The 144,179-nt window shown below is 46.1% G+C and overlaps 2 protein-coding genes and 1 long non-coding RNA gene across 3 annotated transcripts; all 3 read right to left on the reverse strand.

The window, feature by feature from the left end:
- Positions 1-978: 978 nt before the first annotated feature.
- On the reverse strand, positions 979-57,634 carry ALOX5 (arachidonate 5-lipoxygenase). The gene is made up of 14 exons (XM_083148876.1): positions 57,172-57,634; positions 32,583-32,781; positions 28,961-29,042; positions 26,445-26,567; positions 23,133-23,239; positions 22,106-22,278; positions 19,638-19,784; positions 19,069-19,272; positions 14,668-14,754; positions 13,308-13,486; positions 8,111-8,232; positions 6,936-7,036; positions 4,054-4,224; positions 979-2,285 (listed from the first exon to the last, which is right to left on the reverse strand). Exons 1-14 carry the CDS (start codon positions 57,319-57,321, stop codon positions 2,106-2,108), a joined length of 2,025 nt encoding a protein of 674 aa, XP_083005002.1. The 5' UTR covers positions 57,322-57,634; the 3' UTR covers positions 979-2,105.
- An 18,057-nt stretch (positions 57,635-75,691) lies between these two features.
- Positions 75,692-84,168, reverse strand: LOC146007217 (uncharacterized). The gene is made up of 4 exons (XR_014444287.1): positions 83,991-84,168; positions 81,361-81,502; positions 79,202-79,366; positions 75,692-76,019 (listed from the first exon to the last, which is right to left on the reverse strand). It is a non-coding gene; the product is annotated as an uncharacterized LOC146007217 (long non-coding RNA).
- A 7,315-nt stretch (positions 84,169-91,483) lies between these two features.
- On the reverse strand, positions 91,484-112,629 carry LOC146007218 (uncharacterized). Its single transcript, XM_083145570.1, has 5 exons — positions 112,478-112,629; positions 108,130-108,248; positions 96,971-97,075; positions 94,021-94,124; positions 91,484-91,720 (listed from the first exon to the last, which is right to left on the reverse strand). Exons 1-5 carry the CDS (start codon positions 112,601-112,603, stop codon positions 91,548-91,550), a joined length of 627 nt encoding a protein of 208 aa, XP_083001696.1. The 5' UTR covers positions 112,604-112,629; the 3' UTR covers positions 91,484-91,547.
- Positions 112,630-144,179: the final 31,550 nt, after the last annotated feature.

Consider the following 144,179-nt stretch of genomic DNA (forward strand, 5'->3'; position numbering starts at 1 on the left):
TTGTTATGATGATTTGTATGTAACAATGCATTGTTATGATTTGCTTAAAGATTTGAAATAACAATCCGTACACATGTGAAGTCATTTGGTAATCGATAGGATTGAGAATTCGCACAGCAACTATCGGCTCTGAATCTGGTCCTAATTCTGCTGTGTATGTCTGTGGATCTGAGTGCTCACTCATCGCACCAGAGAAAGTATTTGCTAATACCCCTTTCACACTCGCAGAGCCGGGTCATACCCGGGAATGTGTTCCCGGATGCTTCCCGGGAATGTACCCTTTCACACTGCACTCAGACCTGGGATCGACCCGGGACAGCCCCATTCACACTGATCCCGGGAAATCCCTGTAAATACATATGCATGTCATGAGAAATGGACTCCAGGGCTCTGAAAGATGACATCAGCATTTGTGAGCCCAAGAAAGCTCCAATCAGCAGCTTTTTTAAAGTCCTGAATACCCAATCCCACTGTACGGGACCATTCACACTGACCGCATCCCGGGTCGATTCCGGAATCTACCCAGGTCAGGAACTGGGTAGAAATCCCGGGATGTTCATCCCGGGATATTCTTTCAAGACCCTTTCACACTGAGCTAAATCCCGGGTTGATGCGCGTTCATGTGAAAGGGGTATAAGTTGCTTACCATGATCATTGGCTCTGCATATGTCTGACATACTATATTACATACTTTTCACTTTGTTTTGGGCAGACTACAGCTTGTTACATGCTAATTATGCATCTGGCCTGGGCTAGTGACAGTCACTCTAAAATCACACACTTGGAAACCCCCTTTAGAAATCCTGCGTTTGCCCCTGTGCAGAGGGGGACATGTAGAACAAAAGCAGATGTGTAGAGAGGAATGTGATCTGCAGGCTGGTGGCACAGACTGGTTGCATGAATGTACACTATACAGATTACTAAATAATGGCAAATTAATAAAAAGTGAAAGATAGATTTTAGGTTTTAATGACATAATTATTTTTATTATTTAAATGGTATAGTTACACTATTGTAATTAGAAATATTAAACAATGAATGTTTTAAGTCAGACCTGATCTCCCTTCAACCTGCCCGGCAGCTACCCAGGAGGACTACATATAATATGGTACTTGCTGTGCCATTTTATTACATGCGATAAATCACATACATACAAAAGGCTCTCAGGAAGGCTGCCGGCGTGGAACAGGCTGCAGTAGCAGCAGGGGCAGGAGATTTCATAACGTCATTTATATGAATAGGAGTATTGATATCGCATGCCTGCCTCTCTCTCTCTCTGGCTGCCAGCAGGTGCTTCTCTGCAGACTATTGGTGTGTGCCAACAGAGCAGCACTGCCAGCACACAGCACAGCTAGGGCCCTGATCTGATGTGATAAATCGCGGGTGCTAAAAGGCACCCACAATGGCACGTATGATCTACAGGATTCGGTCCAATGCACACTTGAACGTGCATTGTATTGGTCCTGCTGTCAAACTCCTCCAATGTGGCCAGTTTTCATCTGATGCGGATGGATCGGGCCGTTACATCGGATGGAAACAGGCCAAATTGGACCGGTGTATGGGCACCTTCAGAGCATGCCCTAAGTTTCTCTGCGGGGATGTGGCTGGGGGACAGGCATGATAACAGATGACCCGTTGTGCTCTGATAAGGCCAGGCAGCAAGAAATGCAAGATGCCATTGCAATGTTTGCTATACCCATGCAGGCATTAACTTAATTGTGACTAGTGACAGGGGCCCTCACAGAGGCGGAACTCCCATTGGTGCAGCAGGCCACTGAGGACGAAGGGGCCCACTGCCACCACCCACTGCTGTGTGGCATATTGTGGTTATAATTTTGAACTTGAGCCAACTACTCACACGTTGTGCCACTAGGCCCTCACAAGCTATGTGTCCTGCGGTGTATTTATATCACATATGTATTATATAAAATTGACATTACTTACAATTTGCTGAAGTATAATGCGTAAAGAATGTACAGTAGTTAAAGCAAAGAAAACTAAACTTTCTCTGAAGTAATTAAAATCTCTTTGCAAGTTTTAAATAAACATATCCAAGGTGATTATGTAGCCATGGTTACATCTTATCAGGAAACAATCATTTGACTTTAGACTGCCACACTGTTTGGGATTCTGTCTGGAGACAGGTAGTAATATGGCAGCTTCTTGTTCTTGTTTCGGTCCTGAATGAAACTGCTGATCTCTTCAAGGTTCTTCCTGAACTTTGCCATCGCTTCCTTTACTGATTTTTCAACAAAATGCTCATCAGGGTAAAGCCCTAGAAATAACTACATATACAACATGCTGTGAGAATAAAGCAGGCTCAGCACTGACATCTACTGTACACATTGGGTATCACATTGCTAGCACAATCACAAATGATAAATTGATGTTTGGAACGATTATTCTTACCTTTGCCCACCAGTATAACACCCTTATGCTGACCCATCCTGTATTCATGTTGATAGGTAATTTGCTATATTGTAAAAAATGACTTAAATGTAATACTTAAGAGGATACTTTCTGGTCACCCGGGGACCACACTGTCATGTGTCTATCATTGACCTCTACATCCAAGACTGGATCATGGAACCCCAAGGGATGCAGGTTTCCAGTGTAACCCACTGAATGACTGGCTCTGTGAAAGTTCACTTTCCATGTATTTGGCTGAACTGGCTACAAGTACAGACATTTAATTAGTGTGGTAAAAAGTAAAGGTGTGAACACGCGGTGCGATTTTGGCTATCCATTTTGGATATACTGTATAATCAAAATAGTTAGCAAGTTAGTGAAAAATGCTTTGAGCATACACCCCCCCCCGTTCAAGTGCTGTCCCTCCGTCCTTGTCAGACAATGCTGGTTTCCGGTTTTGTCCAGGAGGCAGCCAAATTCCTAATCTTAGTGAACATATACAATAGTTTTAATAATTCGGGTTCCCAGAGTCAGAAACTAAATATGTGGCATAAAGGAGGAAAGAAGACTCTCTTTGTTGGGGCACTACTTACTGAGGAGGAAAGGGTTCAAGGGGTCACTATTTCTCAAGACAAGTCAGATGCTTGGTTGCATAGGGAGAGGAATCAGCAGCAAAAAGAAAGAACTAATACTGTATAGGTACCCTCTCATCTATAATAAGATGTTCAGTTCTGGAGGCCATATCTCTAAAAGGGTATAAATATATTAGAGACGGTACAAAGAAGGGCAACCAAAGTGGTGCATGGCCTACATCTCAAAACTTATTCGGAAAGACTGAAAAAAATCTCAATATGTATAGTTTAGAGCAGAGAAGGGAAAAGGGGACATGATAGAAACTTTCAAATATATAAAGGGTTTTAACAAAGTCCCAGAGGGAAACATTCTTCAAATTAAGGGAAGTAATAGAACATGAGGACATGCACTGACACTAGAGGGAGGTAGAGGGTCAGAGGAAATCTGAGGAAAAATTACTTCACAGAAGGGTAGTGGACAAGTGGAATAGCCTCCCATCAGAGGTGGTAGAGGCTAAAACAGTAGAAAAATATAAACATGTATGGGATAGACATAAAGATATTCTTACAAAGAAATAAGGATAAAATAGGGTTTAATGGTAACAATATGGTTAAAAAAAGGGGCAGACTAGATTGGCGGAATGGTTCTTATCTGACATCAAATTCTAGGTTTCTATACTTAAAACCAGGAGTGTAAAGCTGGATACACACTATAAGATTATTTTACCAATCTGGCCGGTTGGAATGTAAATCGGGTTATGTCTGGGAACAAATTAAAATCAACCATTTGCGACCAAAAGCTCCCTGAGGACTGTAACAAATAACGTTTCTTTGGTCTACATTTGCCTGGATATAGCATTTAATTCCATGACAATTTGACTTGTTTGGCCTATACTACATACATAATCATCCAAATATGCTATGTTCAATCAAGTAATGAAACCACAAAATCACCAGGGTAATTGTGATGGCTAGGATTTTTCCCATCTTTCCCAGAAAACATCCAGGGATATTGTACCTATCTCTTTGTATAATGTAGATATATGCACAAATTGCAAATTTGTTTACTTACTTCATTATCTTGGAACTGACTTAATGCCCACACAGCTCCAAGATGCCAACACGATCTGCCTCTATCTGGTAAGCTCTCAATAATATATTGTATTGTAACTACCCCCTTCTCGGTGGGTGGAGGACAGCGCATAGTGGGAGGAGAATTGGGAATCCAAGAGCACCAATCATACTGTAAAGAATAACATATCAATATATTAGCTAATGTAGAAGAAGTAATTACGTTTTACTGTATATAGCCATCAAATTACTCCTCAGACTTTGTCAGTGGGGGACTTTGTCATATCCATCAGACTTTGTCAGTGGGGGACTTTGTCATATCCCACAGACTTTGTCAGTGGGGTCTTTCATCACTGATGAAGTCTGTGATGAAATGCGTATGGGTGTGGCCTAACTTATGCAAATTTGGAAGCAGCCGGGACTGAGACCGAGGGCTGTGCCGAGCACCGAAGCCACACTGTTACAGAGGTGGTGTTTAAGCCGGGAGACTGTGAGTGCACTGAGCGGCTCTGTCTCATTGTTGCTGTGTTTGCCAGTGTGGAATTTGTTTTTACGCCGAGTGGTACCCAGTCCACCAGTGACGAGTACTTTGGTACGCATGTTGTACATTGTAACTGTTCTTCTTGTAAAATATCTTAAATTAAAATGGACAATACTGCACTATTGGGCACCTCTTTCTCTCATTTGTTCTAAAAATGGCCAAAACCAGGTTGGGCAGATGGAACATATTCAGAGAGAGTTAGGTTTGGATGAGTTATTTTGTTTCTGTGCAGGGTAAATACTGGCTGCACTATTTTTACACTGAAGTTTAGATATTGGTTTGAACACACTCCACCCAAATCTAGCTCTCTCTGCACATGATACATCTGCCCCAGCTGCAGTGCAGCATTGTTTTGCTCATTTGGAGAATACATTTGTCCTGCGATCAGGTCTGAATTAGGACCATACTTTGACTGAAATTGCACATTGGCTGCAGGGGGCCCGAACCAGGAAGCACTGTGAAGGCTTTACGCTAATGCACTGTTTACAGCTTTGGTACTCTTTACTTAGAAGGGCGCCCACGATTTTGATAGTGGGCATCGTTAGTAAAAAATCTCGGGCATCTCGGGCATTGAATGCACTAAAAAATCGGGTGCGATCAACCGACGAGATGCCCGAGATTTCCCATAGGGAACAATGTTAAATGTCTCAATTGACCCAATTTTCCTGTTCAATGCCTCAATTGACCCGATTTTTCCATAGGAAACAATGTTAAATGGGCCACAGAGGCCAAATAGGCACCCTGAAGTGTATAATGGCCACCCGAATTGTTAACGCCACCCCACGATCAACGTCAACCCGATGCGTGGCGAGCGCAGCGAGCCCGCGAGGGGCGGCGGTACGCGTCCTACGACCTTTTCATACCCCCACTATCCACGTCGGCGTGGAGTTGAGAATAGAAAGTGTGGCGAGCGCAGCGAGCCACCGAGCCCGAAGCGTGGCGAGCGCAGCGAGCCCCGCGAGGGAACGCGGACAGCTGTGAAGCCCGCGAGGGGACGCGGATACCTGTGAAGGTATCCGCGTCCCCTCGCGGAGCTCGCTGCGCTCGCCACGCTTCGGGCTCGGTGGCTCGCTGCGCTCGCCACACTTTCTATTCTCAACTCCACGCCGACGTGGATAGTGGGGGTATGAAAAGGTCGTAGGACGCGTACCGCCGCCCCTCGCGGGCTCGCTGCGCTCGCCACGCATCGGGTTGACGTTGATCGTGGGGTGGCGTTAACAATTCGGGTGGCCATTATTCACTTCAGGGTGCCTATTTGGCCTCTGTGGCCCATTTAACATTGTTTCCTATGGAAAAATTGGGTCAATTGAGGCATTGAACAGGAAAATCGGGTCAATTGAGACATTTAACATTGTTCCCTATGGGAAATCTCGGGCATCTCGTCTGTCGCATCGCACCTGATTTTTTAGTGCATTCAATGCCCGAGATGGCCGAGATGGGCGCCCTTCTAAGTAAAGAGTACCACAGCTTTTTTCCAGGACCTGCTCTTATCTGGGCCCTTCTTCTGGCAAGAGAACAAGATTCACATGAATATAATCATTTTACTTTGTGAATTTACACAGCAATTTACACAGCACATATTTATCAAATCTGCATAAAAAATGCACCACGCTTCGGGCTCGGTGGCTCGCTGCGCTCGCCCCACTATATAATCTCAACTCCACGCCGACGTGGATAGTGGGGGTATGAAAAGGTAGGAGGATGCGTTCCGCCGCCGCTCGCCACACTTCGGGGTGGTGTTGATACTGGGGTTGACCCTAAACAATGGCATAGGTGCAGGTGCTTACAATTGTAAGCACCCATCACATCTCATACTATGCACACATCACATCTCATACCATCACCTCTCATTGTAAGCACCCATCACATATCATGGCATGGTGCTTGTACAATGAAATATCACATCGCATTCCGTGCACTGAGATCGCATTCAATATTTCATTGCATAAGCACTCCTATGCACTTTATATGGACATCGCATCGCATGCTACTATAACGCGGCATGCGATGCGATTTCACTATGGTAAATAGCCCAGTACACTAAATGCGTACTGGGCGCCCTGCTAGGAAACAAGTACCGAAATTTAAATTTGTCATAGAAAAATGAAAACAATGGTTCTTAAAGTGCCCATACATGTACCGATTACCCGCGTTGTGCGTGCGATGCAATCAAAAGACAGTACAAAAAGTATGTGCAGCACATACTTTTTGTACTGTGCGATGAGATGCCGGGGGAGCGCGCATCTCATCGCACCGGGAAAATCGGTGCGTGTATGGGCACCTTCAGTTGCTCTTTATGTTATTTGCGACCTTAAAGTACATTCCATTAATCTTGGACGTACCTGACCAAAATTGACAGCAGCGTGCTGCCCAGATGCAGTGAACATGATAAGGGTGAGATATTCCACCAACTTTTCTTTGGTCTTGATGGTTTTGGGAAATCCTACAAACATAAAAGTAAGTGTAAGTTTCTTCTTGTGTTCAATTATCATCTTAATGATATTGAGCAAGACATTGCTTTATTAGAATCAATATACTGTAATACTTTTGATTTTGTAATGCTTTAAAAAGCTGCAAAGCTGCTTTTAGTATCCTTGAATATATTGTATTGTGGCCCCATTGATTTATTGACTTTCAGTTTTGAGAGTTCTGTGCTTTTATCTATTCTATTATGAATGTCCTTGCCACTGAACGGTGTTTCCCTCTCCTTCTGTAGTGACTACTCGGCAAAAAGAATGATTTAAATCAGTGGTGTCAAACTCACGGCCCACCAGCTGTTGTGGAACTACACATCCCAGCATGCCTTGCCACATATTTTATATAATGGATTGCTAAAACTGTGGCAGGGCCTGCTGGGACGTGTAGTTCCACAACAGCTGGAGGGCCATGAGTTTGACACTACTGATTTAGATCTTATATTTCATTGTCTCCCTTCATTAAATTAACTCTCTGGGCCAGATGTACCAAGCTTCAGAAAGTGATAAACTGGAGAGTGATAAACAACCATCCAAACAGCTCCTACCTGCCATTTTTCAAAACCAGCCTGTAACATGGCAGTTGGCTGGCTGTTTATCGCTCTTCATTTTATCACTTTTTGAAGCTTAGTACATCTGGCTCTCTCTGTCTTAACTCATTTGATTTTCTCCTTTCTCTTATATACTTAGAAAAGATTTGCCCCCTTTATCTACTAACTGGGCAATCTCAGCTTCTGCCTTTGCACAGTTGGTCTACCTCCTTCCTTCTAAAAAGATACACCTCTTTGTCGTTTTTAATTTGAGACGGCTTGTATCTCCTAAAGGCCGTCTCTTTTTTGCTTTCACACTAGTTGATACGTCTTTTTTAAAACCACACTGATGACTTTCCCAGTTGTGTTGTCCTAATTAGAATACTAACATATTCAAATAAGACTGTGATGCCAAATTGTATCTATACAAATACTTCAACTGTTAAAGTGTAATATAAAGCCTTGTATTCATCTTTTCCAATGTGCATATTTTTATGGGCTAGCTTATCTTACCAGAGGCTTCATTGTCCCGAAGTCCATACACAAAAACATCTTTCACAAAGGCTTGTAGCTCAGTGTCTTTGCACACACTCTCGTTGCTGTCATAATATATGTCCACAATATCGCCCACAAAGCTGTATAAAAACAATAAAATGCAGAATAGACAGTAATAGACAGTAATATAATATTCCTATACATGTTAGGGTTTCATGTACAGATGGAGTGGGGCTTGTCTTTGCAGGGGATGGCGATGGTGACGCCAGCCGCCATCCCCCACCACCCGCCATCTGTATCTGCGAAAGGGGACGCGCGCACATGAGATACGTGTGCGTCCCCTTTCGCAAGGTTCCCACGGGTCCCCGCTGGCTTGTCGGCGGTCACAGTCTGGCGATTCGCCAGCAAGAGGGAGCCCGGCTCCATCTGTACCAATTTCATTATTACTATAAAGGCGTCCATACACAGGTCCTATATGGGCGGTGAAATCGGCCCAAATTGGAAGTGTTTGACATCAGGTTCAATCCGATGCGTGTTCCCGTGCGCAGTGTATCAGAGCCTGGAGATCTTATGTGCAGGACACACGGGTGCAGCGGCACATCACGGGTGATTTTTTGCATCCGCCATGCATTGCATCCGATTTGCTTGAACTCCCCCAGGAGCTCCCCTGGAGTCCTTTTACATGTGATTTATGGCATGTAAAAAAAGGTGTAGAATGTAATGCCACCCGAGTGCAGTGGCCGTGCGGGATGCTAGTTGACCTCAGGCAAAACCATGCCTTGTAAGTGATTGCCCCTTTAAAAAATGTCAGAGTTCGGTCAGTATCCCGCAATGCCGCAGGACTCGAAAGGCATCACATTCCATTTCAAGTACCGAGTCGGAGGTAGCCCTCCCGGGGAGCTGCTGGAAAAGTTCAAGGGGAAATCCGGTCTGACTTGTGCCGCTGACAAGTTGGACCTGTGTATGGCCACCTTTAGAAGTCTTTACAACAGTACAGCATATCAATAGGATTACTAGTTCTATTGGTAAATGTGGACAGAGAATGACGTGCGTTTTTTTTTCTGGTAAACAATTTCACTGAGTAGTTGCAAGTGAAGCAATAATCCTACAACAGTTTTGGGTAGGTGTGGTTATGGAACACAGAGGCTATGGCTGTGTGCATTTTAGGGGAGTGTAAATTGAAAGGATATGTTTTGTTTTGGGATATACCTTTTTACAAACTATGATTTATAACGACACATGAGTGTATGAGATAATATAATACAGCCCATCATACCATAACGTAGAAGCGCCAACAGTAGCCTGTATGCTGGGCTGGGGAGAGAGGCCACTGCAGCAGTGTCCTCCCTCTCCCCACTGCCACTGTCTACAATGTATAAGGGGGAACAAAAGTACCCTGGCCCCTCCAACAGGCCGGGACCTGCTCCCCATCAGCACCATTGAGCAAATGCCTGGAATATACTTACCCATCAAATGTATGACATCATCCTACCAAATAAAGGATTGCTAACGGCCGCATTACCATACGTATGCCCAGCGTTTTCATGGGAACGCCCACGATACGCGGGGCGTACGCATATGGTAATCAGCCCTTCATGACCTTCTCCACCCCTGTTCAGATGGTTCCGTACGATCATTTTCTGCACGGATCTCAAGCCGTGTTGGGACGTGTGAGGCGTTCGCACATGCGCAGATACGCCTCTGCACATGCACAAACACCAACCATCGGCCGTCCGTCCGCATTCGGAGCCATCCGAATCAATCAGAATAAGGGCCATTGTGTTTTGACTGGTCCCTACCTGTTTGGCAGGAAGGAGCCTGCACATTTACATCTATTGCTGCATCTACACATTGCATTTAAGCAGGATGCAGTCAAATAGGAGCCGTTTAGCAGGATGCTTACTCAAGAGGATAGATTTGATATACTATATACAGTATACACACACACACAAGTCTGCTGCATCCTGCTAAAAAGCAATGCGTAGATGCAGCCTTAGGCATTTTTCTGCAGATATTCCACCACTGCCAACGTACCATCGACCCAGCTGTCACAGTAGGCTAACAGGTTGGGCAGTGGGCAAGGTATGTATGACACATGTGACTGGCAGTTGCAGCAAAATATATGTGACTGGCAGTTGTAGGAATCTTCCTGCAATATATACAGTTCACAATACGAGTAAATATCTTTGGTACTGTATGTAGTTTATATAGGAGTATGTGAGTAATATGTACTTTGAAGATATGTACTTTGAAGAGGAATATATCTGTGCAGTATGTAGTTTGTATATTAATATTTATCTGCAATATGATAAGGAGAGTTACAGGTGAATGAGAGAAGGGACATTGAGGAGACTTTACAGGAGGGGGTTAGGGCAGGGATGCTGAGGGGGAGGGCCACAGAAGCTGCTTGTGAAAAATGGCCAACCTACACCTGGCTTTGCAGCTAGTTGCCTACATAGTTGCCTGCCCTCCTGCATTCTGCAGGAGACTCCCTAAATTAGCAGCAATCTCCATGGCTTGCTGAAGAGTCTGAAGTCTCCCTGGTGTCACCTAACCCACATTATGTAGCGGTTACATTTTTGAGGGAAAAATGAATCAGAAATATATACAGTTAAATGGAATCATCAGTATCATTCCCCTGCATTGGTTATAAGGCACAATGATTTATATGGCGACATGCATTTTAAATTAGGTTTCTAATGGTTTATCACTTATAAGAAAACCCAATACATGAACAAGCCCTTCGGCAAGTACAGTAGATCTTACTATATGCTCTGGGGCTCATCTACATTTTGATGTACAGTAAGTTATGTTATGACACGTCTCTCAGATGTAGCAGTCCACATTCACGGTTCACCTTCATGAGTATGATTCAACTTCTTTTTTTTTTTGTAAACATTGCAGTTTGAAATAATGGGTTACACAGGGAGTTGCAACAGAAACAGGCCAGTTTCAGTTTCCTCTAATGCTGCTTTCACACCGCAAAACCTGCTTAGACCCGATATTTAAAACGTTTGTTAAAACAGGTCAGAGCAAGTTTAACCCCTTTCACACCACATGTAAATACCAGGTCTAAAGCAGGTTTGCGGTGTGAAAGCAGCATGATGAGAGGCAGGGACGAGATAATCCCGGGACTCCAATCACAAGCTGTGGGATGCTGGAAGGGTAAGGCTAGGGTAGGGGGTCTGAGCATCAGCTGGTCCCACTCTGAGCGGACCCAGCGCATTGAATATTTAATGAGCGGGACCGCATACATTTCTAACTCCCTTTACAAGGCACATATTGCAGAGGTATACAACCCTTTGCAAGTCACATATTGCCGATAAATAACCCAATACAAATGACATATTGCAAAGATACACACTTCAGCCTCACTGCCTTTTACCCCTCCTCAGCGTCCCTGCACTCATCATCCTGTAACTCCTCCTCAGTGTCCCTGCCCTCATCCACCTGTAACTACTCCTCAGCGTCCCTTCCCTCATCACCCTTATTTTACCTCAACCCCTCACATAACTTGTCCATACCCCCTCTGGCAATTCCTCATCAACATATCTGCCCTCATCCCTTCTGGTAACTCCTCCTCAGTTTCCCTTCCCTCATTCTCCTATTACTCCCCCACAACATCCCTGCCTTTAACCCTTCCCATAATGCCCTCTCAACCCCTCATGTAACTCATCAATGTCTCTGCCCTCATCCCTCTGTAACTTTCACTCAGCATCCCCCTGACCCCTCCCTGTAACTTTCACTCAGCATCCCTGCCGTGACCCCTCCCTGTTACTCCCCCCTCAGTGTCTCTGGCTTCACCCCCTTATGCAATTCCCCTTCAGCATTCCTAGCCTCAACCCCTCCTGCAACTCCTCCTCAGCATCCCTACCCTTTCCCCCTCCCATAACTCCCCCTCTTCATCTCTTCCCTCAACCCCTACTTAATGTATGTGGCTGCACCCCCGTCCTGTAACTGTGAATAAATTAATGTGCTATAAATTGCTCTAATGCCCGGAATGAGGGTGGTATCACAATGTTAATGAGCTTTCATGATGTTAAGGCTGATCTAGCAATGTGAATGAGCTAATGTTTTCAGGATCTATAGAATGCTGTAGGTTAGTTTAGCCCTGCAACTGCTCTAATGCTTCCAAGAGTTACAGTATAAGTTGCTCTAGAAATAGGAATAAGTTAGCACTTTAACGAGCTACATATATAGGTTGTTTTTCCTGAATGGACTGATTTCATATACTGTAGGATGACCTGGCCCTACACCAGGGTCATAGGCGTGCGCAGCTCATTTTATTAGGAGGTGCACCTTCAAAGGGGTGTGAGTAGCTCCACCTATTGGGCGTGTCTAACACAGTCAATCAGGCGTGTCTTTCCTCATCTATTGGCACTCGCTACAATATAAAAAGTCTCTCAGCCACACCATAATCTCCTGCCTATTTCAGTTTTACTCTTCTAATTACTCTGTGTAACAGCACATGCAAATAAAGTCATACACATATATGGATGACTCAGGTATGTAGTAATATGACAATGGTCTAGTTAGTACAATTACCAATGCAAACACACATTGTTCATTGATGGGCGCTTCTTTAAATGGAATACAGTTCTAAAAAGCAAAAGTCTTTGGTTAAAGGTATTGCTGGTAATGTTAGCGGCAGGGAGGTGTTCATAAGGGTGGGCACAGCATTAGGGGGTGCCTGTGCACCCCTAACACTCAATGTGCGCACACCTATGACCAGGGTTGCCTACCTGACCCTCTCCTTCAGGGAGAAAATGCTCTGTTCCTGGACTCCCCATGTAATGTATGATTACCATCACCTGTGGTGACACCTTTCTTATCGATTACCTAGCTCACCACAGGTGATGGCAATCATACATTACCAGGTAAGTCCAGGAACAGAGCATTTTCTCCCTGAAGGAGAGGGCCAGGTAGGCAACCCTGCCCTACACACACATGAGTTGATGTTTTGATTAGTTATAGGTTGGTCCAGCCTTGTGAATGAGCTACTGAATATATTGGCAGCCAGCTCGTATGGTTAATGTTGAAAGAACAATCTTTCTCTTCTGGTTCTAATTTGTTGTGATTTTAAGATTAGTTGAGTCGGTTTACTTTTTTTATTGCAAATATTCAAATGAAAGTTGATTTATTCTGCAGAGAATCATGACTAAAATCCTAAAAATGCTATAATGCAATGATATAGGGATACATACAGTTCTCTTACCTAAGTATTGCTTGCCAAACCTTCATTCCATCATCTCTGTAGAAATAATATGGAATTTCTTCCTTGTTGTCCATGCCCCTCAACTTTATTGCCTCTGGCAAGCAAAGAGACTCATAGGTAAATTCCTTCATGGCTCTTATCAGAAGCTCAACATGTCCTCCTCCGCCTGTGGCATTGGCCTACAACATAATATGCAATGATAGAAAAATGGCTTTTAGTTTATATGGGAATTGTACTCCATCTACAAATATAAGATGCATTAAGTCGTACCCTTGGCCATGGCATAACTCTTTGAGAAAGGCATGTAGGAAACTTGTTATATGTGACCCCAAGAGGTAACAAACCTTTGTCCTCTGCATACATTAATAAAGGGATCTTATTAAACTATCAACTGTTAATGTTCCGTGCATAGAAGGTCCCTGATACCCCTTTTAGACTACTACCCGGGAATTACCCTGCATTTTGACTGCTGGATAATTTTTCCAGGTGCATCCTACACCCTTTCACACTTACAGCAGCAAATTACCCAGTGAAGCAGTTCTACTCAGTAATTTGCTGAAAAACCCGGGGTTTTCTTATGTCTAAAAGGGTCAACCCGGGTCTTAAATCCCGGGTCCTCATCCCAGGTAAAAAGAAGGGTCGGAGACCTGGGTTTAAACACCTGGGTTGACCCTTTCAGACATACCAAAATCCCGGGTTGATGCGTGTTCCTGTGCAAAAACCTTGGATTTTGCCGTATGTCTGAAAGGGGTATAAATGATCTTTCATCTCTTAGTTTGGATAAGTGCAGTCTACTGTATATAAAGCTGGCCATATTCTGGTCCACCAACCGCTTGGCATGACTGTAGCTCTGTTGAATTCTCCTTCCACGTGCATGATGGACCAAATTGGAAAGACTCAGACTGTGAGCACTCCGCCTGAATATCCAGATCTTATAAAGTTACATTAAAAAGGTTGGAGGATGACTGCATGCAAATCTGATATGGACATTGTCTGAGTGATGCCACCATTCACCACCCAAATAAGCCTCCCTTTTAATGTACATAGGAAATAATGGTCTTTTTGTACCATAAATGCAATGCTTCCAATTAAGCCTAGAACAGACTGATGGCCTTCCAATCTCATCTTCTATGGGCACTTTATAATGAGCATGACTTGCAATTGTCTCAGAACTTTGCATTACCAATCCTTCACCAATATATCCAACCAATAATCAAACATCTCTGGTAGCGAGGGTGTGCTACTGATGTCACATCACTTTCATTATTTTTTAGCAGGGAATATATGATAACCTAAAACCACTATAATTGATTGTATTATAATTTCCTGGTTGCTATATAAAATAGATAGGAGCCCAAACCTTATCAAATAGTCCGCATTCACAAATGAGCTGCTCTCGTGCCTTTGTGTTGATTGCTATGGTGAATCTCACATGTGGTATCAGAAGCTGAAACAGAAAATTGATCTTTTGTTAAAAATACACGTTATTGTCTTGTTAAATGATGACACACAATAATTATATTGATACACAAAGATATTTTGAGAAACAATAGGCCAGATTAAGAGGTTGAACGAGTAGAGATAAAAGGACCTTATTCTGGTTCCCTCACAAAGCCAAATTCCTTCTCAAATGGACAAAACCATGTGCACTGCAGGTGGGGCAGATGTAACTTGTGCAAAGAATTAGATTTGGGTGGGGATTTACTTCAAAGTGAGTTCTATATTGCAGTGTAAAAATAAAGCAGTCAGTATTTTCCATGGTTGCCTACCTGACCCTCTCCTTCAGGGAGAAAATGCTCTGTTCCTGGACTTCCCTGGTAATGTATGATTACCATTACATGTGGTGAGCTGGGTAATTGATAAGAAAGGTGATTCACCACAGGTGATGGCAATCCTACATTACCAGGGAGTCCAGGAACAGAGCATTTTCTCCCTGAAGGAGAGGGTCGAGTAGGCAACAATGGTATTTTCCCTACACAGAAACAAAATAACTCACCCAAATCTAAAGGCCCCCATACATCGAGGCGATTTGGTCCGATTTCGGCCGATTGCGACCAATCGGCCCGTTAAATCGGACCGAATCGCCTCTTCCTGACATGCCGTTGCGTCCGATGCACGGTCCCGTGCGCATTGGACCCGACCTGGTGGCAGCCGCATCACTGCCTAATTTCCATGGGAACACCCATGAAAATCTGGGCGTTCCCATGTGCGCAGCCCGACGCCATCGACCCACGCCCCCAATTTGCCATGCCCGCTCGCACCCAGCGTATGCACATGCGCAGATATGCGCATAAGGAAAACATCGCTCCGCCAGGCTGTGCAAACGAGCGGGGGAGCTTGTAAACCAGAATAAGGCCCAATATTTCAAAGTACAATTATTGTGAAAGGAGGAAATGTGACACCTTTTTCAAAATTCAGTTCATGAGAATCATAAACTACAAACAATGCATAACTTATGTTTACACTTCTAAACCTATCCAGTTTTGAATTTGCTTACACGTACAAGCCACTGTTATTTATATTATAATGAGAATGGGACTGGAAGTGAGGATGCAAATTACTTCCACACAGTGCTCTGAAGGATGGCTGGGAACCACTTACACCTGAAAGCAGATGACACAGTCACACAGATACTTTTCATAAATATTCCTACTTTATCTTAGTGCCTGCAGCTATGGAAGCTGGAGAATGGTGAATATCCTAGTATAAGATATTTGATTACAACTATTAGACTTCTTTTTGTGTCTTTATCTAGTAGTATATACAAGTGACAATTGTCCAGAGTAAAAAAAGGGGGGAGGTGATCAGTGCGCTACTATCTGCAGCTGGTACTAGGACTTGTCAGGTCCTCAAAACGTATAGGAAAAAAAGGGGTGTGTGTACCAGCGCGGGCTGAAAAGAATATAATGAGCAAAAATTTGCAGAACGGTATCCTGGAGGATATGATGATTTCCGTGTCTGCCTCGGATAATGAGTCCGGATGGGATGGTGCAATGCACAAGTAGATGTCCTGGTTGGTGTGGATAAACTCAGGTTGTAGCGGTGTGCTGGAGGTAGAATGGTCCACTTGATAAAAAGGCTCAACGCGTTTCCCTGGGCCAAAACACCCAGCTTCTTCAGGAGCAGGATATCCTGCTCCTGAAGAAGCTGGGTGTTTTGGCCCAGGGAAACGCGTTGAGCCTTTTTATCAAGTGGACCATTCTACCTCCAGCACACCGCTACAACCTGAGTTTATCCACACCAACCAGGACATCTACTTGTGCATTGCACCATCCCATCCGGACTCATTATCCGAGGCAGACACGGAAATCATCATACCCTCCAGGTTCTACCATCTTTCCCATCAGAGACACCTAATTCTCCATCTGGACTCTGTTTTGGGATCGCCATTGGCCACCTGGTCACCTGCTATTATGGGACTACACCTTCAGATGTCAGTGTGGTAATATGCAAATTACATGCTATACTCTAAACTATAAATTGTGCTGAGAATTGAATGTCCACAGGTTTACATTTTTATACAACATTGTAACCCCCTTTTATGACTTGCAAAATTTCATATGCTATTACAGCTTTTTAAATTTTATCTTTAATAAATTCTATATTGTAAAGGATACCGTTCTGCAAATTTTTGCTCATTATATTCTTTTCAGCCCGCGCTGGTACACACACCCCTTTTTTTCCTATACAATTGTCCAGAGTAGCTTGTATGCACTAAAAGTTATTATCCTTTGAATTTGTTTGCAAGCATGCAAAGTAGGGCTGTAACTGGTAAAGAATGACCCAGGTCAGAGTGGCAAGTGATATATATGCAAATATACTAACTTACAGACAGAGTATTATTGTTGTAGGATATACTACACCGCATATTGGGGCTAATTCAGTATTCCTCACAGATTGCAAAAAATCCCTGTGCATGCGTTGTGACCACAGACCAAGTAGCAATGGGGTGAATTTATGAAGCTTGGAGAAGTGTTATCTATCCCCATAAAGAACGTTATGAGCAAGGTGATAATGGTTCAGCCAATCAGCTCTTACCTGTCAATTTACATATTGTAGCTGATTGGCTGAACCATTATAACCTTGCTCATAACGTTCTTTATGGGGATAGATAACACTTCTCCAAGCTTCATAAATTCACCCCAATGTGAGTGGAGTCAAACTGTTTAGAGTGGGCCACTGCCACTGTGACCTAAAACATGGGCAGCCTGCGCCTGTTTCGCAGCAGGGGGCGGCACTGTGATGTAGATCGCTTGATGTATAACATGCTCACAACAGCGATGGGCTGGCAAAATATTTCCTGCACATCGGGGGGACCCAGCGCATGTAATCAGCATATTTATTCATTTATGGGGCCTATTTGTGATCACTTATGGGCTCGTTAAACACTTCTAAGAGAAAGCTATCTTATTATTAGGGGCCAGATTGGGGTATCCTAATATTCAGAAAACTTTGTCTGTGAGAACCTACAGTAAGCCATTTTAGGATGGTATTGGTTTCCAGAGTCCTGCTACTTCCTATGAGAAGGAGCATTGGGTAAAGAAGAGAGATCTGCTCCTGTTCCTCCAAACTATGGTTGATCATCGACCATCGCTTGGGCACAAACCATTGATGGTTTAATGTTGTAGATGGTACAGAACCCAAAGATGGTGTTCCCCACCCCCAATTTGGAATAGGGACAAAGCCTAGCCCTGCCCCCAATGTGCCTATGAAAACACCACCCTCAGGTCCAGTGACTGAATGAGCAGGGATGACCATCGGTTGATGAAACCATTGTCCTCCATTATATAGTTTGCTATCATCAATGGTCACTTAAAGTTTCATCAACTATGGTAACTATAAATGGTGAGCACACCATTGGCCGCCCCTGTGTGCCATTGTGCATGTTTGAGTTAGCACAGTGTTAGGTTTCCCGCAATGAAGCAGTCTTATTCAGCCGGGGGACACTATATACATAAGGTCCCCCAGCCGTACCATGAGCACCATGGCTGGTCAGCCTTGGACGGGGTACCTGGAGGTGTGGGGACCCCCCCCCCCAATAAAGGGGTTCTTTTATGACAAAAAAAAAAAAATCACACTTGTTCATTGCTAAAATCACCCTATATCGCACTTTTCATGCCGGAATACGCACCTCATTAAATATGCGAATTCGCGGAAAAAATGCGATTTTAAAAAACGACGATATAGGACGATTTGAGAAAAAATCGCATTTTCACAAAAACGGTAAACCCACTAAATCTCGCCCAATGGGTGAAATTTAATAGAATGAGAGATTCAGAAAGTGAGAGATTTGGTAAGAAATCTCTGTTTTTTTAAAGTGGCAATCATTTACACAGCAAAATCACACTGGTTTTGCAGTGCAAATATGTGGTGTCACAGATATGTGGAAGGGTTTTTTGTGGAACCATTTGATTGTTCGAAATTGCACATGGATTTGCGAATGGATAGCGATAGTTTCACAATTCTCTCATAAATTACACGGGGCTGGTTTTATTTCTGTCTGGGCGGCAGCTGTCTACTCACAGTCATCTGCAACTTTGCACAATAGCGATCAGGTCTGAATGAGGCCCTTTATGTGAAGATATGCTACAATAACATATAATGATGTGCAAAGCCAAACATCATGGTGAGTTCACCGAAACGTGCTGTATAGTAATGTAACCCAGGTGCTTGCTGTGCCCACTTATTTTAGCCTAAGGGAATCGGCATTTTTACAGTGTCTTATTTATAAACTATTAACATAGTGCACACATTACCTTACCTTAAAAATGGGATGCACAGCAGGGAGTTGGCGGTACATAGCAATCGCAAAAACTTCTGTAAGGAGATGCGTCCTCAGGAGATGGGTAATTGTTTGATGAATATGGAAATCTGATGACCGTGCCCATATTTTAGCTAATATCCAATCATATTTCGAATCTGATGGCAAAAATATTGGATTTTCAGGTCCAGGTTTTTGGTTGAGCTACAACGTATAAAATAACAGTTACATTCAGAGTAATCTAAATGACACTACATCACATTACTACATTTATGGGGAGATGTAATAAAAAAACAGTATTGGCTTCGTGAAAACAAGCATCGAAATTAGCATTGTGTGCTCACTAATAATTATGGCTAGTAACAATTGTACTTAATATTGTTGATGCAAGTGAATTGACCATACACATTGGTATCAGATCTTTTTTTTTGGGGGGGGGGAGGGAGATAAATGGATACCACTAAATATCTTTTACTGTTATACCAAAACCAGCTTTCAGATATTGTTTTTGGGGCATTACAGCCTTTACCTACACATTCTAAATAAGGGGATATTTTGTAATACAATACCTGTATAGCAATCGGGACAATCTTGTTCTCAAGGTTTTTGTACAACAAACAGATGGGAGCAGCAAGGTATTGGATGGTACACGGATCTGTTTTGTTAGCAGAGACACCATCAAGAAGTTTGAAATCAACAATGAAGATATTACCTATCTGTAAAAAATAGAATAAAAATCAAATACAGTTTTACAAATATACTGTATATGCTATATAATAAAAGGCTAACTTTGCTCCTCACCTCTATGGGGGAAGTTTTGTCCTTTATGGCGACCACTAAATGGCATTTCAACTTCTGCTCCGTTTGGGCGCACACAGCCACTGGCGCTTAGATATACTTATTCGCAAGAGACGGCACTCTTGCGAATAAAGCACAGCGGAGATTGAGGTCTTCCACTGTGCTTTATTGTTTGCAAGAGTGTCGCCTTTTGATGTATGTTTTGGAGCTGTGTTTGGCTCAATTCGGAGGGCACCTTCACACATGACCGCTGTTTACCACTGAGTGCCAGCCTTGGATATATATGTATACATATAGCAGTCCAGAAGGAAGGCACTCAAACACCATTTTTAAAGCAGCATACAGTAAGTGTCTTTCCCTCAATATACTTGTGCGGATTTAAAAATGGTGTACCTGACCTAGCGGAGTTCATTATTGGAGTGCTGGCATATTGCAGGACTATGTGTATATATATATATATATATATATATATATATATATATATAACCAAAGCCCTGCACTCTCACCCAAAGACCAGATGCCTGCTGGGGTGCCATTTAAAGAGTACCACAATAAAGCAGCCCTCCCATTGTAGTACCAAATTATCCCAGGTATGGGAAAAATCAGTCTGCGGTATTCCGTTTAATAATCCTAGAAGGAAAAAAGCCTGGCAACATTTCAGTCCCAACATGGACCTTTATCAAGGAAGCGCAGCAGAGTCAACAAGTATCAAATAATCCAATCCAAATGGCAAGGGGGGAACATCCTTTTAGATTGGATTCCCCCCCCCTTTCCATTTGAATTGGGAATAAAATGTCTGAATAGGAGGCATAGGAGCTAGATCATAGATCCAGGTTATTGCCCAATATCCATTGGAAATATCTTCCTATATCCCACTTGAGATTTTCTTATCCCGTTGGAAAAGAGTGCTTTTCCCTTATACATAAAGAATACCAGTAAGTGGACACACCACTTTCAAAAAATCTTTAAACCTAGCTTCAATGGTATAGAGCAGGCATGTCCAACGTTGGCCCTCCAGATGTTGTGAAACTACACATCCCAGCATGCTTTGCCACAGTTTTCCTATTAGAGAATGCTAAAACTATTGCAAAGCATGCTGGGATGTGTAGTTTCAAAACATCTGGATGGCCAACGTTGGACATGCCTGGTATAGAGAATATAACCCCTGATGAAGTCACATGGCGAAATGCGTTGGGTACCATTATATCTTGGAAGAATTGGATTATGGAATCCGTGTCTGATTGATCAATACATTTTACTTGTTTTTGTTTGGTCTATCCTTATATTGTATAACAGGGTGGTGGACTGTATTAAGCGCACCCTATATCTTTTTCTCTATCTATCCCTTCCTCCACTAACAGGGAGGGTTTATAGAGTGCTGCTATAACCATAGGCGCAAACAAAGATCTACCCCCTTTTGTTATATATATATATATATATATATATATATATATATATATATATATATATATATATATATATATATATACACACACACACACACACACACACACACACATATATACATAGGATAGGGTATAAAGGCAACCTCAGGTGGCCATTTTTAGCCAATTTTTTGCATTGACTACAGTTCCAGCATTGGACTCTGGAACATAAGTAACAAAACATTGGTGTAGTGTGGGCCACCCTAGACCTACTGTATGTGCACCACACACATTGCCCCCAAATCTCCTCTCTATATACCCATTCTGTAATGACTTTGTCACACCTCAGAGCATATTTTTCTAGGGTCCAGCAGGTCCCAAGGTGCCCCATAAAGATATCCTGGCCATCCAAAATGTTCCTTGAGGTGCAGTGCCCGACTACCGAATGACGTCATGACATCACATAGATCTGTCCACACTCCCAAAGTCCCATTGATGTTTTTGGATACAATAAAACATTTTTGGGGAAAAACAAAATGGTCTTATCCACTGTATGTGGACGTCAATTTACTTTACATGTGACACGGGTATTAAGCCTAATTATAAAAGACCTAGAGCCTGATTCAGATTTGTATGCAATGCCGATGTCCACACAGCTGGGCAGTTATTGAACATTTATTGGTCGATTGCAGGTGGCATTGATAGAGTACTTTGGCGTGTGCACAATCAGCAGCAAAAATATAGTGCTGTGGATTGTTTGAGGAGGGCCCCAAACCGATATCTTGCCTAGGGCCCCATGAAGTCTAAATCAGCCTCTGCCTCAGTACTGTACTGTAATATTATTCTACACGTACCTCCAATTCCTTCTCCAGCGTAAGATTACGCTCAAGGCTGCATTCCACCATGCTCTGTGTTACTGGGAAGTTTTCTGGTATTTTTTGGCATTTTCTGATCAAAACTGGGTTGCAGCCATTAAGAAACTGATATCCAAACATGAAGTCTTCTTGCCAATGCTGCATTACATATTCTACATAGCAGGACACAGGAGGCACATGTTTACATATGAATTTATAAATAGATTATTTAAGTTAAGTTTTAATTAATATACAGATGGAGCACTTCTTGTTCAGCCGGCGGCTGGCGATAGAATCGCCAGCCACCGGGAGGGCACACGCATGAGACGCTCACGCGCCCCTTTCCGACGGAGCTCTCCACTGCCTTCCATTACCTCCCCACCGCCTCCCCGCACCCCCTAAACCTGCCCATCTGAAGCGGAGACGGGCAGGGTTTCTGCTCCCCGCTGCCAAGTGACTGTGATGCAAGTGCGTGTGAGAGAGGGAGATTGCTGTTATTTCAGGGAGTCTCATGCAGAATGCAGGAGGGTAGGAAACTATGCAATAATCCTAACCTCATTACTAATACCCCTTTTACACCAAAAATCCCGGATCCGACCCGTCCAACCTGCAGACGCAGGTTGGGTGTCCCCCATTCATGTAAACAGGAGCCGGGTTGGATGACCCGGCGTACCCGTTTACACCGCCCTCTACCCCAGCCGTTTTCTACCCAGGTCAGGACGTGGGTAGAAGTCCCACGTAAAAGGGACATAGCGTGACCCATTTACACCGCCGCTGACCCGGGTCTGACCCGCCGAAGACCCGGGTTTTTGCAGCGGTGTAAAAGGGGTATTACTCTAATATTCACCATCTGGATTCATAGTCAATTTGAGCATCAGGATTCCATGGCCTGGATTGCGACTGTCAGGATTATGAGTGCTAGGATCATGACTGTAGTCCATTCTATATATATAGTATGTCATAAGTGTTGGGTAAACTGTATTGAAAACATATAAAAAAAAAGCCTTTCCACTGACAAGGAACTCACCTGATATTGTATTACTTATTCTGACAAAGATTCTCTCAAAATCAGCAAAGTCACTCCACGAGGACTGGAACATATGCATAAAACTGTTGACAAAGAGGTTTTCCATCCTATAAGATATGAAAATAGACATAAAACCAGTGTCTTTATTGTTACATATGTGAACAGCTAATACAGTACATGTTTCCCTATTCAGTAATCAGATGCTACAGACACAGAATAAATGGCACTGTATTGTTCTACACACTTCTACAAGTCAGAGTAGTGTTCATTGGCAGTGTGTGCAACAACCGGTTAGTTTGCATTAAGTTACAGGATGTTAAGCAACTCGCAAAGGACAGCAGTTGGGAGAAACATTTAAATGAGTACATTGTACACGAGTGGTATCTTCTGAGTACTGAGTCTTGTGTAAGATCTGAATACTGGATAATCTCAAACCTACAGTTAATGAACAACCAATGGGTACACACTGAACAATATTGTTAACTATATTGTTCAGTGACATCACCGGGACACCCGCCGAACATGCAGTCACTGACTATATTGTCAGTGTCTATATCATATTCAGATGATCGGGTCTATCATTAATGATCTGTGATATGATATCTTGCTATCCCGCATATCGGTCATAAATATCGTATAGTGTGTACCCAGGTTAAAAAGCCTAGGGAATTATCCAGACCGGATTGCTGCGGCACGGTTTAACAGCGCCCTGTGATAACCCTGCGATTAGATAGCCACTGCCCAGTCCCACCCATACAAGCCTGCACATTGCTTAGCAGGAATGCAAAAATAAACTGGATTGGAGTTTTGCTGAAGGTTTGCTGCAAATCCATTTGCAAGTTGCTCACCATCAAATGAGCAATTCCTTTACCACCCACAACGCCAGCTTTCAGCCAATCAACTTGCGAACGGACAGAGATGAAAAAAGTAGCAGGATTTCATCAGAGGACGGCACATGCACGCTATGGGCTGTATGCCCCTTTCTGAGCAATATCCTCTAGTGTGTATGGGCAACACTCAAATCTTAACATTGATAATGGGATTTACATCAATTTAAACAAAGAAATATATATGTGTGCAGATATACTCTCTCCATTACATTTATAGGTTATGGGGGAGATTCTCTAAACTAAAAATGCGGCAAAAACCCTGGTATCGGGTTTTTACCGCATTTTGGTATGCACTAAGCATCTCCCGCCGGGTTATCGCGGCGGGGGGCATCGCCAGAAAAATCTGGCGATGCCCCAATGAAGCCTATGGGCTTCTAACGCAAACCCACCGCCGCCTCGCACCGACCCCCCTCGCCTGTGTCCGGACAGCACAGAGCTGTGCTGCCCGGACCTGTGACCTCCTCCTCCCTACACTATAATCCTCTTCTGGGTGCAGGGAGGAGGAGAGCCCAGCACAGAAGCAGCAGCGCCGGGTAAGGGAGGGAGGGGAGAGCCGCCGGCTCCCCATGGGACTCATTGACTCTCACCGCAAAGGACAAAAGCACGCAATAATTATCGCATAGGTTAGTGCATATGCGATAATTATGAATGCGGTAGCCGGCGATAGGGGGGCGGTAAGGGGGCGTGGATGTTAGAGCATCCCCCCTATATCCTGAAAGCACCATTAGCCATACAGTATATCATTTATACTGTACAGATAGAGATACATTTTGAATTCACAGTTCTCATAATAATCCACAGCCTTACTCAACGGGCCTAAATGTAATGAGGTCTAAGTTCAGCAGTTGTGCAGGATCCCGGCCAGATTTGGATGTTTTTTTAAAGGAGCAATCATTTGCAAAGCTTGTAAATGATTGCCCCTTTAAAAAACATCTGACTAAGGCCGACATCGTGTACAGCCTCCGAACCCGGACTTCATCTGGCCCAATGTGTCAGATGCCTTCTACCAATGCAGTTGTCTCATACTTGCCTACCCTTCCGGAATGGCCGGGAGGCTCTTGACAGTCAGGTCCCCCTCCTGGCCCCCCGGGAAGGTGGGCAAGTCTCCTGCATCGCCCCCACACCCCCCTTCCAGTATTTGGAACCGCGGGGATTTCGCGGGTCCAGCTAAAATTAATTGTGTCATTTTGCGTCATTTTAGTCCCTCCCCCAATCCATGAATTACCGCAATTGACTGGCATGGGGGTGGAGCTTATTGACGTAAGCCTCGACCCACTTCCCTGACAGTTCTAATCTCTGGGTTTATAGACATGTGGAAATGTCTGCATGCAACATTCAGCTTGTTATATCATTAACCATTGATTTTTGCTATAAAAATAAATCCTACAATAGGTTTCATTGTGTTAAAGGCAGCACGTCTCACTATGTTATCAGCATGAAAAATAAGGGGAAGTTATTTATTATTCAAACCTTGGTTATGAGAGACTTTTTTTGGCATTGAATACACAAAATTGCATCTGCCACCTAATAAAAGGTGCGCAATGTTTGTCCAGAAACATCCATGGTTTGCAACTAATGCTTACACAGTCTAGTTCATGTAGTGATTGTGTAACACATTATTGAATTTTGCTTCCTGTGGCTCAGTTCTTTGTCTAGCAGGCCATGCACAAAACTGTGGCTATATTACAGACAAATACAAGTTCTGATTAGGCCCTGTTTACACCATTCTTGCCTACTTTTTGAAACTAGTTTCAGGGAGATTATAGTCGGTAGTAGAATTTTGCACAGCGCCCCATTCAGGGGGTGTTTCATGCTCCACCCCAAGGCCATGTCTAGCTCCATATATGGAGAGATTGTGAAAACAGATTGTGAATGTGGCACCTAGAAGTGTGGGTGTGCACTGCTACATATGAGAGGAATCTTTTCAAATTACATATCCAAATGTAGATGAGCCCCAAACCAGTTAGTAAGAGCTACTATACTTGGTAAAGAAAAGTCACTGATACGTGTCAGGGACTGTTCACCTATTGTGTTTTGCACATGATTCCATATAAATGGCTACAAGACATGCATGTAGCCATAGAGATCATTGTGTTTTATCACCAATGTTGGGAATGGTGCTGTTGATTCGATGTAAATACTGTATATATATATCTTTCTTTCATTCCTTTTTTTCGCCAAAAATGTAACAGCTACATAATGTGGGCTACTGTAGGTGAAAGGAGGGAGATTGCTAGACTAATCAGGGAGAGAGGGAGATTGCTGCTATTTCAGAGAGTCTCCTGCAGAATACAGGAGGGTAGGCAGCTAAGGGTTACACCCCCTATGGCAGCCACATTATATTGGAGAAGAAAGACCTATAACACTTTAGGTAGTAATTCAGCATTAACTTGAAATAAAAACTGTTTCACTTTGTACTTACGCTTTTGTGTAGTTCAAAATAAAATCAACCCCTTTTTCACTGTCGAACTGTATGTCATGAGGCAAATCGCTGTGGCAATGGGCGTCAATACTGAGTGGGAAGCCAGGATGCCACTCCTTCCATCTGTGAAAGATAAGGTTAAAGATACTGGAATTTTAATAGATTTACCATTAACCCCATGTGTTTTGGTAATTGTTGTATTAAGGCAGTACATTCACTAAATTACTAGGTTGTTGTTTGAATAGGTTTTAGAAAATAAATACATGTTTAACTTAAGTCTGCTAAGTCTTAAGTCTGCTAAATACTATATTGTTTATAACTCTTTATCACCCTAGCGTTTATCACTTTTTAAGGCTTAATACATCTGCCCCTGAGTCCCCTACCTACCCTGTGCCCATCCACCTATTCCACTTATCTGTTATATTATATGTTACCTGAATGGCTCACCCCTTCAATCTATCATACCTACACTTCTCCTCCCCTCCCACTCTTCTTCTATAACCCATTCACCTCCCAATCTCACCTTTCATCTCTCATTCCTGTAGCATTGTGGAACTAGAGCGTGGTAGGGCCTGGTGCATACATATATTTTGGGTCTACTATTTCTAGGCCCATTATGCAACCTTCTAGTGCACCATGTGACCGCCAAACACTGGAGGAAATGACAATCAAAAAAATGTTCCCAAACACTTGAAAACAGACAGTGATCAGTCAGATAAATGGTTTAAATCATTTTGATATAACACATTTACCAAAGCATATATTTATTTCTGTTTTCCTGCATTTGGGTGAAATTTTTTGATTGTCATTCATACTTGCCTACCCTCCCGGAATGGCCGGGAGGGTCCCGCAAATCGGGTCCCCCTCCCGGTCCCCCGGGAAGGGGGGCAAGTCTCCCGCATTTCCCTACAGCCCCGGCTCCCCCTCTCCCTGCGGTCTAAAAACGATGACTTTCGCGGGTCTGCAGGGAGGGGGCGGGGCTAAATGACGCAATTTGCGGCATTTTGCGTCATTTTTAGCCCCTCCACCCACCCACGGAACCGCAAATTGAGGCTTCAGCCCATCATGGGGGCGGGGCTTGATGACATCACCCGTGCCCCGCCCCCAAAACGAAGCCTCTACCCGCCCCCTTTCACTCCTCTCCGGGCTTCTCCCGGAAAGGAGTATGCCAAAGTCGGCAAGTATGTTGTCATTTGCTCCCATACATTTACAGGTTTTTGTTCCCACCAGATAGATCAGACAGAAAAATCTGTACGTGTGTGCGCACCTACAGAATCCAGGTTAGTTTCACCATGGAGAAATGCAAGAGGTAACAGATTTTTCAATTATACCGGCACATGTACTTTGCTAAGCAACTCAGAGCATTAATCCCTGAACGCATCAGGACAAGATTAGATCAGACTGATAACAACCCACTGCAGAACATCCACTCAGCACTAGTTAAAGAACCAAGACAGCATAACCATACTATCTGTCAGTGGGTGACGAAGCATGTAAAGAGGACCCTTGTATTCCCAACTTGGCCACACCCACCTAGAACTGAGGTCTGATCAATCTTGCGGTGGCACTGTATACTATACATAAATATTCACACAATACTGTAAATACAGCAATCATTGATTGGATGTGCATGTCTTCTTATTCACATATGAGTATGAGCAGCAGGACCATTAAATAATAAATTAATAATTTGTGTGATATTCTCCTACCGATTATCTGGAGTCATACTAAATAGATATAATGCACATAATGCTGCTGTGAATGGATGTTGCATTGTTTTAATGGGGAGGGCAGGAAGTTGTATTACTTCCTTACACTTGTTATTCAGGAAGTGCCTATGCAGCCATTTTTCAGCATGATGAGTGAGTAAAGACACACTTCAGCAGCTCTCCAGAGTCCAGTGGTGATGGCACACAAACCACTTTATATAGAGGCAGAAATCTGTCTGTGATAGCACAAGGACTCCAATGCATAGATCAGCTAATTATTTTAAACAATCACACTTTATTAACAAATAAATTATGCAGTGACTTCACTGCACAACCTCAAAATCTCTATAGATTAAAGAAAATATGGTACTTATGTAATATCTGGGCTCCCGTTTTTCTTATGAGACCGCATCCGCTCGCCACGCTTCGGGCACGGTGGCTCGCTGCGCTCGCCACACAATATAAAATCAACTCCATGCGTAGTTGGATAGTAGGGGTATGAAAAAATGGGGTGCATTTAACATGGGAGCCCAGATAATACATAAGTACCGAAAATATTAATTGGTGCTGCTATGGAACTCTGGAATATAGACACACAACGAATGTACAAAGATTTGCAATTCACTTTACTAGTGCAGACAATATCACTGCTTTATGAGGCAAATAAATTATTTTAGGTGATTTCCAGAACTTATGATTTAGAAATGAATGAAAAATGGCCTATAGTTTTCAATTTAAAATAAATTTAACATTTACATTTTTAACAATTACAATTGTGACTTATGTTAGGCCTATCATGTATAATACCTGTACTGTTTTTGTCTGTCCTCCAGTTCCTTTCTTCGGTGTTGCTTGTGAATTTGAGTGACATCCTCTGTGACCAGCCTTGCTGTTTCATTAGTAAAATAGAAAAAAATTCAGTTATATTATCTTGTTTTCACAACATATTGGTTTATAAACTTGCGGGTAAGGGTAGGGACGTAAATTCAGTTCCCGTGTCATGCCATCATCATCATCATCATCATGTAACACCTTCATTCTTCACTGTTTTACTTTCCTTTTCTCGTTTACATAACTAAGGGGGATATTCAATCACCGGCAACCATCTCCCCGCCGGGCCCTATTCAATGCTGTCTTCCTTGACAGCATTGAGCAGGGTATCTCGGCAGAACGAGCCCGACTTCATCCCGCTGCAGGCAGGACATTGAATCCCGCCTGCATGTTCTCGGTCGAGCTGACCGAGAACAGGACAGGGTCACGACTCACGGCAGTCGAGCATGCTCGACCGCCGTGACCTCCAGATTGAATACCCCCCTTTATCTTTTAATAAGAGTAGTAGTTTACGGTTTACATACATGACTTTATTTATTTAATATGGAGTAATCTTTAATTGTTTTCAACTTTACAACCCCCCCCCCCCAGAAATACATATATTACAGTCACACACTTGACCATATACTAGTAGAGCAGCCCTTCTGCATACATTAAGGCAAGGACCGCCATCAAGTTTCCAGTTACACCCTAAACCAGTGGTTCCCAAACATTTTAAATCACGTTACCCCGGAGTATCAGGATTTTTTTAAATGTAATAACTTTTTATTGAAACACTGCATTGCAATTTTATAACAATGTCACAAAATTTGTTTTCCAGAACATTACAACTTGTTCATATTATACATCGGTTGAATATGGTTAAATAGAAAGAGATTTTTGTAATACAAACAAATCATGAATTTGCAGTTACACTCTCCATCGAAATAAAGTGTATATGAGATTGCAAATAATACCTGTTATTATGGAGAATCAGTCAACAACATAAATTAACTAATGACAATAATAATAATAACAACAACACAACAGTAATAATAATTGGGAGCCTGGAGTCTCAAAAGCCTATTAATAATATCCAAATCTATCAGTTCAAAATGATAGGGGGGTCGCCTAGCAGTCTTCTCACCTCATACCATTCTGTGTTTCTCAGTGTGGCTATCAGGATTATTTTTATGGCACCCCTAGTCCAAAATTATGTTGTTGAGAAAGTCAGAAAAAAATAAGCTGAGTGAAATGTATTTATATCTCATCCTTGTGGTCATTTATGCTGTAATGGACAATATTCACTTCTGTTAGTCCACATTTTACCTATTACATTGCCTATAAATTATTTTCATTGGTCATGGACCATCAATCCAGGGCACCCCTTCAAATGCTTCAAGACACCCCAGGGTGCCACAGCACACAGTTTGAGAACCACTGCCCTAAACTGAGGTAGACCCTTTGAGTGGTGCAGTCAGAAAGGAGGAGTACAGTATAGGCAGGTTATGGTTCTACTAGAAGTTAGAGAATTGTAAATATCTGCAAAGTAAGTATTGGGGAGTCTAATTTATATAATTACTTTTAATAATAGTAGTTTTTATAGTAGCATCTAAGTGACAAAGCAGTATTTTATCATGTAAAATAAAATGCCACAGTATGTGCCCTGGGATATAAGCAACGCCTGGAGTGGATGTGCCTGTGCCCATGTACCACAAAGTACGTATAGCATAGTTCATGGGTGCCATGTTCCCTACTGTTCTTGCTCTGTTGCTCTGTTCATATTGCAAAATAAAGTTAAAGAGTTTAACTATCAACTATGTATTTTGCATTAACCACAAGAAAGACCATCTGTATTGTAGCCTAGCTAGATCTGTATTGTGCAATAGAAACCAGGAAGAGGTCTGTATGTTATTAGATAATGTTAATTATAAAAACAGTTACTTCCTCATCTTTGCCGCCACCACTTATGCTACAGAATTTACGTAGCACCATTGTCAACTCGCGGGCTCGCCACACATCAGTCTTAGTGGCTCGCTCCGCTTAATTTGCTACAACTTTACTAAATGTAATAAATGGTGGCATGGACACAGGAGGGTGGTGTGGATGCAGGAGGGTGGGGTACATTCTTGCCAAAAATCCTTACGTATCGGTTAAGTAGCGTAAACGTAACTGGCGTAGCGGTGGCCGCAAAGATGAGGAAGTACCCAAAAACATATCTAACATTTATTTTGCTTCTTTTGTTTTGTCATATGTAAGCATATCATGTTAGGATCAAAGGAACTTAGAAATCAAAAATACATTTCATAATAAGTAAGCTTCGTGCTTAGAAGCCACTGACTTCCCCTTCGAATGACTGGAAGTCGTCTGCTAACGCTCTATTGCATAACTCCTTCTAAGATCATTGAAATCGCCTTCTAATACCTTTTTATGAATTAGCACACTATATTTGACTTTTAGAACGTGGAAGAAAGCTAGATGTACAGTACGTGGACACATCTGTAAATGCAAAATATTAAAATATCATAAAACTATGTTTACGCTACACTCCAATAAAAAACAGTTTTAGATGATATATTTAATTGTAAAAGAACATAATAAAATATACTCCCTAGAACAGTGGTTGGGAAACTGGGGTAAAATACCCCAAATGGTGTAAAAATGAAATTCCTGGGAGTAATGGACGGTCGCGCTGCCGAGACACAGCTGGGCATGCATATAAATCTATATGCATGCCTGGCTGTGTCTCAGCAGCGCGACTGTCCATTACCCCCAGGAAGCGCCCGGCTCGGGGCTCCAGAGCGCACAGTGGTTAGGTTCGCCACCACATAAGCAGTGACCCGGCGCATATATATATATACACACACACACAAACACACATACACAAACTATATTTATTTTGCTGTGATATATATTATCAATTAATTAATTATTGATTGCCATTCTTCTCAAATCAAGGGGGTAATGTCGGCGTATCTAAATATATTTTGAGGTTAAAGGTAAATGGGATCTCAACCCCAGCTCATAAGGTCCCAGGACAAGGAACTCACTGGCTGAGCCCTCTGTATTACCATGCCATGTGTACGGTAAATGCTCTGGTGTTACAGAAAGGTGTGCTGGGAGTTGTAATTCATCAGCGATAGGAAGGAAGAATGTGATATAGTTAACCATTTGGATTAGCTCAGCAGAGGCCTGGGTCAGTGATCACCCCCACCTGTAACACTTCTCCTCAATGCACTGAACCATGGCGGCCATATCTGTATAGTTTAGCAGAAGCAGTCTCTTCTCTCTCGCTGCCTGATCTGCTGTTTTTCCTGCACTGCCACGGTGGTACTGTGCATAGATGAGAGGTGTTACAGGTGGGCTCCGAGTGCTGCTCATCACCCCTAAATTTCCCCATGTGCCAAGCGAGCAGCGCTGAGTATGTAAAATAGAGGGTATATGGCTACACCCATTCCCGATACCCAGGCCTTTCTCAGCTGTCGATGGTCTGAGTGCCTCAGTGCAAGAAGACTAAATGAACAAGTTAGAATTTCATATGTTTTTATAAACTTTTTAACAAATTTCTGGAATACTGATGACACTGACCTGGTTTACTATAATGTTTATTAATACCAACCTGTTCCTTCACGAAGAATAATTTCCTTATCAGTGTTGATCCACCTGTAACAAGGGAACTCCAAATAATCTCCTCCTGGTGTCTTCACTGTAATGTGTCGGCAATACCAGTCATCTTTATACCAATATTTCTGTTTTTCAATGTTAATCAGTTGGATTTCTCCCAGATCCTCTGTTACTGTAACATCATAGGAATCAATCTAAAGACCATAAAACATAGTCGGTTAATGAATGTTCAATATCTCTTTGGTTCATTTAATAGATCATGTACGAGTACGAACCCATTATTGTCTTCTTGTTTTATAGTATTGTGCCTCAAAATAAAATACTGATTACAAATGGTTTGACAGCTGCATACTCTGTAAACTGCAGAAAACTATGGGTTAGATTTAATAGGATGAGAGATTCAGAAAGTGAGAGATTTGGTGAGAAATCTCCAGTTTTTTTAAAGCGGCAATCATTTATACTGCAAAACCAGTTGGATTTTGAAGTGTAAATGATTGCCGCTTTCAAAAACCTGGAGATTTCTCACCAAATCTCTCACTTTCTGAATCTCTCATCCTATTAAATCTCACCCAATGTGTCTTGTGATATTAGGCCTAATTCATATTTTCAGGAAATGGGCGATGTTTACCCAATGAATCGATTATCAGCAAACTACACATATGCTGCATTGCACATGCGCATGGGAACTGCTACGATTCCACTTGCACAGATAACTGTCACAGAGTGATTGACAGGAAGTGGCCGTTTGGAGGTGCATATAGTGGTTGTAAGGGGAGTGGTAGGTAAATTGCAGGCGAGTCATGATCATACGTGCAAACTCATGCTGTATGAGCAGCTACTTCTGTGGCCAGTCTGCATAGCCAAAGACCAACACGTAGCATCACTTGCTAACTTTTGCAGCTCCGTAGCCTAGAGAACCGCAATTACATCTGTGTACAAACATGAACTAATCCCATTAAGTCCTGTTGACTGTACTGGTATACTAAACAGTCATGTAGTCCCTACAGAAACCATGGTCTAGAAGGACACATTTGCCATTTTGTTTTACAGACCAATCGTCTAGTACTTAAGCTGCATCAAAAATTCTAAAGAGAACTAGCAGAGAAGATACCCATAGCAACCAATCAGAATGTACTAAATAATTGATGGCTAGACATACCCACTATATAGCATAGATATATAGATATATCCACATATGATATCCCATGAAGTCTCTTTTGTCTGGGAGCTGCCCTTCTGCAAGAGACTAGAGCACCCATAATCCTCTGGTGTTCAGAGTATTAACAATTGGAGAGAGCACAAGTGAGTGGCAGTAGAGGTCTTCAAACATTCTGATTCCAATCCAACTGCAGCTGGTAATCAGAACGCAGACCAACAGTCATCAATGATCAGTGATCCATTTGGCAAATGGGAAAATTCTTCATGTTAAAAATCCCAGATATGCTGATCCCAGATATGCTTTTCAACATGTTGAGTATTCCCAATTCCCCACTTGGCATCAGGGGATCAGTGAATTGTGATAATCAGTTGCAGATGCATGGATACCTTAACTGTCAGCATAATGAGAAGCTCTCTGATCCAGAGGTGGCAGTTGCCTGACATAGCAGTGAAAAACCAGAGGAGTCAACCACTATTAAGGTCAACACCATTTTGTTTACAGGGGGATGGAGAAGCAGCTCCAGAGGGAGAAACATAACATTTGACAACACATAAGAAGCACTTATTAGAATTTGATTGCAGATAAGAACCACCCTCTCTCTGCATTGGTCTACTTCTTTTTTAACTATATTATTTTAGACCTCAAACCCTATTTGATTATTATTTCTTTGTAAATAGATCATTATGTCCATCCCAAGCATGTTTAAATTGCTCTACTGTATTAGCCTCTATAACCTCTGATTGGAGGCTTTTCCACTTGTCCTCTACCTAATTTTTCCTTAGATTTACCCTGACCTTGTTAAAATGATTTACCTACTCTGCTCCATACTATACATATTAAGATTTTTAGTACTTGTGTAGTCCTTGCGGGGCTCGCTTCGCTCGCCCTCGCTGTGGGCTCTGTGGCTCGCTACGCTCGCCACGCTATTTAGAATCAACTCCATGCCAACATATATAGTGGAGGTATGAACTATCCATGTTGGCATGGAGTTAAGTTACTTTTTTGGACATATTTTGTGGCGAGCTTACACCCGGAAGTAGCCATGCTGGCGCCGTGAAACTACACAAGTGCCAGATTTTTTATTCTTTCTTAGTAAATTTTGTGATTCACAGTAGGCCATACACCATTTAATTTGTCCTCCTTAGTGAAGTCTCAGATGTATTACTATCCTTTTGGAGATATACAGTAGCCTCCAGAACTGTACACAGTATTCGAGAAGAAGCCGTACCAATGACCTATACAGTGGCATTGTTAGTTCTTTCGGCTGTTGATTCCTCTCCCTATGCAACCAAGCACCTCTTTGCTTTGTCATATTGCTTACAGTACCTGACTTATAGTCAACTGAAATAGTGACACCTGTGTCACTAATCGTGACAATGTGTCCTTTTACACTCTGACTGCTAAGTGTACACACCACTCTTGGCATAGCTGGCTGTGTACTCCTGCAATGCATACATTACAATGGGGCCAGTGGTGGGTGTGTACGCATGTGGCATTGCGAACCCACTACAGAATGCTGCTGTACGGTGCAAAGATGTAGCTGTACACATCTGTAGAACCCTTTCCTCCTCAGCAGTTTCCATTATAGTACCACACTATATCTATATTTGAATTTGTGAGACCCAAATGCACGATTTAACATTTTGGGGTATTAAACTAATATACCCTGTTTCATATCTCTGTGTCATCTGCAAAAAGGCTTACTTCACCTTCAATACCCTTTGCAATGTCACCAATAAAGATATTAAAAAGCACTGGTCTGAGTAGAGATCCCTGGTATAATCCACTGGTAATCATTTTGACCTGTAAATACACTCTATTTACTACAATCTTCTGTTTTCCATTCTGAAACCAAGATCTTATCATTCAACCATCTTAGAATCCATTGGCAATCTTTCAGGTTTATTTAACAGTCAGATATGTGAGACAGTGTCAAATGCCTTGCTAAAGTCTAGATAAGTGACATATATGCCATCTTTGAACTATTACTTTAGTCACCACATCAGAAAAGTCAATATAATTTGGTTGGCATGATCTTCTCCCAGTAAATCCATGCTGTTTAGAAAGCCGGATTTGAGATATTTTGACATTTTAAGTGTTTCCATGAAATGCCCTATTTGATAGTTGCTTGCCTCTCCCTTGATTCCACTTTTGTGCAATGGACAATGTTCACTAGTTTCCATTCCTCTGGAATTACTCCTGTAGCCAGTGATTGTTTGAGTAAGTCTGTTATTAGTGCTACCAGCAGAACTTTAAGCTCATTTAGTATTCATGGATATATTGCATTTGGCCCCATTGATTTACCCACTTTTAGTTTTGAAAGTTCTGTTAGGACTTTCTTTTCTGTAAATGTACTTGTTTCTACCCCATTTTTCTGAATATAGTTGCAATTTTACTGTGGCCCCTTTACTGGGCAAAAATAATTAAGATGATCCGCTATTGCTTTGTCTTCCTTAATAAGACTCCCACTTGCTGTCTTTAGTCTTATTATTCCAACTTTTTTTATAAAGTTTTACACACTGACTTTACCCATTGATCAGGACATTTTCTCCTCAGCTTGTGCATTTGCACATCTCATTACCTTCTTAGTCTTCTTCTGTCTAACAAGATCTACATAATTTTTGCTTTCACAATACTTACTAATTATTTTGCAAACCACACTGACTTCCTTTTCCTTGTGTTTGTCTGTTGCACCCACTGCACTAGGGTGACTTCTTGAAAACAGCAGCAGAGAATAAACAGTTGTCGCAATCTCAGATAAATTCCTGGGGGCATTTGTACTAGGGTCCGAGTTTGCTGGAGGTGCAGAATACAATGTAGGATAGAACTTTGATTATTTATATTGTGATTGAATTACAGTATACCTTACACCAGATCTCAGAATGAACAATGTTATTTTCCTGGTATCCGGTCGACAGTCACTAGGTCAGTGGTAGCCAACTTCATTCCTCGAGAGCTATCAACAGTTCACATTTTCACAAACAAAAGGTTGACATAGACATGGTTGACACTGAAAAGGTCGGCACTTTTTTGTGTGTTTTTTGTGTCAACATCTAGGACGCGAGGGTACGAGTTTAGATTAGAAGAAAAAAGATTTTGTTCATTTAGAAAAAAAAATTCTTTACAGTCAGAGCAGTCAAACTTTGGAACTCTCTTCCTGAAGAAGTGGTGTCGGCAGACACTATAAATACGTTTAAAATAAGGTTGGATAAACATTTATTGTACGCATAAGTAACATAATCTGTCTTTAAAATATCAGAACATACTATACAACAAGGGATTAGCTACTATAAACATAGGTTGAACTAGATGGACGCAAGTCTTTATTCAGCCTCACCTACTATGTAACTATGTACACTGTATAAGTGTACCGCACCCCCTTGCATGGCTTTCTGTGCTTGCCATGCTTCAGGCACACTATTCTATTCTTACTCTATGGGCCTTATTCTGGTTGATTCGTACAAATGCACATTCGCACACGGCCGTGCGAACATCAATTACACACACACAGCCTGCGATGGCACGGCCATAATACATGCAATGACAGCCAAAGAGGAGTGGACTGAAAGTGCATGCACATTTAACTGTTCGTACGCATATCGGCATGTTCGCAAGCTCATCCATTGTGCGTGCATGCGAACAGGCTCTGCGGGTGATTTCATTTGCAACTGTAACAATACGCTCGCAGGTCACATTTCCAAACCATTCATTGAGATGATTTGCCTCATTTCATTGTGTTTTTTGGAACTAATTTAACAATTGTCTCCCCATTAACAATGAGCAAGTTAGCTTTATTACAGGGTTGATGAATGTTTTTTATGTTCCAAAACTTTCCTTTATTGTCTTTACTTTTATTACTTGCTAAGTGAGAATGGTGTGGTGATCAACACCAAAACATATGATGTGTTTTTCCCTTTAATAATGTGTGTAATGTCTAATGTTTTCACAGCAGTTTTGTTAATAGATGTAATAATGTGTGTCTAGTAAGATAATGTGTGAGCTTTGTAGGGTAATGAAATAATGGTTTACCAAATTTTAAGAGCAGTAAACACATGTGTAAATTTAAACGAACAACATTGATGGATGTCGACATTGAGATGCATAATTAAATAATATCCTGGACTCCAAAAACCATGTAAATCTAATTGAAATGTATTGACAGTCACATGTCACAAACACAACACTGGTATCTAAATACATGAGAACATGGATGTGTGTAATGTCAGCACAACATCATGGTTGTGTTTGCTTCCAACTATGAGAGTTGACACATGTGGACTTATTGTAATTGTGTGTACAGTACTTTTGGCCAAAATGACAAAGTCGCTTGTGTGTTAAGCTAGAAGATTTTGTGAAGGTACTGTGCATAAGAGCAGTTAAGAATACTGCTGCAAGTGTGGTTTAAACCAATGAAAGATATCATAGATATGAAGCATGAAAGGTCCAAATGTTTAAAGTGCAATAGTTTGCTTCCCGTGTTCCTGCATTGAGTAGATGTGGTTAGTTAATTGGTTAATGTGAGAAACGTGTATGGTGCATGGGTGGGTATTTTGTGCAGGTGCTTGCATTTTAGCTATTGCGCGTGTTGATTGGTGTTTTGCGAATGTTGGTCCGCTAAGATGTTGCCTTGCGAATGATTTTGAGCTCGAGCACTCCGAATGCTTGCACAGCGCTGCAAGCCACCACCCAGCGCTTGTTGTCACCACCCTTGTTTACGCCCCAGTTTCTGCCCATTTTTGCCCAATTTTCTGTCCTTGCCCATTCAAATGCCCACATCACTCCTACTTTGGTAGTGCTCCTTCGCTAGTGTATTTCTGTTCGCAAGGGTGCTTGCGTGTATGGGTGAACGAACCTGCACATGCGCACTGCGGATGGTACACATGTGTACTAAGCAAACACAGGCGCTCGTTGCAAATTCGCATCCGAGCAAGTCAACTAGAATAAGGCCCTATGTCCATGGTTCTCCCTCATGGATGGTAAAGAATGAATCAAGTCAGTCTAAAAAAAAAAAACCCACAAAAAAAATTGTGTCCACATTTTCAGTGTCTACCATGTCTATGTTGACCTGTAATGAGTCCGGATACTGTTCAGAAAGGCTACTTGAATTTGCCAGCATCCATTTTAGGCTATTGCCTCCCTTTGGGGGACTTTTTTAAGGTGCTACAGTATGCTACCCATTCCCTTCTCTCCATCCCCTTGGCACTTCATACACCCCTCCTTGCTGCTTTCAATATCTATCCCATAAATGTTTGCTTTTCTCACCCTCCTGAAGCCTAATTTAAAATCTCCTCCAAACTATTAACCAACCTGTCCTCTAACATAGCAACCCCCTCCTCTTTCCATCGCAACCATAAAGATGGCAACTGACCGAGAAGTCTGCATAATGCTCAGAGAATTCGAAACCCTCCTTCCTACACCAATCCCTTCGCAACACATTAACCTCCCTAATCTCCCTCTGACTCTAGCTTGTTGCACAGGTTTTTCCAAAAATATTACCTTGGATGTCTTTGCCTTAAGTTTCCAGATCCCAGAAATCATTTTAAGGATACCCCATCTTCCTAGAACTCCGTCTTTAGTGCCAATATGCACCAACACAGGTCATTGCCAGCCCCTCCCAACAATCTGTCTAGGTGATCGGCAATATGTTTTACTTAAGCACCTGGAAGACAACTCACTGTATGTCGATTACGGTCCTTGCTGCCCTATCTGCCTTTCTAATGAATAAATCTTCTACCACCACAATCTACCTAGGTGCTAGAGTAACCTTTGTCCCCTCCAATGCCGGAAGGAATGTTTATCTGGTTAGTAGAGGAATCAGTCTCCCCAACTGTGAACTGCCATTTACAGTATCTTTATCCAAACGGGCAAATCTGCTGGGATTGCTCAACTCAGAGCTGGTCTGCCACAAACATCCAGGAGATTCCATTGAACAAGGGCAATATAGGATCTGACACTGCTACAAAATTTATCTTCAGCATATAGCTGAAATCCTTCCCAAATTGGGTGAATACTACTGAATAAATATTATATTACAATTGAATATATGTTTATTCTTTTTTGTTCTATATGATAATCATGTTTTTAATAGTTTTGATTAATTAAATGTACATATACCTTTTAAAATGTATTTGTATTAATAACCTATTTCAGCGCAGTTACCACTTTCTATTTTACAGAGCTTGTCTGCCTCTTTCTCCCTCTGCTACCCGTTTTAAATGTCACCCAACTGCATGGTTGCCTACCCAACCCTCTCCTTCAGGGAGAAAAGGCTCTGCTTCTGCCCTTCCCTGGTAATGTATGATTGCCATCATCTGTGGGGAGCTAGGTAATTGTTAAGAAAGGTGTTTCACCACAGATGATGGTAAGCATACATTACCAGGGATGTCCAGGAACAGAGCATTTTCTCCCTGAAGGAGAAGTTCAGGAAGGCAACCACGCCCAAATGCCTATCTGTCCACCCTACTCTCTGCTCTCCCCACCTCACCTAATGCATCAACGATGAGCTGCAAATTTTGCTCAAGATTGGCAATTTCCCTCAATGTTGCAATGGTCTCTCTCTGATCAGTTACCTGGGCTTCCAAAGAGACCAATTTCACACAGAGGTATGCACCCAGGAGTGACTGCTTCAATTGTTCATACATCTGGCAAGATATGCACTGGGTCAAATTTTCAATCCTGCTCCCAATCCGTATTTTGATTAACCCTAAAGGGCCCCATACATCAGCAATTAATTGTGACAATTTTCAGATATGGAGAGGATTGCCACAATTAATTTTAGATGTGTGGGCTCCCCCTTTTGGCAATCCCAATCAAAATCGCCAATCGATTGCTTAATCAGGTTTTTAAACATGTTTAATAATCTGGTATTATCTGCAGATCTTTTTTATATGTGTGGGCATTTCCAATTCGTCTTCTTCATCTATTTACATTATGAACAGCTGAAATGACAATCAATTGGGGCAATTTCCAGATATGAAGATGCAATCTTTAGATGGAAAAATCTGCCGATCACTGAAAAAATCTGTAATGTGTGGGCAAAGTCGGATAGATTGTAAAATCCATTTATCTGGCCAAAATATCCCAATATCTGAAAATCGATAAATTGTGATTGCTGATGTATGGGGCCCATTACCCCTTATAACCTACAGTGGATTTGAACTACCAGGCCTCGCTAGACTTTCACAAGATTTAACTTCTTCCTGGATCGAACTCCTTTGTGGATGTAACTCCACACTTTAAAATAAATTGTACTTGAAATCAAAAAAAAAAAAGAAAAAAGTATAATTTAACATCAATGAAAAAGATCGTTTTGACAATTAAAATTTTTAACTAATCACCCTCTACAGGTAAAGACTATTCTTAGAAGAAGTTGACAGCTTATCAGATTGATGTTGGGTGTAATCATCCGCAAGTATGTCTGTTGCCACACCCTGTCTCTGCCGAAAATGATAAAGTTGAACATTTAGGAAGTTTTACAGACTAGTTCTAGCGATAATATATATGTACTGTACGTTTTAACATATTGCATGTGGAAGAATGAATGTCTGCCACATGAGAGGGATGGGTTAACTAAAGCCCCGTACACATCGGATGATTTCTCCTCGCATACATGCTGAGCATTGGGGAAAGGGGGAGATGATGGTGTTTTCAACAGTGATAGAGATATTAGTAGGAGACAGAGATGGAGAATAGGTAGCTGGAAACCTGAGAGTGGACAGTGGGGAACAGATCAGGATCAGTGGTATTGAAGGCCACAGGAGTTAATGAGCACACCCGTGAAATAGATATACATGGAAAACAGAAGGGGGCCAAGGAAAGAACCTTGAGGGACACCAACAGGAAGGATTGAAGGGGGTGAGGTGGTGCTGGAGACAGATACTGAGAAGGAGCATTTAGTGAGGGAAGAGGTAAACCAGTCAAGGACAATGCTAAAAAGGCCAATGTTTTAGAGTGTGCTGAGGAGGAGAGGTTGATCCACAGTGTTGACAGCAACAGAGAGGTCCAGAAAGATAAGCAGAGAGAGGGGGGCCCCTGGATTTGGCTGAAAGCGGGTCATTGGTGAACTTCACCAGGGCAGTCTCAGTGGAGTGGAGTTTGCGAAAGTCAGATTGTATGCGATCAAGGATGGAGTTGTCAGAGAAGTACAGTAGCTAGTGAGACAGCTGTAAACTAGCCGTTCAAGTAGTTTGGAAGGCTACGGAAATCACCCCTTGTGCTTCCTGGCGTTTAGATCGCCCATACACACATAGTGTTTTGTTTAGTACAACCTGGCGACTTGACTAGATTTTAACTACGTGTAGTCACTTAAAATCTCACCATGTGTATGCCCCTTAAGAGCCATAAATGGATATTTTGGTGTCTTGTACCACAAAAAGCACCCCATATTTTTCAAGTATTAACATAAAGCGAGGCCCGTGTGAAACCACTTCTGGCTGGGCCTTCTCCTCTCTGCCAGGAGCAGCACATACTGTGTAGTAGGATCTGATCACTAGAGTGCTCAAACCCTTGCGCAAATCTCTAGAAAAATGGAGTGGTGGCCATTTTTTCCGGTGATTTTGGCAGTGCTCCTGCCACCACCACTCGACTCTAATACTGTAAGTATTAGAAAAATGGGTGCAGCATGTGTGGTGTGGGCCTCCCTTGGACTCAGGGTCTCATGTGCACTGTGCACACTTCACCCATTATAAATACACCACTGCCCAGGACCCTCAGTCATATCCTCCTTTATTTAAAGCACACATTTCAAAACACTGTTGTACTCAGGATTCAAACCCATGACCTTCCATACTGCAGTCAGACACCTTACTCCTGTATGGGAAGTGTGAAATAGGGATGGCAATATTGTAAGTTATTGATGATTCCACCAATCAATGTTCATTCCTTTTCTTTGACTGGGCCAATCAGAATCTGTGTGTGTGTGTGTGTGTGTGTGTGTGTGTGTGTGTGTGTGTGTGAGGGGGGCTTTATGGTTATCGGGGCAAAGCTGTGTCGCAGCACCTCGGGGGAAAAAAGATAGACAAACTATGTGATTATGCTGTGCCATGGATATAGGGAATCCATCTGGTTCTCCCTCATCGATGGCAAAAGTATTCTTGTTTAGTTAGCAAGCCTAGGAAAGTTATGCATTTCAAAGATAAAATGTGTGTTTTACCTGCTTGTTGAAAATGCTATCTCCTTCCTGGTTGGCAGCATGTTTGACCAAACCAGAACACCTGTGAAATCCTCTCTTTTAAAGTGAGAGGGTGGTTTTCATCTCAATATGGGAGGGGAAGGAGAGATCTGGGCTATTTAAAACCTCCATTTGTCTGTATGACCGATGGCATATAGTGGCTGATGACTCGGTAAGAGGTTTCTGTTAGTAAATGACAGGGCTGCAGACATTGGACCAGATTCAGCAGGGGCGTAACTAGAACTTTCTGGGCCCCTTTCTGGGCCCCCGTGTGATACACACACGGGTAGTGATGAAAGTTGTCACAAAAACATTCACACAGGGGTAGGAGGGTACATGGTGTCAAAATGCACAAACAGAGGCAGGGGGTCACACACAGAAGGATGTAGGGGTATAAGGTTACACACACAGGGTTAATAGGCTACATGGGGGGGGGGTCACACACAGAGGAAGGTGGTACAGGGGGTCACACTGGGAATCAAGATAGTAGGGGCAAGAAGGTGTCATACACAGGTATGAGGGGTTCAGGGACACACACATCAGTGATGAGGGGGGGGGGGGGGTCAAACAGAGAAAAGATGTAGAGACAGGAGGGTACATGGTTCTATGGGCACTCACCAAACAGGAGGGGTGAGCTGCAGGAAGTAAGGCCCGTGGATCCAGGCACAGAATGAAGGGGAGACCGATGGCAGGGGAATCCATGCTGGACATACTGTATGACTTCATGATGGCGGCGCCGCCTGGCTGGAGGCACAGTGTCATCCCTGTGTGGGATCGGGAGGCAGATCCAGTGCTGCTTACCCTCATGGTGCTGCTGCTGGAGGCTTCAGGGCTGCAAAGTGGGGGAGAGGGCAGCACACCATTTCTAGCATCTGGGGGGGGGGGGGGTACAGGGTGCACAACTCCTCCAGCATCTCAGCATCTGGCAAGAAGAGGGCGGCTGCGGTTAACATCTTTGGCATCTGAAGGGGGTGCCGCTGCCCTCTTTTTGAATTATCATAAAGAGCCATAATTGGGTGCAGGGGGAGCAGCGGACCCTACCAACAGCTCAGGCCACAGCTGCACCCCCTGCACCCTCTGTAGTTACTCCACTGGTTCGGAGTGCTGCAAATTCACAGACCATTTGAACATCGATAAACCACACATGCACAGGGTCCCCTTGCGTACGGACTGTACAAAGGGTAGCCTTCACTGGCCGTACGCCAGGTACCTGACAGTTGGGGATCTCTCATCTATGTGGTCACAAGCGAATGGATATGTACGCATACACATCCATTCGCAGCCCTGCATATCGTCTCGGCCAGCACGTGGGGGGGGGGGGGGGGGGGGCTGTGCATTCGCTGGCAAGCAGGTCTAAATTGGGCCCATTCTACTCTGAGGAAAGTCACTGTTTTGTGGTAATCCAAACAAAATAAGTCAGTTGTGAAGGAGACCAGTCAGTGTGCGTGCTTCCACTATAAAGACTACTTTACCACAATTACAACATATACTGTACATTACAACTTCAAGAAAAGTACACTTGGATATTTTGTTAAAGAATCAATTTTGGGATACATTAAATTGCAAAGTTATGAAACAAATCCTTTCCTGTGTGTCTTAATAATGCATCCTGTGTGTTCATAATATATTTTGTTTGGCAAACTATTTCCTTCCTTTCTGAACCATAGATTCTTAATGCTACTTTTTGGTCACGAACTTGCCTGAAGATGTCTGTGCATTAAACAATAATCACTCAATAATTCAATTAAATGTATTTCCATAACGCGGTTCTCCAAGTCCCTGCATGTTGGGGAGGCTTCCCAGAACTTTTTGTTCCACAGCACAACCCATTGTTACAGTATTTGTTTTCTATTTTTTTTGCAACCAAAAAAAAATCAGCCCAACACCCACTGCCCAGGGGTTCCGTAGACCAGGGGACCTCAAACTATTTTGTTCTGGGACCCCATCAGACAACAAAAATAATTTCGGGACCCCAGAAAGTTCCTGCAGAAGGTTATCATATCACGGGCCTTATTCAGATTTCATTGGTACTGCGCACATTTGCACGCAGTACCGATGTTGTGCGTCTGTGCATGCGCAGGCGTGTTTCTGCGCATGTGCAGGCGCATGGTGCGTGCACCCACGGCGACCTTTCGGGTCGCCGGGTGCACGCACCCATGGCAGCGAGGGGGGGGGCGGAGATGGGCGGGGGGGCCCATTACCATATGGGAACGCCCAGCGCTCCATGGGCGTTTCCATGAGAACGCTGGGCGTTCTCATGGTAATGAGGCAGTGGCGCGGGTGTGTGGGCCGGGTAGCTGACATCACCGCATGTCAGCTGACCGCCCATATCACGCCAGCGTGCACGCTAAACTAAGTAACTCAAAAGTCACTTATATAAGCGTACACGCTAAACATCATTCGATGGTCACCGACCATCGAATGATGTGGGCGGACACCCCAGCAAAGCAAATGGATGTTTATGCAAAACATCCATTCGCTGCTGTGCGGGCGAAGCCGCACTTTGCTGGGGCAGTGGGGGGGCGGGCGTTCGCCGGCGGGGTATGGTGGACTCGCAAGGGTGCGAATTCGCAGCCTTGCGAATCAACCTGAATAACCCCCCACATGTGTAGTCAGCAGACAGCACATACGCGGCAGCATTGTGTAGGCACAACATGATGGGAGGAGTCTAAAGTAACAGACAATTCAACAGATTTTATCAGACTCCTTGAATCACTGACATAGATTAGAAAAGTCATCAGCCTAATGGTCAGCAACATGGAGTCGTGACCCCATGCTGAGAAGGTCGGGACCCACTTTGGGGTCAGGACCCACAGTTTGAGAACCGCTGCCGTAGACAGCCCAGGGCTTCAGCCCTGGGTGGGTGAAGCCTGGAGGAACCCTTTATTGGGGGTCCAGTGGACCATGTAAAAAAAATGTCCCCCGGCTGTGGCATTACACTGCTGTCTGTTGGAGTACGTGTTAGTTCCAAAACACAGGGGACCTCTATTCTTTTTGTCCCCCATATTTTTTGAACCAGGACCAGTCCAAGAATCTGGTGCTGGTTTCTTAAATATGAAGGAACCCCATTAAATTTTTACTCCTGTTTTGGACTGGCAGAATGTTTTTGGTCATGGAGAATGGACAGTCTTTATTTCTGGGTCATACTAAGGGTTGCCACCTCATCCCTTTAAAACTGGAGACATATTAATTACACAGGTTCTTTGGCTGATTAAAAAAATACAGTTGGAAGTCTGATGGCTGTGTAAAAAAAAAAACAGTTGAAATTGAGTCTTGAAGTGAGCCAGCCACAGAACCTGTGTAATTAATATGTCTCCAGTTTTAAAGGGATGAGGTGGCAATCCTAGTCGTACTGGTAGTCCCATGTTTCATCATGGGTCACAATGTCGTCCTGCCTCTTCTTTGCTTTCTGTGAAATTCTTTAGGACCGCTCACCAGAATGTCCCAGCTGGCGAGAACTGGCAGAGAGGGACTCCATCAGACTTGGGACACGCGAGCGTCTCACACGCACGCGCGTCCCAGTCACTCAGCGGTTTGGCGGCGGTAACCCTGCCCAGCTCCGCTTTAGGGAGATGGGCAGGGTTAGGGGGGGGGGGGTGCAGGGAGGTGGTGGGGACTGGCAAACAGCAATGGGGAGGTGGCAGATGGCAGTGGGGAGCTCCGTCCTGAGCATCTCGTGTGCGCGTGCCCCATTCCAACGGATGGCGGGCCTGGCGGCTGTCAAATTCTATCGCCAGTGTCACAGGAGATGGATTGGATGATGTTGTGTGTGGTTCAGGGACTGGAGGCGAGACAGCAGATGAGGGGTTAAATCGGGCTGGTTTAATGAAAGATTTCATACAGCAAAGACTCAAATACTTCTGTGAGAAACGGTGGCTGGCAAATAATAAAGAGCAACTTGCTCGGCACTTGGGAAGCAATTTGGAGTGTCACAGTGGGAGAAATAAAGTCACAATGTAGAATCTGATAAAGGGTAGCAAGGAAGTTTGAAGATTCCGGAAAGAGACTTGAAGTGGAGACGGGCAGGAATGGATCCAATAACTTAAAGATGGTGGAAACTGGATAGCGGATGGCGACTTCAGGAGGAAAGAGCCCAGGAGATCCGGCAGCGGATGGCGATTCCTGACGATTTGCATGCTATTCCATGCTTGCACACCTCCACTATCCAAGTCAGCCCGAAGCGTGGCGAGCGGACGCGATACGCGTCCTCCCGACCTGTTCATATCCCCACTATCCACGTCGGCGAGGAGTTGTATTTATAAAACATGGCGAGTGCAGTGAGCCATCGAGCCCGAAGCATGGCGAGCGGACGTAGAAAACGATCCCGAAGCGTGGCGAGCGGACGCGGAATACACGTCAAGTAATCCGTGGCCGCTCGCCATGCTTTGGGATCGCTTCCGCGTCCGCTCACCAAGCTTCGGGCTCGGTGGCTCCCTGCGCTCGCCACGCTTTATAAGATCAACTCCACGCATCCGATTTTTGCATGCGATTTGCGGCCGTATTCGCGGGCGCCATGATAATACACAAGTACCCAAAAAATAATACTAGATGCCACTCAGGAAGTGACTGCTGTAGATCAACAACACAGCTATGAAACACTAATATACCAACGTCATCAATGTCATACTGAAATTTCTGTCCATGCTGCCATGGCAAGCACACAGTGGTGAGTTTGCATGTTTAATTGTCAGGTCTATATGGGGACTAAAACATGTGTAGTATAATACACACTGAATGGACATAAGGGTTATGTATCCTGCCCAAGAAATAACCATCGGAGGCAGCCATGCTTAAATACTTATCTTACCGAGACAGTTCTACCTGTCCTGGCAAAGAGGTGACTTCTGGGTTTATGACCTAGGAGTTCTAATGCACATGCATAGTCAATAGCCAGAGCCAGCACAAGACACTGAGAGCTTTAGAATCTATAGTATAGATGACAATGCCTTTGCAGAGCCAGATTAAGGTCTAAATGGGCCTGGAGCTGAAAATGATTAAGGGCCTATTATGCGCAATAATAGGGGTTGTGGCCAGCACCTAATAATGTGGATGGCGTGACCAGTGTTCTGTTTGGGTGGTCTGCTCATGGGTGGGTCTCTATTTGTGTAAATACTTTCAACTAATTATAGATGCCTGGAAAAGACAGGGGGCTGGCATAGGAAAAATGCAGGGAGATATATTGGCGGGTGCCCTCCAAAGGTGCACCCACAGGACACTGATGTCCTAAAATACTTGCGGGGTAGGCGGCACTCCAGTCATAAAAAAATACTGAAAACCGAAACTTGGTAGACAATATGTCAGCACCTTTTTTGTGGTAACCTCTGGGCCGGCGCCACCACTAGGCAAATCTAGGCATTTGCCTAGGGCGCCGGCCACTGGAGGGCGGCATTTCGCGTGCCCCCCCCCCGTGCCGCGAGGGTACCTGTCCTGCGGCTGTGTATATAAAGCTTGCGGCGGCAGCAGGGGGTCCCTGCAGTCAATAAGAAATAATGAGCGATATCCGTCTGGCTACGCGGAAGCGCTTCTGTTGTGGAAACACTGGCCGCACGCTGATTGGCTGAGATTCAGCCAATCAGCGTGCGCCCAGTGTTTTCACAACAGAAGCGCTTCCGCGTAGCCAGACGGATAGCGCTCGTTATTTCTTATTGACTGCAGGGACCCCCCGTTGCCGCCGCCGCAAACTTTATATACACAGCCGCAGGACAGGTACACCCCCCCCCCCCCCCCCCGGGACCGGGGCGCCCCCACCCCGACTCGCCTGGGGCGCTCCGGTGCCATGCAACACAATAGTAACCCCTTATACTGTACTTGCTTCTTACACATTATGCCACATGGAATGAGACAAAATTCACACAGATTGAGCAAAAATTCACACTATGGCACACAGATTGAGTCAAAATTCACGTTATGCCATACAGATTAAGGCAAAATTCACATTTTGCCACATGGATTGAGCCAAAATACACACTATACCAGGCATGTCCAAACAGTGGCCCTCCTGCTGTTGTGAAACTACACGTCCCAGCATGCCTTGACATAGTTTTAGCATTCCCTAATTGCAAAACTGTGGTAATGCATGATGGGACTTGTAGTTTCACAGCTGGAGGGCCATAGTTTGGACATGCCTGCACTATACCAAACAGATTGAGCAATAATGCACAATATGCTTCATAAATAAGGGCATTGCGCGCCAAAGGTGCACATTAAAAATTTACACCATGATGCCCATTAAATGTTAAGCCTCACACCATAATCTCCATTACGTATTATGCCAAACACCATAATGCCTATTAAAAATTATGCTACATAAGTGTTGCTTACCTACATGTTCATTGCCAGGGGTTCCATGTTCATTGCCACGGGTTCCATGCTCGTTGCCATGTGGAAATACATGCTCGCGGTAACTGGGGACAGTCGCCGCGGGCAGAAATGACACCTATTAACAGCCGGGCAGAGAGCAGGGGACTGCCCGGCTGTATTCAGAGCACTGCATGTCCCGGCTATTTGAAATAATACCCCTTTCATACCAGAAAATGCAGGGAATATGGTCCCAGGATCATGCAGGGACATTCTTGGACTGGCCCCTTTTACACCAGCCTAGTCCCTGCATTTTCTGGTCTGAGGGGGAGAGAAAACCACCCCGCCCCCTTTAAACAACCAGCTATATCTTCGGAACCAACTGACCCATTTACATGTAGCCTTCAAATAATTTTGGTCTTGTGAAACTGGGCCGTTTGGTTCCAGAGAAATCTGTCCTCAAACAACATGAACAGCCATGAATTTACATTTCAGAAATGAAAGTTTTACCCGCAATATCTCTAGAACCAATGAACCCATATGGACCAGGTATCATATGAAAGGCCCAGCGATTTGGGTTTGACTGAGATCAACCTCAAGTTTCTGTGATGACGGAGGGGGAACTGGCAGCCGTTGGAACCGGGTGGAGGTCGGAATTATCGGGTCCCATGTTATCCTATGGGGAAAACGTTCCAGCTTTGCCTGGCGTATCTCCAGTTCCCGGGGGGCTAGCGACGCGGGGCTGGTCTCGTTGGAAAGCCCTGACCCTCAGCTACAACATGGGCCTATTTGGAGAGTGGGCCTGGAGCTATAGCTCCATCAGGCCCATTGTTAATCCAGCTCTGTGCCTATGGGGCACAAGCTGTGGAAAGTTATGTTTTCCGGAGCTTTCTGTATAAGAGCATATGATATTCCCACAGTGGGTCCGCACAGTATATCTCATTTTTAGATTATGAATGTATATATTCAGTACATCTAATCTGTCATATTTTGTATTATTTTGCTAATTTTGAAACACTATGAAAGTCCAGCAAAGGGTAATTTTATGTTAGTTACTATATGCAGTGTAAAAAGGCTCTCCAGGTTCTTCTACCATTATTCAACGGGTGTGTTTACTCCACCAGCGCTCAGTGTAATAGGAACTGATACATCCCTGGTTTGGGATGAACGTCTCTTCTTCTTCGCCTCAATGATAAATTATAAGGTTGGATAGGCAGATGTATTGTTCCCAATACGCAGCCTTGTGAGTCAACCGGAATAACCTCCATGGTGCCAACTAATCCGCTTCTGTCATTTTTTTCAAACAAAGTGGTAGATGTTTTAAACCTGGTAAAGTGACAAAGTGGTGATAAGGGCTGTACACATGGAGCGAATTTTTGCTAGTGAGCGATTTTGACTAAGCGATTGTGACTAAGCGATTTTGACTATACTAGAATTAACATACTTGGTTGACATTTAATTGCTTACAATCTATAGGGAAATAGGCATTGATACATAAGGATAGATACTGTATTCTTTATTGCATCGATTCCACCAGAATGCAAGGTTCTTTGACTGGTTCTGGAATTTGATAAGCTTGCCTTAGGAGAAGAGTTTTCAGGGAACGCTTATAAGTTTGGAGACTGGAGGAGAGTCTTATTGTGCTTAGGAGGGCATTCCACAGAGTGGGTGCAGCCTGAAGAAAGTCCTGCAGTCGGGAATGGGAGCGAGTAATGAGTGTGGATGAGAGACGCAGATCTTGGGAGGAGCATTGAGGTCGGATTGGAAGATATTTTGAGATATGTATGTTGGTGTAGTTTGGTTTATGGCTTTGTGTGTAAGTTAAAGAATTTTGTATTGAATACGGTAGAATACAGGTAACCAATGAAGTGACTGACAGAGTAGCTTTGCAGACGATGAATGTCTGGCTAGGAAGATTAGCCTTGCAGCTGCATTCATGAAGCACTGTAGTGGTGATCGTCTGTATTGGGGAAGGCCAATAAGGAGACTATTACAATAATCATGATGAGAGCATGGATTAGAGATTTTGCAGTGTCTTGTGTAAGGTAAGGGTGAATTTTGAATATGTTTTTTAGGTGGATGTGGCATGATTTTGAGACAGATTGAATGTGGGGTACAAAGGAAAGTTTTGAGTCAAGGATAACACCTAGGCAGTGAGCTTGAGAGGTAGGAGTGATTGTCACATTCTCAACAGCAATAGAGATATTGCTTTCGGCTATATTACATGGCTGCCCAATTGTTACAGATACGGGGATGGGTAATAGGGGACGTGGATGAACCCACAAAGAAACTAGTAATGCAAAATAAAGACAAGCTTATTCCAAGACAAACACTCCTAGAAGTAAGATAGATAAAAACATAGATCGCAATAAAGAAACAAGCAATTAAAATATGGGAATACGCGGACAATGTAATGGGCAACAAAAACCTGGATCCAGAAATCCCAATTTGTCGGGCTAATGACTGTGTGTTATACCACACCCATGAAGCATATGGGGGTAGAGATGTGAGTATACATGACTCACCAGTAAAGAAACTTTTAGAAACTGGAAAAAGCGCGAGTATCAGGCAATCAGAAAATAGGTATACTGTAATTAGGAAAATATGGGAAGGTGACATTGGGGTTTTCCAGGACAGAGAATGGGAAATGTCTCTTTCTTCACCCACCAGGGCCACAATGGCCCTAAGATTTCAACAAGTACAACTTTTCATACTTCATAGGGTATATGTAACCCCGGTAAAACTTAGGCAGTATGATAAACGTAAAAATGGCCTATATGCAAAGTGCAGTATACAGCAAGGAACCTATTTCCATATGATTTGGCTTGGTAATAAAGTAAAAAGTTTCTGGGAAAGGTCTGAGAAATAATGGTTAAGTTGGGAATATCAGGCCATATCCTCTTATCTTGGGTATAAACCCAGATGAAAAGGGAATGATCCAATGTAAACAACTAACAGAGAACGTTGTGACATTAGCAAAAGTGGTAATAGCAAGGAATGGATGGCATATGAGCAGTGCTTAAAGTGGTCCTGGTGAGGTGGTGGAACCCACTTCCCCCGTCTCCCCCCCCCCCCCTCTCCAAAAGTCACAGCCAGGCTGGGTGCTAGGTTATTCGGCACCCCCTGCAAGCTTTATATTTATGGCCTATCCCACATACCCATGAAAAGAATACTGTGGACCACATAATAACCCTCAATTGAAATTGTACCCCACAATGCAAAACAACCCAACACCCAAAAGAAACTGAATAGTGCGCGTCGAAGGTGCGCAGCAAAAATTTATGGCATGGCTTTGTGGGACAGGGGATTATGCACACCGCAATGCCCATTACATATTATGCCACACACCGTAATTCCCATTACACCATATGCTACACATGGTAATGCCCATTACACAATATGCCATACACAGTAATGCCCATTACATATTATACCACATAAGTGCCGCTTTTCTTGCTCGATGCCAGTGGTTACATACTCAGTGCCAGGGGTTACGTGCACAATGCCAGGGGTTACGTGCACAATGCCGGGGGTTACGTGCACAATTCCGGGGGTTACGTGCACATTACATGCATGTGTCAGAGGGAACATTACATGCGCGATGCCAGGGGGAACACACACACACACGTATTAACATCAGAAAATGTTTTTTTTTTTTATTATTATTATTCACCTCCAACAAAGAACTTCTCATCACAGAAAAAAAAAAAGCTGGCTACCTTATCCTCAAATGGACTTCCTACATCAAATAAATGTATACAGACTGCTGGCTTCTGGTTAATTGGCTCGCAATGCCGCTGATGAGAGGATGGGACGAATGCTGAGAGGCAGACAGTGAGTCACGCTTTCTGCCTCTCAGCATCCTCCTTCCTCTCATCAGCGGCAACTGGCAAGCAAATGCAGAGGCAGAGCGAGGGCGGAGCCGGTGGAGCACAAGCTCCGGGCGCCGGAAGCTATCAGGGCGCCGGAGCCATGCCGACACCGCCAGCTTGCTTGCTCCCCTGCACCCTCGTATGCCCACTCCATCTCCCCCACCAGCTCCCGACTCCCCGCTGTGTCTGGGAGACGTGGTGCTATTTAAAATTCACGTCTCCCGCTGGACCGCTAGCTAATAGGCGCTTGCGGTCCAGCAGTCAATCAACTGGTAAGTGACACTTATGTGTTAAATGTGTAATGAGCATTACTGTTTGTTAAATAGTATGTAATGGGCATTACGTGTGTTATATATTATGTAATGGGCATTACGGTGTGTTATACAGTATGTGATGGGCATTGCGGTGTGTTACTGTATATAGTATGCAATGGGCATCATGTGTGGCTTTATGTGTAATTGGTATTACAGAGTTTGCTAAAATGTGCAATGGGCATTACGGTGTGGTATAATGTTGGGCTGTGCCCACTTTTCCAGGAGCCTCACCTACTACAAATTGGGGGGCTCAAAACATGCCCTTGCTCCGGGCGCTGTGGCACCTAGCTACACCACTGAGCAAATGCCTCTGTGACTGCAGGGACTCTGGGCGAGCTGCGGAGGCGTGGGGAAACTTGGCGGGCTCTGGAGGTGGGAGGACAGTGGGCAGGCTGCTCTAATGAAGGATTGATGTAGTGCTTAATGCTGCCTGAGCCAGCCTGCAGTGCCTGCTGTGTTAGGGAAATGGAGTAGTGGCCGTGCACGGTGGGTGGAAGGAGGCGAAAATGAGTTCCGGCTTCAATTACTACTGCTGGAAATCAGTTCACTTTAACCCCTGCGTATGAGAAACCTGAGATTAAACACTGGATTAACCTGGTAAATAATACACTAGAACACGGGAAATATATACACTTTAAAGATGTAAATAAAGTAAAGGTGAATGGATTCAGAATTCTATAATGGGTAAATATGGGGGATAGTCAGCTTTGTATATGGGGAGTAAGGACACAATATCATAAGGATACAAGACTCAGGGTGGGATGTATTAAGGGAAAGATGTGGTAAAACCCCTGTTTCAGGGGTTTTACTGCATTTTCAAATGTACTTCGACACTGCCGCTCAGGGTATTGCCGCCTTTGGGTGGCAACTCCCTATTGAAGCCGCAACCCACCGCAGATGCCGACCCCACTCTCTGGCATACCTTCGTCAAACTCCTCCTACCCATAGCAACACAGCCGGAGGTCCTTCCGGCTACAGGGTGGAGGAGGTGCCCAGGACACCTGCTTTCTGTCCAGGGTGAAGAAGTAGAGCCCAGGGATGTGATGAAGACCCCCCTAATACCACATCACAGGTATCGCATATCGTACATATGCAATAGCAACGCTGCGGTGGCGCGGCGAGGGGTGGCGATGTATTTTAATATATCCCACCCACAGTCACAAGTTCACTAATCGAAAAAGGGGGTACTCTTTACCTAGAAGGGCGCCCACGATTTTGATCATGGGCATGTAAAAAAATCGCGTCGGTCGCATCGCATGCGACCAAAAAAAAAAATCGCATGGGATGCGATCGACACGATTACTGCGATTTTACTAGGGGGAACAATGTTAAATGGGTCAATTGACCCAATTTAACATTGGGAACAATGTTAAATGGCCCAGAGACCCCAAATAGCCACCCTGGGCCCCCCAATTGATAACGCCACCCCACGATCAACGTGAACCCGAAGCGTGGCGAGTGCAGCGAGCCCGCGAGGGGTGGCGGTATGCGTCCTCCGACCTTTTCATACCCCCACTATCCACGTCGGCGTGGAGTCAAGCATAGATAGTGTGGCGAGCGCAGCGAGCCACCGAGCCCGAAGCGTGGCGAGCCCCGCGAGGGGACGCGGATACCTGTGAAGCCCCCGAAGGGACGCGTTTACCTGTGAAGGTATCCGCGTGTGCTCGCCACGCTTCGGGCTCGGTGGCTCGCTGCGCTCGCCACACTATCTATTCTCAACTCCACGCCGACGTGTATAGTGGGGGTATGAAAAGGTCGGAGGACGCATACCGCCGCCCCTCACGGGCTCGCTGCGCTCGCCATGCTTCGGGTTCACATTGATCGTGGGGTGGCGTTAACAATTGGGGGGGCCCAGGGTGGCTATTTGGGGTCTGTGGGCCATTTAACATTGTTCACAATGTTAAATCGGGTCAATTGACCCATTTAACATTGTTCCCTATGTAAAATCGCGGTAATCGCGTCGGTCGCATCACATGTGATTTTTTGGCCGCATGCGACGCGACCAACTCGATTTACATTTTAACATGGGTTTCTATGTAAAATCACGGGCATCACATCGGTCGCATCGCAAATGGCATGCGATGTACATGCGGTGCCCGCGATGGGCGCCCTTCTAGGTAAAGAGTACCAAAAAGGGCAGAAAAAGGGCATAGAGAAAAGAAAAAGGACATATTAAATGTTAAATACATATGTATATAAGATTCACAAATAAGATAAGCAATCACAAGCTGAACACGGAAAGGAATAGTATAAACTCAATTAATAATCTTTTTCACTCAGTACACTAAGTTCACTAGTTTGAACACAAATAAACAAAAGCTTCCACATCATAGAATATATGGTATATATGAGATAACGGATATGATGGGGTAAAAATAAGGTTATTAAAGGACTGAGGGGGAGGGGGGAGCACAAATAAAAAGCAAATTGTACTGAATAAAGAGATGAAAGGATTTTATCGTATATGAGTATTGTTGGAACTTGATATTCCATCTCATTTTTTGTATTAAATCTGTCTGTGTAAGTATCAATAAAAGAAACACTGAATACAAAAAGATTGTGTAATACATTTGTATCTGGTTAAACAGAGCTTCCTACGGAATTCCTTGTGATTATAATTTACAGTAAAGGGTTCATCAGCCCATATTTAAAAGCTGATTTTTAAATCTATGTATTTTTGTATATTCAAAAACATTCCCCAAATATATTCTTTTGATGAATATAAAGTATATACTTTTAATGTATATACTTATAAGCAGGGCTATTTTTGTGCAGGCTCTAGCAGGAACTGTGGCCCTTATTCTAGTTCACTCTGACAAAATATTTCTTAAGCAGGCCATACACACGCAGATTTATCTGCAGATCTGTGTGGTTGGAACAAAAACATGGTTATGGATGCAAGCAAATGACAGTTGACCATTTGCTTGGAAATGCTGGAAAACTGACAAACTGTCACTCATCCATAACCATGTTTTTGTTCCAAGCAGCCAGATCTGAAGATAAATCTTACTAGTGTATGGGTACCTTAGATGGACAAAACCATGAGCACTGCAGGTGAGGCAGGTGTTACTTGTGCAGAGATAATTAGTTTTGGGTGGGGTTTTACACCTGCCTCACCTGCAGTGCTCATGGATTTGTCCATCTAAAGGTGGCCATACACACGCAGATTTATCTGCAGATCTGTCTGGTTGGAACAAAAACATGGTTATGGATGAGAGCAAATGACAGTTGACCATTTGCTTGGAAATGCTGGAAAACTGACAAACTGTCACTCATCCATAACCATGTTTTTGTTCCAACCAGCCAGATCTGAAGATAAATCTTACTAGTGTATGGGCACTACACGAAATATTTTGTCAGAAAGAGTGAACTAGAATAAGGGACACAGTTCCTGCTGGAGCCTGCACAAAAATAGCCCTGCTTATAAGCATATACTGTAAAATTCTATACTGTATAGAAAAGCACTACAAGCATATTAATATGACCATACAAATTGGTGTATAGAATTATATGATGTGCTTATTGTTTTATGCTTATGATTTAGAAAGGTAGTTTATATACCATTCAGTCACTACCACGATATTGCTAAAAAACACAAAGAAGATTCTGTAGGGTATACTTAAGTAGCGAATGTCATTATTTTATAGTCATGCACAAATGACAAGCTTTTAGTACATAGCATTTTGTTTACGCATTCTTTTTGGCATACAGTATTTACGCTTCATTTTTACAGCTGATGAGGTTCTTAAAGTTTAAAGCAGAGACAAACTTACCGCCCCTCTTTCAAAGTCATTGTAGAATGGTTTGTCAAGCAGGTTCTTTTCGCTGCAACCTTTAGTCCCAACAAGAGTAATATAGATATAGTCATCTGTGCCAGCAAACCACTGACTGCCTGTGGACACCGTGATAGTATAGGAAGGCATCTTACTATTGTCACAATAGTAACTCAGCTTACTGCAGACACGCTTCTGTGTTATGCAGAAAGAATGCTTGTGTTAACATGTACCACTAGCTGATGAGCCCACCCCCTAATCTCAATTTGCAACTTCAGCCTGAGGTTTAAGCCTGAGAGTTCCCCTTTTTTGGCTTAAACACATTTGTAAATGAGAATTTGATGGCATCCTGAGAAAATGACAGGCAATGAACTGATCTGTGGGGGTTATTCAGACCTGATGGCTTCTCTGCTAATTTTGCAGAGTTCTATGTTCAGGTAATCGCCGTCCAGCCAGAGCAAAAACCTGCCCTGTGCAAGGCTGTGGAAAGCTCGGAAAAAATATTGAGATTAGCTCCATTCACAACTCACTCACCATTAAATCCTTTATCTACTGCAGGCTTTCCCAACCACAGTCTTCAAGGCACACCAACAGTACAGGTTTTAGTGATATCCAGGCTTCAGCACAGATGGTTTAATCAGAATCACTCAGGTACTAATTAAATCACCTGTGCTCAAGCCTGGATATCTACAAAACCTGCACTGTTGTGCCTTGAGGACTGTGGTTGGGAAAGCCTGATCTACTGTGTGCAGTCTATGGCAGGTATTCAATGCTTTCTATGGGGAGCTGCAGCGAATCCTGTGTAGGATTCACTGCACTTTCTCCCCAATTCTGCCTGTAGGGAGATTTGCCGGGCAGCCGCCCGTTCTCCCTATTCAATGCCTCAGGGGCTCTCTGCCCCTGGCGGCGAATTTAAACCCCCCCCGGCGAATGCCGCCGGGGAGCTGGGGGACGGCTGCAGGCAGGGAGATGGATGCCTCCCTGCCTGCGCCGGACACTGTGGGGGTGTTGGTGGGCTGTGGGGGACACAGGGAGAGCCCCCCACAGCTGGCAGAGGGCTGTGCTAGGGAGCCGCTACACACTGGTCCCGATTGTGCATGTGTAATGATCGGGACGAGTGTGCAGTGAATATATGAATATTAATGAGCGGCTCCCGGCTCGGCCCCCTGCTGGTGAATGTGTAAAAAAAATCTCTTATATATTTGGCTACATCTGTCACTCAAAGTGTGTCTGGAGATATAACCCTGGGTGGAGCCTCTGACTCACATGACTGACTTACATGACAGAGAACCAGCCCAGTGAGCCCACAGACAGTGCCAGACACCCTCTGCCTCTCCATGTTACACAGCAAAGACACAGCTACACACCAGACACACCAGGTGAGCGCCCCACACCTCCATACCTCCCAACATGACCCTCTCCAGGAGGGACAGAATGCTATGTTTGAGGACTTCCATCTTAATTTATGATTGTCATCACCTGTCATTTTAAACAGGGTAATTGATAAGAAAGGTGTTTAAGCACAGGTGATGGTAATCCATAAATTAAGAAGAAAGTCCAGAAACAGAGCAATGTGTCCCTCCTGGAGAGGGTCATATTGGGTATGCACCTCCCTCCCTCCGCCGTGACACCCCCCCCCCCATTCACGGCATCCCCACGATTAAATGGCACATGCAAAACACTGACATGGCTATAGTCGACAATGAAAAAGGTTGACAAGATTTATTTTTCACTTTTTCAATGTTTTCATATTCATTCTCATGTGTCGACATGGACACCAATGAAGTGCCACACTTATGTCAACATTTACATGTGTTGACCTTTCTGTGTTGATTTTTTTCTTGTGGCGATTCGCGGCACCCCCCGCGACCCCCCTCCTGCAATTTGCAGCACACCCCCCACAATTCGCGGCACCCCCAGTGACTCCCGCGATTCGCGGCCCCACCCCGTGACACCCCCCATTCACGGCATCCCCACGATTAAATGGCACATGCAAAACACTGACATGGCTATAGTCGACAATGAAAAAGGTTGACAAGATTTATTTTTCACTTTTTCAATGTTTTCATATTCATTCTCATGTGTCGACATGGACACCAATGAAGTGCCACACTTATGTCAACATTTACATGTGTTGACCTTTCTGTGTTGATTTTTTTCTTGTGGCGATTCGCGGCACCCCCCGCGACCCCCCTCCCGCAATTTGCAGCACACCCCCACAATTCGCGGCACCCCCAGTGACTCCCGCGATTCGCGGCCCCACCCCGTGACACCCCCCTCCTGCAATTCGCGCCAACCCCCGGGCCCCCCCCCCGCGGTTCACGGTGCCCCCCACGACCCCCCCTACCGCGGTTCACAGTGCCCCCCACGACCCCCCCTACCGTGATTCCCCACCCCTGACCCCCCCTCCTGTCATTGCGGCAACCCCCCGTCCCCGCGACCCACCCTCCCGCGATTCACTGCAACCCCCCGCGCCCCCCATCCCACAATTCGCGGCACCCACACACCCCCCCCGCGACCCATCCTCCCGCAATTAACGGCATCCACCCACGACCCCTCCTCCCATGATTCGCGGCAACCCCAGGATTAAATGGCACATGCAAAACACTGGCATGGCTATGGTCGACAATGAAAAAGGTTGACATGAGTTTTTGAAGATTTATTTTTCTTTTTTTGAATGTTTTCATATTCATTCTCATGTGTCGACATGGACACTGATGAAGTGCCACACTTATGTCAACATTTACATGTGTTGAACTTTCTGTGTTGATTTTTTCTTGTAGCAATTTTTTTCCAGTGACAACTATGAACTATGTGCACGTCAACCTACACATCATCAACCAATTATTTGTATAATATATAACACCTGTTCTGTTTTACTGTAGGTGTTTTAAGTCAGACCTTTTACTGCTACTATTACTGTTTATGTAAATGCATTCTGAATGACAGCAACATCCTACCATCCTTCTACAAGAATATATAACCAACTAGGTGATTCATCGCGCCCCGTGCCCCCCCCCCCTCCCGCAATTCACGGACCCCCCGCGCACCCCCCCTCCCGTGATTCGCAAACCCCCCTCGCTCAATTCACGCACCCTCCCACGCTTTGAAGACCCCCGCCCTCTCCCGCGATTCGCCGACACCTGCGCCCCCTCCCTCCCTTGATTCACAGCACCCCCCGCGCCCCTCTCGCAATTCACGGCACCCCTAAGCCCCTCTTTAGTCCCCCGTATACTCACACACCCCTATCACTACCCAGCTTCCTGCTCTCCTGAACCGTAACTTCCACCACTGGGGAGTCGCTGATGCTGTTTTGCCCACATGCCCCTATCATGCCTCATAGCCCAGCCTCCTGCTCTCATGCACCCGAACTCCCACCCAGTAGGAGGAGACACTGACTAAGGGCCACCATCCTGTACTCCTGTGCTGCCACACTGGACCCTCACCCACTGGCAGAAGCAGCACAGTATCTCCCACCCTCCTCTTTAGTCCCCCTTGTTCCCACACACCCCTATCACTACCCAGCATCCTGTTTTCCTGTGTCGTGACCTCCGCCAGTGGGGAGCCGCTGGCTCAGAAACACCCTACTATACTATTGCACACACACACACACACACCTAAACAACATGCACACACAGCCCCCCCCCCCCACACCCACAAATGTCACTGTACCCTCCACACTATCAATGTACATCTTACTCTGTAACCGCTTTTTAATTAAACAAAACAATACACACCCCCTTCCACATCATATGCTCTCTGTTTAACACATTTCACCTATAACTGAAGTTGCAATACAGGCATCTTTCATACAATTCTAACCATCTTTCTCATATACAAATGTTCACAAATTAAGGGGGCGCAGCCCCTTACGACGGTGTGAAGAGCGCCCGTAGGGCTCGATGAATCACCTAGTATATATATATATATATTGTTTAAAAAAATAAATAAAATAAAAATGAAAATATATTCATGTGCTGCAAGCACATGAATAAAAATAGCATGCCCCCTCACAAAAAAAAAAATCTGATTTTTTTTACACCAAAATATTCCAGTTCTCCAGAAAAAGATGACGAATGTAAAATGGAGAATCCGGGGAAAATCACTGGAGAAAGCAGTTCTCCACTTCAGCATTGAATGCACTCTCTGCGAATTCCACTAAAAACCCCATTGAAAACCACTTGCGAATCGAAGACATCCGCGCTTCATTTGCAGAGAATTGTGTCCATTGAATAGGGCGAATTGTTTTTCCAGTGAGAAAATTCCCTGTACACCCGGGGAATTGACTGGGTTCCCCAGAAAATATGGAGAATCAGAGGCATTGAATACTGGCCTATGTGTAACCCAGGATCTATTCAGCAGCTGTGATAGAAACAGGCTGATCCGGACCTGAGCAGAAGTCATAAACCCTCCCTGAAAATGCTTGGTCACACCTGCGTTTTCCCTGTCACTTCCATAAAACAGCCGGAAGGCACCCACAAACACCGGCTTCCTGTCAATCAACTTGTGTTTGGCCAGCGATGAAAAAAGACGCTGGATTTTATCACAGGATGGCCTTGCACGTGTGTACTCTGAGACATACACATGAGCAGTCTATTGTTGCCTGGCCTGCGAACTATGTGCACATGTTGATGCTGCAGAGTTATACAGGCGCACACACCAGTGGATAACTCAACTATAAACAGCAGGGTGGGTGGAAAAATGGGACAAAAAGGAAAATTTGCCCGCATCGACTGCAAGATTTGAAAACAAAATAGTAAAACCACTCGAGAAGATGATTGTTATTTATTATCGGCCAACCAGTGGCTAAATATTTCGTATTTACATCCTACAGGCATGCCCGCAGAACACCACCGCAAATCACTCTGGCAGCACTTTTTAGTAGCAGAATACAATAGTTTTGCCTTGTAATACTGTTCACTGTCTAGTGTCATATATTTATTTATTATTTATTGACAGTTTCTTATATAGCGCACACATATTCCGCAGCGCTTTACAGAGAATAGTTGAACACTCACATCAGTCCCTGCCCCAGTGGAGCTTAATATCTATATTCCCTACCACATGTACACGCACACACAGACATTCTAGGGTTGTTGAGAGCCAATTAGCCTACCAGTATATTTTTGAATTGTGGTAGGAAACCGGAGTACCCAGAGGAAACCCACGCACGCACGGGGAGAATATACAAACTCCGCACAGTAAGAGCCATGATGGGTATCATACCCATGACCTCAGTGCTGTGAGGCAGTAATGCTAACCATTACACCGTCTGTATTGCCCGACGCACTCTAAGTGCACTCTACTTAGCTCTAGCATACAAAATGCAATAGTAGGGTATCCAGTGCCATCTGCCCTCAGCTCTCAGGTTGTTGCAAACAAGTGCATGCTACAAACCAGGATTCAAAACATACATGTGGCTGCAATTGAGAAACACCCACCGTCCACCCGGTCATGTTATATATAGGGCTCAACTGATTACTGCTCACTGTTCTAGTGGCTTGTAATCTTTTTTAGAATCAAACTTTGGCATTACTGCAAGTGACTAGAGAGTAGCAAGTGACTGTAGTTGTTGAACTACACATCCCAGCATGCCCTGCATCATTTTTAGCATGGCCAAATAGTGAAACTGTAGCAAGGCATGCTGGGATGTGTAGTTCAATAACAGCTGGAGTGTCAAGGTTAGCCATCGCTGACCTAATGAGGCCACCCTGGATCACCTCCTCATATTATGGAGGGCTAGAGGCTCTGTGACATTGACCTTTTCCCAGTGTATGAGCTGGTAGTATTTTGAAGCCTTTAAATTGATTTCAGGTTCTTGAAATACCTGCACGTTTCAGATGGAGCTGCACTTGCCCTAGCCTGTAAGATATGGTTCAAACCAAGCAACCTAATATCTCGACTCCCATCTGTTATCATCAACAAGAGGATATTGTTCAGTAACTGCCAGGAGTGTAATTAATCATCCTTACACATTGGTTTAGTTTTGACAGAACACCCCACAACAGCATACACTTATTTAGATGTACGTTACAAGGGTGACATAAATCATTAAGGTGATGGATTACCTGGCAACATGTTGGCTCAGTCATCAGAGCAAGAACCACTGCATTACACATGTTACAAAGATATTTTGGGTCAGTACTCAACCAGAGTATACTGTACCTCTATTAGCACTGCCAGAGCGGTGGTGTGCTGATAGTATGCCTATAGGGTATAAAGAGGCACTGGTCAAAATTACCCTCGCAATTGCAGAAACTGTTTTCAACTCACCCTACTGAACAGCCCGTTACTAAACCATTGTACTGGTTTCTTGTTGTTTCTTCTCCTTTACATATTTAGTAGGGATGGCAGGTCAGGTTTGCATACAGCATGTGAGGCAATTGAGTCAGCAACCACAGGGCGCCTGCTTCCCCGATTAACTGTTTCAATAAGTTAAACCATGGACAACTCTCTTCTAGTTCCTGCCCCGTAGACATCACTCTTTTTTTTTATTATAAACATAAATTTTGCAAGTGTTTTGCCATTTTTTTTTATAATTTTGCTATTTCCTTATGCAAAACATTGTAGACATTTATCTCTACAGTATATAAAAATCACGATTATTGGTCACTTATACAATCAATACATACATAAATTATATATATATATATATAAGGGTTGACATTTCGACCAAAGATTATGTTCTTATTTCCATTATGCTTATTTTCTTTCTTCGATGTCTTACCCTGATGTTATTTTATGGTTCTCGTCTTTTATATTTTATATCATTTATCCAATTATTTTCTAATTTATCATCATCTTTGGTCAATCTCGCCACCCTTTTACACTTCACAAGCCTAAAAGGTGTCCCTTCGCAAAAACCTTGTGGATATTCATCTCTACAATGTATAACAATCGCAATTATCGCTCACATATACAATCAATACATATACAATAATATCTTAAAAGTAAACGTTTAAACCAAAGACTACGTTCTTACTTCCATTATGTCTATATTCTCTCTTCCTTCGGTATCTCACCCAGATATTATGTTATGATTATCTTGGTTTCTTATCTTTTATATTTTATATCAGTTATCCTAAAATGGGGGTCCATTGTTTAATGTTGCTTGTATATACCATGTTGTGTCGGCGAAAGAGTTTCTAAGAGCTATTTTTAAAGACGGTGTCATTGTTTTTATGTACGGCAGCCATATCTCCAGTAAGTTTTTAGTATATTTCTCTTTCTGTGTCATCGTCTCTGTCCAGTCCATAAGGAATAAGTATGTAAATCTCAGGTGGGCTAAAGACATTGTGGCTGGTGTAGTTGTAATCCACTGCGCTAAGTTTTTTTTTTATTGCTGCTGCCATTTTTATAAGTAGTTTCCTATTTGCTAGTGTAAGTCTTTTTTTGTCTTGTGGTGAATATATTCCCCAGAATACCCATGTTTTAGAGATGATAAAATCTAACTTCAGGGTCTGTTTGATGTACTCTTGCATTTCTAGCCATAATATTTGTGTCACGTTACATGTCCACATACAGTGTACCAAATCTGCACCTGGCTCTCTGCATTTATAGCAGTTATCTTCTGTGGCCTCTCCAATTTTTTTAAGTCTTGGCGTGTAATAAGCTCTATGTAAAAGTTTTTGATGCATCTCCATATATGAAGAAGACACCAAGATTTTATTTAGCTGATTATAGGCCTTCAACATATCTTCCATGCTTATCTCTGGCAAGTCTATCTGCCACTTCAATAAACCTTTAGGTTTTTGGTCTAGGCCCAGATTCTTACGACATAATTCATTTATTTTTGGTGTAGAGATTTGTTTTCCCTTAGCTATTGATCTGTCTAATAGGCTCAGTTCTTAATCTGTTCGATATTTTGTTGCTATAGGGTGGGCATAGCTTTGTATCCGTAAATAAGTGTAATATGGTATTTGTAGGTTAGGATATTTCTCTTTCAGTTCTATATATGGTAAAAGGGTTGTTTTGCAAATTTTGATAACATTCGAACCCATGTTCCCAATTTTGATAGTATTCGAACCCATCTATCGCCTTAGAAGCAGGCACCTTACTGATGGAGTAATTTGCTCCTGCTTAGGAAGCTTGCACATTCTAACATAAAGAGCAATGGTTCTCCACAATACTCTGTAGCTTCATATAGTTAGAATCTGCAAGCTTACTTATCAGCAAGGTGTGTGCCTTCGGTGTGACCGGTGTGACCGGTCACGGGCTCTAATCCTGTGTATGACACATATATATATATATATATTTATATATATATATACACACACTTGTGATGTGCCAGCACTCCACGAGCTCTATACAGCTAGGTCAGGTGCACTTCAATAGTTCCATATATACATCCATCAAGGAAGGCACTCCACAACCAAATTTTCAAAAGGCATAACTGTATTTCATGAACCGAGTACTTTCGGGGACATACCGCCCCGTCCTCTGGTTATACAGCAATAGTAGTGATACATATGAACCATTGCTGTATACCCCGAGGATGGTATGTCCCTGAAAGTACTCGGTTCATAAAATACTGTATAGTGCAGTAGAAGGATGAAGAACGGCACTCAGACGATTTGGTTGAAGAGAGAAAAGTAGATCCCTGAGGACGGGCAAGACCCGAAACATGTTGGATCGTGTTTGAAAATAAAATAACACGTTTGTTCACCAAGAAATCCTGAGAGTGCCGCCTATCTGTAACCACTATCTGCAAGGGCGTAAGACCCCATCGAGGAGGGCACCGGGTGCTACCAACCTATTCAAACAGTGAGTGCCGGGCAACAAGAATCTGTATATATATATATATATATATATATATATATATATATATATAAAATCACACTCACCCCTTCCACGTTACAGATGGAGAAGCAAAAGAAGAACCAGCACACAGGATTGATGAAGAAAATAGTGTATTCAAGAAAAAAACATGTCAGCACAGTTCACATGTTAAACAGCCGACCCTAACATGTGAACTGTGCTGACATGTTTTTTTCTTGAATACACTTTTTTTCCCTTCATCAATCCTGTGTGCTGGTTCTTCTTTTGCTTCTCCATCTGCAACGTCGAAAGGGTGAGTGTGATCCTATTACCTTATATGGACCCTGCACCAACTAAACAACTAAAAGTGAACGCCTGCCTGCTTTATCTACTGATATATATTGGCATTCTCTACCACCTACAGTTGAACCCCTGATGAAGTCTTTATAAGACAAAATGTGTAGGGTTTGAACTTACCTTGTATCGTCTTGAATTGAACAAAACAGATCGGGATTAAGAATTTTAAAGGATTTTTTAAATAAAAACACACATTTTATTGTTAACAATTGTTTATATTTTCCATATTTGTTCAAATATGACTATTGGTGAAACTCAATAAGGTGGAGGACATCCTTAGCGCTCTCTATTTGTTCTATCTCTACTCACTTCCCATCTCCCGCTAACGGGGGATTTATAGAGTAGCTGCTTTACCATTGGAGGCGCACGTGGGGTCATCTATATATATATATATATATATATATATATATATATATATATACAAACAGATATTTCTGCGCAATATCACTGATGAATAAAATGCTGTCTGGGTATCTGTATATAGAGATATGGTGCAGCTCACTTCTATGGGCTAGTCGGGCCCCAAATAGTGGTATGTAGGAACAGGAAAAGAAGGAGCGCACAGCGTGAGCAAAGTTTTTATGAAGTATTTACTGTAACTCAATAAAAGAAAGCTCACATACATAGCAGAATGAATATAACCGCGTGAAATACAAGCATATTCACCGCTCCTAGAGCACGTCGCAGTGCAGGCACTGGGGACACCAGTCGATCCAACACGATGTTATGTGCAACGTAGGTACTCTCAGCAGGTAGCGGGGTGGGCACTGGGGACTCCAGTCGCACCGTCTGGCGTGTATCAGCAACAGCGGTCACTCCGGCTCAGATGTAGCAGCAACGGGGACCAGACTTTCACAGCGGGAAACGACAGATACGAACAGCATGGAACAGATAGGAACCAGTGATCTCAGCATCAGATGGAAACGCCCCAACGTTCCTGACGAAGTCCGATGACGAAACGCGTTGGGGCGTTTCCATCTGATGCTGAGATCACTGGTTCCTATCTGTTCCGTGCTGTTCGTATCTGTCGTTTCCCGCTGTGAAAGTCTGGTCCCCGTTGCTGCTACATCTGAGCCGGAGTGACCGCTGTTGCTGATACACGCCAGACGGTGCGACTGGAGTCCCCAGTGCCCACCCCGCTACCTGCTGAGAGTACCTACGTTGCACATAACATCGTGTTGGATCGACTGGTGTCCCCAGTGCCTGCACTGCGACGTGCTCTAGGAGCGGTGAATATGCTTGTATTTCACGCGGTTATATTCATTCTGCTATGTATGTGAGCTTTCTTTTATTGAGTTACAGTAAATACTTCATAAAAACTTTGCTCACGCTGTGCGCTCCTTCTTTTCCTGTTCCCATATATATATATATATATATATATATATATATATATAAAGTCTGGAGGTTGTCCGGCACTCACAGTATGCAGTCAATGGCGTCGAGGTGCCTTCCTGAGATATGTACACAAATGCAGGTATCCTGGGTCCTTGGCAGGGTCCCCTGGAAGGAGGCGGCACTCTCACGACTTTTTAAAAGGTTTTAATGATAATGCATAAAGTGCACAAATAAAACAAAGCGTCTACGTTTCAAGACCCATTGGTCTTTTCATCAGGACGTGCGTTTTTGAAAGTGCTGTGTGCAAGTGGAAAGTAAAGTGCTTTCCACTTGCACACAGCTTTTTCAAAAACGCACGTCCTGATGAAAAGACCAATGGGTCTTGAAACGTAGACGCTTTGTTTTATTTGTGCACTTTATGCATTATCATTAAAACCTTTTAAAAAGTCGTGAGAGTGCCGCCTCCTTCCAGGGGACCCTGCCAAGGACCCAGGATACCTGCATTTGTATAATATATATATATATATATATATATATATATACACACACACTTACCCCACACGCAAAGTGAAGAATCAAGACCGGCAACAGAAAGCAACAGTTTTATTCCATATAGTGCAGAATCAGATAGCGGCAGCTGTACCCGACAGCTGTTTCAACTTTACGCAGCCAGTTTCCCTCAGGGGTAAATGCACACAGCAATAGGTTCACCTTATATCAGCAAAAAATGCACAAACATTATTCAAATTAAACCTCGGACACCCAACAGTAGCCTCCTTCCGGCTGTCTGACAAAGGGAGCGGGTCCTAGTGCGTCATAGAGAGTCCCAGTGCGTCATTGGGGAAGTCGGGGACACCGAAGTCTCTGGAAACTATCCTTCTGTGTGTGCTAGTGTCTGTGGGACTTGTCGGCAGGTGGGGGGGCGGAAATCTTAGAATGCACACCCGATTGACATGAGGTGCTATCATGCTGGGACTTGTGGTTCTGCAAAGAAAAACACATGGTGCAGATGCACACTCCATATTATTAATCAACCAATAATAGAGGTTCTTGGTACAGTATATTCATTGGCCAAGAAATATTTGCCCACCAACCAGCTTCACGGTGACCTAATTTCTGGTGGGTCCCTAATACTAAGTTTGAATCTGGGGCGTGACACCCCAAACAGGCCAGCATAATCCAGTCACCCCAGGGCAGAACACATGTGAAAAACTAAGCTATAAGTGTGTTAATAAGAAAGAAGGAAAAGCTAGAAAGTATAATATTAGTAAAAAATAAATAGTGCTAAATAAATGTTAGGGTGTGCCACCCCGAAAGCAACTCGGTTACACCAACCCAAGGGGAGCTGCGCCCCAAATCCATCACCAAGACTAGCAATCAGTGTCAATTTTTAGGTCTTACCTTCATTGTGCCTTCAGTTTGCAGTCTGTGGCTACCAGGGACCAAACTGGTAAACTAATGTTCAGATCAGGTGGGCGGGGTGCTATTCTAAGTTGAAGGAGTCCCAACCTCTGGGGGGGGGGGGGGGGGGGGCACAACCTTAACATCATATCACCACTCTCTTACCTCCCATTTTCCTGTGGCCTTCTTTTCTTGTTCTGATGTCATTGAGCTATAAAAAGTTAATTCAGGGTGAGATTTATGGTATCTTAAATTTCGGAGCCCCAGACCCCCCCCCCCCCCCCCCCCCCCGTATTTGGGAAGAGCCTGGGGATGGTGCTCAGGGGATGGTGGAGACTCCACTTCTTTAGGTTTTTTTTTATTTAATTTAAATTCTCACTGATCTGTGCATGGTTCTCTCAGGCCCGCTTGCCATATTTAAAAAATCGCATCCTATTAAAGTGTTTATTGTACGAAATAGTGATGTAGAATTTTGGGAAAACTTTTATATTTATATATATTTGCAGAATATATAACACAGAAATACCCAGCGCAGAGTCCTCTGAATAATGAATGAAAGGTTCCACAATGTGTGCAGCTTTTCCTCATAAGACCCTCACCATGGATCCACAATAGGCTTGCAGAGAAAAGAAAGGAAAAGGTGCACCGATGAGTATGTAAAAAGTAACAATTTTACTATGCAACATAAGCTCACATACATTGAGGATTAAAAGGTAGCGCTTGCCAGCAGATGGTAAAACATCACATCCATGCGGGGAAGACGGCAGGATACTGGAGGGGAGACACTGCTGGAGACGGCGCCACCACAAACAGTTCAGACCACGCTCACCGACTACAGGATACAGACGCTGGAGAAGGACGGACCCAATAGGTGACAGTACGTCAGGATAGGAGCACACCCGACTAGTTTCGTCTCAGAACAGACTTCATCAAGGGTTGATGAAGTCTGTTCTGAGACGAAACTAGTATCCTGACGTCTTCCCCGCATGGATGTGATGTTTTACCATCTGCTGGCAAGCGCTACCTTTTAATCCTCAATGTATGTGAGTTTATGTTGCATAGTAAAATTGTTACTTTTTACATACTCATTGGTGCACTATTTCTTTTCTCTGCAATATATATATATATATATATATATATTTATATATATATATTCCATTGACAAAAAACCTTACGGTTTCACATGTCCCATTAAGGCTTCTTACACATGATCTCGCATTTCTGAAACCTGTTGTAACTCTTCCACTCAAACGCCAAAAAGCAATGAAATTCCGATCATTAAGGCTGACGCCTTAATGGACGTGTTCCTTGCGCAATACAGATATGGTACGCCATCACAGCCTGTGGGTAAGTGCAGATTCAGCACTCTCACAGAGTGAGATTGCTGTCACTCACACAATGGTGGAGCTGCTAATTCACAGATTTGTGTGCTCATTGGAATACACACATGCAGTCTATGCAACTGAAGGTCTGAGCAGTTATGTGGCGCACTCATCCTAATAGGTACCCCCAATCATCTAACACTGTCTATACCACTGAGTTACTATAGTGTTCATTCTAGCACCCGCCATCTTTGAAAACCCATGCATTTCCTCTTCCCTGCCTGGGGTGTAGCTGTCTGCTGTAGTGCTTCTAGCACAGTGTGATCTGTATATCAGCACTGCAAACCAGACCTGTGCTAGAAACACTACAGCAAACAGCAACACCCCAGACAGGGTAGAGGAACTGTATGGGCTTTCAAAGATGGCGAGTGCTAGAATAAACACTATTACTAGAACTATCCCACTGAGGTCCAACATCTTTCACACTCACTACATATATCCATTTAATTTAGTATTCACATACAGTTACCAGAAACATCTTTCATAATTGCAAAAACTAGAATACTCCCAACTACTGTGCATCTACACTTTCTTCTCCTATACGCCTTCAGGCTGCTCTGTCTTCCCCGATACCTACTGCTGTGTGTATTCCCTCATCTGCACCAATGTGTCTTTTCCCATCTGCCCTGCCCTGTCTTTCCACACAGATGCCACTGTTTCCTTCTATCTGTGCCACTGGCTTCACCTCTATTAGTGATACTCTGTCTCCCCCTCCATCCAGTCTGCTCTACCTGCCTCATCCATGACAGTGTCCTTCCATCTGTACTGCTGTCTCCCCTCTCCATCTGTACTGCTCTGTTTTCCTTTTATCCCCTTTGCTCCAAACCCCCTCCCCCATCAATGCTCTTTCCTCCAACTGCTCCTCTGTTTCCCACCCAATCGCATCACTTTGTCATACCTTCCCCAATCTGTGCCACTGTTTTCCACCCATCTGCTTCGTTAGTCCCCCATCAGTGCTGCTTAGCCTTCCTACCATCTACACATTTGTATTCCTCCCCATCTGCACCACACTGCCTCCTACCCCAATCAACACCCCTTTTACCCCATCCTCTCGGCTCTGTTTACTGCTCAGACCTTCAGTTGCATAGACTGCATGTGTGTATTCCAATGAGCACACAAATCTGTGAATTAGCAGCTCCACCTTTGTGTGAGTGACAGCAATCTCACTCTGTGAGAGTGCTGAATCTGCACTTACCCACAGGCTGTGATGGCGTACCATATCTGTATTGCGCAAGGAACACGTCCATTAAGGCGTCAGCCTTAATGATCGGAATTTCATTGCTTTTTGGCGTTTGAGTCGAAGAGTTACAACAGCTTTCAGAAATGCGAGATCATGTGTAAGAAGCCTTAATGGGACATGTGAAACCGTAAGGTTTTTTGTCAATGGAATTTCATAGCTTTTTTTCAATTTATTTTTTTAATTCAGAAATCTAAAATTTCACTGTAAGAATAAACATTGGATGTATTTAAATGTTTAATGATAACACACCTGGCAATGAACATTACCCCTGGCCACAAGAATTACAAACCCTGGCATTGAGTATGACACCTGTGAAACCCCTGTCAACAGGCAAGACATACATCCCATGAAACCCCTGGCAATAAGCAGGACACCCAGAGTGTAGAAGCTTTACTATAGGGCATTGAAGGAGGACAATGTACACACGAGGTACACATAAGGGGGCACAGCTTACGCATGAGGGGCACATCGTACACACGGGGGGCACTGGGGGTCAGCGTACACACGGGGGTCAGCGTACACACAGGGGGCACTGGGGGGACTGCGTACACATTGGGGCACTGAGGGAGGGACAGCATATACACAAGGGGGCACTGGGGGAGGGACAGCGTATACACACACGGGGGCACTGGGGGGGACAGCATACACACACAGGGGCAACAGCATACACACAGGGTGCACGGGGGGTAGTGTACACATGGGGGGGACTGGGGGGGGCAGCGTACACACGGGGGCACTGGGGGGACAGCGTACACACGGGGGCACTGGGGGGGCAGCGTACACACGGGGGGCACTGGGGGGACAGCGTACACACGGGCGGGCACTGGGGGGACAGCGTACACACAGGCGGGCACTGGGGGGGACAGCGTATACATGGGTGGGCACTGGGGGGACAGCGTACACACGGGGGGGCACTGGAGGGGACAGCGTACACATGGGATGGCACTGGGGGGGACAGCATACACACGGGGGCACAGCGTACACACGGAGGGGGCAGCGTACACAAATGGGGGTGCACAGTGTACACATGGGGGCACTGTGGGGGACGACAGCGTACACATGGGGGCACTGGAGGGGGACAGCGTACACACGGGGAGCGGACTCCATACACACGGGGGGCACTGGGGGAGGGACAGCGTATACACATGGGGGCACTGAGGGAGGGACAGCGTACACACACATGGGGGCACTGGGGGGGGCAGCATACACACACAGGGGCAACAGCATACACACAGGGGGCATTGGGGGGCAGTGTACACATGGGGGGCAGCATACACACGGGGGGGCACTGGGGGGACAGCGTACACACGAGCGGGCACTGGGGGGGGACAGCGTACACACGGGCGGGCACTGGGGGGGGACAGCGTACACACGGGCGGGCACTGGGGGGGGACAGCGTACACACGGGCGGGCACTGGGGGGGACAGCATACACACGGGCGGGCACATCGTACACAAATGGGGGGGCACAGTGTACACACGGGGGCACTGTGGGGGATGACAGCGTTCTCACGGGGGGCACTGGGATGGGGACAGCGTACACACGGGGGGCACTGGGTGGGCAGCGTACACACTGGGGGTACTGCGTACACATGGGGGGCAATGGGGGGACTGCGTACTCACAGGGGGCACTGGGGGAAGGACTGCGTACATATGGGGGCACCTGGGGAGGGACAGTGTATACACACGGGGGCACTGGGGGGGACCGCATACACACACACAGGGGCAACAGCATACACACAAGGGGCACGGGGGGCAGTGTACACACGGGGGGCACTGGGGAGGGGACAGCGTACACGCGGGGGACACCGGGGAGGGGACAGCGTACACGCGGGGGACAACGGGGAGGGGACAGCGTACACGCGGGGGACACTGGGGAGGGGACAGCGTACACGCGGGGGACACTGGGGGGGGACAGCGTACACCCGGGCGGGCACTGGGGGGGGACAGCGTACACACGGGCGGGCACTGGGGGGGACAGCATACACACGGGCGGCACATCGTACACAAATGGGGGGGCACAGTGTACACACGGGGGCACTGTGGGGGATGACAGCGTACTCACGGGGGGCACTGGGATGGGGACAGCGTACACACGGGGGGCACTGGGTGGGCAGCGTACACACTGGGGGTACTGCGTACACATGGGGGGCAATGGGGGGACTGCGTACTCACAGGGGGCACTGGGGGAAGGACTGCGTACATATGGGGGCACCGGGGGAGGGACAGTGTATACACACGGGGGCACTGGGGGGGACCGCATACACACACACAGGGGCAACAGCATACACACAGGGGGCACGGGGGGCAGTGTACACACGGGGGGCACTGGGGAGGGGACAGCGTACACGCGGGGGACACCGGGGAGGGGACAGCGTACACGCGGGGGACAACGGGGAGGGGACAGCGTACACGCGGGGGACAACGGGGAGGGGACAGCGTACACGCGGGGGACACTGGGGAGGGGACAGCGTACACGCGGGGGACACTGGGGAGGGGACAGCGTACACGCGGGGGACACTGGGGAGGGGACAGCGTACACGCGGGGGACACTGGGGAGGGACAGAGTACACGCGGGGGACACTGGGGAGGGGACAGCGTACACGCGGGGGACACTGGGGAGGGGACAGCGTACACGCGGGGGACACTGGGGAGGGGACAGCGTACACGCGGGGGACACTGGGGAGGGGACAGCGTACACGCGGGGGACACTGGGGAGGGGACAGCGTACACGCGGGGGACACTGGGGAGGGGACAGGGTACACGCGGGGGACACTGGGGAGGGGACAGCGTACACGCGGGGGACACTGGGGAGGGGACAGGGTACACGCGGGGGACACTGGGGAGGGGACAGCGTACACGCGGGGGACACTGGGAGGGGACAGCGTACACGCGGGGGACAGCGTACACATGGGCACTGGGGGGGACAGGGCACACACAGGGATAGTGGGGTGGGGGACAGGGTACATACAGAGATAGTGGGCTGGCAGACAGGGAGGGGACAGCGTACATGCGGGGGACACTGGGGAGGGGACAGCGTACACGCGGGGGACACTGGGGAGGGGACAGCGTACACGCGGGGGACACTGGGGAGGGGACAGAGTACACGCGGGGACACTGGGGAGGGGACAGCGTACACGCGGGGGACACTGGGGAGGGGACAGCGTACACGCGGGGGACACTGGGGAGGGGACAGCGTACACGCGGGGGACACTGGGGAGGGGACAGCGTACACGCGGGGGACACTGGGGAGGGGACAGCGTACACGCGGGGGACACTGGGGAGGGGACAGGGTACACGCGGGGGACACTGGGGAGGGGACAGCGTACACGCGGGGGACAACGGGGAGGGGACAGCGTACACGCGGGGGACAACGGGGAGGGGACAGCGTACACGCGGGGGACACTGGGGAGGGGACAGCGTACACGCGGGGGACACTGGGGAGGGGACAGCGTACACGCGGGGGACACTGGGGAGGGGACAGCGTACACGCGGGGGACACTGGGGAGGGGACAGAGTACACGCGGGGGACACTGGGGAGGGGACAGCGTACACGCGGGGGACACTGGGGAGGGGACAGCGTACACGCGGGGGACACTGGGGAGGGGACAGCGTACACGCGGGGGACACTGGGGAGGGGACAGCGTACACGCGGGGGACACTGGGGAGGGGACAGCGTACACGCGGGGGACACTGGGGAGGGGACAGGGTACACGCGGGGGACACTGGGGAGGGGACAGCGTACACGCGGGGGACACTGGGGAGGGGACAGGGTACACGCGGGGGACACTGGGGAGGGGACAGCGTACACGCGGGGGACACTGGGAGGGGACAGCGTACACGCGGGGGACAGCGTACACATGGGCACTGGGGGGGACAGGGCACACACAGGGATAGTGGGGTGGGGGACAGGGTACATACAGAGATAGTGGGCTGGCAGACAGGGTACACACAGGGACAGTGGGGGAACGGATTTACCTGGGTGCAGCTGCAGTACAGGGGGGACAGTACACACGGGGGACAGCATACAAACGGCGGGCACTGGGGGGGACAGCGTACACACGGCGGGCACTGGGGGGACAGGGTACATACAGGGACAGTGATGGGGGAAAAGATATGCACAGGGATAGTGGTGTGGGGGACATGGTGCACACAGGGATAGTGGGGATAGGGGACAGGGTACATACAGGGACAGTGGGGGGATGGATTTACCTGGGTGCAGCTGCTCCTCTGATGGCCCATGTGGCTGCTTTCTGTCTTCCGGGTGGCGGAGGCAACTCAACGTCGGGGCTTCACCAGACTGTTAGGGCTGCAGGCTGTGGAAGCGGCTGAACCTGGTCCCGACGAGTCCCGGCGGCAGCATGGGGAGGACAGAGTCTGGGTGTAGGAAATATAATAATAATAATTATTACAATAACAATAATAATAATAATAATGCGTACACACGGGGGGCACAGCGTACACACGGGGGGGCACAGCGTACACACGGGGGGGGGCACAGCGTACACACGGGGGGGCACAGCGTACACACGGGGGGGCACAGCGTACACACGGGGGGGGGCACAGCGTACACACGGGGGGGGGCACAGCGTACACACGGGGGGGGGGCACAGCGTACACACGGGGGGGGCACAGCGTACACACGGGGGGGCACAGCGTACACACGGGGGGGGCACAGCGTACACACGGGGGGGCACAGCGTACACACGGGGGGCACAGCGTACACACGGGGGGGCACAGCGTACACACGGGGGGGCACAGCGTACACACGAGGGGGGCACAGCGTACACACGAGGGGGGCACAGCGTACACACGAGGGGGGCACAGCGTACACACGAGGGGGGCACAGCGTACACACGAGGGGGGCACAGCGTACACACGAGGGGGGCACAGCGTACACACGAGGGGGGCACAGCGTACACACGAGGGGGGCACAGCGTACACACGAGGGGGGCACAGCGTACACACGAGGGGGGCACAGCGTACACACGGTGGGGGGCACAGCGTACACACGGGGGACACAGCGTACACACGGGGGGAGCCCACAGCGTACACACGGGGGGAGCCCACAGCGTACACACGGAGGGGGGGCACAGCGTACACACGGAGGGGGGGCACAGCGTACACACGGAGGGGGGGCACAGCGTACACACGGAGGGGGGACACAGCGTACACACGGAGGGGGGACACAGCGTACACACGGAGGGGGGACACAGCGTACACACGGAGGGGATACACAGCGTACACACGGAGGGGGGACACAGCGTACAAACGGAGGGGGGACACAGCGTACACACAGAGGGGGGACACAGCGTACACACAGAGGGGGGACACAGCGTACACACAGAGGGGGGACACAGCGTACACACAGAGGGGGGACACAGCGTACACACGGGGGGCACAGCGTACACACGGGGGGAGCCCACAGCGTACACACGGGGGGAGCCCACAGCGTACACACGGGGGGAGCCCACAGCGTACACACGGGGGGAGCCCACAGCGTACACACGGGGGGAGCCCACAGCGTACACACGGGGGGAGCCCACAGCGTACACACGGGGGGAGCCCACAGCGTACACACGGGGGGAGCCCACAGCGTACACAGGGGGGGTGGGCACAGCGTACACAGGGGGGGTGGGCACAGCGTACACACGGGGGGTGGGCACAGCATACACACGGGGTGGGCACAGCATACACATGGGGGGTGGGCACAGCATACACACGGGGGGGTGGGCACAGCATACACACAGGGGGTGGGCACAGCATACACACGGGGTGGGCACAGCATACACACAGGGGGTGGGCACAGCATACACACGGGGGTGGGCACAGCGTACACACGGGGAGGCACTGAGGGGGGACAGCGTACACATGGGGGGATGCACTAAGGGGGCACAGCGTACACATGGGGGGCACTGAGGGTGGACAGAGTACACACGGTGGGCACTGGGGGGGACGACAGCGTACACACTGGGGCACTGGGGGGACGACAGCGTACACACGGGGGCACTGGGGGGACGACAGCGTACACACGGGGGCACTGGGGGGGACAGCGTACACACAGGGGCACTGGGGGGGACAGCGTACACACGAGGGGGGCACAGCGTACACACGAGGGGGGCACAGCGTACACACGGTGGGGGGCACAGCGTACACACGGGGGACACAGCATACACACGGGGGGAGCCCACAGCGTACACACGGGGGGAGCCCACAGCGTACACACGGAGGGGGGGCACAGCGTACACACGGAGGGGGGGCACAGCGTACACACGGAGGGGGGGCACAGCGTACACACGGAGGGGGGACACAGCGTACACACGGAGGGGGGACACAGCGTACACACGGAGGGGGGACACAGCGTACACACGGAGGGGATACACAGCGTACACACGGAGGGGGGACACAGCGTACAAACAGAGGGGGGACACAGCGTACACACAGAGGGGGGACACAGCGTACACACAGAGGGGGGACACAGCGTACACACAGAGGGGGGACACAGCGTACACACAGAGGGGGGACACAGCGTACACACGGGGGGCACAGCGTACACACGGGGGGGGAGCCCACAGCGTACACACGGGGGGAGCCCACAGCGTACACACGGGGGGAGCCCACAGCGTACACACGGGGGGAGCCCACAGCGTACACACGGGGGGAGCCCACAGCGTACACACGGGGGGAGCCCACAGCGTACACACGGGGGGAGCCCACAGCGTACACACGGGGGGAGCCCACAGCGTACACACGGGGGGAGCCCACAGCGTACACACGGGGGGAGCCCACAGCGTACACAGGGGGGGTGGGCACAGCGTACACAGGGGGGTGGGCACAGCGTACACACGGGGGGTGGGCACAGCATACACACGGGGGTGGGCACAGCATACACATGGGGGGTGGGCACAGCATACACACGGGGGGGTGGGCACAGCATACACACAGGGGGTGGGCACAGCATACACACAGGGGGTGGGCACAGCATACACACGGGGTGGGCACAGCATACACACAGGGGGTGGGCACAGCATACACACAGGGGGTGGGCACAGCATACACACGGGGGTGGGCACAGCGTACACACGGGGAGGCACTGAGGGGGGACAGCGTACACATGGGGGGATGCACTAAGGGGGCACAGCGTACACATGGGGGGCACTGAGGGTGGACAGAGTACACACGGTGGGCACTGGGGGGGACGACAGCGTACACACTGGGGCACTGGGGGGACGACAGCGTACACACGGGGGCACTGGGGGGACGACAGCGTACACACGGGGGCACTGGGGGGGACAGCGTACACACAGGGGCACTGGGGGGGACAGCGTACACACAGGGGCACTGGGGGGACAGCGTACACACAGGGGCACTGGGGGGGACAGCGTACACACGGGGGCACTGGGGGGGGGGACAGCGTACACACGGGGGCACTGGGGGGGACAGCGTACACACGGGGCACTGGGGGGGGGACAGCGTACACACGGGGGCGCTGGGTACATACAGGGACAGTGGGGTGGGGGACAAGGTACACACAGGGACAGTGGGGGGGACGGATTTACCTTGGTGCAGCTGCTCCTCTGATGACCAGGGTGGCTTCTTTCTGCCTTCCCGGTGGCGGAGGCAACTCAACGTCAGGGCTTCACCAGACTGTTAGGGCTGCAGGCTGTGGAAGCGGCTGAACCTGGTCCCGACGAGTCCCGGCGGCAGCATGGGGAGGACAGAGTCTGGGTGTAGGAAATATAATAATAATAATTATTACAATAACAATAATAATAATAATAATGCGTACACACGGGGGGCACAGCGTACACACGGGGGGGCACAGCGTACACACGGGGGGGGGCACAGCGTACACACGGGGGGGGGGGCACAGCGTACACACGGGGGGGCACAGCGTACACACGGGGGCACAGCGTACACACGGGGGGGCACAGCGTACACACGGGGGGGGCACAGCGTACACACGGGGGGGGGCACAGCGTACACACGGGGGGGCACAGCGTACACACGGGGGGGCACAGCGTACACACGGGGGGCACAGCGTACACACGGGGGGGGGCACAGCGTACACACGAGGGGGGCACAGCGTACACACGAGGGGGGCACAGCGTACACACGAGGGGGGCACAGCGTACACACGAGGGGGGCACAGCGTACACACGAGGGGGGCACAGCGTACACACGAGGGGGGCACAGCGTACACACGAGGGGGGCACAGCGTACACACGAGGGGGGCACAGCGTACACACGAGGGGGGCACAGCGTACACACGAGGGGGGCACAGCGTACACACGAGGGGGGCACAGCGTACACACGGTGGGGGGCACAGCGTACACACGGGGGACACAGCATACACACGGGGGGAGCCCACAGCGTACACACGGGGGGAGCCCACAGCGTACACACGGAGGGGGGGCACAGCGTACACACGGAGGGGGGGCACAGCGTACACACGGAGGGGGGGCACAGCGTACACACGGAGGGGGGGCACAGCGTACACACGGAGGGGGGACACAGCGTACACACGGAGGGGGGACACAGCGTACACACGGAGGGGGGACACAGCGTACACACGGAGGGGATACACAGCGTACACACGGAGGGGGGACACAGCGTACAAACGGAGGGGGGACACAGCGTACACACAGAGGGGGGACACAGCGTACACACAGAGGGGGGACACAGCGTACACACAGAGGGGGGACACAGCGTACACACAGAGGGGGGACACAGCGTACACACGGGGGGCACAGCGTACACACGGGGGGGGGAGCCCACAGCGTACACACAGGGGGAGCCCACAGCGTACACACGGGGGGAGCCCACAGCGTACACACGGGGGGAGCCCACAGCGTACACACGGGGGGAGCCCACAGCGTACACACGGGGGGAGCCCACAGCGTACACACGGGGGGAGCCCACAGCGTACACACGGGGGGAGCCCACAGCGTACACACGGGGGGAGCCCACAGCGTACACAGGGGGGGTGGGCACAGCGTACACAGGGGGGGTGGGCACAGCGTACACACGGGGGGTGGGCACAGCGTACACACGGGGGTGGGCACAGCATACACATGGGGGGTGGGCACAGCATACACACGGGGGGGTGGGCACAGCATACACACAGGGGGTGGGCACAGCATACACACAGGGGGTGGGCACAGCATACACACGGGGTGGGCACAGCATACACACAGGGGGTGGGCACAGCATACACACGGGGGTGGGCACAGCGTACACACGGGGAGGCACTGAGGGGGGACAGCGTACACATGGGGGGATGCACTAAGGGGGCACAGCGTACACATGGGGGGCACTGAGGGTGGACAGAGTACACACGGTGGGCACTGGGGGGGACGACAGCGTACACACTGGGGCACTGGGGGGACGACAGCGTACACACGGGGGCACTGGGGGGACGACAGCGTACACACGGGGGCACTGGGGGGGACAGCGTACACACAGGGGCACTGGGGGGGACAGCGTACACACAGGGGCACTGGGGGGACAGCGTACACACAGGGGCACTGGGGGGACAGCGTACACACGGGGGCACTGGGGGGGGGGGACAGCGTACACACGGGGGCACTGGGGGGGACAGCGTACACACGGGGCACTGGGGGGGGGGACAGCGTACACACGGGGGCGCTGGGTACATACAGGGACAGTGGGGTGGGGGACAAGGTACACACAGGGACAGTGGGGGGGACGGATTTACCTTGGTGCAGCTGCTCCTCTGATGACCAGGGTGGCTTCTTTCTGCCTTCCCGGTGGCGGAGGCAACTCACGGAAGCGCCTGAATCTGGTCCGCAGGCTATGGAAGCGCCTCAGTCCCGGCAGTACCATGGGATGGTCAGCGTCTGGGCAGGAAACATAATAATAATAATATTGAAGGGCACAGCGTTCACACGGAAGGGGGCACGGCCTACACACGGAGGGGGGCACGGCCTACACACGGAGGGGGGCACGGCCTACACACGGAGGGGGGCACGGCCTACACACGGAGGGCACTGGGAGGGGAACAGCGCACACACGGTGGGCACTGGGAAGGGGACAGTGCACACACGGGGGGCACAGCGTACACACAGGGGGACAATGTACATATGGGGGGCACTGGGGGGGGCAGCGTACACACGGGGGGCACTGGGGGGACAGCGTACATACGGGGTGCACTGGGGGGGGTACAGCGTACACACGGGGTTCACAGGGGGAGACAGCGTACACACGTGGGGGCAGTGGGGGGCAGCGTACACATTGGGGTCACTGGTGGGGACAGAGTACACACAGGGGGCACAGCATACACACGGGGGGCACTGGGGGGGGGCAGCGTACACACGGGGGTACTGGGGGGGCAGGATACATATGGGGGTAGTGGGGGGGGCAGTATACACAAGGGGGCACGGGGGGGGGCAGCGTACAAACGGCAGGCACTGGGGGGGACAGTGTACACACAGCGGGTGGTGTGGGGGCAGGGTATATACAGCATATATTACGGGACACCCACTATATACAATAAAATGACAAGGGATAAGACCTGCGAGGATGCACTGCAGCAGAACCCTATCTGCACGGCGTGAAAGAGGTCCTTCAGCCGCTCGGTCATACCTGTCTCCTCGCTCCTGGCTAAGCCGTGCAGCCGTGGAGCGCCATGCTGCGGATGGGCAGCCCCCGGGAGCCGCTGCCTGTCACCACACATGGAGCGATGTAGGGGCATTTTTTAGGCGATCTAGTGATAGCACTTAGAAAATGCCCCTAAATTGATACGTGTGTAGGCCCCATTAGTGTCTTGATGTCTACAAAATGTTACAGTATAGCGGCTGCAGCTTTTTCCCGAACCATGTTCCGTTGTGCTCTATATGCACTCAGTCACCCACACAATATACAAGTGTCTCATTTACAATAAATCAGCAAAGTCTTCTGGTGCATAATAGTTGCATCACCAGGGCTGCCATCATGTATGGGTAGGATGTATATACTGTATGGGGAGGGGGTGTGTATATGTATGGGAAGGGGACATGTGTAGGAGGTGTCGAACATGGCAGCATGGACGGTGTAATGGTTATAGCATTACTGTCTCACAGCGCTGAGGTCATGGGTTTGATTCCCACCATGTGCAGAGTTTGTATATTCTCCCGGTACTTGCGTGGGTTTCCTCCGGGTACTCTGGTTTCCTCCGACAATCCAAAAATATACTGGTAGGCTAATTGGCTTCCAACAAAATTTAACCCTAGAATGTCTGTGTGCGTGTACATGTGGTAGGGAATATAGATTGTAAGCTCCACTGGGGCAAGGACTAATGTGAATGTTAAAATATTCTCTGTAAAGTGCTGCGGAATATGTGTGCGCTATATAAGAAACTGTTAATAAATAAATAAAAAAACATCGGACATATGTAGGAGGGGGGGGGGACATGCATGTGGTTGTGGTGTATATGTAAATCGGACATATGTAGGAGGGGTAAAACGGGTATATGGGGAGGGGCTGTATATATATGTATGTGAAGTAGAACGTGTATATATATATATATATATATGTGTATGTGAAGGAGACATATGTAGGAGGGGTAGGACGTGTATATGGCGAGGCGGTGTATATATGTATGGGAAGGGGACATATGTAGGAGGAGTAGAATGTGTATATGGGGAATAGTTTAGACTTGAGAGGTAAAGCTGGGTACACATGGAATGATTTCAGAACGATTTGAAGCCCAATATGGGCGTTCCCGATCGATTGGAATGACCAATTGTTCAACTCGTTCTGTGCATCGTTAACGATGCGTGTACCCACGAATAGTTATCGATGCAGGAGATCATAGACAAATATTTTGTTGTGTATCAATTTGTTCCATTTGTACGCACAATGAACAATTCGATACACTTGTGAACGATGTCGGAATGCTATGGACATCGTTCCGTGTGTACGGACTTTTAGACAGGGCAGAGGAGGGGTGGGGACTGAGGGTGAGGGGGCAGGTCATTATGAGTGACAATATTATGGTCACACAGTGTTGAGGAGGGGGCGGGTACTCAGGGTGAGGTCATGATGAGTGACAGTAGAATGGTTAGACAGAGTAGAGGAGGGGCGGAGATTTAGTGTTAGGGGCAGGGTAATGGTGAGTGACAGGAGGGGACGATTCAGCAAAAGTAGTGTCAGGAAAGAGCTGATTTGGGCAGAGAGTGACTGAGAGTTGTCAGGCAGGGGCAGAAGGGAGGGATTACATGTTTGGCATACAATTCTGCTACTGCACCTGCAGCAAATTCAGAAGCAGTATACATCAGAGTTTGCCGTACGTAAAACAATGCACCCTACCCCCTGTGCAATCACTGTCCACTAATCTCTGCCCTTCACCTGTAAGCAGTGCTCCTGCAGAAGATAACGAAGTCCTCTGCCTGACGGAATAATGGAGTAGTTGTCTCTCCCTGTCCCTCATCCAGGGAGGCTGCTACACAGTCCACCCTCACTCAGTATGCTGGGACTCGGAGCTATTGATGAGATAGTACAACAAAGCAGAGGACTGGGACGGAGCTAATGCATGCAGGCAGGAGAAGCTGCTCTGCAGAATCTGTCATGACGATGGCTTGCTAGAGGGAGGAGGAGATAAGGAAGCACACACAGTACTACAGACAAGTTTGTGTGGGGAGGCAGCAGAAGGCAGTAGTATGCACATACATGTGTGACCCTGCCATTTGCCTGTAAGGAGCAAAGCAACTCTTCCTGGCTGGTATAATGTGTGCCTTCTGTAACATGTCAGTGGATTGCCCTGTTATACGGTAGCTGTGTGAACGCTCCATACCTGTTCTGGAAACAAGGGAGCTCCCAGATATTCAGTATCTGCAGTTCTGCTGATAGGCAACAAGGAAGGCTCCATTCTGTCCCACTGCTAGAACTAAACCACTGTCCGCTCATCTCTGCCCCTTCACCTGTAAGCAGTGGTCCTACTGATGAGTTCCCTGCCTGACGGAACACCAGAGTTGTTGTGTGGGAACTGTGCGCTGCCGCTGGTGCCTGCCGGGGATATGTTGCTTGTATCCTGACCGACGACGAGACCCCTAGTGTGCGGCAGGTCAGGCTGCCGTGTCGCAGCCTCCCTGGATGAGGGACAGGGAGGCTGCGACACGGCAGCCGGACCTGCCGCACACTAGTGGTCTCGTCAGGATACAAGCAGCATATCCCCGGCAGGCACCAGCGGCAGCGCACAGTTCCCTCTTCCATGCTGAGGCGATCCGCCATTAACTCACCAGCGGGCAGCGCCAGGATCGATCCACCCATTGGGATGCCGCAAACCAAGGGGGGCTGCTGGGGTGTGTATGGACGGCACCCCAGCCCCGCTGCTTGTGCGGTCTGAGTGTGGACATAGTGCTATACTGCCGCCACATCCTCCCATTCATTCGTGCTGCTGCCTCAGAGCCTATTATAGACCACACTCAGACCGCACAAGCAGCGGTGCCAGGGTACCATCCATACACAGCCCCAGGGTCAGGAGGACACACGGTGCAGGGGTGGAGAGCGCATGGTTCTGGCTGCAGCAGCGCATAGTGCTAGAAAGTCGGCCATCTTGGTACACCCAACTGAAGCCACTCTGTGTACTCCCCCAGCTGATTGCTTGTGCGGCTGCGCAACAAGTTGAAACCTCCTATCTCTATAATGGGGGACGTTTCACTAAATTAAAAAAAAACTGTACCTATCTGAAAATCCTCAACCCCAAAAGGCACTCCACTGGGACAATATCTACCTAATAAAACAAACCCCAAGTCTCAATTGTTTCTCTACCCTGAGTTATGCCTTCCCAAAAAAAACCTCATAGACTAACATGGGTGACAAGTTGTCATTTCTGGAGTGTCAGAAAAAAACTGACAGTTGGAAGTTTAGATCGCTCCCAATAGGTCATTTTTTAATATTTCGCCCTGAAATTTGGCACGCAGCACCTGTTGACAATTCTACGCGTACGTGCCAAATTTCAGCTCAGTACGTCCAGTCACTTTTGAGGTGCAGTCCCTCAAACACCATGCCCCCATCCGAAAAGTTCCCTATGGGAAAAATCCGTTCGTTGGATTCAGCCTTAATATAAGGGCACTACCGTGCCCTTATAATATATATATTTATATATATATATATATATATATATATACATACACACACACAAAACTACTGCCCACGTTTCATTGATCATTATGTGTAAATTGCTATATTCACGAGATAAGTTGTTGAGTCACAGTAGCTATTCTTCCTGTGGACTGAGACTTAGACACAGTAGATAATCATTGCAAATAAGGTTAAAAAGGAGAACTAAGTTACAGTATGCACTTCCCTAAAATGGCAAAAAGAAAACCTCAAAGGAAAATAAAATGTAAATCTTTACTTTCTCATAAATAAGTGTTAGGTTTTATTATTTATCTTTTTTTGTGCAGCGAACATCTCTTTTTTTCATAGTGTAAAAAAGGGTTTAGTCAAAGTTACCATATTGTAAATCATATAGCTCTTAAAAGCCAAATGTGAAGTGAAAACTGTAAACAGCAGCATAAAATTAAGTGACATAGGGTCTGATTCCGGTTTTATCGGTCCCCAGCGTATTCGCACTGTATTCATATAGTACAGCATATTGTGCAGGGGCATAACGGTGTGCGGCAAAGGACAAATTTTAGTAGCTCTCCAGGAGGTTTTTTTGTATTGAATAGCTCACGCTCAATTAAGGTTGTAGACCACTGCTCTAGACCCTCATTAGATAACAGGTTACAAAGGGCACCTTGGCATGGGGGAGGAAAAGCTGGGATCCCTGTGTCACTTACAGCTCTCTTCACTCTCCTATCTCTCCTCTGGTCGGAAAGCTGCTTCGGTAGCTCATGAAACCTGAAATCCTCTGTCTCTGCCACCAGTGCATACTATGGATGTGCATCGGCCACTTTTCGCATTTTGGGTTCTAATGGGTTTTGCCAAATCATCCCCTAAACGTTTTGGGTTTTGGGTTCTGATTTTTTTTAAAAAACATAAAAACTGCTAAAATCGCAGAATTTGGGTTTTTTTTTTTTGCTCCTACGCTATTATTAACCTTAATAACATTCATTTTCACTCATTTCCAGTCTATTCTGAACACCTCACAATATTGTTTTTAGTGCAAAAGGTTGCACCGAGGTAGCTGGATGTCTATGGTAAGCCACACAAGTGTGCGGCACAAACACGTGGCTCATCTAGGAGTGGCACTGCAGTGGCAGACAGGATGGCATTTTGAAAAACGAGGCCCCAAAAAGACCCCTATCTGGCTTGATCGTGGTTACCACCAGCCGAGGAGCAGTGGGCGATTCGTGCAGCAATGAAATAGCTGCACTGCGGAGCTGCAAAGGAGTGTAACCTACTGACCAGATATAACCAGGCGACGACCAGCCGAGGAGCAGTGGGGGATTCGTGCAGCACTGAGATCTGCTATGAGGTTCCAACATAACTGCATCAACTGTCTTTTTTATAGCAAGCTAGGCGAGACTTTCAACCTGACTTACAAGCAAAGTTTAATATCCAATAAGACCCTTATCTGGCTGGATCGTGTTTATCACCAGCCGAGGAGCAGTAGGCAATTCGTGCAGCAATGCAATAGCTGCATTGCAATAGCTGCACTGCAGAGTGGAACCTTCTGACCAAATATAACCAAGCAATTACCAGCCGAGAAGCAGTGGGCAATTCGTGCAGCAATGCAATAGCTGCACTGGGGAGTGGAACCTTTTTACCGGATATAACCAGACGACGACCAGCGGAGGAGCAGTGGGCCAGTCGTGCAGCACAAGTTGTTCTGCGAGTTTGTATCTGTTTTTGTCAGGTTAATATACAATAAGACCACTATCTGGCTTGATCTTGTTTACCACCAGCCGAGGAGCAGTGGGCGATTCGTGCAGCAATCAATGAATCTCAGTAAGTGGAATTGCTCAGCTCTGTGATTATTACCACTTGAGCACAAACAGTTGTATGTGATTAAAGAAGAGTCCACTTATCTCACATATCAATGACTCTCAGCAGTGGGATTAATGAATTGTGATGCAAGATGGACTTGTCCTTGGGCCCTCCTACCCACCTTTATGTTGTGGAAATAGGACATGCACACTTTAACAACTTAAACATTTCAGCGACAGGGCCTACAAAACTGTGGGTGAAATGATTGGTTTGTTTGGGGCCCCACACACAAAAAAAAAACAATTCATAGCTCCCTGTATAAACTGGCTCTACAGGGGCAAGATGTCATCGTCACTCGTCATCCTTCTCCTCTGATTCCTCGCCCCCTTCAGTGTGTACTTCCTCATGCTCACAGATTATCAATTCATCCCCGCTGGACTCCACAATCACAGGTCCCGTTATAATCTCTGGAGGCAATTCCTGGTCTTCATTGAATAATTTATCATTTTTATAAACATCATCTTCTCCACATTTTGCGGAGGCAACCTCCTTCACCGCTCACTAACCAGGTTCCCCTCTGCATTAAACTCTTTCGGAGTATACACTGGAGGGGGGACAACTCAGGTAAAATAGAGCCAGTTTGTACAGGGGCTTCCAAACTGCCTTTTTTTCCTGCCAGTACAGCGAAGGACTGTCTGACATGTCTACTTGGATGCTGTCACCAAAGTAATCCTCCACCATTTTTTCAATGGTGACAGCATCCAATGCAGCGACAGTAGACATGTCAGCAATCATTGGCAGGTCCTTTAGTCCGGACCAGATATCCAAACTCCCTCCTGCCTGCCCTGCATCCCCGCCAGCGGGTTGTGTGGGAACTCGCAGCTGTTTCCTCGCAGCCACAGGTGTGGAAGAAAATGAAGGAGGAGCTGTGGCCGTGTCACGGTCCCCTTCAGATGACAATCTCCTGACCAGCAGGTCTTCGCACCTTTGTATACTTCCACCAGAAACAAAGACACAACATACGCTTTAAACCAAAGATTGAGCACGGTTTAACAGACTGACCACCCTCGTATCCTGGAAAAGCGTATGGAGGGCTTCATCCACAAGAGCTACATGCTTTGCGGAATCGCAATGCTTTAGCTCCTCCTTCACTTTCTCCAGCTGCTTCTGCAACAGCCTGATCAGGGGAATCACCTAACTCAAGCTGGCAGTGTCGGAACTGACTTCACGTGTGGCAAGTCAAACTGCTGGAGAACCTTGCACAACATGGAAATCAGCCTCCACTGCGCTTGAGTCAGGCGCAGCCCTGCTCCTCTGCCTATGTAATAGGTGACCGTGTAGGCTTAAATGGCCTTTTGCTGGTGGTGACGCGCTGAGTGGAGTTCCAGCGCGTCACCACCGTCTTGTTTAAGCTGATGGCAGGGCAGGTTGAGGAGTTTTTGCTGCCGCTCCATCCTTTGGCAGGCAGTGGAATTTTGTGGAATTTTGTGGGCCACCACAAGCATCTCCTGCACGCTCCTATCACTTCAGATGAAATGCTGGACCACTAAATTTATTGTGTGGGCAAAACATGGCACATACTGGAAATTGCCCATCGTCTATGCCATCATTAATACTTGCAGTTGCAGCAGATTCAGAAGTAGGAGGAAGCGGCCCTTCATCTTTCCTTATTTGATTCTCCATATTTTGGCTCTCCATTATTTTTGTGGAGTTATGCAATATATTACACCACAAGACAGCATGACTGGAGTGCAAGTATATATGGCAGTAGATGCACCAGTAGAGAGGTATTATATATACGGCAGTAGATGCACCAGCAGAGAGATATTCTATATACGGCAGTAGATGCACCAGTAGAGTCGAATGGTATTATTTATAGGGCAGTAGATGCACCAGCAGAGAGATATAATATATACGACATTAGATGCACCAGTAGAGAGGTATTATTTATACTGCAGTAGATACACCAGCAGAGAGGTATTATATATACGGCAGTAGATGTACCAGTAGAGTCGACTGGAATTATTTATCCGGCAATAGATGCAGCAGCAGAGAGATATTATATATACGGCACTAGATGCACCAGCAGAGAGATATTATTTATACAGCAGTAGATGCACCAGCAGAGAGATATTATATATATGGCAGTTGATCCACCAGCAGAGAGGTATTATATATATATGGCAGTAGATGCACCCTTAGACTAGTATTATTTATACGGCAGTAGATGCTCCAGTAGAGTCGACTGGTATTATTTACCCGGCAGTAGATGCACCAGCAGAGAGATATTATATATACGGCAGTAGATGCACCAGCAGGGAGGTATTATATATATACAGCAGTAGATGCACCAGTAGACTGGAATTATTTATACGGTAGTAGATGCACCAGTACAGTCGACTGGTATTATTTATACAGCAGTAGATGCACCAGCAGAGAGATATTATATATATGGCAGTAGATGCACCAGAAGAGAGGTATTATATAGATACAGCAGTAGATGCACCAGTAAAGAGTATATATAGTTTACTTTAGTTATGTACAGCAGTAAATGCACCAGCAGGGAGGTATTATATATATACGGCAGTAGATGCACCAGCAGAGAATATGTTTACTAGTTATATAAGGCTGTAAATGCACCAGCAGGGAGGTATTATACAGCAGATGCACAAGCAGACTGGTATACAAGTGGTTTATAACAACAGTGCACATATACTGATTGAAGTGGCCAGGTACTGGCTGGTCTGGCAGAGCACACGCCAGAGAGCAGAGCAGACAGTGGCACTAGTAGGCATTGGCAGTCACCCCAGCAGCAAAAAAAAGACAGCTCCCTAACCTACCTAACCCAACAAAGCTCCGCACAGTCAGCAAACTCCTACCCCTAACCTTCCTAACTCACGAGTGACAAATGGCACCCGATTCTCGCGGTTATATAGAGGTCTGAATCTCGCGAGAATCCGGTGCCCGGCAATGACATTTTGCCCGCGCGCCTGGATTCGAGTCAGGTGGGAAGCTCCGAGCGCCGCTCAGATCCGGGCTTGGATTGCTACCGTTAGTGCGGGCACGGATCTGGGGAATCCGAGCCCGCACATCTCTAGTGCATACTGTCCTGCTTACATTTGGCTACTTGGTGATGTAATTGTGCTACAGTTGGGGGCGCTATCCAGGTTCCACCACCTGTAATTGTAGGGGGAACTCAGTTCCACCTCCACCACAGCCATGCACAGTAATTCCAACCAAAATGCCTGTCCCCACGGCTCCCTTTTCTGGCATGGCATATGTGATGTCATGCTGTAACCACCACTGACGTGAAGAAGAGAGGAAAGGAAGCTGCTGGAGGGACAAAGGGGAAATGAGTTCCATCAACTCTCCAGGACCACTTTGAGCCCTGAGCCTGTCAAAGGGGGGCCTGGGGTACAGTATGCCCTGCACCCTCCTCTTATTCAGGCTATGGAAGTGGATCACTTGCTGCAATACCTCCCACAAGAATCAGTACTGTACTGTACACTAACTCAGGCCTGGCAAGAAACCAGCAGGTCCTGTGGCTAGAGTCTAGGTGTGACCAACCATGGATGCATGGCCACACATGCTCAGTCTTAGATTCAATAACTCTTTGACAGGGATTCGATATTTTTGCTATATTTGCCAAAGGGTGAAACAATCATTAGATGGTTGCCGATCATTTAATTATTCCCCCCCCCCACACACACACACACACACACACTCACATGAGAATGTACAGTATGTGTGAGTGAACATATCTATTCGCATGCATTTGCAGCCGTTCGCTCTGGGAGGGGAGCAAATAACTTTTATGTTCTTCCTGTATATGCTTTGCATATTGGCTTCCCAATGCTATATCAGCTACTGGTAATTATGTAACTGACTGTCCCCTTTAACAAAAAACGGTAAAGAATTCACAAACAGTACATAGATTTTATTTTTGTTCCAAAACAAATGCATGGGCAGTTATTGATATACATTTTCAGGCAGCATGCATGACATCATTTGATGATTTCCTTATTTTGTTTAAAACAGGTTGGTCTTTAACATTATCTCAATGAATTCACTCATGTCCACTGCCCGATCTCCATTTTTGTCGGCTGCCTGAAGCATCTCTTCTAGCTCTTTGCTTGAAAAGTGAATTCCAGCTAGCTTAGAGGCCTCCCTTAAATCCGCAGCTGTTATTTTCCCATCTTTATCTATAAGCCGGGAGAGAATTACAATGTATGGCTTACTTGGAAACATGGGGCCAAATGTAAGAGGGTGAGAGAATCAGAAAGTGAGAGATTTTTGGAGAGTTTTGCACAATTTTTTAAAGCGGCAATCAATTACGTGGCAAAATTAACCTGGTTGATCTGTGTAAATTATTGCTGCTTTATAAAAATGAGAAGACTCCCGAAATCACTCACTTTCTCAATACAGTATATATATTTATCAAGGAGCCCACATACACTCCGTAATGGTTAGGCAGACTACTGAGGCGGCTGGCCAGACTCCCTCTGGAGATTGGCTCTAAGCAAGGGCGCTACCCATTACATTTTCCCAGTGGGCCCTTTGTGCATCAGCCCAACACTGTATTTGTGCATTATATAACACCTATGTCCCTATTTACTCATTCTAAGCATGCTTTAGATCTTTGTTAACCCTTTGAGTGGTGGGTTTTGCTGGGGCAGGGCAAACCTAGTAGGGCAGGTTTGTCCTGCCCCAGCAAAACCCACCACAGAATCTAGGAAGCCGCCGCTCCCTGCTCCTCACCTCCCCCCCCCCCCCCCTCACCTCCGCTCCAGCGTAAGTACGGGATGTTTTGCGGCGGCTCGGGAGGACTCGGGTGCCTGAACTCTCCCGAGCCACACCGACCATCCCCGAGCCTGCCACCTACGTCACAGTGAATGGCGGCAGGAGCGATCCGGGTATGATCGCTGGAGCGGAGGGGGTGGGGAGGGGGAGGCGTCAGGAGGGGAAGGGGGTGTGTGACAGGGATGGACCCCTAAAGGTAGTGCGCCAGTGGTGCTCCGCTGGAGGCACCACTGGCGTGCACCTAATGTAAAGTGGTATTTCCGGGCATACCACCCAAGGGGTTAATGTAGGAGTCTGATACATGTGAGGAAAGATAAAACTTGACAGAAGCTGAGATATGTTAGTTCCTCATGCATAGCGAGATTATGCACTCTTGTAAGATTCAGCTAGACAAGTAAGAGGAAGGAATTTAGTATGCTTGCTCAGTCTGTACTATCCTCTTACAGTGTAAATAGTGTTTCTCTTTTACCCTGCTTCACTCCCATCCTTCATCTTCTTCACTAAAGTTCCTATGCTATTGTGTTTTGTGAAAAGTGAATGAATAAAAAATTAATTTAAATGAAATCAATATTTGGTGTGACCACGCCTTGCCTTCAAAACAACATCAATTCTTCTAGGGACACTAACAGTACATTACATCATTGATTTTGTATGATTATAGTCAGGTGTATGATTTATTCCATCATATTAAACCGATGATGATGATTATCATTTTCATATGTAGGTTGAAACATTAATTAACTGAAACAGAAATAGCTGTGCATGATCCTTAAAACTGGGTGAGGAACAGCCAAACTCTGCTAAAAAGGGGAGGTTGTGGAAGACAGTTTTGTGTGAAAGTCTTAATCATTCAACATGGCAAGATTGAGGACAGCAACAAGACACGTGGTAGTTATACTGCATCAGCAAGGTCTCTCCCAGGCAATGATTTCAAAGCAGACTGGGGTTTCAAGATGTGAGATTCAAGTACTTTTGAAGAAGCACACAGAAATGGGCACCATTGAGGACCGTAGATGTAATGGTCAACCAAGGAAACTTGCATTAAATGAAAGATACATCATTATTACTTCCTTTTGGAATTGAGAGATGACTAAAACATCATTGTATGTCTAAGTGTATAGCTAATGGCATGGCATTGCACCCAATAGAATCGCATGCGACGGCATGCGACTTAGCGGGAAGTGCAATGCGATGCGATCCCCTGGGGCCAACGGAGCAGTGAATAAATTACATTAAAAAATTGCATTGCATCGCACGGCACTAAAATGGCCCATGCGATGCGATGCGATTTTAGTACGGGGAATAGACCTGTACGCTTATCGCATACTGGGCGCCCTGCTCGGAAACAAGTACCCACTATAGAGGAGAAAAATTGAGGACTTCAAAAAAGTACAATAGTAAAAGAAAAAAGTAATGCTAATGATAAACTATGTAATTATATAAAGTAAGAGGGAGAAAGAGAGGAGAAAATCAAGTATGTTTTTGTGTGTGTGTGTGTGTGTGGGGGGGGTTGCTGAAGAGAGACAGGATTACATTGCATGGAAGGAGCAAGGAGAAGCTCATTAGTCAGGTGTGGTGTACAGTCAGATTAATTTTTCAAATCATACTGCAATTGCCACATTTGACTTCCTTCATTAAGAAATAGCTATGAATTACAAATATGCAGCAATTTTATAGTTAGTAAAAAGTTATATTTTCTCACCAAAATCAATGACTGAAAATCCGTTTTTGAGTTCTCTGTGAAAATCTCGTGTCACACCCTGCCAGTCTGTAACAAGTTTCTGGAATGCGTTGAAGTTGAGATTCCTAAAGTGGGTGAGATAGAAGATAATAGGAGATACAGAATGACCTAAAAGAATGTAAAATCAGCAACACATTTCAATGTCTTACAGGAGCCAGAAGCCATGTTTTTCAATCTATTCTTTTATATACAGGGCAGGTCCCTGACTAAAGGTCCATACACACTGGGCGACTATGCCCAGCGTGTATGGATAGCGATGATCTCAATCATCACTGCGGGGAAAGCCGTTCAGTGCATACACACTGAGCGGCTTTCCCCCTGCCCGGCGCCGACGGAGGGGGAGCACGGCGTTGCATAGTGGAGCGCTATGCAAAGCCGTCCTGAAAGCCGCTCATCTGCTGGTATAACCATAATCATGACACCGACCAAGTGAGTAGGTGATGTTACTTTAGTATTTGCTAAATGAATACTGTATATCTATATACCAGTGACGGTTTTTACCTATGGGCTGCAGGGCTGCGCCACCCCCCAGGTAAAATCTGCCACTGTGTGAAGCCAGATGCAGTTACAGTACTGCACAGGCTTCACTGTGACTGGCAGTGGCTTCTTGTTGGAAGTCCGACCTGCCAGTCACCCTAGGCAGTCACATTGGGAGGTGTTCCCGCTCCCTGGGTTGCTGCGGCGGCAGCCCATAAAAACAAGTTCTGGGCATGCGCAGTACCGAGGATGATACTGCGCAGTACCGAGGATAATACTTCGCAGTACAGAGGACGATATTGCGCATGGGCTAGAACGGGCTCTGTGAATATGCTTCTATGGACTGCTGCCAAAGCAGCCTATAGAGGCTGGGGGCCAGCGCATGCCCAGTACCGAAGAAGCTACTGCGCATGTGCTGGTCACGCACCAGGAGCGGGGACCGACTGGAAACCGGCGGTGGGGCCTAGCAGTGGCAGCAGCAGAGGGGGAGAGGGGCCCGGCACTGCAGCAGCCCCCCTTCTCCACAGAGGTACGAGCTGCCACTGTATATAGTAGCAGTTTACTAAAGTTTATTCTTGTACTAGTTTCTGAGCATATGTTATAGTCTCAAGTGCAATGAGTGCCCTCTGGTGGATGAACAAAGTTAACTATTATTATTATCTTTTATTTATATGGTGCAAATAGCGTTTTGCAGCACCTAACAAAATGCATTCCGAATTTGAGGGGCAGGCAGGCAGACAGGGGTGGCACAGATGGGGTAGAAGTGACAATACAGAAGTGAGCATGTAACAATGGGTTAGAATGAGAAATATTCGGGTTGGATGAAGTGGGTCTTGAGAGCCTGTTTCAAGTTTTGTAGAGAGGTGGAGAGTCAGATAATTAGAGGTATATAATTTCAGATGTAGAAAGCACCACGGCCAAAATCTTGGAGGCAGAAATGGTGGAAGTAATCAATTGGCAAGAGAGGCGCATGTATTTGTGGAGCGAAGATGGCGGGTGTAAAGGGAGATGAGGTCAGATGTATAAACGGAAGAGAAATGGGTGAGGGCTTTGTAAGTGAGTGTGAGAAGCTTATTACAATGGTTTTATCACTCTTATCTATACGTCTTGTATGCAGGGCCGGCAACAGAAATCTCGGGGCCCTGTACAATGATATTTCTGGGGCCCCCCACCTAATCCCAAATCCACACAACGCTCTTCTGCATGAGCCTCATTTAACCTTTTGCTGCTCCAGATCCTGCTTTCAGGTGCGGACTTCTCTCGTTCTCAGTCCTGCTGGCTTGGCTCCTGGCTCCTGCTGGCTGCTGGCTCTGGCTGCTGCTGGCCTGTCACTTTCACAAAAGAATGCTGAGCACTACGAGCAGGCAGGGCAGGTCTTTCGCAGAGTGCGGAACAGACGACCCGTGCATGCGCAGTAAAAGTTCTGGAGCCAGAGACTGAGGCCACAGCACCAGCGGCAGGTACAACTGTGTGCCTGCGGCCCCAGGCCGTGCACACACACAGAGTAGATGGCTCTGCGCGCCAAGTGGCAGAGCACATATACAGAAGATGGCAGTGGCACACCGTGAGTCATTCAGACTGAGCCAAAAACAGATGGTGCACAGTAGACGGATGGCCCGCAAGGGTCACTGACAGGCCAGCTAGTACAGGCAGTGGCCATACCGGGGTATGGAAACTCTGGGGACCTTCAGATCTCTGGGGCCCGTCACACTTGTCCCCCTTGACCCCCCCTGTCGCCTGCCCTGCTTGTATGACCTACTGCAGTGATGGCTAACCTTGACACTCCAGCTGTTGTTGAACTACACAGCCCATTATGCTGGGATGTGTAGTTCAACAACAGCTGTAGTGTCAAGGTTAGCCATCACTGACCTACTGTATATTGACTCAGTCACATTTGGCAACTATTACAGCTATGTATGTTAGCTTCACTTTGTCATTAAAATTCTGATTTAAGATGGATTTCTAAGTTAATTTAAGCACATACTGTATAAAAATAAAAACATGGCAATGGTGGAGTTGGAGTGCCATGTGAAGTGGGACTCTCTTTCCAACGGTCCCTGTTGGAAAGTACCCCAAAATCAGAGAATCAAGACAATTGTCAGACCACCCTCCTAGTTATTTTTTTCCACTCAGGGTGCTTCGTCGGAAGACCTACATCTTCCTCTATCTCTAGTGAAAACTGACATGTTGTGGGCCCCACTTAAATGAATATGTGACACAAAATGTGTCATGTGAACATGTCGTCACTGGTTTCATTCTCAAAAATATTTCTACAGCCCCACCGTGAAAATAGCATGTAATGTACAGTGTAATGAACCTATAATTGCAGCATGCCTCCTTTCAGCGAGTACCATAGGTGTTTTTGTATTGATGCTCCATACTTACGGTTACTTTGGCGGTGCTTGGCACAGTTGGCTTAATTACCAGCACTTACCCTTCATTAGAATTAATGGATTTTCTTATGAATTCCTTTCTTTCATTGGTGACTACAAAGCCAAATAATTCTAGAGCACTCTGCACTTCATTTTCAATGAGAAATCTAGGGCAAAAACGATGTGTTTGGTGAATACAGTATTTCTTTCTATAATGATGTTAACATTACAGTGCAAGTGAAGGTACATTCCTTATATGGCAGTACGGATGGTGTAATGGTTAGCATTACTGCCTTACAGCGCTGAGGTCATGGGTTCGATCCCCACCATGGCTCTAACTGTGCGGAGTTTGTATGTTCTCCCCGTGATTGCGTGGGTTTCCTCCGGGTACTCTGGTTTCCTCCCACAATCCAAAAATATACAAATAGGTTAATTGGCTTCCAACAAAATTAACCCTAGAATGTTTGTGTGCCTGTACATGTGGTAGGGAATGTAGATTGTAAGCTCCACTGGGGCAGGGACTGATGTGAATGTTCAAATATTCTCTGTAAAGCGCTGCGTAATATGTATGCGATATATAAGAAACTGGTAATAATAATAATAAATTATAAAAACATCAATTGCAGTACAGAACGCATGTGCCTAATGTCTACATAAAGATAATTTGTTTTATAATTTAGTTTAGTACTGCTCACATTTAATTCAATTTAATTGGACTTAATTTATGTAAAATGATAAGTATAACACTACAGGGATGATTTAAATATAAGCTACTAAAACAGACAAGAGACCTGATTGAAGGATTGCGAAATCGCTTTCCTGCTGATTATCGAACGACCGTGCCTGGGCACTGTACGCAATGTGCATGCGGGGGGACCTTCCTGTGAACAAAGCCATTGTGTTGCCATTCGCAAAATGATTGACAGGAGGCCGCTTATAAATGGTGGCCTCCTGTCAATCATTTTGCAAATGGCAACATATTCTGGGAATGCCCCGGCATTTTCTGGGAGTAAATTCGAATGGATTCTCCCCTTTTGAATGCGTTTGCAGCCGTGCACAGCTTCCGGGATCCACTCTGACGTGGCGGCATATACCTGATCGCTGGGTTCCAAAGATTCACAGCACAGTGATCAGGTCTGAACCAGGCCCAAGGAGTGGTGTTGCCCATAGTCAGATTCTGTCTATCAGTCTCTAGGATGTAATGGAGAAATGATAGCTACAGTAGCTTCTGATTGGCTGCCATGGGTAATCCCCACTTTTGATTTTTAGAAAGATTATTAAACATACCCTCTGCGTGAGTTTAAATGGGATGCGATTTTTTAGTAAGGTTCTGAAATCGCACCTTAGCGCATTTTTCAAAATCGCATTTTTTGGGTAGAAAATCAACTCTTTAATAATATGCGAATTTGCTGCAAAAATATGTGATATGGTGCGATTTTTAGTCATGAAACCATGCGAATTTGAGGACATGTGTAATTTGGGAGACATGGTAATGTGCATTTTTGTGTAAAAAAAAAAGGAAAAAATGGCATGGGGTCCCCCCTCCTGGGCATAACCAGTCCCAGGCTCATTGAGGCAAAAATATGGGGGGAAAAAAGCATAGGGGTAAGTGAAGGGGAGGGGCGGGGACCAGTGCCTGGGGCCTGGACTAGAAATCAGTCCCGGGTCCCAAAATTCCTGGTGGCAGCCCTGGTTGGCTTTATGCGGGGGAGGCCTGCTGGGACTTGTAGTTCACATGTGAAAAGCTATTTGTAATTTTTTTTTTACGTACCCCATCCAGGTCTGACCAACCATAGTGCGCATGGTGTGGCATGACACCATGTGCTGTTGGAGCCCGGTGCTGTTCCAAAATACGGGGGACCCCCACTTTTTGGTCCCCCGTATTTTTGGAACCAGGACCTGTCCAAGAGTCAGGGGCTGGTTTGAGAAATATGGGGACCCCTATGCCTTTTGTACCCCATATTTTTGGAACCAGGGCCAGCTCAATGAGCCCGGGGTTGGTTATGCACATTAGGAGGAACCCCACGTGATTATTTTTTTTTACGTTTGCACATTTTTTAAGACAGAACCATGCACAGATCTCAATGATCTGTGCATGGTTCTGTCAAATTCGCCTGTCAGAACCTGGTCTATTTTATTTGCAATTTTTGGTAACGTTTATCAAAAATCGCACCCTATTACATTTGCGAGTTGTATACTTTATAATGGGAAAATATCTGGATGCGAATTGAAGTGTGAGAAAAAAAATCGACAGGTCAAAATGTGCGATTTCTGCCACAAAACGTACGTTTTTACCGCAATTCGCATCCTATTAAATGTGCAATTTTTGGAAAACATGCGATTTCGGGCGGTTTTTGCGGAAAATTCGAAAAAGTCAGAAAATCGCATCTCATTAAATCTCGCCCTATGTCTGATTTTAACATCTTTAAAATGTCCCTCCCTGGGAGATTCTCCAGAGGGGAGATGCGTCTAATTACTGAGGGAAGTGGGTTTGGTGCTTCTCATAAAATCATATCATTGCAATGCTGTCCCTGTCATTAACTTAGGGTATAGGGTATATATTGCTAGGTGCCGGGTTGATAATGTGTCATGTAAAAAGATTGTTGAAGTAAATGATTATACTGCATTATTACCCAACAACCTTACCATTGTAACTACTTCATAAATGAACAGTAAAACTCAATGTCACTCTTATGCGTCTGCTGTGTCTAAGGTGGGGGTTGGGGAGCTGAGAGTTCTTGTCCTCTAATTTGGGGTCGAGAAAAGTGGAAGAAAAACTGTATGTGTATTGGGTTTTTCAATTTTATTTTCATCATACAAATCACAGTAGCGTATGTTAAAGGGTTATGAAAACAACGCACATAACAGTGAGAGTAACAATAGTACATTTCGAGTGTTGAGGTATACAGTTAGGCAAACCAATTGTCCTCCAGCAAAAAGTACAATATATGTTCTAATTAGTAGCTTTCCTAGGAATTTCTTAATCCAGAAAACAACACCATTTGTATGAACAATCAGAATACACATACGTCACTCATAAACGTCAAAAGTACCCTGTATCAGAAGGTATATATTTGGAGAATAAGAATTTTGGGGGGGAATTACGCCCAACGGGGAAAAAGGAGCAAGGGGGGAGGTGGAGGGGGAAGGAGCAATAGTTTGATGTTTGCTAACTATATTGTTGAATGTCCAGTGTATATTAGGGGGGGGGGGGACAAAGAGGGAAAAGGGGGGGGGGGGTGGAACTTATCTGTGCATGGTAGGAGGTCACAATCATCATAAAACACAAAGCAGAATATCTGTAAGACCTCTGTCTTGTGGGGAAGTCAAATACAAGGACAGTATAGGCATTATTAAAAGCTATGGTCACTAAATGATATAGGGCAGTATTCAATGAGAATTTTGACTATGTGCAGCGAATCCTGTTTAGGATTCGCTGCACATTCGCCACTGCCCGCCGCGTTCCGAAACCTCGCCGGCTCCAGTATTCAACGAGTCAGGGGCTCACTGCCCCTGGACGGTGAATTTTAACTCCTGCGGCGATGCCGCAGGGAGCCTGAGGACGGCGGCAGGCAGGGAGATTTGTTTGTGGGGGGGAGGTGGGCTCCCCGGGAGCCAGGCAGCACAGGCTGCCCCCCGGGATAGCCAACAGGGGACCGGGTATTCACTACACCCGATCGTGCATATGTAATGATCGGGTGCAGTGAATATATGAATATCTAATGAGCGGCTCGGCTCCCGGCCCCCTGCTGGCTGCTGTGTAAAAAAAATTTAAATTAAATATATATTCATGTGCTTACAGCACATGAATAAAAATAGCATGCCCCTCCTCAGAAAAAATTCCTGATTTCTGACACCAAATGTAAAAAACAAAATACTTTATTTTAAAAGTTCACATTCCACTTCACCATAAAAAGATAGCGATTACTACTCGGTGAATCATGGCGATAAAAACCTTGAAATGTATTCGCCATCTGGTGATTGAATAGGGTGATTCAACGTTTTAGTCAAAAAATCGCCGTACAGCACGAAAATAGCACAAAATGGCGAATCAGCCTCATTGAATACTGCCCATAGTGTGTTATGCGTTCAAGTCTGGGTACAACAGTATATGCTAGATCAAAAAACTTCATGTTACTACATGTTTACAGAGGACGAGTCAACAATGCAAAATCTCAACATTTCAATAAGACAACGGCTCCTAGATCGCCTACGTCAGGGTTGGCAAAACCGGTCCTCGAGATCTACCAACGGTCCATGTTTTCCAGATCACCTAGCAGGTGCACAGCTGTAATCAATACTAACGGTCCCATTTTCAAACCTGCTGCATTCATTCCTACTATAGATCCACAGGTTGCCTGGAAAACATGCACCGTTGGTAGATCTTGAGGACAGGTTTGGCCACCCCTGGCCTACGTGATTCGTCACTCCAAGCTCCTATGCTCTCAATTCTAGTGCATTATATATTCGAGATCGTGATTCAGCTGAACCCAGGTGTATGAATGGTCCCCACCTTCTCATAAAACCAGATGAAAGTGATTGGGTGAAATACAGGGAGTAAACATCTAGATTCCATCTGTCAAAATTCAAAAACAATATCGGACTGGGTGTAATTGCACTTTTAAGGAGAAAGCAGTGTAGGTCTGTCTTATACATCCATTGTAACAACAACATAAATCTATTTGGTGTGTGACATACTGTGGCCCATATTCAATGCAGCCAGTGAGGGGGTTAAACTGCGGGGATCGCCGAAAACAAGCGACCCTCACCGTTTAACCCCCGCACCGGCCGCTCACCCTATTTTACGTTCTGGGGGAATCCTTACTGTCAGAGGACAGCCAGGATTCCCCCAAAAGACGAGGCTCGTGGCTAATGCAAGGAGCCCGCTGCATTTAGCCACGCGACTAGCAGTTTTAGCGACCACACACTCTGTTTCCCCGTCGCTGCAAAAACTTAGCGAGGGGGAAACGGCGTGTGCAGTTGAATACTGACCGTGTGAGCTGTGACAGCGAGCAGTCAGCACTGCTCGCTGTCACAGCTCGCACAGATCATTGAATATACCCCTGTATGTTACCATGTGCAACCTTAAATTAATTTTGTACATTGGTTATCTTGTTAGTTTGACAGTGTCTAGGTTGCCAGTCATTAGACCTTGACAAAAAGTTGTCCTGCACTGTTAATATTGACAAATGGTCGCGCTATGTGAGGGTCCGTTCTACACAAATTGGGGTCTACGTGCTCAGGTGTCCACATTGACAACAAAAAAAGTTAGAAACTCATTCCGGCCTTTTCATGTGTCAAATTTTCCATGTCAGCCTTTTGCTTGTGTTAACCTTTTGTCACTGTCGACCTTATACATATCAACCTATTGTCAATGTCGACCTAGTGCATGTCAAACTTTTGGGGTCAAACTATTGCCTGTCCATCTAGACACTGTCTATCCTCCTATCCGCCTCCACAAATAGGTTAAGGCATGGTGTTTGTCTGAGTGCCGTATTGAAGTATATTTTCAGAGAAATGTGGGGAATATTTGGGATCAGCGAGATCATTTTAAAACAGAATAGAGATCTAAGAGAAATATGTAGATATGAGAGTTATCAGAAGTGATTATGGCCTTTCTGTCGCCCGGGGCAAAAGATTCATCATGGCAATCTACCCCCTCCCCATTCCCATACATCAGCAATTAATTGTGACAATCCTCAGATCTGGAGATGATTGTCACAATTAATCTTTAATGTGTGGGCTCCCCTTTTGGCAATCCCAATCAACAATTAATAGGGATGGCCAATCGATTGCTGAATCAGATTTTTAAACATGTTTAATAATCTGGTATTATCTGCCGTTGTTTTTTTTATATGTGTAGGCATTCTCGTTTCGTCTTCTTCTATTTACATTATGAAAAGAAGTAACATCTGAAATGACAATCGATTTGAGGTGATGTATGGGCACTTTCCAGATATGAAGATGCAATCTTTAGACGGGAAAAATCTGCTGATCACTGAAATAAATCTGTAATGTGTGGGCAAGTCAAATAGATTGTAGAAACCATTTATCTGGCCAAAAAAATCACTGGATCTCTAAAACCATTAATTGTGATTGCTGATGTATGGGGCTCATTACTTTCTACCTCTATGACTACCATATAAAACAGAGAGTATCAGTGACTGCCATGTACTAAAGATAGCATTATAACTACAACACATAATATTAGTGAAGTCTACAGACAGTACTAGTTACTGCGATATACTGTAGTTCAAACAGCATGTCACACACCGGATTGGCAAGCTACAGTATTGTACCCTGTGATGTCACTACTGTACATGGCAATCATCCCTCTTATTGGCCTTTCAGGACATGTTTCGGTACTTGTGTAGTTTCACGGCGCCGGAAGTGCAGAGGCTCGCGTGCCGCTCTAGCTATGAAACTTGGCAGCCTGCCAGGTAGCGTAGCGATGCGCGTGCCAAATATAATGAAGTGTATCATGTAAAAAACAGACAAACGGGGCTTAAAAACAGACAAACGGGGCTTATAAATCGCACACCCCGGCACACCGCTGGTGTTCCCAATGTAGACGCTAACTTATTTAGCGTCTCAATTCACACTCCGGGCACTTCGGCTTAGACGCGCGCGGACAGCGTTACGTAGTCAATCAGGGAGCTACGCAGTTTGCGTTGTCAGTCAATCAGTCAGCAGTAGCCCTGTATGAGACACTGAGGTGAATGTGTTCCTGAATCAGCCTCACTATCCACGCCCACCCGAAGCGTGGCGAGGGGCGGCGGTACGCGTCCTACGACCTTTTCATACCCCCACTATCCACGTTGGCGTGGAGTTGAGAATAGAAAGTGTGGCGAGCGCAGCGAGCCACCGAGCCCGAAGCGTGGCGAGCGGACGCGGATACCTTCACAGCTATCCGCGTCCCCTCGTGGGCTTCACAGGTGTCAGCGTCCGCTCGCCACGCACCGAGCCCGAGCGGACGCTGACACCTGTGAAGCCCGCGAGGGGACGCGGATAGCTGTGAAGGTATCCGCGTCCGCTCGCCACGCTTCGGGCTCGGTGGCTCGCTGCGCTCGCCACACTTTCTATTCTCAACTCCACGCCAACGTGGATAGTGAGGGTATGAAAAGGTCGTAGGACGCGTACCGCCGCCCCTCGCGGGGCTCGCTGCGCTCATCACGCTTCGGGTGGGCGTGGATAGTGGGATTTACACGGTCCACAGCTGTGGCGTCCACTAGTGGCACAATTGCGTCTGAATCTCGCGTACAGTTTAGAAGCCCCGGCATCGCTGTGCCGGGGTGTCCACTTTAACATACCCCCGTTGTCAGCGGTGCCCAGGCGCTGCCTATTTCACTGTGGAACTACAAGTGCCACAGTGACATTGACCTGTCAGCGCCTGGGCAGCGCTGCTGCTGGCCGGCCGCTACGCTGTTTACGTACAGCTAGAGCGGCACAAGCTCAGTCAGACAGAGCTAGAGCGGTGCGAGCACACTCTGTCTGAGCTAGAGCGGCACGCGCACGGTTAATCAGAGCCTCTGGCAGGCTGCCAAAATTCTGAGCCAGAGTGTGCGCGCGGCGGCGCCGTGAAACTACACAAGTACCCATGTTTCATGCAGTAACAGTACCAGAGGTAGTTTACTTCATTTGGCCCTGTAGGACTTGAGTGCTGCCATCTTACCTGAGATCAGCTGACCGCAGTTCTAGACTAGTTTCCCTGCACATGTCTCCGGAGACTTGGCAGCCATGGTGCTCTATGTAAGCCTTTGGTCACTACTCATTGCCTGTATAAATTCTGCTGTAACCTGCTTGCTAGTGTAGTTCCAGATTGCCATTTCCAGAATTTGGCTCCACAGGCCAATTTGCTTCATTAGCTGCTGTCAGTCTCAAAGTGCTATCCATTGTTTGCTAAATTCCCTGTATATTTCTGAGATACTCCCAGCACTGTGTTCCTGCTGTGCTGTCGGTATAACTAAGTGCTTTCTCCAGTTGCCTGTGTGCAGCTGTGATAACTGAAGTGCCAGTCATTACTATTAAACAATCTCACAGTCTCCAGGGAGTCTCTATTGTGCTCCAAGTACCAGCTATTATTACTGAGCTTCTCTCTTTCCATTGTGCTCCTGTTGTTCTCCGAGTACCATCTAATACAGGGGTAGCCAACTCCAGTCCTCGAGAGCTACCAACAGTTCACATTTTCCAGACAACCTAGCTGCTGCACAGGTGCACTCATTACTCACTAACACATTTTAAAAGATCCACAGGTGGAGCTAATTACTTCACTTGTGATTCTGGGGTAGATTTATGTACCGGCGATCAGGGGAATCTGCGCTATCCCTGTGCATTATAGCAGGGGATAGCGCTTCCCCTGATCTATCACACCCGCCTAGCGTTTACTCTAACGCCGGCGGTGTGGGGCAGGAGGCATAGCGCAGGGGCGATATTTTGCACTGCGCCCCTGCCTCCTGCCAGATTTATGAACGGTCAGCATCGCTGACCGTTCCCCCGCCTGCAGCTGTCGACTTCGCCAGCTGCAGGCGGCGATGCCCTATACCTACAGCAGGGACAGCGCTGTCCCTGCTGCTGGCGCTCAGCTGCACTGGGATCTCGCGAGACTAGCGAGATCCCACGCATGCGCAGTCAGCCGGCCGGGGGGAACGAGACGGCGCATCAGTATTAACTGATGCGCTGTCTCCAGGAGGGACATCGCCGGAGGGGGGAGTTAGCGCTCCCCACTCCGGCGGCAAGATCTTAATAGATCTTGTCGGTGTCCCCTCCTGCTTCGCCTCGCTAATGAGGCGAAGCAGGAACTGTTATAGCGGCGCGATAGGCGCCGCTATAATAAATCTACCCCTCTGTGAGGAGATCTGGACAACATTAACTGTTGGTAGCTCTCGAGGACTGGAGTTGGCTATCCCAGATCTAATATAACTGAGCATCTACCAGTCTCCTATGTGCTCCAAGTTTCCGCTATTACCATTGTGCACCACTACACATTACAATTGCTGCTGTGTTAACAGAATGCAGAGTATCCTCTGAATATCTATTGCAGGCATGTCCAACACTGGCCCTCCAGATGTGGTGAAACTACACATCCCAGCATGCTTTGCAATAGTTTTAGCATTCTCTAATCTAATAGCAAAACTGTGGCAAAGCATGCTGGGATGTGTAGTTTCACAACATCTGGAGGGCCAACGTTGGACATGCCTGATCTAGTGCTAATTGACTGTCTTATTTCCTCAGAAATGTATCTGTATGGGCCACTCTCTGCAGTCACCCAACTTAACTATATTTTCCAGCCCTTAATGCTACATCATGCCTTACAAATCTCTCTCTACCTGTTTTACCACTATTAATAAACCAGTTAAAGTTCTTATATGAGAAGAAAAACCATATGAAACCTCTTAGTTGTCATTTTAAGGCATCCAGCCATATACAATCCTTGGGTCCTGCTCAGACAAATCATAGATCCTAACAGCATAAATGATGTATATATACTACAGACAGCATTAATGCCTGTTATATGCTACACACAGCATTAATGACTGCCATATGGTACACACAGCATTAATGACTGCCATATGGTACACACAGCATTAATGACTGCCATATCCTACACACAGCATTAATAACTGCCATATGGTACACACAGCATTAATGACTGCCATATGGTACACACAGCATTAATGACTGCCATATCCTACACACAGCATTAATAACTGCCATATGGTACACACAGCATTAATGACTGCCATATGCTACACACAGCATTAATGACTGCCATATGGTACACACAGCATTGATGACTGCCATATGGTACACACAGCATTAATGACTGCCATATGGTACACACAGCATTGATGACTGCCATATGATACACACAGCATTAATAACTGCCAAATGCTACACACAGCATTAATAACTGCCATATGGTACACACAGCATTGATGACTGCCATATCCTACACACAGCATTAATAACTGACATATGGTACACACAGCATTAATGACTGCCAAATGCTACACACAGCATTGATGATTGCATATGCTACAGACAGAATCAACAGCTGCCATATGTTACAAACAGCAGCGATGGCTGCCATTTACTACAGATATGACTAGAGACTGCCATATACTACAGACAAGATTAGCGACTACTGTATAATACAGACCGCAACAGGGACTGCCATATACTGTTATCTCAATTAACCCCGTTAAATGATTATCCCCTTATTCATATTACCCAACATAAACCCAACCACCCACCCTCCTCACCCTAACTTATCAGTTGTTGGAGGTTTCTGTTAAATGTGTTCTGCTTTAGTTGCAGCCATCAAGGTTGTGATGGTCTGTGAGGAGGAAGTGGGTAAGATACTGTAGGGGCCATACATCCTGTTGCCACAGAACACAGTCCCTGAGAAGAAGCTGACCATCACCTCCCGGCTCTTCAGTGCTACAGCTGAGACAGCTGAGACAGCTTCCTTCTGTCTCTATGGGTGCATGCCCAGCTCGCTCCTCCACTGATGTGTATGGGGGACAAGTTAATGTATTTTAAACTTATTACAAAATTGAGCAGTAATGCACAACTCCTCTGAAGATTAGCGATGCATATATCATATTGAACTTCAGTGATCTAGTTGGTTAAACCTCAACTGATAGTCATCATGACAGCAGATATGGGCCTAATTCAGACATGATCACATGGCTGTGAATACGCAGGCCAGGTTATTATCAATAGACTGTGCATCCGTATGGCCCAAAGTACGCATGCGCATGGCCATCCTGCAATAAGATCCTGCTCATTAATTTGATTGCTGGCCATGCGCAAGTTTATTGACGGAAAGCCAGCCTTTGGTTGTGGTAACCGGACGTTTTCTGGGAGTGTCTGGCAAAAAGCAGGCATGCCCGGGTGTTTGGCGGGAAGTCATGTGACGTCAGCTCCGGCCCTGAGCAGCCTGTTTCTATCATGGCCACCAAGTAAGTCCCGGGTTACGCACGGACTGCACACACTAGGAAACTCATTAGTTGGTGAGGGGTTGTGAATGGATTTACAGCTTATCGCTGGGCTGCATGGGGTGGCAGGGCAGAGTATACCTGATCGAAGGGCTACAAAAATGAACAGGTCTGAATTAGGCCCAGCTAATTCCAAACATGTTAACTTTTAAATATTATGCCACTCAATTGTTTTTATTATATTTTGTATTCTAATGCTAAATGCAAGGCATTAAACTCACCCTTTGTTATTTGAGTCAACACATTTGAAAACAAGCCTTAAGTCTTTTGTGGTCCTTTCTCCATTATTAGTTGATGTAAGCACTTGTTGATTTTTCCAGTCTTGAAGAGCCGCCAGCAGCTATATAACACACAAGGGTATAACCGATAGTCTACGATTATTTAATGTTTTACACAAGTAACATAAAAATACTGTATATCCTCTAGAGCAGTGGTTCAAACACCGGGGTGCCTCTGGCACTTGCAGTGGTGCCTTGGATTGCTGGTCCTGGACCAATTCAGATTATTTATGGTCAATGCAATAGACAAAACCAGTGCCAATCATAAAATATATGGACAAACAGAAGTGAACCAGAGGTGGATTTTCCACAAGACAACCTAGGTGCCTGCCTAGGGCCCAACAGGTCCCAAGGGGCCACTTAAAGATATCCCAGTCATCCAAAATGTTCCCAGAGGCGCATTGCCCAACTTCTGCATGATGTCATGACATCATATGGACCTGACCACACTCCCAAAGTCCCTTTAATGTTCTTTGATATGATAAAAAATGTAAGGTAAAACGACAGTCAGTACACTTTACATGTGACACAGGTATTAAGCCTATTTCCAAAAGACCTAGAGCCTGATTCAGATTTACATGCAATGCTGATGTTCATACAGCTGAACATTTATTGGTACTGTGCATAGCCCAAGGTACTCTATCGATGCCACCTGCAATCTGCAGCAAAAATATAGTGCTATGGATTGTTGGATAGAACAGGGCCCCAAACCGGTATCTTGTCTAGAACCCCATGAGATCTAAAACCATCTCTAAAGTGAACCCTATCCCTTACTACATAATTGAACCTACGAGTAACATATAAACAATTTATGTGTATGCACTTGACAATGCCGGCACCACCGCAGGGTCCTGTTATGCTAGACATTGCTGGGTACAAACATTGGCCCTTATTCAGATCTAATCGCAGTACAAATTTGTTCTCAAAATGGGCAAAACCCATACTGCACTGCAGGTGGGGCAGATGTAACATGTGCAGAGAGAGTTAGATTTGGGTAGGGTGTGTTCAAACTGAAATCTAAATTGCAGTGTAAAAATAATGCAGCCAGTATTTACCCTGCACAGAAACAAAATAACTTACACAAATCTAACTCTCTCTGCACATGTTACATCGGGAGCCGGACGGGGTCCGGACAGTCGGGATCCCGACTGTTAAAACACAGACGGCCGGGTTCCCGACGGCCGTCAGCTATTTTCCCTCGTGGGGGTCACGATCCCCATAGAGGGAGAATAGAGGTACTTATGTATTATCTGGACTCCCATGTTAAATGCACCCCATTTTTTCATACCCCTACTATCCAACTACGCATTGAGTTGATTTTATATAGTGTGGCGAGCGCAGCGAGCCACCGTGCCCGAAGCGCGGTCTCCTAAGAAAACCGGGAATCCAGATATTATATAAGTACCAGAATAGAATAGGTGGCGAGCGTAGCGAGCCCGCAAGGGGCTTTGTTGCGCTGGCCACGCTGTCTGACACTGGCCAGTCGGGATCCCGACGTCGGGATAACGACTGTTGGGATCCCAACTGTCGGTGAAACATACCACACCCGTTACATCTGCCCCACCTGCAGTGCACATGGGGCCTTATTTTGGTTCACTCTTTCTGACAAATTTCTTCTTAGATGGACAAAACCATGTGCACTGCAGGTGAGGCAGATGTAACTTGTGCAGAGAGAATTAGATTTGGGTGGGGTTTTACTTCAAAGTGAGATCTATATTGCAGTGTAAAAATAAAGCAGCCAGTATTTACCCTGCACAGAAACAAAATAACTCACCCAAATCTAATTCTCTCTGCACATTTTACATCTGTCCCCCTGCAGTGCACATGGTTTTGTCCATCTAAGAAGGATTTTGTCAGAAAGAGTGAACTAAAATAAGGCCCATGGTGTTGCCCATTTTGAGAACAAATTTGTACTGCAATCAGATCTGAATAAGCACCATTGTGTAGTCTGTACGCAGCTTTATCTTTAGGATCAGTTGCTGTCTTTTAGGTGTTTGTAACCTAAAGTTTTTCTTCCTTGTGTACTAACATTAACCTAAACCAGCGGTTCTCAATCTGTGGGTCCTGACCCCAAAGTGGGTCCCGACCTTCTCAGCATGGGGTCGCGACTCCATTTTGCTGACCATCAGGCTGATGACTTTTCGAATCTCAGTCAGTGATTGAAGGAGTCTGAAATATCTGTTGAATTGTCTGTTACTTAGGCTCCTCCCATCATTTTGTGCCTCCACAATGCTGCCATGTATGTGCTGTCTGCTGACTACACATGTGATGTGATGACTTTCTGCAGTAACTTGCTGGGATCTCGCAATTATTTTTATTGCCTGATGGGGTCCCAGAGCAAAATAGTTTGAGGACCCCTGACCTAAACTAAAACATTGACCTTGACTGAACTCCACGTGCACTAACCTTTAGTTTTCTTATCAATCCTTGATTATTGTTGTCTTCCTGATGTTACATTATTGTTAGTTTTACCTTGCTACTTTTGTCAGTGGATTTGGTACTTTGATATTTTTCATGGTAACATACTTAACTATGCCTAATATATAAAATCAGAGACTGATGAAAATGATTTTGTCACATTGGAATGTTATGACAGTTGACCTTTGACCCCTCCCAGCAGTGTGAAGCCCTGTACACATGCATCAATTTTTCCTGATTTTTTTAGTTGTTTTTGCTTATAGAAGCAAAATTGAATCGAATCCTAAACAAAATCGAATGGTTTTTGTGTCACTTTCGATCTACATTCGATTCGATGCGCGCTCCCGTTTTCACAAAATCGAACAGAAAAATCTACTGTGCAGCCAAGGAAATATCGAATTCGATTTACTAAATCGAATGTGTACAATGTACCATGAATGTAAATCGAATTCGATATCTCATGCAAAAGTACAGATCTAATGCCAAATCGAATGGAAAGATCTAATGCCAGATCTAACAGAAAATCAAATCTAACATCGAATCAAAAGCAAATCGATGTGTGTGTACAGAGCTTTAGTGATACACAGGAGAGTGAGGGAGACGTAATAGAGAGACACAGTGGGGGAAGGCAAAGAAGAGTATTGGGGTTTGGAGAGAGAGAGAGAGAGATAGAGTTGGGGGGGGGGGGTTCGAGAGAAGAGAGAAAGAGAGGGGAATTACAGACAAACTGAGAAAGTAATACCTATTTTCCACAAGCACTTGCTTATTAACCCAGGTTTTTTGTTAGTGGAAACACAAAATCCCAGCTTGACTGACCCGGGACTCCAACCCTGGTAGTTACCTTGGTTGGACCAGGGACACTCGTGGGTCCAGGGGCAGTGGAAACAAGTAACCCAGGTCAACGCGACCTGGGTCCCGTTCACTGCACTGTAAAGGCGCCGCTGGGAGATGCTGTCATCTCCCAGCACCGCCATGGCCCTGCCTGCCAATGACGACACCAGCCCGACTTAATGACGGGTCGGGTTTCTAATGGAAAAGTGCTGGCGAGCCGGGTCACAAGCCGGGTCACAAAATCCCTGGTTTAGCTCGGCTTGCTAGTGGAAAAGTGGTATAAATGACTAAAAGCCAGGTAATGTTGTCAGTACAGCTAGTATTAATATATAATAGTGTGTGTGTGTGTGTGTGTGTGTGTGTGTGTGTCCCCGCGTGTGTGTGAAATCACTCAATGTACTACCTGCTAACATATTTATAAGTATAGGGACCTTGTGGCTTTCTTTAGTTTATGTTCCACAGTTCAACAGTTTTCAATTTTATTTTTGTTAAATTTACAGTAGGCTTTGCTATATTATCCCTTTAATCCAGGTCCCATCTAGATTCTAGAGCTAGCTACCGTAAATGAAAGCAACCATTTCACATGGCATTATTAGCCACATCATTTGTGTAAATCATAGTTGTCAGGATATCATCTATATATATGTGCCTAGTGTCTGTGAGTCTCCGAAACACTGCCATCTGCTGGCAGACAGTAGAACTACATCTCTTTCTCACACATGCACAAACACAGAAGGTAGCAGACTAGCTTTCCAAGCTTTTGCTTTGAGTGGGCTTACTAGTAAGTCATATGATTGCGAGCTTCTCCCCTTCTGCTCCACAGGAGGTTTCTGTCCTCGCCTTAGGACACCTGCGTAATGATTTGATAGGTGTACCGCCCCCGTCAATCTCCCCACCTGTCCCTGTGTCCAGAGCAGAGCTAAGGAGCTGTATATATTGGTTGAACGTCCATGTTTCCCAAAGGTAACTCCCAAATGATTTTGTTTGCATTTGTTAATCTGTCACATTTTCTCCCAGCACAATTAGTAGACAATGACCTTACCTTTTCTCCCGGGACAGGAGGGGGGATTTGTGCTAATTCAGGTACAGACTTTTCTATTTCATTTACTGCCGTGTGTGGCAATGTTGTCCCAGCCTTTTTCTTCAGTTTCTTTTTAGTTCCCAACATTTCTGTTATCACTTTAAAGCTTTTGTCAGAACATTAGTAGCTTTGTTTGTTTGTGTTTCTATGAGTAACTAGAAAGCAAATATATAGCCACTAGGGGGAGCAACTACATTGTGTACTGTACCTTTTACAGACTTCTATTCTGAAAACAGCATGTAAAGATATTTATGTATTTATTACCAATTATTTATATACAGTAGCTCAAACAGTGGGAGACGTGTTAACAGGGCCGTATTTGCCTTTATTTGACAGGGCCTCCTTCACACATTTAGCAGACTAGTGTTAATTCACCTGTCCAGCGATTTCCACTTTCCTTCTTTCGGCAGGGATTCGATCACTGACTGCTACTTGTATGAATACAGCACATGCAACGATCAATTCCCCCCCCCCCCCCCATTGGCACTAGTGGCTCAATTGAATAATAAAAAAAACTTTATTGCTTTTTGTATGCACAGCCAGGCACAGTGGCATGCATATGTCAATGAAAGCCGCAGCTGTTGAAATCGATAGCTGCAGCTGTTGGAACAGCCATTGCCTCTGATCGTTCATGCATCTGCGGGCACATCTGCGACACGTGTGTGCCGAAGGTGCGTGCCCGGAATTAGGGGCATTACCTCCACAGGGGGCGTGACCTATGTCAGTGATGCTACTGTGAGTCCACATCCCGGTGTCCGGTGATGTTAGGGGCAGCAGCCCCCGGAGGGTTGATCGGGTTCCCGGGTCCGGCGCATGTGCAGTATGGTCCGCGGTACTGTGCATACGCAGAACCCGTTTTGGGGGCTGCTGCGCATTTGCTCAGAGAGAGGCATCACAGAGGGAGGGAACACCTCCCAATGGGATGTCTTGAGTGAATGGCAGGTCGTATTTCCAATAGGAAGTCACTGCCAGTCACAAGCAGACTGCATCTGGCTTTACTTTAGGCAGAGATAGTAGCAGATTTTACCTGGGGGGGGGGGGGGGGGGGCTGCAGCCCATAGGTAAAAACCGCCACTTCACATCTCTGCATTATACATGGGGGAGAAGTGGTATTGGCAACACATAATGTGCATTGATAGCACTACTCATAGTGACGAATAATACACCCACCTTACGGTATGATTAGTTATTTAGTTGATGTCATTCCAAAATACTGCGTGGCTTCACATAAACTGTATTGCTTTGAAGTAGCATAACTTTTTTCAGTACTTGTGTAATAGCACGGCTCCCGGCTACGCTACCTTTTCCTTCTGTCTATGCTCCAATTGTCTATTTGTTGTATTATTGCAAAAAAAGTGTCAATAAACAGTTTAAAAAGTAAACTCAGTAATTTACCTTTCCAGGTGTCTCCTCCAAATCAGATAGGAGGAGTACAGCAGACACCGTGGGAGGGACAGTGGGAGAGTCTCTACTTAGCGGGACTGTCCTGCTGTAATCAGCACTGTATGCTATATCAAACTCAGGCAATATTAACACAGAGAAAACTGAAGTGGACAGGTAGGTTAGCTCAGCAGTCATCAGTTCACCAGAACAAACTGTCAGCACACAGCGTTTTTGTGGTCCTGTGTGAAATGTTTCCTGAATGACCATTCATCATGAGACACGGGCCTACAGCACACACCAACTGCGGGTGACATAGCAGCTAGATATCCTGCATGGCTGCCGCTCCCACAATGTCTTCTTTGTTCTTCACCATCTTTTTCATGGCGACCGCATGTTTCGGGGCTTCCACGGCACCTTCTAACCAGGTGAGCAGTGGCTTTTAAAGCTCTTTTACATGGCTGCCTCCCATAATCTGGACTTCACCCAGTGGCCTTTAAGCTCTTTTTCATGGAGAATGCAAAGGGGCGGGGTGATGACATGGGGAGCCATGATTGACTAATCCTGGTCAACTTGGATCTTCCGAAAAGGTGCTGCAGTGAAACAATGCCTGCACTTTGCCTTCTTGCATTGGCTACTATTAGCAGGCGCAAGGCTGGAGAGACAGTCCGTCAGAGGAGGAGATGCAATGAAGAGCTCCTGAAGACAGAAGACGTCTGGAAGTCCCAGATTATGGTCAGCCATTCAAAACAGCTTAAAGGCCGCCACCTATCAGTTGAAGACCAAAGATGTTGTGGAAGCCCTGGATGGCCATGCAAAATAGCTTAAAGGCTGCTGCCCACTGGGTAAAAAAAGAAGACATATCTATCTCTCCTCTCTTTTTCTTGGGGCAATTAATGTGATGTCTAGGGATAGCTGGACCCTACGACCCTATATCCGATGCCTAGAAGATGACATTTTGCCTTGATTTGATACGAGCCTGTCGGGGAAAACCCTGAGACACAGCACGGATTCCCTCGGATCCAGGGAGTTCAGATGGTCTGTTTTCAGAAAGCCAATTCTCATCTCTAATATACAATAATGACATTCTGGATAATTTTGTGTTTCCTACTTTTTGGTAGCAGTTTGCATTAGGACCTTTCGATGTACAATGCAAGTGATGATGGACTGGCATAGAGCAAATAAAGGTGTCCAGAGCAAGCACCAATTCCTATCTCCAACCTAATTATTCTATTTTCAACCAAAAAGCAAATGATATTTTTCTAAAAAATATTTATGAATGTGAAAAGAAAGTCTGACCTTTGGCACAGAACCATAGAGGAAATTCTAAACAGAAAACCCAGAAACTGTAAAATACTTTCACAGATGGCCATGAGGAAAAAAATACTTTACATTTTTATGTGCTCACCTGATTTGGAAGGTACAGTACACAGGCATTGTAAAATAGACACGCCTGCTGGGACTTTTGGTTCACTCTTTCTGGCAAATTCCTTCTTAGATGAAGAAAACCATTTGCACTGCAGGTGAGGCAGATGTTACTTGTGCAGAGAGAGTTAGATTTGGGTGGGGTTTTACTTCAAAGTGAGATCTATATCGCAGTGTAGAAATAAAGCAGTCCGTATTTTCCCTGCACAGAAACAAAATAACTCACCCAAATCTAATTCTCTCTGCACATTTTACAGCTGCCCCCCCTGCAGGGCACTTGGTTTAAGAAGGAATTTGTCAGAAAGAGTGAACCAAAATAACCCCCTTTGTTAGGTGTGGTGTATGAGAGTCTCTGGATATTTGTGGTAATCATCCAAAAGATGAATCATGTGATAAATCATAAATTAATACATTTTATTCATTAAAAACAATAATCATGATTTTTGTCTCTGAACTTTTTCAAGTTCCAAGATGTCCTTTTTATCGAGTAGTGCCCAGAACTGTACAGCATAATCCAGATGAGGACGTACCACAGGGTTGCCGACCCTCCCGGAATTTGCGGGAGTCTCCCGAAAATCGGGTCCTTCCTCCCGGCCCCCGGAAGGGTGGGCAACCCTCCCGGAATCAGGGGGACCCCCACTGAGCCCCCCCTGATCGCAGCATTTATATTAGCCCCGCCCCCTCCATGGATATCAGTTATTTTGGCTATTTGCCGTAATGGGGGCGGGGCTTAATGACGTCACTGTTAAGCCCCGCCCCAAAAACTCGTAATGCAATATTCCTCTCCGGGCTTCTCCCGGAGAGGATTTTTTGAAAGTCGGCAACCCTGACGTGCCAACAATTTATACAGTGACAAGACTTCACTTTCTTCCCTTGCCTCTACGCCCCTTTTTTATGCATGCTAATACTGTTCTGCCCTTTGCTGCTGCTCCTTGACATTGAGAACTGCAGAACTGAGTCTATGGTCTATAAGCACCCCCCCCCCCCCCCTTTTCCCCAATCCTTCTGCATTAATGATTCTCCAAGCATGTCCCCTTTGCTCACCTGTTTCTGGTCCCAAATTGCATAGCCTTACATTTATCAATATTAAACCTCATTTTCCATTTTGCTGCCCAACCCCCCACATTGCGGTGTGATATAATTTTCCTACACAGTTTAGTATCATCTGCAGAAAACCACACTTTGCTACTTATACCATCTCCTAGGTCGTTAATAAAAATATGAAAAAGGGCTGAACCTTGTGGTACACCACTTAAAACTTTAGACCATTTATAAAATGTTCAATTTAACACAACTCTCTTTTTGTTATTCTCCAGCCAATTTTTAACCCAAGTGCAAAGGTTGAGTTCCCTTATTTTACTGATTAACCTCATATGAGGCACTGTATCAAAGGCCTTAGAAAAATCTAAGTAGACCACATCTACAGCATTACCAAGGTCTAGGTTCCTTATAGAAGCTAATTAAGTTAGTTTGTTAGCTTGATATGACCCATTCTGCATGAATCCATGCTGGTTCCCACTAATAATCATTTTGCATGATAATACTCTATAGAAGGTAATTTTCACCATACCTCAGTTATTTATAACATTATGGAATCCGGTACTTGTGTAATATCTGGGCGCCCGATTATTTGATTGTATGCCTTAACTTAACTTAAGGCATACAATCAGATGCGATGCGATGCGATTTTCGGCAAAATCGCATCGCGACCAAATCGCATGCGATAGACGTGATTTTCCATAGGATACAATGTTAAAATGGTCCTGTTCATTTCCCCACTATCCAAGTGGGCATGGAGTTGATTTTATTTAGCGTGGCGAGCGCAGCGATCCACCGAGCCCGAAGCGCGGCGAGCGCAGCGAGCCCTGCAAGGGGACGCGGATTACTTAAAATGTATTCCGCGTCCCCACGCGGGGCTCGCTGCGCTCGCCACGCTTCGGGCTCGCCACGCTATATAAAATCAACTCTATGCCCACTTGGATAGTGGGGAAATGAACTGGACCATTTTAACATTGAATCCTATGGAACATCGCGTCCATCGCATCGCATGCGATTTGGTTGCATGCGATGCGATTTTTCCGACCTGATCATAAAATCGGGCGCCCAGTTATTCCACAAGTACCTGGAATCCGAATCAGGCCTTTTGGTATAGCAGTGTATCCGCTTTTTGGTTACCACTTTGTATTAGCGTGGCCAACGATCTGGCCCCAAAATATCCGGGATTGGAGTATCCAGTCCTGGGATTTCGGGATTAGACTATGCCGTCAGCGCCTGAGCACTCACTCAGAAGCTGCCCAGCTGTTCCTGACCTCAGCATGCAGCCTGCGCAGCGTGACTTGGTCATAGGCAACGCTGCGCAGGCCGCACCTACGCCACCCAACCAGCGTTCCCGACGACTGCTCCTGGTGGCCGTAACACTCGCCAACTGCCTACTCTTAATGGCTCTGGCACACTGCTGCCGCCTACCCTGTTCCCACATATAAGTAAATATGGGGGACGGGGTCATTTTTCTTTTAGGGATGCCAATCCCGGGATCCCGGGAATCCGAGGATTGAGCGTTTTTCCATCCTGATTCCCGTAATTGGCATCCCTACTTTGTATTACATTCACTTAAAATATTGATTTACTGATGCATATGTTTTCAGCCCTCTATACAGTGTCTTTTAGCCATGCTCAGCGGCCTCTTTAAAAGGTATGTAACATAAATAACATAAATATTTGTAGACACATAGCAAATTTCCCCTATCACGAGCCACATATTTGTGTTTACTCTTTTTTGAACACACACACACACAGAGTTCTTTTATAAACTGAGATAAACTACAAAGAAATGCACTTTAAAGCTTGTTGTTTTGGAGTTTTTAGAAATTTGAATAGATTAAGCATATGATTTTAATTTCAATTTGAACGTTGTATATATATATATATATATATATATATATATATATATATATATATATATATATATATATATATATATATGACAAATATATTATTTTGAGGTCTATATGGCTGTTTATTATAATATAAAACTAAAAATATATATGTGGGTTGGTGATTGCAATATTGGATGGGACTTCAGAAGCTTGTTCAGTTATGATAGACATAAACTATGTCATAAACGTACCATCGGCAATCTTTATGCCATAACACTTTAATAACTTATCTAAACTTATCTAACTTAACACTACAAATAAAGAGACAGACACAAGTGCTGGCGTTTCAAATAATGAATGTCAAATTTATTAATTGACAACTATATATATTAATCTATAGAAGAGGGTGGCGGCCCTAAAGAACGGTCATAGAGAAAAGAGGGGTAAGATGACATCACACCATTCACACATCATTGGTGTTCAACTCTCCCACGCTACCCACTCGGGCAAGTGGTGCATCCCACCCCTGTCCAAGGGGCATGGGCTACAAGCGTATCATTGACGGGAGAGCGCACCCCACTATCCTCATAACACTTCATTTGAACAAGGACCGTTCTTTACCGCCGCCAAGAAAGGATAGAAAAATAGGGAGGGAGGGTGGGTGGGGAAAACCGGACCAGAGTGCAGGTCACCTGACTCTCTGGCTATTCCTACACAGGAAACTCCTCCCTACTCCCTAATTGGCTATAGCCGCAGCATCATAGCCTAAACACAAACCACAACCAAAGTGCAGGCATCTCAGACTCCTTCGGTAGTTTATGTTACCTCCAGCTTATTCAGCCATCGGTTTTCTTAAACGTACCATCGGCAATCTTTATGCCATAACACTTTAATAACTTATCTAAACTTATCTAACTTAACACTACAAATAAAGAGACAGACACAAGTGCTGGCGTTTTAAATAATGAATGTCAAATTTATTAATTGACAACTATATATATTAATCTATAGAAGAGGGTGGCGGCCCTAAAGAACGGTCATAGAGAAAAGAGGGGTAAGATGACATCACACCATTCACACATCATTGGTGTTCAACTCTCCCACGCTACCCACTCGGGCAAGTGGTGCATCCCACCCCTGTCCAAGGGGCATGGGCTACAAGCGTATCATTGACGGGAGAGCGCACCCCACTATCCTCATAACACTTCATTTGAACAAGGACCGTTCTTTACCGCCACAAGCCAAGCCTTAGGCTGCAGCACCGCCACCCTAAACGCTCAGCACTTACTAAACAACAACACATCAACTAAAACCTCTAAACAAATCGTCCAGGAATATGGCCATTCCCTCAGGACTCAGATGGACACCGTCCGGCCTATACAGGGAACCCCGCTTATAGGTGATGGAGTCATGCCTGATGACCCCTCCCCTATTAGCCAACAGGTATCGCTGCACCGCAGCATTGACCTTCCTCCGTGCGCTATCCAAGCGGGGCCCTGACCTAGCATTCCTCCAGACTCGCCTAGGAATCATTGAGGACCAAATCAGTTGGCAGCAAGGGAGCGCCTGAGCCACAATATGCAGGTCTCTGATGATAATCGACCGCAGTTCTAAGGCGGTGCATTGGCCTAGATCGTTTCCGCCCAGGTGCAAGATTAGCACCTCAGGGACTCCAAAGTCCCGCACCGACCTTAGCAACAGACCCTGTAGCGCTCCCCAGCGCATGCCTCGCACACCCAACCATCGCACTTTCTGAGCTTTCACTCGCATACTGTCATTCAAACTGCCACATGCCAACGATGCCCAATGGACAAAAGAGTGTCCCATCACCCACACCGTCTTGGAGTCCCTGCGACCTGAAAGATGTAAACAGGTTAGGACACATGCCATCAAAATCACACCTCACTTGACAGACCAAGCACACTGGAGAAGGCAAAGAAAAAGTAAACCGTAACCGACCAGACCTTGAGGCACACTGCACAGAAAAACCCCCGGAGTAAACTAACCAGGACGCCATGTCAGATTGGAATTAAGCCGAATTGTGCCCCCGGGGGAAAGTGGACCACCTCAAGACTCCCGCTAAAGTGAGACGAGTACTTATGCGTCCAGTCGATTACGGTCTTGCAGATGGAGAGACAGACCAGGCCGAATGTATCTGCGGAACGCTGCCGAGCGCCATCGACCCAGAGACTGTATCTCTGCGTCGGATTGACCCCCAGCAGCAGCAGATGTGGCCGCCCCGATCCGAAAGGAGTGTGTCCCAAACTCCCGCGGATCCAGGCCAAGAGATCCCAGGGCACGTCGCAAAACATGGCAGAACTGGTATTTTGTCAATGAAGAGCCGTCTGCATGCATTAACCATGCCCCGGGGCGGTCAGGACGCAGCAGGGCGTAGGCGCTTGCCATCGCCACTGGGCAAATCCCTTCCACCGGGCACGGTTGCAATGACAGCCATTGGCCTCTCCCAGTCTGATCCGTCTTGGAACGTCTTACCCGGCACCAAACCAAATCGCCCTGTATCAATACATCCTCTAACAACAGAGGAGAAGGTCGATGCCTCGATGGGGCTACCAGCTCGCCGACCCTGAAAGCTCCATGGAATGCCATGGCATATGCCAAGCGAAACAGTCGGACCTCATACTCAGAGTGACATACATCCCAAACTGCCCCCAATAAGGGAGGCAGCAGGGACACGTCAATGGGCCTTCTGCTATCTGGAGCCACAGGGGAAGCGCGCCGCCAGCCCCTCAGGGCCCGAGACACAAGAAAAGACCGACCGGGGTCCGATCTCCCATACAGCGATGAGAAGAACGACACGCCGGCCAACAGCCGTCTGACACAGTCCGCCCTCCGGAGTACAAACTCCACACAAACGCCAGCATGGCGTCGCCAGGGGCCTTACCTTGTTGTGACGCGGACATTCTGAATTGTTCCCATTCCAGCCAGCCAGCTTGGTAACAACGCAGCGTCCTGGGAGCAATAGCCCGCATGGCTAGTCCCTCCATGCCGGCCTGATGACCTGCCAAACATAAGGAGGACACGGCTCACCAACCAAATCCGCTCCCGGAGCTAGGGACCGGAACCTAGCCCAGTCACGCCTGGACAGGGCGTCGGCCACCGAGTTGTCCACCCCGGGAACGTGCCTGGCCACAAAATGCAGGTTAAGCCGCAGACAAACCAATACAAGGCGAGAGAGCAAGTGCACAACAGGCAGCGAAGAAGAGCTCTGCCTGTTGATGGCCTGCACCACCCCCAGGTTATCACACCAGAAGGTGATGCAGGCATCACGTAGGCGGTCGCCCCACAGTTCCAAGGCCACCACAATAGGGAACAGCTCCAGCAGAAGCATGTTCCTGGTGAGCCCTTCCAGCGCCCATTCCTCCGGCCAGGTCTCAGCGCACCAAGAGCCGTGCAGGAAGGCTCCAAAGCCGATTCCCCCCGCCGCATCGGTGTATAGCTGCAAGTCCCCGCTGTACCGCGGAGGGCTAGGCCACAGCAACACACCGTTGAAGTCGCGGAAGAAAACCTCCCAAACTCTAAGATCCCGTTTGAGTTCCGCATTCAGGCGGACGAAGAATTGGGGCCTATTTGGACCCGCCATGGCCAGTTCCAGTTTCCGACAGAAAACCCTCCCCATGGGGATAACCCGGCAGGAGAAGTGAAACAGGCCCAGCAGGGACTGTAGCTGGCGTACCCGGAGTTTGCCGGAGGCCAGGGACTGGGAGATCGCCCCTTGCAGCCGTGCAAGCTTATCAAGGGGCAACCTGCAGCACCCGGCCCGCGTGTCAATCTCGATGCCCAAGAATGAAAGGCACTCAGTCGGCCCCTCTGTCTTGTCCGCCGCGACTGGGACTCCGAAATGTAAGAACAGCTGCTGCATTGCATTCAGGAGAGCCCCGCAACGCGGGGAATCAGCCGGGCCTACGCACAGGAAGTCGTCCAGATAATGGGCGACCCCCGGCTCGCCCGTATACTCCGTGACGCACCAATGCAGGAAGCTGCTAAAACACTCGAAATAGGCGCAGGACACGGAGCAGCCCATAGGCAAGCAACGGTCTACATAATAACCCGAAGGCAGCCTAAACCCCATGAACCTAAAGGAGTCCGGGTGCAGGGGCAGCAGTCGGAATGCCGACTCGATGTCAACTTTGCCTAGCAGGGCCCGCCCCCCGAAGCCGCGCACAATAGCCAAAGCCTCCTCAAAGGACTGGTACCATACGTGACACAACTCCATAGGAATTGCATCATTCACGGACAATCCAGGTGGGTGGGACAGATGCTGAATCAGACGAAACTTGCCTGTCTCTTTCTTGGGGACCACTCCAATAGGTGACAGCACCAAACCCTGAACCGGAGGTTCAGGAAATGGCCCCACCATCCTGCCCAAGTTTACCTCCTTCTCGACCTTCTCCAGGACGACTTGAGGCATGTTGATTGCTGACTTCAGGTTTCTCGGAGACCCGGACGCCACCTCCCCTTGAATGGGGAGGAGGAATCCTTGTGAGAAACCCGCGGCCAGAAACCGCGCTTCCTCCCGGAGGGGGTAACGCCCCAGCCAACTGGCTAGGCGGTCGCCCCTCACTGGAGACGGGGCCTTACTGAGGAGGAGCAGGGGCTGGGTTGGCCCCGGCATTTTGCCTGGGCGCCCCCCCAGCCTGCTTGCCACGCGTGCACTCCTTAACCGGGTGTCCTCCCCAGCACTTTGAGCATTGGTGACGAAACTTACAGCGGGAACCCGCTGCGCATCCTGCCCCGTTGTAAGCAAAACATCTGCCCGCTGACTGCCCCCCTCCAGAGCCCCCACGAAAGGACGAGGGGGCCCTGCGCGGGGCTGATGCAGGTGTAGGGGCCGCCGGGGCGGCGGAGGTCGAAACCGACGGTTTCTTACCCATCCACACCTCGACATCCTTAGCGCCAAGGGCCATGATCTCACAACCCGACTGCTTCCGTCGGAATTGCTCGTCATAAGCCCGCCAGACGTTCTCGCCGTCGTCCATATACATGGCGTGCATCATATGGATGTATCTAATAACATTCATATGCTCCTGGGGTCTGGTCTCCAAGTAGCATGCAGCAAACATGAACAGCCCCACTTGCCATCTCTGATACGTGCAGTAGGCCGCCTCGCCAATCCCCCCTTTACGCTTCGCCTCGCGATAGTCCTTCTCATCTTGCGCAGTCATGGTAAAGAAGCTGACGTATCTGCCCTCCCTTATCCTATCCCTCACGCTGCGCCTGAGGCCTCTTAGTACTGCCGTATTCTCGCAGTGGACCACCTGCCCCCTAGGAAACAACGGGGAGCCCGAGTCGCCACTGGAGGACTGCGAGCGCCTCCGGTGTCTCCTAGAGCGTCTGCGCCTGTGCCTGGATCTGCGTCCCCCCTCCTCGCCGGAGGTCACCGACTCTGACCCCGAGGAGGAGGATGTACGGGAATACCTGCGCCTGCGCTTCTTGCGTGCTCTGGCTGACCCACCTGACACAGCTCCCGCTGTAGCCGCACCTGCTGTTCCGGAAGGACCAGCCACCTCTGACGGCCCGGCAATGGCCCCTTCTGCCTGGTGCTGCGACGGTGTCGGCACGACTGCGTCCCTTGGCGGTGTGGAAGCCATCCTCGTGAAAGGCGTGCCCAGAGCTGCCAGCACGTGCGCCGCAGGGTCCCGGTTAGAAAGAACAGAAGGGAGGACAGCAGTAGATTGATTCCCAGGCCCAGACTGTACAGGTTGCTGACCCGCCCGCGGCGTCAGCATCGCTACCAGCTGCCTCACCACCGCCATATCCACCTCTGTGGAGGGTGCTTGCGCAACTCCAGGGGACACTGTCTCTGCAGCCGTGGCTGAAATAGCCTGCGCTGCCTGTGAGAGCCTGACGCACTGGGATAGCAAGCGCGCCCTAGAGAGCCACCCGCTCCTTGCCCTCCTTAAGGGAGTCATGGGGGACCCCGTGGAGGGGTGGCCCTGCGTGGGCAAAGTAGGCTGGGCTGGCTGAGCAGAAGAATCCCTGGGCTGTGTCCCAGAACCCGCAGCTCGCGTCCGGCGGCCATCTTGGACAGGCGCGGATGCACCTGTGCCTGCTGCTGCGGGACCCTGGGACCGCGTGCGCCTGCCCCGCTGCCTACCTCCGCCGGGGGTGCCTCCGCTACCCCGGGCGGGAGCGCTACTCGCTCTGTTAGCTTGCGGCCTGGCGCCGCGCGCCACCGCGTCATCAGCCGATGACGCGGACCTCGCGCCCCGCCGCAGTGTACCCGCTCTCGCCGCCGCTCTGCCTCCCCGCCCGGCCTGCGTGACGCTGGCCGTTGGGGGAGCAGAGGGGGAGCCGGGCTGTGCAAAATGGGAGGGAGGGTGGATGTTTCTCCGCGGGCGCGGCATGGCTAGGCCGGGCAGCAGCAGCGCTACACTATCTGGCCCAAATCCCCCAAGGAGCAGCCGGAATGAAAGAGAAAGAGAGATAGGTGCAAAAAGGAAATGAGAGAGAAGTATGTTTGACAGCAGGGGAATAAGTAGCGATGAAAGAGGAATAAGTACAGGAGAGAGTCTGAAACCAACCTGCTCCTTGGAAAACCGGACCAGAGTGCAGGTCACCTGACTCTCTGGCTATTCCTACACAGGAAACTCCTCCCTACTCCCTAATTGGCTATAGCCGCAGCATCATAGCCTAAACACAAACCACAACCAAAGTGCAGGCATCTCAGACTCCTTCGGTAGTTTATGTTACCTCCAGCTTATTCAGCCATCGGTTTTCTGTCTGTGCAGATATACAGTATTTGTCTGTCACTGAGAGGAAATTCAGTGGAGAGCAAGGGTTAGCTTGCAAAACAAAATGTGAACATTGCACTCAATTTTGGATTTATATAGAATAATAGTTCTAATAATATAGGCTCAGACATGATAGGAGGCATCTGTGGGGTATATTGTGGGTAACGTGGGCAGCGTCCTTGGCTGCCATCCTCCTTCAGATCGAGCCACTATCACCATCCAGAGTGGGTAGCTGAGGGAGAAAAAAGCAAGATGAACACGCTGATGAGTACTTAGCACATGCATCCCGGGTGTAGGAAAGATGGAGACACCTGTCTTATGGGTGAATAGGGGAGAAGTAAATCAGAGAGTTTCATTGTTTAATGCCTAGAATGCCACACCAACCCTGCTAATATATAAATATGTATATTACAAACAATGTAACCCTTATATAATGCTAACACAGGTTCAGCTGCACCAAGTACATGGACCTCTGCTAGTAGAGGACCTATAAATAGAAATAGAAGAAGGGAGTACCTTGCTAATAGAGAACACACACACACACACACAGACACACACTTTATTCTACTTTATTGAGTTTTACAAGGTCTACTTGCTTGGCACTGGGCCTCACTAGATAAATCCAAGTAAATTGTAATTGTTTTATATACATTTACCTCTGGTAATAGACCAAATATATACATACACACACATACTACCATTCAAAGTTTGGGGTCACCCAGACAATTTCATGTTTTACATGAAAACGGACTTTTTACTTATCAAATGAGTTGCAAAATAATATAACATATATTCAAGACATTGGCAAGGTTAGTAATAATGCTTTTTATTTGAAATAATGTTGTCCTTGAAACTTTGCTTTCGTCAAAGCAGCAAATACAACATTGCAGACCTTTGGTATTCTAGCTGTTAATTTGTTTCGGTAATCTGAATAAATTTCACCCCACGCTTCCTGAAGCACCTCCCATATGATGCATTGGCTTGATGGGCAATCCTTTTGCGTACTGTACGGTCAAGCTGCTCCCACAACAGCTCAATGGGGTTTAGATCTGGTGACTGCGCTGGACACTCCTTTACAGACAGAATACCAGCTGCCTACTTCTTCCCTATGTAGTTCTTGCAAAATTTGGAGGTGTCCTTTGGGTCGTTATCCTGTTGGAGGAGGAAATTGGCTCCAATCAAATGCTGTCCACAGGGTATGGCATGGCGTTGCCCACTGCCACTTTACCAGCACCAAAGCAGCCCCAGACCATCACATTACCTCCACCATGCTTGACAGATGGAGTCAGGCGCTCTTCCAGCATCTTTTCACTTGTTCTGCGTTTCACAAATGTTCTTCTGTGTGATCCAAACACCTCATATTTCAATTTGTCTATCCATAACACTTTTTTCCAATCTCCCTCTGACCAATGTTTATGTTCTTTTGCCCATATTAATGTTTTCCTTTTGTTGACCAGTCTCAGATATAGCTTTTTCTTTGTCACTCCAGCATCCCGGGATCGCCCCCTCACTAGAGATGTTGACACTGGCATATTGTGGGTACCATTTAATGAAGCTAACAGGGGAGGACCTGTGAGTCATCTATATTTCAAACTAGAGACTCTAATGTACTTGTTTTCTTGCTCAGTTGCTGGGCACCCAAACTTCTCTTTCTACTTTGGTTAGAGCCTGTTTGTGCCATTCTCTGAAGGTAGTAGTACTAAACAACGTTGTAGAAATGTTCAGTTTCTTGCCAATTTCTCACATGGAATAGCCTTAATTTCAAAGAACAACAATAGACTGTTGAGTTTCATATGAAAGTTCTCTTTTTATGGCCATTTTGAGAGTATAATTGAACCCACAAATTTGATGCTCCAGATACTTCCTAGCTGAAAGGAAGGCCAGTTTTATAGCTCCTCAAACCCGTTTTCAGCTGTGCTAACATAATTGCTCAAGGGTTTTCTAATCATCCATTAGTCTTCTAACCCGATTACCAAACACAATGTGCCATTAGAACACTGGAGGGATGGTTCCTGGAAATTGACTTCTATACACCTATGTACATATTCCCCAGACATTTCCAGCTAGTATAGTCATTTACCACATTAACAATGTATAGATGTTATTCAGATCTGATCGCAGTACAAATTTGTTTTCAAAATGGACAAAACCTCTAGTATGGAGGTCATAGAAACGCAGTCTAAACTATTGACAAGGTGGTAACGCTGTCCAGATATAATACATAAGTTTTCTCCTAGAGTCCATTGTACATGCTGGAGATGCAATAAGGAGAGGGGTACAATGATCCATATTTGGTGGGATTGTCCCTTGATCAGACCATTTTGGTCCAGCATCATGGAGAAGTCTTCAGATGTCCTAGGCTTTCAGGTTCCGAAGGGTCCAGATTTCTGGTTACTTTCACATTCAACTATACCATTGTCTAGATAGAAGAAATCTCTCCTCAGACATATGAATAACGCAGCTAGAGCGGTTGTACCGGTCAAATGGCGATCCACAACTCCCCCGACTGTATGGGAATAGTGTCAAAGATTAGATTTATATATGAATATGGATGATGTTATCTTCTCCTCCCCAGAAAAACAACCTGACTATTGAAGTTTGGTTATCTGGTTAGAGTTCAAACTTACATCCACTTACAAGGACCTGATTCCTCACCCATCTCCCCTGTGAGACGTGAAAGTGGTTCCTGAACACTTGATTTCTAGTAATATTAGGTACCTGGCACTAATATGAAGAGAGACGGCTCTTGCTGATTATTTGATGACCTGATATAACAAGATGATTAAACCTAATCATCGTCTCAATTTTCCCCTAGTTCCCTCACCTCATGTGTCTACCCCCCCCTTTTTTTTCTTTCAGTTAATTCTCCAGTCTAACAAAAAGTTGTAATAGATGAATACTTATTGTAAATCATACCGTTTTACCGTGTCTTTCTATTTATATGGTCATGAACCGCACTTTATTGATGACATACTTGACATGTCAACAAACTGTACACTGGAGTTTGGATGTATGTTACTTTATGGAAAATTTTAACTTTTTGAAAAATTAAATAAATAAAGAATTTATAAAAAAAATGGGTGAAACCATGTGCATTGCAGGTGGGGCAGATGTAACATGTGCAGAGAGAGTTAAATTTGGGTGACCTTGTTGGAAATTTTGACCTTGTTGATATTTTGAGCTTCTGCCAATGGTGGTCGGTATTTCGACCATCAGGATTTTGACTGTAGGTAAATCATACTGAACCTCCTACATGTGACTGTTAAAGTAATGAGATTGTGTATAATAGCTATAAGAGAGACTATAACAATTGTCATCGATTTCTTGAAACTGGTTTAATGTAGATGCTGGATTTAGTATATAATGTCAGCATGCGGCTTTTAAATGTACGTTCTTTTGTTTGTGTACACTGTTGCCATGGTAACAGGCTTATGCTAATCATGTCACTGGGAGGCACTATTGCATGCTCCAGGATCCCAGGGGTGGGGTGACCTATATAGGTTATGTCATTTGTATATGCGGTTCATCCTGATGCTTAATTAATTAAAACCTCAAAACGTTGATGTATTACCCCATGTTCATGTTTATTGATTTGGAGTGCTGCCTTCAAGCTGTCAGTATGTTGGGCTCTACCGTGAGCACCTAAGGAGAGCAATGGATTTTGTGCATTAGTTGGTGGAGTGCTGCCTGTGTGTTTGTGTGTATGTGTGTGTATGTGTGTACATATATATATATATATATATATATATATATATATATAGCACTTACCCAGCCTCCTAGAAGGAAAGGAATGGACCAGCACTCACAGTTTGAAGTATAAAGAATTGTATTAGCAGTTACAGCATGATGTGATACAAGCAGGCTGACCCAACAGCCGTTTCAACTGGATGCCTCTCCAGTTTTCATCAGGGGTACATCTGGGTTACACTATGCACGTTTAAATAGCATGAATATAGAGCGCCAAACCCGCCCAGCTCAATTCAAACAAGAAACTGTCAATCAGCACCTCGCTACGGAGCATCCAGTGCCTGTCAGATGACGCTGTCTGGAGGGTGTACTGTGCGCGTCATGGGGGAATCCCTGTGACGTGTGTTCGTGTAATCAGATAGCCTGTGTATGCAGATGTAAACCTCAGGCAATAAACTGCATGGTGTGCTTATGATAAGACCTCGTGGGGAAGTGGAGAAAACTAAGCACAAGAAAGAGTAATGAATAACTCGTGAAAAGGAGATTATCCAAGATGTAAAGGACCCACGGTTATCTGTAAAGTTGCTGTCAGAAGATTCACCCAGTGATCGTTCCAGACTAAACCCGTGTGTGATGATATGCATACAGACGGTGTGCAGACGGTGATATGCATACAGACGGTGTTGTGTCATTCCCTGCATATGGTCCTGGTACCTTGCTGGAGCCTACACTCCCAACGGTCCCCTTACCTGAAGCCTGTTATTCTGTTAATCTGGAATTTGCCAGCCTTGCTAAAGCTAAATTGGAAATTAGTTTTTTATTTCCTCGTTACTTATTATATTACACCTTGTGCATTGTTGCATTCCGCATTCTGGTTATCATTATACCCTATTCCAGTTGTATTCAGCATTCTGATTATTATTACACCTTGTACATTGTTGCATTTATTATTATTATTATTATTATTATTATTATTATTATTATTATTATTACATCCTGTGCATTTTTGCATTTACCATTCTTGTCATTATTACTGTGAGGTTACGGGGTTCCTCAATCACTCAGACACCGAGCAGATCAAAGCAAAATACGGTTTATTTTTTCACAGCACACACAAGTAGATAAAGACAGGAACAGGAGGCAAATGTAGCATAGAAACATCCAGGTAGCAGTCCAAGTCCTTTTAGCATCGCAGTTCCAAATCACAAAACTATCACTCTCCACACAGCCGTGATAGTAGAAACCTGTATAAGTCCACACAATAGCGTAGTAGGATGCCCACCCCAAGCAGACGATGTGTTCCACAAGATCCCGTGGCAGAGTATCACCCCTTAGCCAGGATTGCGACTAACATGAGGAGCTGGCATGTGTACAAGTAATTTTAAAACCTTCTAAATTCCCACGGCGCTTGAACTATCAGTGGGTTTGCACTTGGTCCGGATTGGTGGATTCAAGAGTCAGGTATATCCCCCCAGGTACAGCTGTCCATCTGCTGCTGCACCCCCTGCTGTGCCTGGTTCCACAGAGTCTACCAGAGTCCAGAAAGTCACAAAGGTGTGCCAATAAAAGGAACAGAAACCAGCTGATTGCGTTATGCACTGATCACCCCCTGTGAAGATTATAACCCTCCTGTAAATAGCAGGGTAACTGGATCACCCCCTGTGGACATTTCCTGTCTGACCATATTTGGGTAACAGCATCTGATCTACAGTCTAATATTATGGTTCTGGAAATACACACAGATATGGGGAATAGAAACATCTACGGAGAACAAGAGGGTACAGACAGACTAAAAAGTACATTAATCACTACACATAATAAAATATAATAATTGCAGTCTTACTGTGAGTCTGATAACCTCACAATTACATCCTGTGCATTGTTCCATTTACCATTCTTGTCATTATTTCATCTTGTGCATTGTTGCTTTTATTTTTAGTATTATTATTACATCCTGGGCATTGTTGCATTAATTGCCCTTTATCTGAGTTCACTGAGGTTTCCTTGTTTTCATTGAGAGGATCCGGTTCAGTCCCACCTTGTCGTGTCAAGCCTCCATGAGCAGCTTTGTCAATATTAAGAACTGGGGGCATCTGAGCACTGAGAGGACCTAATTCTCCTGGGAAAGGTGACTGTTATAGGTGAAGGTTTTGGGTGCAGGAGGCTTTGGGATTGCTGGGCAAGTGCAACTATGTTTCCAGAGCCTCTAATCCAGTGGTTCCCAAACTGTGTGCAGTGGCACCCTGGGGTGCCTTGAAGGACTTGCAGGGGTGCCCTGGGTTGGTGGTCGAGGATCAATTCAAGTTATTTGTGTCCAATATAATAGTCAAATTGTGCACAAACAGAAGTGAATATCATTCATTATGATATAACTGAACCTAAGGATGATATATAAACACAATTAATTAAACGTAAGGTACTATTTCCTAGCACGGCCACAATCGCGGGCATCATGTACCTTTAAGTTAAGGTACACGATGCCCGCGCTGGACCAGATTTCCTTTAAAATCAGGTCCATTTTGCTGGCAAAGGAGAAATTAACATTGGCCCCGACGCGACCGACGCGATGCCCCCGATTTTGCCATAGGCTTCAATGTTAAAATATTTTTTAACATTGAAATCAGGAGCATCGCGTCGGTCTTGTGGCATTATAATGGCACAAGATGAGATGGACTTGATTAAGTCTATCTCACATAGTAAAAAATGTGAAATGGGCCAATATGACCCATTTCACATTATATATGGCCCCGTCGTCACCCCACAATTGACGTGAACCCGAAGCGTGGCAAGCGCAGCGAGCCCGCGAGGGGCGTCGGTGTGCGTCCTGCGACCTTTTCATTCCCCTACTATCCACGTCGGCGTGGAGTTGAGAATATAAAGTGTGGCGAGCGCAGCGAGCCACCGAGCCCGAAGCGTGGCGAGGGGACGCGTATACCTGTAAAGTTATACGCGTCCCCTCGCAGGGCTCCCTACGCTCGCCATGCTTCGGGCTCGGTGGCTCGCTGCGCTCGCCACACTTTATATTCTCAACTCCACGCTGACGTGGATAGTAGGGGAATGAAAAGGTCGGAGGACGCGCACCGCCGCCCCCCCCCCCCCTTATAAATAGGACTGTCATATATAATTCATGTTACTACTAATTAGTGGAGATACCTATTATTACTAACTATTACAATAAAACAATGTACTATATTACACATTCAGGTTTATAAAGTAACCTAGAGGCACTGGAGGCAAACTGGGTGAAACTTAGTGCATTTAATAACATTTCGGGAGCTAGTCCCCTTCATCAGACTGAAGAGACAAAAGTAGCGCACAACATTGAGAATAAATGACGAACAATTTAAATTGGAATTTTTTTTATCAATAAATGTAATACACTTAAAACAGTATAAAAATTACATATAGCATGGAAGAACAGTAAAAGGACAGCCCAATATGCCAGTAATCACCGGAGAGTCTGTTCCTAGTATACCTCTGGGAAAAAGATATGGAAGGATTATAGTTACCACCCTTAGTGAAGGGTAAGTGAGTCCTCCAACAGTCCTTAATCGGTCCAAGATGGCACAAATTACCGATGGCTGTGACGAAGGTTGTATCCAGTCCACAAGTCCATAGATGTAATGACTTACTTGAGGTTAATAGCTGCTTGAAGATGCAAATTGCGGTGGTAAAGTCCCTTTGGTATAATAAAGCCACCTGGTGTGGCCAAAACGCGTCAGCAAGCTGTCTGGACAACCCACACTGCACACCCCTACCGGATAGTAGACCGAACCAACCTCTGGGACCCCTTTATTATACCAAGACTCACAAACTTTTCTTTCACCCATAGTTTGTTTAGTTTATTGTCAAACAACTGTGTTTACTCTTTTTGAACCATATTGACAACAGAAACTACCCTACAGTATATGTATGTGTTTTAGCCCTTTTTATTTATAACAGAACATGTCTTTATAATAGATATTATAATATACCTGTCAGTATTATAAAGTTTACTTGTATTTGTTGTTTTTTTTATTGGTGGATAAACAATATTAATGAATGATATATCAAAAAAATATGACTGAGGCAGCAATGGACCATTGCAGTTGTGGCAAAGTGGCTTTGTGGGGGCACGGTCCAGACAATGCAAACATTTGGGGGGGCATGTGTTACGTCATGCAGAATCTTCAACCCGAAAAATGACATGTCTGCATCTAGCTTCTCAGCTAGGTGTGCAGCCAGGAGGCAACTAGTAGTGTGTGAGTGCTTCGACATGGGCTCTGTTAGTAATCATTCTAACCATCTCTTATGTAGGGTACACACCAGGACGACCCGCTCACGATGCACATCGTGAGCGGGTCGTCAGTGTCTCGTCCGACCCGCTCACGGTGACGCGGGGGGGCACGACCCGCTCACGATGTGCACCGTGAGCGGGTCCGATCCGATGGCGACCCGCACCCGGCTGTATGGTCGTCATTCAGATCCTACCTGCAGCAGGTAGGATCTCAATAACGACCGACCGACCCGTGGGACCGCGCATCGGATCGGTATCGGTCCACACCAGGACAAAAAAGGGCCCAATCACCACACAATCTACATCCAATTGGTCGGAATTGGATCTAGATTGAGGGGATCGGGCTCTAGTCGTCCTGGTGTGTACCCAGCATTACTCTCCTCCTAGCCCTTCCACTTTAACCCTCTCTTGCAGCAGTCTAACCTAAGCCTTTTCCCCCACAGCCTGACCCTAACCTTCCCTGCTAGTTCCTAAACCTAACACCCGTACCCTGCCGAATAAACTTAACCCCCCTTGTACAGTATGTGCTTAAACCTGAACCCACCTTTCTCATAGCCTAACTCTAACCTCCTATGTCCCCTTCCTGGGCCGCACGCTTTCCCGCTTTGCTTACTGCTGGCTGTCCATATTCTGGCATCGGCATCCTGATCATTTTCGAAGTTTCGGTGCCGGTGTTTTGATGGCAGTTGGAATGCTGGTGTTGCTATATTGAATACCAGCTTCCTGACTGCTAGTATTCTGACCTCTTCCCTTTCTAATTAAGCTCTGCATAGTGGTGCTGTAGTATCCAAAATGGAGTTATTTTCTGTTGTTTCGTAAAAACTCAGTTCATACAATGGGATATGGTCTAAATTGGCTACAAGGAAATAACTTAAGCTGAAGATAAAAGGGAAATACCAGAAGGTGTATGAAGTTTATCGCCTCTGTCCAAAGCAGAGTGAATGTGTAGGTGTGGCAGTGAACAAACATGGATCAAAAAGCTTTTATTTGCAGATTAAATCATGATGATTATAATGTAAACAATTACATCTACAGGTACAATATTAAAGGTTAGCCTAACACATGTAAATGCAGTACACTAAAATGCAATATGGACTGTATAAAAATTAGTAAGTGGGCATTTTTAATAATGCAGTTAACTAAACCAGTGTAGCACATGTGCAATAGCAGCTGTGTAGAGCTGTACAAACCTTCTAGCAAATTGGCTAACAGAAAAACACAGCAGCGCTGTGCGGGATCATATTGGCCATCAGCTGTCACATGTTTTGACTCTAAAACATGTGACAGCCAGATTGGCAATAAAATCCTGTTTTAAGATCCGGGTAAATCGGGATCAGCACATCCCTAGTTTTAGTAAACACAAATATAATTGTCCAATAGCAGCTTGTCTCCACATAGATAGATATTAGTGGTACCAACAGTGGATGGCATACAGTTTAATGCTTTGTAGACTCTCAGTGTAGTCCAGTAAGTCTCTACGCAAATGTCATTCACCATAATTCTCTGTTAAAAGTGTTGTCTAAGAGTATCCAGGCTGTAACCCTCTGGCTTCCAAGTGTCCTGAAGGGGGTGTATAGTGTGAGCACCAGTAGGGTTGCTTGTGCCCAGTACCGCTTCCAAAATCAATTAGATTGTGTGAAATATGCCATTAGCCATAACACATGTTTTGCTTCACATGACTTGATCACATGGATGCCATATGGGAGGTCCATTCTGCACCATTTAAATACCCATTGGAATTGTAAAGATAATTGAATGATGAGCAGTGGCCTGCTCCCCCCTCTCAACTTGCAGGGAGCCAGGCAGTGGGAAAAGAGAGATGCAGGTGGCATTGCACACAAAGGCAGAGAGAGGACATGCCGCCGCAGCACGGCCTCTCCCCAGCTCAGTCCACGCTGCTCAGTGCCACATGCTGAGCTGGGGAGAGAGAACGCTGCAGCGGCAGCATGTCCTCTCTCTCCCTCTATGTGCAATGCCACCCGCACCCTGCATCCCACACAAATTTTATTTTTTCTCCACACCCCTGCCTGGTGGCCACGGCACCTCCATTTACCGGGGCCCAGCCTAACTGTCGGCTCCCCTGCTGATGAGTAAGGATTCAGTTAAGGCTTAAATAATATCTGTAGTTTAATTAGCTTATTTAAGGCCCTAAAGATGGATCAATTGATAGATCAATTCTAATGTCAATGGCCCTGTTGTTAAAATTAGAAAACAATTACAAAGAGATAATGGAAAGAGTAACAATGGGCCTTATTTTGGTTCATTCTTTCTAACAAAATCCTTCTTAGATGGGCAAAACCATGTGCACTGCAGGTGGGGCAGATGTAACATGTGCAGAGATAATTAGATTTGGGTGGGGTTTTACTTCAAAAGTGAGATCTATATTGCAGTGTAAAAATAAAGCAGTCAGTATTTTCCCTGCACAGAAACAAAATTACTCACCCAAATCTAATTCTCTCTGCACATGTTACATCTGCCCCCCCTGCAGTGCACATGGTTTTGTCCATCTAAGAAGGATTTTGTCAGAAAGAATGAACCAAAATAAGGCCCAATGTGAGGATGTTTTACATTTGCTTCTAGGGCCATAAAATGTGTTACATAAGCTTCTGGGGCAATGCATCAGGATCATTTTTTAGTCAATATGAATTAAGAGGAGAGTTAGTATAAGAATAAAGTATTAAGGAGCATGAATATTATATTTGGAGATGAAACGACATCAGAGACTACAAAAAAGAGACAGAAAATATTTAACTATCACTGTATTCACCTTTATATTGCGGTAGTTTGTGATTTGTGTTGTTCCATTTATATATCCCTTAAAATAGCGGATTACCAAACTCCATATGTGGGGGAGGCAGATGACCAAATATATGGATCCAGGGTATTTTTATTATTGCAATAAAAATATGGGTACTTATTTCCTAGCACGGCACCCATCGCATAAGATTGTATGCCTTAATTAAGGCATACAATCTATACAATTGAAAAGATTTTTAATTGTATGTACAATATCGCATCTTATGGATCTCATCTTATGGATCTCATGGATCTTATGCATCCATAAGATGCTTAAGATCCATGAGATCCATAAGATAAAAGATCCATCAACACCAATCCGAAGCGTGGCGAGCGCAGCGGCACGCGTCTTCCAACCTTTTCATACCCCCACTATCCACGTCGGCGTGGGGTTGATTCTATATAGTGTGGCGAGCGCAGCGAGCCACTGAGCCCGAAGCGTGATGAGGGGACGCGTAATACCTGTGAAGTAATGCGCGTCTGCTCGCCACGCTTCGGGCTCGGTGGCTCGCTGCGCTCGCCACACTATATAAAATCAAGTCCACGCCGACGTGGATAGTGGGGGTATGAAAAGGTTGGAGGATGCGTACCGCCGCCGCTCGCCACGCTTCGGGTTGGTGTTGATGGATCTTTTATCTTATGGCTTCTTATGGACCTTATGCATCTTATGGATGCATAAGATCCATGAGATCCATAAGATGAGATCCATTAGATGCGATATTGTACATACAATTAAAAATCTATTCAATTGTATAGATTGTATATCTCGTTGATCTCGTCCATGCACAAACACATTAGATGCATGTAATGCTTGCGATATCGTCCCGACACATACAATCTAGATCGTGGGCGCCGTGCTAGGAAATAAGTACCAAAATATGTTATAATTTTTCCATTTAGACCCAAAGACATCATGGAATCCAACTGTGAAAATCCATTAACTTTCCTTTTTGTGGATTTCTCTGGTGATGTCTTCTCTTCTTAAGTCCTGTTTAATTTGCTCTAGAGTCTAGGCCAAAAGAGTTTACTGGCCCTCTCTGAATGTACAGTACCTTGAGGAAATGTCTTGCCCCTGTGGTAAGTTGTTTCATTTTGGATAGGTCCCTCTTGGGAGGCCTTATATTATCAAGGTGTTCCAATGTTTGCTGTTTCTACATGCGCGTTCACTTACCAATATATTTGAGATGAACAAACTCTGCAGTAAATCACATTGGTGCTCTTTCACTTACTATAAGTCTTGAAGAAGCAGTACTTGTCTATGACATGATCAGTCTCTGAGACATGGGTGCACCCCTTGCAGCTACCAAACAGTTAGCTGCCCTTGTTGGCAGAGTCCTTGCATTGGTTTTTAGAGAAATGGCTTTGAACCAATTGATCTCTGTGGTTGGGTGAGCGATTCAATCTTATATCCACTCATTTGTTCAGATTTCTGGTCAGATCATCATCACTTACAGGTATACCTCTTTCACATAACAATGCCGGGTCAGACCGAGGTCCGGCACTTTCACATTAAACCCGGTCGCCCATTATGTAGAGGGTGCCCCAGGTTTAACCCTTCTTATAACCTGTGTCGAATTGCCAGGTTGTCCGGGTTATAAGCTTTGGTGCTTTCACACCACACCTTGACCCCTTGTCAACACGTCACCAACCTGGCAATAACCCAAGGTGTGATGTGAAAGGGGTAATAGTAGGACACGCCAATGTTTCTGTAAAATTACTTTGACAACCTGCCATTCATTACAGAAGTTTTCCACAAATCTGATCTTGATTTTATAATTAGTTTCTGTGTTCGCAATGAAAAATCGTTCCTCTTTGTATGATTAAACTGTTGTTTTATCAGCTTGTTTAACGCATCTGTTTGAATAGCCTCTGTGCAAGGTCCAAGTACTGATTAAAGACTTGATCAACTAGACAATTGCACCTAAATCTCATAAATTTTCCTTTTGGTACTGTATATTGGCAGCTGCCGATGGAAAATGGGCACTGCAACTGTGTAGCAGGCTGTTGGTGGATGTAGTCTTTCTAAATATTTCAGTGGCCAGCATCTTTTTGTTGTCCCTATAAATTCTGAGATCCAGAAAGGGGAAATTGTCCTAAATAAATTCATATGTGAACTTCAAATTAAATTCATACTGGTTCAAGTTGTCAATGATGAATATATCATCTAGTAAGGCATCCATGTGACTACATATTGGGTATAGGTGTCTTGCTGTTCTTGAAAAAATACCTCCCTTTCACATAATCCAAGGAAGAGATTATGTCATGGCACAAGCTGTTACTATTTATTTACCCCTCTCTTGGGTGTAGAAGTAGTTGTTGGAGGAAAAGTACTTACTATGTAATACAAATTTCAATCATTCTAGGAGAAATTCTTAGAAATCACCGATAACCTCCATTTTCAGGAAGCATTTTTCTGCTTGGATGCCCAGGTCATATCGAATACTTTAGTATAGGGATTCCAAACTCACAAGTTGATGGTTAGCTCCAAGTTGGATGTTTTCATCAGAACGTCAGTGGTATATGATGGGAGTCCTTTTACATGATGTCTTAGATGCAGCTACAAAAATATACATGCTTTCTCTATGCTTTCTCTATTAGTGCAACAATGCCGAACATTATAAGTCTGCCTGGTGCATTTATCAAGTTCTTTTTTACTTTTGGGAGCATGTAGAATGTCACGATACTTGGGTTTGGTGTTTGCAAATATTTATATTCCTACTTTGTGATGGTGTCTGTTGGATTAAAGAAATTTTTACTATAACAGGATGCATTATTAAACTGTCTGTTGGCCTCCTTTGGATATAAATCAGATGGCCAGATCACTACATTGTTATCTTTATGCAAATGCTTTATGAGTATTTCATCCCATGACCAGATTTCTTTGATTGCTTGAATTTCCATCTTTGTCAGATGTCCATTGGGAGTTCAGTATCTATTCCACTTGCATAATCTGTCATAATCTTTTGAGAATAAATTGATAAAGACTTTGACCTTGGGACAGAAGGTAGAATGTCTTTTGCATGTTAGTCTCTGTAGTTTGAACTCTGGTGTACACTATCATCTGTCCCATCATAAAAATCTTTTATACCACTACGGCTTCTTGTTCTTGTGGGGGCAGAGTTTCTATTAATATAGAGTTGTAGTCATTAAGATTCTTAGTATAAAATGTATTCAACAGTAGTTTATGTCAAAATTGAAGTTAGCTGTAGGGGAAAAGTAAAGAACCTTACTTAACCCTTTGATTGCCAACTTTGCTGTGAGAGGTGTGGAAATGCCAGTTTCGCTCACAGCAACTGTTATTTTGTTTGCGCAATGTTTAACAGAACTTCAATTAATTGACTTCAGATCATTTTCCGGCAATAACTAAAGTGATTCATATTCCTTGATTCCTACCCTGGCATTTTTAGCAGATATTTTGCACATCTCTCACAGCAACATTGGCACTCAAAGGGTTAATAACTGCTTTTATACAATCAGACAATATATGCGTTAACAAATGATTTGTAGAGATGCAATATTAGGGATTACCTTAGGCTGCTGGCTCTGCTCCTGGTGCCCTCACCTCCTATGCTGGGTTTTGCTCTTCTGGAACCCTAATATCTCTATTCCCTGGCTCAGCAGCCTGGCTATCCTGGCTGCCGCTTCTGTGTGTGGACAGCAACCAATGTTTCCCCTGCAGATATGGTCCTTAGAATAAGGGTGTCTAAATTGTATCCCAGAGGTAGATCACTGGATTTGCCCCAGGCATCTACACTGTGTAGATGACAGATGAGGAGGAGCATCACAGAGAATGCTAGGGTTGGGCACTAGCACTTAGCTGCATGGTCTCTACAAGTTTAGCAATAGAAATAAAGTTGTTTATTTAAACAGCCATGGAGTTCCTCCTGACCAGAAGTCCAGCCCCAGATGCAATAATCCGCCCAGATTGCATTGAATTTGCAATCCTTCTTAAATGGGCCCCTTAGTACATAGACCTCTTAGTTACAATTAGCAACAGCAGTCATTTGAGTGCAGCTCCTAGAAACTGATTGGACTGTATAGTTCAGCTGATGGATTGCAATATGGCCTAACCAATAAATGAATTGTTTGTGGAGGCACTGATGCTCAGTATTGCTGCTGCTGTCCAGAAAAAACACGTGAAAACATGATATGGCACTGCTGGACAGGATAAGTATGATTAAGGTTTTAATGAGTGACATGGAGGGCATAGGGGAAAGATGGGTTGTGGTGTATACTGGATGATAGGCTGTTGCACCCATACTGGGCCTCTCCTAACAAGCTGGGGCCTGGGTAATCAATCCCCCACCCCCTACCTTCTCTGCACCGGCCTTCAGCAGGGACACAGCAAAGAGGTTTGGATTCTGCTACAGATACCTCATGTGCCTCAGCCCACATGGCCATCGCCCATGCCCCAGATGTGTAGCCTCTGCGTCTCCTCTCTAGACAAGTATGATGTAGATCCTGTACACTATCAGCCCCAAAGTCTTCATAAATAATTGTCAAAGTACAAAAATGGCATAATTTTTTGTGGAAAATAGAAATTGAAGTTAATACTTATTGTTTTTGGGCAGCTGTTTGGCTGTTGATCACCATACTGTTTTAATGATAGACGTATTTTTCTGTGGAGGCCTATAGCTATGTTTCCATCCTCCCCATTGTTTAACTGGCCCTGGAGATCAATTCTAGTGACACCCCACCCTGGCATATTTTAAACAAGGTGAGGTCTTGCAGGGAAGGACCATAACCCTACAATAGTACCCCCATTTCAATTTATGCCACACACAGTATTGCCTTTAATTCTCCTCACGTGCCACAGTAGTATCACATATTCACATTATACCATACAGTTGTACGTTATACTCACATTACGTGACACAGTAGAACCCCATATTCACATTACCTCACACATTAGTATATCTTCTTATACATATTATTCCATACATTAGTACAACATATTCATGTTGCGTCACACCGTAGTATACCTTATTATTGTTATGTCACACAGTAGTAACACATATTCATGTTTTGTCTCACAGCAGTACCCCTTATCCATGTTATGTTGCAGTACAAAGCCCCTTATTCACTTTATACCTCACAGTAGTATTGCGCTTATACACATTATGCCCACAGTAGTGCCCCAGATTGACAACAAAAAAAAACAGTACTGCTGTTAGGTTTAGGCTGGAGTGCATGGGGTGCATGGGGTGGACATTACAATTCAAGTATTAAATAAACGAACAAAGCAATTATTATTGCACATAAATGCAACATTTGTTATTGATAATAGTATTATCATTGTGGATTCCAGTCTGATCAGACCGGGCCAAATTCGGGCCCCTTGTGTCCGATGTTGGAGGTATGCTCATGCGCATCCACGATTCTACGCATGTGCAGGCCCCCTCTGCAAATGCCTTTGGTGAGTATCACACTCTCCAAGGCATTTGTTTTTTTGAGGGAGGGGAGGCCTGGGAATGCAGGTGGGTTGATGGCTGCACAGGGCGTGTGACTGAGGAAGTAATCATTTAGCAGTTTACAGGCAAACTACTGATACTGTAAATACTGTTGTTACATCCGCTGCAGCAGCTGTTGTCATTAAGGAATTACATCAGCCCCATGCTGTGTGTAAAAAGACATGGCTGAAAGATGTCCCATTTCTGTCCACACACTGAGAATGAGTGTGAGCACGCTCATATGGCTGCTGCCCAGTTACAATCCGTACTGCGATTTTCTCCCCATACTGCCAACTACTTCAGTAAGAAGTTGGGTTGTTTGTATTACAGGTCTGTAACTAGGAGTGTAAGTTTGCTTATGTTTGGTTTATGTCTTCTCTTTACAGTTTGCTTCTTAAAGTCAGTTATAAAACATGAAGGGGAAAGTACAGTACGGTTAGCATTGCATCACAGATTCTTACAAGTGGGATGTACCTGTGATGAGGAAGTTAAATGAGAGAAAGAAAAGCTAGTGTCATGTGCAGTAGTAAACACTGGGGTTCATGTTGCTATGTTGATAAAAATCAAATGATATCTATTATCGGTACTTGCTTCCTAGCACGGCGCCCGCAATTTTCAATCATATGGCATCTTATGCATTGTATCGCATGCCATATAGCCGCATGCGATGCAATGCGATTTTGGCCCCCCTATACGATTTTTAATTGTATAAGCACCTTAATGGGTGCTTACAATATTACATGCACCGCCACGCCACCCCCACTATGAAAGCCAACCCAAAGCGTGGCGAGCGCAGCGGACCTTTTCATACCCCCACTTTCCACGTCGGCGTGGAGTTGATTTTAGATAGTGTGGCGAGCGCAGCGAGCCACCGAGCCCGAAGCGTGGATTCCACGTCCGCTCGCCACGCTTCGGGCTCGGTGGTTCGCTGCGCTCGCCACACTATCTAAATTCAACTCCACGCCGATGTGGATAGTGGGGGTATGAAAAGGTTGGAGGACACGTACCGCCGCCCCTCGCGGGCTCATTGCGCTCGCCACGCTTCGGGTTGGCGTTGATACTGGGGGTGGCGTGGGGGTGCTTTTAACATTGTAAGCACCCATTATGGTGCTTATACAATTAATAATCTTATAGGGGGCCATTTAACATTGAAAACACCCATTAGGATGCTTATGCAATTTAAAATTGTATACCATTGTATATGGCATACAATGGCATACAATGCGATTAAATTGTATAACATCGGGTGCCATCGCGTAACATCGCATCGCATACCATTGTAAGGCTTATGGTATGCGATGCGATGGGCGCCGTGCTAGGAAACAAGTATCCTTTTATCTTCTAGTAGTTGCTAAAAAATATAAGAAGTAGGTTCTAATTGGTTGCTAGGGGCAACATCCCATCTTCAATAGAACTCTGATCTCAGTAAATAACCAGACCAGCAAGTGACAGGGGGAATACTGCCTACCCCCCCTGTTGAGGGGCATTTCCTGGGGGGGGGGGATGCCACTGCCAGGAGCCCCCCCCCCCCTTGTTTTCTGTCATTATGGGGGCCTGGACAGCCTGTGAGCTACTGGCATGCCATCTGTCCCTGTAAATAGATGCTGAATGAATGCGCACAGAATCTATTCACTGCTGCTCTGCTAATAGAGAGTGACAGGGGGACTCCCAACTGCACACACCCCCCCCCCCCCCCCCATTTTTGTGATAACATAAATGTACATAATAATTGCGTCCACAGCCCTGTACTGCCTGCGTTGTGAGGCCACGCCTCCTGTTTCATTGAACCAGCTACCCCTTTCCGCATGGGTCTGCCAAAAAGTCGGTAAGCATATTTGAAATTGATATTACATGCTAGTACTTCAGTATGATGGATACATGTATCTGGTTTTATACAGAATGCCTGTACTGCACAGAAGGGTATGGGTCAATGGGTTATTAGGTTGACCAACCAAAGGTCAACATGCATTTGGTAGACCACTGAAGGTTGACTCCTCAAATAGGTTGAGTTGGGTTAGGTTGACATGGCTGGAAGGTAGACATCAGCATTAGGTCGACAATGGCTCGGTCGACAGTCATTTTTTTGTCTCAAGGGGTGCCTTGAGACACTTGCAGGGGTGCCATGGATTGGTGGTCCAGGACCAATTCAAATGATTTATGATCAATTATTTATGGACAAAACCAGTGCTGGTGGCTGCCAATCATAAAAATGTGTACAATCAGAAGCAAATCCTGCCCCTTGCCACATACCTGTACCTAAGAAGCACATATAACACAATCTACTTAATTTTATATATTTTTAGGGGGCCTAGATGTGCCATGATAAAATTCTGATATTCTAGGGTGCCGTGATTCGAGAAAGATTGGGAACCCCGCTCTATTATAATTGTGTTTCAGATGCAGAACTAAGATCTAAGTTGGCTTTTGGCTCAAGGGTGTAACTACCATAGGTGCAAGGGGTGCAGCTGCTATGGGGCCCAGAGCTAAAGGGGGCCCATCTTTACTGCCTAAGTCAGTGGTCAGGGAACTCGGTCCTCCTTACCCCACACAGTGCATGTTTTGCTGATAACCCAGCAGGTGCACAGGTGTACTAATTACTCGGTCCGCAGGTGGAGTTAATTATTTCACTTGTGATTCTGTGAGGAGACCTGCAAAACATGCTCTGCGTGGGGTAATGAGGACCGAGTTTCCTGACCACTGGTCTAAGTAATATGTTTTACATACATTTGTCGCCATCAGTTGCTAAATAGGGGGGCCATACAAACCTTTGCTATGGGGCTTAGGAATATCTAGTTACGCCACTGTTTTGGCTGGTTTACTATATTTCCAGGATTGTTTGTTCAAGTCAGTCATAAGACATAAAGGGGAAAGTACACGTTCTTACAAGTAGGATGTACCTGTGATGAGGAAGTTAAGTGAAATAAAGAATACAGTATCTGAATAACTTTCTCAGCAAGTTGTCACGTGCAGTAGTAAACACTGGGACAACTAGACAGACAAGCTATAGCTCTGTTCTTCTAC

The sequence above is a fragment of the Crinia signifera genome, chromosome 6 (genome assembly GCF_055691185.1).
Source record: "Crinia signifera chromosome 6, ASM5569118v1, whole genome shotgun sequence".
In the NCBI taxonomy this organism is placed as follows: Eukaryota; Metazoa; Chordata; class Amphibia; order Anura; family Myobatrachidae; genus Crinia; species Crinia signifera.

What these genes read in the sequence shown, in the direction of transcription:
- LOC146007218 (XM_083145570.1), bottom strand. Translation starts at nt 112,603, where the DNA reads ATGTTGGGAACTAAAAAGAAACTGAAGAAAAAGGCTGGGACAACATTG. An exon ending in TCCATTAATTCTAATGAAGG is followed by an intron (nt 94,125 to 96,970) that starts GTAAGTGCTGGT and finishes CACCCACTTTAG; the next exon opens with GAATCTCAACTTCAACGCAT. An exon ending in ATTTTCAGTCATTGATTTTG is followed by an intron (nt 91,721 to 94,020) that starts GTGAGAAAATAT and finishes CCCGGCTTATAG; the next exon opens with ATAAAGATGGGAAAATAACA.
- ALOX5 (XM_083148876.1), bottom strand. Translation starts at nt 57,321, where the DNA reads ATGCCTTCCTATACTATCACGGTGTCCACAGGCAGTCAGTGGTTTGCT. An exon ending in CGCTGGAGAAGGAATTGGAG is followed by an intron (nt 19,785 to 22,105) that starts GTACGTGTAGAA and finishes TATTTTTTACAG; the next exon opens with ATAGGTAATATCTTCATTGT. An exon ending in CTGCTGTCAATTTTGGTCAG is followed by an intron (nt 4,225 to 6,935) that starts GTACGTCCAAGA and finishes TATTCTTTACAG; the next exon opens with TATGATTGGTGCTCTTGGAT.